General features: G+C 46.5%; 2 protein-coding genes and 1 long non-coding RNA gene across 9 annotated transcripts; 1 reads left to right on the plus strand and 2 right to left on the minus strand.

Moving 5' to 3' along the window:
* The first annotated feature begins 44,475 nt into the window (after positions 1-44,475).
* On the plus strand, positions 44,476-74,491 carry CHST13 (carbohydrate sulfotransferase 13). The gene is made up of 3 exons (XM_086755608.1): positions 44,476-44,604; positions 69,479-69,561; positions 73,168-74,491. The coding sequence occupies exons 1-3, from the start codon at positions 44,511-44,513 to the stop codon at positions 74,011-74,013; spliced, it is 1,023 nt and encodes a 340-aa protein (XP_086611734.1). The 5' UTR covers positions 44,476-44,510; the 3' UTR covers positions 74,014-74,491.
* A 3,839-nt stretch (positions 74,492-78,330) lies between these two features.
* LOC147599537 (uncharacterized) lies at positions 78,331-81,428 on the minus strand. The gene is made up of 2 exons (XR_015259609.1): positions 81,204-81,428; positions 78,331-78,912 (listed from the first exon to the last, which is right to left on the minus strand). It is a non-coding gene; the product is annotated as an uncharacterized LOC147599537 (long non-coding RNA).
* A 918-nt stretch (positions 81,429-82,346) lies between these two features.
* SLC41A3 (solute carrier family 41 member 3) lies at positions 82,347-107,203 on the minus strand. Of its 7 annotated transcripts, none has more exons than XM_086755497.1 (11): positions 101,903-102,034; positions 98,665-98,902; positions 96,259-96,366; positions 95,348-95,419; positions 94,430-94,574; positions 92,163-92,309; positions 89,436-89,580; positions 88,631-88,710; positions 86,670-86,804; positions 85,725-85,873; positions 82,347-83,266 (listed from the first exon to the last, which is right to left on the minus strand). In XM_086755497.1, exons 2-11 carry the CDS (start codon positions 98,767-98,769, stop codon positions 83,081-83,083), a joined length of 1,272 nt encoding a protein of 423 aa, XP_086611623.1. In that variant the 5' UTR covers positions 98,770-98,902; positions 101,903-102,034; the 3' UTR covers positions 82,347-83,080. The 7 variants fall into 7 exon arrangements, 6 of the variants coding, with proteins under 6 accessions (XP_086611623.1, XP_086611626.1, XP_086611627.1 ...); XM_086755500.1 differs by lacking the exon at positions 101,903-102,034 and adding an exon at positions 98,160-98,252 and having other exon boundaries at positions 98,665-98,744; XR_015259547.1 differs by lacking the exon at positions 98,665-98,902 and adding an exon at positions 85,501-85,602 and having other exon boundaries at positions 83,128-83,266; positions 101,903-103,346.
* Between the last annotated feature and the right edge of the window lie 36,014 nt (positions 107,204-143,217).

Genomic DNA, 143,217 nt, shown 5'->3' on the forward strand with positions numbered 1-143,217 from the left:
TTTCTGGCCTCTTCTGGGCACAGACTGTGTTTTACTTTTTATTTATTTCAAGTATTACAACGCAAAAAGTTATTCCACTGACCAGGGACACCACCAGGGACACCTTTGCTTTGAACAACTCCACCATCCTCTCTCCTTCTTGCTTCTTCCCTGCTGAGCGTCTGCTGCGATGAGCCGGTTCGCGGTCATGGCTGGGTAGGAGTGGGTCCGTTCTGCCTTAGAGGGAGGCCATTAGAGGATAGTTGTTTTGTGAAAACCTTCTCCTGAAAAATGTATTCACTGGATGAAAGACATGTTACCTTAGATTTTGTGCTATCTGACAGATTGATCTTATATTAAAAACACTGTAGGAATGTGGGTTGGTAAAGATTCTGTGTTGTCAGCTTTTAATATCATCCTTAGTATTTATTTTTAAATTTATTTTTCTAATCAGAATATGGTAATATATGTTGCTGTGTTTCAGTTGTAATATTTGAAAATATTTTTCAAGAAATCAAAATAGTGCCATCTCTCAAAAAACTACCTGCCTCTAAATTCAGGTCATGCACTTTGTTCCACATGGAGCAACGTTTTGCAGCTAATACAAGCACATTTACTTGTCTTGAGTTGTTTGCCAGACTAAACCATCCATTACATGACATGTCACTTGTATAGACAATCTGTGTTCCAACTGAGGTTTCTAGAGACTCCTTTGGGTTCTGTACACGGAGACTTAACTAATCATTTCAACATTGTTTTCTTTGTCAAGAAGAGTTTAAGCCCCATCCTTCGCTGGAAAGCCTCCCTCCTAATTGCAGTGAAGTAGTGTCGCTGCCATTGTAAGGTGGCTGGTAGTGGCAGCGTTTTAGATGGTAAGCTCTGCACAAGATGCAGAAGAAAAGCCCCTACCCTCTGGAACCTGCTGTATAAACAGATAAAGGTATGACGAGTATACAACCAGCGAGACAGATCTTGCAGAAGAGTCATTTGTGGGTTTTAGAGGAAAGAATCTGTCTTGTAGGGCTGATTGAACAAAGGGCAGGGGATGCACCGAATGAAGGCAAAACCAGAGGCAGGGGAGATGGACTGACAGGCATAAAGATGTGAACAGACAAATTCAGAGGAATTCTAAAGCAGAGCATGTGGATAAATATAATAAAAGATATCTACTATACAGGCAGGGCAGAGACATAAAGGTCTGGATTTGCTGCCAAAGATGAGAGGAGGGGAGAAAAATCAGGGTATGTTTGCTGTTGAGCTGGTGGTTGGGCAGGGAGGAGAGGTGAGGGGATTGTTAATTATGCTCTTTGCAAAGAATTGCAACTGTGGGATGAGGTTTATTGCGGAAGCTGTCAAAAATGAAAACAGCCAAAGGACAGACAAACATATTTGCCACAAAGTTTTGAAGGAAAACTAGGTACTTTAAAAAAAAAAAATTGATGGAGAAAAACCGAAAGGAAGTGTGTGTTAACTGCAGGGTGGATGTGCCAAAAGAAGGAATGGGAAATCCTAAGAGTGCACTGAGATTGTGAGCCTCAGTGACAGGATAAGTGCTTTATTTTTCTCATGCAAGCTGCCAGAAATAATAATTACACTTAATTTATGGTTTTCATTTGAAGATATATTCAATAGTTCTCAAAAGACACTCCTGTGTCCGAAAGCACATTCTGAAAGCTCCTGTCCCCTGTGGAAGGAGTAATTGTCCTCTTTTGTAACTTAGAAAAACATGTTTGGTCTCCTCTCGTATCTGCCTTCGGTACGCAGGTTTAGTGAATGCAGACATTACTGTGGTGTTTGTTTTCTGGCGAGGTGAGCTATGATTACAACATAGGGGATGAGCATCATACATCGATAAGATTTTTCTGCAAGTCACCGTGAGGTGACTGGAAGTGTCTGCTTTAATGATCTTCACTGTTTGCATTTTTATTGTATTCAGCTGGGGTTTTTTTTTATAGTGTTTGATTAAAGTTCACAGGAGAGATGCATTTAAAAGACTTCAGGTTTGTTAGATCTGCTATGGCTTGCCAGTCACTCTGCCAAAATGTTCCACTGTGTACTTCTTACAGTTCCACATGGTCTCAATTTAATTGACTGAAGATGAGAAGCGTTATTACGGATCTGTCACTGCGCCGCTCTTCATATGTTTCAGTACCTGGAATGAGCAGTCACTGGGTTCATTTCTGACCTAATTCACAATGATGTAAAACAGAAGTGATTTCACAGAAGAGGAAACAGATTTAGCTGGTGAGAAAGCAGAACTGCACTCCTCACTGCTCCAGTAGCACTCATTTACGGGTGAGTGGAAGCGTAAAGTCCCTTTTTAAAACATTGAAATTTCAAGTGTATAGGAAGAGAGCTACATTACATAAGCTGTTCAGCTGATGTAACATAATTCATCTTTTTATTTTGCTGACTCTAAGACAACACTGGGGGGAAAAAATAGTCTGGACTTTACAGCCTAACCTCCTTATAATACCTAATTTTCTCACCAGAAGCAAAGGTCTAAAGACCAAAAAATGGACAGAGGTGTATTTAACGTACCAAGTTACAAGTGCTGGTAATCTTAATTTGATGTATTGAAATATTTTAATTCCAGTAGTCTCATTTTAGTAAATAAATGTCAATTAATTTGTATGTTGATCTCTATGTTTGCTTGTGCATTGATTTATCAGGTATGTCTTGTTTATTAAATTCCCCTTACTGATAACAAACCATTACTGCTTTAGGTAATTCATTTAAAACACGGCCTAGACCGTCGCCAGCTGACGCAGTGCCAAGAGTCACAGTACAAATTAATACAGACCAGAAGTTTGCATGCCTTGTTGTTGCTCCACCAAATCAATATCAGAAGTAAGACCATGGCACCCACCAGGACTGTAACAGGAACTTGTTTGAAATACAAATGTACAGTACGTTGCTGGCAGGACTGGGTTGTTTTTTTTTATGCACAAGATTTTTCTTAACAGCTGACTTTGGGAGAACAGAAAGCATTATGATCTTAGCAGGAGCATGCAGGAAGAAGTTGAGATTGAGCCTCTCTCTAATCTGAAGCAATCTCAAAATTTACTGAGAGTCTTCCTGCAAAATGCAAATATGAGATTGAAATGAGGAGTCTTGTGTGCATAGCCGTTAGCGATCTTTTTAGGGCTGTGAGGTAGGAAGAGGGACCGAGACACCTTAAAACAAAGCCCTTGTCAGAGCAGAAACATCCAGCTTCCTGTCAACAGCAACAGTTAAATTACTCAGGAGCTTTTAAAACAATTGCTTGGCCTGGAGACAGGAACTGTAAGCATCTTTGCTCTCCTAGTTAAAGAAAACTCCATGAAGTCACTGGAGAAGGATGAGAACAAACATGGTGCTTGTTAACAGACAAGGGAATAATTGTCCTCCATCCTCACAAATTGAAAGTGGTGAGTAGTGATTTACTGCTGAGGAGGAGACAGTCATGGTATGACATGGTATGTTGCTTTTCCAAATCAGATTTTCAGTATTATTATATAAATATTATTAAAATGAATCACTAAAAGGAAAGGGTCAAATTAAGGTTTGGTGTTTTCTTCCTTAATTACTTAGTTTTTCTTCCTTAATTACTTAGTTTCTTCTCTAGTTACGTCAGTAGCTTTTGCCTGACTGAGGTCAGCAAAAAGTTCCATTGTATTTATAGGGTTGTTTCGTCCAAAATCATGAAATGTCTTTAAATTTCTCTTTTTCTAATAGGCTTTAAAAAAATGTTACTGTGGTAAAATAATATTTTGGGAGAATTTTGTGTGTGAAAATTTTTTCAGTTCTTTAGATTGCAAGAAATTAGTAAGCAAATTGTGTAACAGTGAAGCTTTACTGGAACACGCTTCTCCATTTCAGCTTAGTTATCTTACGTATTTCTCACTTCTCTCAATAGTATCCTTCAGTCTCTTTTTCTTTCTCTGTATCTTTCTCTCCCTCCCCTTGGTCTTAGAAAGAAATAATAGCTGTGATGCCGAGCACTTCAAGCATATGGTAGTCTCACTCCTAGATTTTGAGCAATAAGAAAAAAAATATATATTCAAAGACAGAGTTGTCTTACCCTCCTCCACTTACCTTCTGCTGGCAATGTTCAGTATTGATTTAAAAGACAAAACGTGTGGACTGCGTATACTAACACCCACCCCACATCACTTCCACCTCAGTCAGGAGCTCACCCTTCCCTCTGCGTTGTCTGGTGCAGCACGCTGCATCTGGCTAGGTGTTGCTGTAGGAGCCTACATCTGGATCATGTACCAGGGCAAAACCATCCCTCATTTGTCCTGCTCCTCAGGACAAAGACTGAGAGCCCAAATTTAGTTCTTATGCTTCTGTTATGCTTATGCCAGAGACAGAAATAAAACATATTTCAGAGTTATCTCAGCTAGTCAGTTAGGAGAACACCACAGGTTACATCAGCTCATGTGATATCCTCTGCCGCAAATGCAGACTTTCTTTCCCTTCCTCCCTCCCTCCAAATAAAATTAGTCTTAGAATCTGTATTGCCAAACATGAAATTATCCTCTAAAGAACTGGAATATTAGGTCTATATTCCCTAAAGTATTAAAGAAATTTGGGTCAGATTCAACAGGATAAATCTAAATGCCACTGGGCAGGTCTAATTAGATTTTTATACTTTTGTAAAGCATATTTCTGAAAAGGCACATGGCTACTATTACATCTCTCAGCAACAGTGTTTACAGCAAAAAAAAATGTTCAATTTGTGAGTGGTATGGAAACGTAACGCAGAAATCAAATTTTTTAAGAGCTATTTAGACTGTACAACAGGCCAAACAGAAAGACGTCATTGCTGTGACTGACCTACAGAGTACTTTCTGGTAAAGCAAAATTGGTGTGCTGATGCTGCTTCTGTTAAAAGAAAAAGAACAAACGGAAAACAAAGCCTAAAACCCTTTTAGTAAATACGCAGATAAATGCCTCCCAGACCTGCTTCAAGTGTCCACTTTTGCTATCTTGTGATGTGGTGGGGCCGTGTGTAGATCCAGCTTGCTAAGAGATTTTCATTTAAGTATCAGTTGCTGTGGTAACAGCATGAACAGCAGATCAAATGCATGCCAGGACCAGGCGGGATTTTCTAAGAACTCCACATACGTGAACGATTGGTGGTGACCAATTCCAAAAGGTTATCAACGCAGATTTGCACTGCAGCAGACTTAGCGTTGCCTGCTCCGGGGGTCTGGACCTTGTTTCTGGTCCCCAGGGGTTCTCATGAATTAGCAGCCCTGGGGTTTCATCATGGACTTTCCACAAAGGAAATGCTGGCGGATTAACAGAAGTGATAGTTTCATACTCACGTGTTTATGCTGCCTTCTCATTGTCAAGGGCTGGGCTGAGCTGAGCCTTGGGCTCTGTCAAATGTTGAGTAATTATCACATGATAATCACACACTGCAGTTTCTCCCAGGCTTAATCTGATTTCTGCACCGTAGTTGGTTACAACCCACTTAAATACCACCCACGTGTAGTTTAACCAATATAACTAATTAGATTCAATTTTCCATGGTCAGAGCTATGTTACGTACTAGGCTCATCAGCAAATACTTGATCTTTACTGAGGTGGTTTTGGTTGGTTCTTTTGCATTTAAATCTAACTTACTCAATTCTTATGAATAGTTGAGTTAAAATCATAATAATGATCTGGTGCTTAATGTTTAGTAAAATTCTGAGTTTCCCTTACTGTTTTGGAAGGTTTGAGTTTCTGTTTTTTGTTTTTCCCAGAAATGTGTGAAGGGAGTGTGCATGTCGTGGTTTAGACGCAATTACGCAGGCTGAGCCAGTCAGCGTTCCAGCTTTATCTGGAAAGGGGATGGAAGGCAACTCCTTAAACATTGCTTATTTCCCTTCCTCTCCTACCTCCAAAATACATTCCAGAATGTTGATTTGTTTAGTCTTGATCCAACCTCAGGTATGTTGTGGGTTTTTAGGGAAATAATGCTATATCAAATAATTTGGGGTATCTGGGAATACTCTTTGTTTTAAGTCCTGCCTGTTCTGTGTAGTCAATGTGTGTCCCTTGTCCCCTGGCCTGGCATCAGCGTGTTGGCATCTTTGCAACTGTGCAGTTGGGTAGATAAGAAGGTGTGGATCTTGACACCAGAAGTCCATTCACAGAATTGTGGAAAGTTCTTTTCAGCTTTAAATTGCTGCATTGATACTGTGGGGTACTGTTAGGCAGTTTATACCTAGCTGTGCCTACATGGGTATGCCATGGAGGTGTCAAGTTGTTCTCTGGTCTTCAAGCCTATCGCTTCATGGCCTCACCAAAAGGTGTTCAGCCCATGCAAATGGCAGGTGATTTTGGACTCCTAATGTTGGTTTGGTTTTTGGGGGTTTTTGGTTTGGTTTGGTTTTTTTTTTTGGTTTTTTTTTGTTTTTTGTTTTTTTTCTCTCATCCACAAGTACAGTTCTAAAAAATGTGTCTCTCAGGAGACTGGGAGTAAGTCTCCACATCAATTAGATTCTGTCAGCTTTGCCAACCACTTAAAGCAATTAGATCTGAGAACATGCTGGCTAAATTTACATGGAGCACATTCTTTCCTCCTGCCCCTTGCTTGCACGTATTAGACTGCGTTGCAGCTGGAGGTATACCACTAACACAACGTAGGCATCAGAGAACACATTGTGCCTCCAGCAAGTGCTCCAGGCTCTTTGTGGAGAGCAGCCTTCCTGTTTCTCTGCTCGCACTCAGGAGATTCGTCTGCCCATGTCGCTGAAATGAACCACGGTCTGCTGGCCCTCAGGAGATGGGCTGCGCTCATCCACAAAGAGAAGTTTCAAAAGTTATTAATTCCTGCATTTTTGGTTTTGTGCTTTGAACATACAGATGAAGAGAAAATACTTGGCAACAGATAGAAAGCTAGAGAGGAGCAGACCGAAAGAAACAGTAGAGCTCTGAAAAATCCATGGAAGCAAACAGGGAGACTGGGACACTTATGGGACAAGGTCAGTAAGCGAGCTGGTAGAATAGTCCATTTCCATGCTTCTGGCCTTGGACCAGATTTCATATGAATGCCGCAGGTCTGGGAGGTGGTCTTACGCAGGACTCAAAGCGTTATAATGTCCACAACTTATGATGGAAATGGTAAGAGTTTAGCTTTAGTATTTCCAAAAGGTCAGAGCTCAAGCTGTGATATTTGGGTTTTAGACAGGCTATTGGCTTTGTGCCGGCTCAAGGTGCCCCATGTTCCTCTTTGTTAGTAGGCTCAGCTGTCTGTGTATGAACAGCCACAGCGTTTAAGTCCTCATGGTAAAATGCTGTCTCATCTTCAGCTGAGACTGGCTTTGCTTTTCTAAGGTTAATTCAGCTGTTGCTTGCTAAAGTTGTTCGCTGCCTCGCAAATGGAATAAAATTACCAGGTGATGGATTCTTCCTGTGGCAATATGGCAAAAAAAAAATTATTCACTGGAGAGGAATCCACAAACAGTATCTGCATCACTTAAAGCTCCATTCATGACCTATTTTGGGGAGCTGATGGGTCTTAGGTCTCCAGAGCCTCACCTAGTCTGGGATGAGTTGTGTTCACAGGCAATTACTAAATCAGAATTAAGATTATTTCATAGATCATCTTCATTCCTTGATCTTCCGGTGCAAGTTGTTCAGTAAAGCTCTGGGCTATTTAGGAGAATTTGCTGGCTGAGAGCCTTCTTGATAACACTCCTGCACTTGTTTCCTGATTGCTTTTGAAGGTATCTTAGAAGCTTTTAAAAATGATCGTTGTATCTTGCTGTGCACTTAAAGCTCTAAGTTTCTCGCTAGGATGTGCAGATGTTTCTTGGATATTGGCAACAGCTAGGAAATGGGAATGTGTAAAAAACCTTCCCTTTATAAGCTAGTGGATCTTCCCTTTTCTTCAGCTTTTTTTTGTGTATTTCCATCATCTGCGAAATATACTGCACCATGCTGTCAGCGAGCAGCACTCGAGCAAAATGTATCCATTGTAGATAATTAGGATAATCTGAATTTCAACAAGGTTCACAACTAGCTTTTCAAATCACTTAATGCTGACCTTTTCACAATGTTATAGAGAACCTGTGAATTGGAATAAATGCTTAAATAAAGAAATGTGCAATTTATTCTATGTAAAAGGCAAAGAAGCAAAGTTCATCACTTAGATCCAAATCTCAGTTGGAAAAAAAAATCTCCTTCTAATTTTAATATCTGTTTAAATGTTTTCTTGGGTTTGTCTTTTATTTCAAAAACATCTTTGTTTTTACTTTTCCACCATTCTCTGAAGCAGTTTTTGTCTGTATACAACAGCATTGGACTATTTAGTGTGGAGAACCCAGGACAAATCACAGTCTTTTCACTTCTGTGCTAAATGAGCTGCAGTAAAAGGAAAATAACAGCATAATTTGGAGGAAAAATAAAGCAGGAAAGGGTAAAGCAGGAATGGGGTGGGGTTCTTAGTCTGGAATCTTAATTTGGAGCTCTGCAAACATATTCATACATAGTGAGGGAGCCTTTAACCTTAATAGTGTCCCATTTTACTATGTTCATATCTTTACTTTAATCCATCTTCAAAAACCCATCTTAAAATACCAAAAGGGAGAAAAAACTGATGTTGCTGGGTTCGGTGACATCGACACCTACCTGGAAGGTTTCTCAGGGAGAGACTGTAACATACCAACAGCCATACACACTAGAGGTCCATATTGCCTCTTATAGAGTCCAGTACAGGGGAAATTAAAAGGACGGGGAAAGGATACCATGACAATCTTCCAGTACACCTTCATAGCGTCCAGTGCACTGTACTATTGCTGCTACTTCAGCTTTAACTATGACCTCAGATGGATTTTTCTGTCTTGAGTTTGCCTAATTGCTTTTTGAACCTGTAAAAAATTTAGTTGAACTTGAGCTGCTGTGAAACAGAAAGAATTGAATTCTGAACGAGCTGCTGCATTCCGAAACATAAAAATCAGTTCAGAGTAAAGAAGAATTGATCCCAGCAGCTAAGCCTGCCACCATGTGCTAAATATACTTAAGAACCATCTTTTGCTGCAGATGTATGGAGCTGTGTAGCAGGCAGTGGAAAGAAAGAAGAAAGGAACCTTGTGTGAAATCCATAGCCAGGGCACAAGTTTTGGAAGAACAGCTATTCTTCTGGCCAAAGACTGTAAGATTTCATGTCCTGCTTTAGTAAAGAGAGTTGCTTCCACAGCAGAAATTGCTGCCCATTGAAGAAAAGTGAACCTTTCATATTACACGCACACACACAAAAAAAGTATCTATTGATTAGACTGTGCTTAGCTGGCTTTTGAATAGGGGTCATCTTTGTGATGCTGGTTGGGTTTCTGAAGAGAACTTCTTTACGGATACTACACACTGTAGCACTGATTTTTCTCCCCCATTCTCCTTTCAGCTAGCTTGCTGATACTCTGCTCCACGTACATCCCACTCACTAAATACACAAAATTAAATTGGAAAAGTAAATGATACTTTCATTGTGGAAGTTCTCAGCATGTTTCTGTATTTGCCATAGGTCTTGTTTTTTTAAAAAAGAATCCATATTTGAAATTTTTCATTGAAACTTAAATTTTGATGAAGATAATGAAGAGAAATTTTCACGAAAGAAAATGCCTTGTGATTGATTACAGTTTTAAGGCTTCACTTACTCATCACAGATCATTTATTCAGCCTCTAATCATTTTTTCTAAGGATTATAGGAGAAAATTCTTACATGTATTTTTATAGTACCAGATGCTAATAAATAATATCTAAGAAAATAAAAGATTCAGACTACTTTTCCAGGAGGATTCTGTGGATGAAAGCAGTACGCAAGATGAAATGTGCATGCCTCCTCGAAAGTAGATGGCTTGTAAGTCTTGAGTTTTACCTTTGTATTTTTAGTGTGAAATATTTTTTTCCTATTCTGATATGAGAAGGCATAACACAATATATTCCTTAGACTGTTTAGTGCAGCTGCTGGTCTCTCTTGTGTACCATTTATGTCTCACCTAAACATCATATTTGAATTTCACTCACTGATGGAAAAGTATTTTTCACAGTGAGACTTTCACTGCCTTGAATCGTTTTTTAGTATGTCCACCATACAGGTGAGGATGTGTGAGCTAGAATCTCATGTTTCTGAGTGCAGGTTCAAAGACACTTGCGTGGGTTTTTTTTGTTTTTGTTTTTTTTTTTTTGTAAACCTCCTTCTTTATAGGAATGTTGATTTTTAAACATCCTGAAATTTTGTATTACTGCTACACAGCCTGATTAGCTCTCCATCAGAAACCCTCATCATCATGTTCCTAGACTCTGTTCAGAGCAGCGAAGAGTAAAATCAACTCAGGGATTACCTTTTCCTTATCTGAAGGAATGATTGTGACAAACGATTTGAATAATCACTGGGGCCAGCGCTTGCAGGTGACGGGGATTTGGAAACTCCTAAGTCTGGAATCTCCCTGCGTCCTTCCTTTGTCAACGTATGCTTGGAGACGCGGCCTGAGGAACAGGTTTGTATGAAACCATTTTGCATCTCTGTACAAAGTGCAGCAGTGTGTCATGCATGTCTTCCTCCAGCCCTGCACCCACTAGGTCAGAAAGCAGAAATGCTGATGAATCATGTTTGCTTTGGCAACCTCCTACTCGGGTTCCTTCTCAAACCTCTTGTCTGAGCTGGGTGCCTTTTGGCACACAGGTGGGACAGCCAAGATCTACCAGAGCTCCCTCATGCTTTCCTCTGCTCCTGCTGACATCTACTGGTAGAACAATCTCAGCTTCTGCCTTTGCAGAAGGTAGCTTAGAAATACATCAAGCTTAATATATGTACCTAAACGCAATGTAGAATTTATTAGTGTAAACGTTTCTGTATTTATTTGGGTTATTCTGAGAGCAAAGGGAGGTAGATTTGTAGCAGGAAGGCAGGGTTCTTGACGATATTGAAATGAGAGCAGAATAAATCACTGCAGTGGGTTTTATGGGCAGCACTTCAGCTAGGCTATGAATAAGTGGGATTATTCTGTCGTTGCCTTGAAGGCTTTTTTATGGTTTTGTTTAGTTTGCTTGTTCCGCTTTCCTTACACAAAGGATCTTTCGGTAGGAAGTGTCACACTACGAGAGCTTACTGAAAGCCAGGCTCACTGCGGGAATCTGAGATGGTACTTTTTGTTTATAACCAATGCCTTCTGGCTTTGGCATGTCACAGTCTGTTGGTTTAGGAAACAAGGGTAAGGCATGCTCTTCTTTCTCATAATGGGCTGTCTTACGTGCACTTTTTTTTTAGGTTCCTGACGCTGAAAATGCATCCCCTGATAGAGAGACTCTCAGACTATCCCAAGCAAAGAAGAAGCTGAAAGTAAGGAAAGAGCCAAAAATGAGCTTTTCTAGCCCTTTTGGCAGCCAGAGAATTCTATTTCAATATGGCATACACTTCATAAAAAAAAATAAAAATAGATATTTAAGAATGATGTTCCTGTCCTTATTATTAGTGACAATGTGTTTATTTTAGTTTATGAATTCAGAAACAAAATGCACTGTAGCTATAATGGTTTAGCTTTGGGGGCTTGAATTCTATTCACGTGCCTGCAGCTGATTTGGCTTTACCCAAGCTTAAGTCCTCTGCTTGGCTATCTCTCACCTTTCCCATGTAAACCTTCCCAAGGCACTGTATGTCCCAGTTTGTGAGATTTCTGAGGAAGGGAAAATACTTTCCTGTTGATATTAAAGCACTTGATTGAAGACACGGCATGAACATTGCTCAAATTCTCTACGCCATGCTCCTGTAAGACCTGAGCTCATGAAAGCTAGGGATACTCATTAACAGAGTAGAAAAATCAGAGCTGTATTCAAAATGCTTTTTAAGTGCGATACCCTGAACTCAGGCTTGCTCAGTTCCTCTGAACACACGCATCAATATGCATGCAATTAAGCACCAGAGATCGGTTGTGTGATAAGTTCTTATCGATTCTCCTCTGAAGCTCTGGAAAAAGAACAGAAAAGTCTTCTCAGATAGCTCTTCAGTGGGGGCAGGGCGGTGGCGGGGGGAAGATATTCTTCATCATTGTAAGGCCTCGAGTTGGCAGGACATCCGTAGTGGTTTGTGCTTTTAGTAAGTTCCTACAGGAGTCCTAAAAATGGTAGCTGAGACAGAGTACTGCTAAGCACAGCAGAAGGGGAGCTAAGGAAGTTAAGCTCTCTGTATTCAGAGGTAAATTTGAAACAGTCAGGCATGTTGATGGCCTGCTGAGAACTGGAGCCAAGACAGACCTACAGATGGTGTAAGGCACATTTAGTGCCATGAGCAAGAAATGATCCTATGGGGGAAGAATAGGATCATACATGAACCACAGAGTCCTGGAAGACAAACTAAGATTGCAAGAAAAAGTTTGGTTTTGGTATATTTTCCTGGATTTGTACGTTTGGCTCTGCAACAAGCAGACATAAAAACTCAACATAGATTCGGATTTCTGAGGACACATGAGACATAAAGACTTCTTGGATTCTGTTTGGACTCATTTATAATAATGAGTAATTTAAATATGATCCTATAAAATATACTTTAGAGCTATATTCCTAGTTATTAAGCAGGTTGTTGCTGTGCTCATAACGTTAGTTCATTATACAATATATGCTTAAACTTGTTTTTTAATTACAGCTTAGAAGATTATATCCAGGAAGTTTACTAAACCAGGAAGCACTGGTCCCAGAAAGACACATGCCAAAACAAGTAAGAGTTTCCTCAGCGATGCAGGTACTTGCTGTTGCAAATGTAGGTGGTTTGCCATGGAAATTTATCTCAGTTTGCCACCATTGCTCTCGTGTAAGAAGTGAAAAAGCCCCTGATGCATTTAGACTACAGTTGGACAATGAAAGAATGATATTGCTAAAGAAAGCTCACAAATGATGATAAAATAGAGAAACTCACCTTAGACTGCTACTTTACTAGGATGTGTCTCTTGGAAAGAAGCCACATTGGGAAGGACTTTGAAAGTTTAGATGTTATACCTCTTAACAAAAATAGTGTTGGTACATGATTTTTTTTGATATCTCAAAAGTAAATCCTACAGATTTCCTGAAATCTTCTGTGTTGGCAGAGTACAGAAAAGAGGAGACTCCTGAGAAAAACTCATGATAAGCAGAAGGTTCCTGTGATCCAGATGAACTATTCCATCCTTGGATAGGTATTTTCCACAATCATTATCCACTTGGTATAACTATATCATTACAAGGAATGACACATTTGTTGCTGTGCTGAGGCTCTAATGACCCGTAGCAGGATAAATTATGCTGTACTCTCATACAATTGTTTCCTTGAAATATGTTTATTTTTCTGTATGTGCAGGCTAGGATTACAGGCTGGTTAAAGATATCAAGACCGCCTTGTGAGCACACTGGGCTACTTCTGCAGGCAAGGTTAGCTATTTCTGTCAAATTTACACAGAAAATAGTAGGCTTTAAGGATTCATGTTCTCAGTACAATTTGTAAGAAAATTAATGAATCATCTCTTGATAAATAATTTAAAGGTGAACAAGAAAACTTTTGTAATTAACTGCACTACAATGCCTGTCTATACTGACTGTCCTCAAATTCAGGAGGGCTGTAGACCTGGGAACACGGGCTCTGTCCAGTGTTTTGTGACAGCAAAGTCTGGATGTCTGCCTGTGCAATGGTTCCTTGTCCTCTTTCCCCGCCACAAATATTTACTGTGCTCTTCCTTCCTTGCATTTCTACGGGTAATTCCTTGCCATCTCCTTCTCTATCTGATAGTTTCCCTGCTGTCCTCTTGCCCACAAAGAACAACCCATCAGCAGTGTTGCAGTGATAGAGTTCTTTCCCAATGTAGCTTGGTCCTGTGAGGATCAGGTACCCCACAACAGGAGAATCTGAGCTTCCGCTCCACTAACCCTTGTGACACTGACCACAGCGTCACGTTATGGTACCTTGAAAAGCAGCTTATTAAAAAATATAAAATTAAATAGGGCCATTGATTTGTTAGATTTAGTAACAAACATCGCCCTGCAATACGAATCTCCATGGTGGGTGCAGAGGATGCTGCTGTTCCAATGTGTTTAGCCACTTTTTACTCCCCCAACCAAGAAAGAGCAGTGTTTTGAAAAATCCTAGCAATCGAGACGACACAGCTGAGGGTACTGATTTCCCTCAGAGATCAAGCCTTTGGCAGGTGGTTTCCTGCAGTGCTGCCCCGCAGCCGGAAGGTGGGGCACAGGCTTTGCTCTTCTGCCTTGCCACGGCTTGCACGGCCCTGATGCTCAACACCAGTCCCAAGGTCTACTGGGTCCAGTGGAGATAAAGCAGCAACAGCTTGCAGATCAAAGCTTTGAAAGTGAAATACTAGAAAATCAGAGTTTTTAAGATCGCACTCAAAACTGAAGCTAGCAGGCCAGGAGGTCTCTTGGCACTGCTGGTAAAGGCTTGCACACCCAGATGGCAGAGGTGAGAAATAGGGGAAAAGAGTAAAGCAGGGAATTGAACTGAAGCAAACGTTGTGTAGCTGTATCTGCCACTGTTTCTGAAACTGTTTGGGGCAGTAATTAACTGGGGGATATATTTAATTAACTAGGCTGTACAGATTTCAGCTTTTTACATATATACACATACACGTACATGTATATTTATATTTTCTACGTTAACAGCAGGGACCGGGCAAAATCCAATAGAAAAGCTGGGTTTGAATATAAGGTGGAATTTAGTCATTTACATTCAAGTAAATTAAGATTGAAACCATGGAAATCCTCTAGCAGAGTTACTATGAGTTTATTCTGCTGTAATTGTGAGCAGAGCCATCTCCAGTCTCTGGGCAAGCTGCGAAAGACTCAGTCTGACGTTCGTTGCGTTCAGGAGTCACAGTGGTGCTCGGCAGCTTGAAGAAGGTTTTAGTTCTAGGTTGATAAGCATATAATTGTGACATAATGAAACTTAGAACTACACTGCTTTGGTACTCACAAAGAATTTTTCCTCCCCTAAGCTGGTGCCTGGCTTTAGGGCAGTCAGTGCACACATCTCTTTAGGAGGATATAGTAAAAGGGGCATTCAGATGTTTGGAAAATTCCATAGCTGCCCAGAAATATCTGCTGTGAGACAGTGTGGCTATTAATTTATCAAGATGCCACTAGGTTAGCATATTTACCCACTGCAAATGAATCAAAATTGCTTATTTTGTAGTTCACAAAATTGCATCCTCTGGATGTCCTCCCCAAAAATACCCTGCAGGCAAAGGTCCTTGTTAACACACACCATGTCCTAAATAACAATGGACTTGTGCACTTCCTCACAGAAAGTAACTGTAGAGTCAAAGGCCCTTCACTAACTGCATGATGGCACTAGCTTCCAAATTCTTGTGTCCAGCGTATGTTACATGCTGCACCTGAGCTGTTCTCAGCTACTGGGATGAAAGTTAATAACGAGATTCCTGAAACAGCCAAGGACTTTATCAGTCAGAGGCATCACGAGAAACCTTCCCCTCTGCACTTATCCCTCCACACCCTATATAAGAATATATAGAGATATTGCACAACTCATCTTAAAACCTGCTGATAATTTACACAACGCTTTGCCTGTCAGAATTAGACCCTATTAAAAATTACTCATGAGCTAGAAACTGTGTCATCTTCCTCTCCTGACCATATTTTTCAGGTGAAGAGGAGAACGTCCCATTTCCAGTTACCAGTGCCGTGATGTTAAGCCTGACAGTGCTGCTGGTGCTATGAAAGCAGGTCAGTCTCCCTCAGGTTTGAGAGCCTAGTCTTTGGGAAGAGTAAGTAAAAGCACTCCTCTAAGTCAGGGAAGGTCCTTCCTTCTCTGCTCGCTTTTAATTATAATTGCTACCATCTTCTTTCTTTGTGAGGGCTGCAAATCCAGTTGGGGATCTGGTGAGCTGATCTCTGACAATATCAAATGTTCTCAGAACTCTTAATCGAAGGCAGCCCATGAAAGCACCCTGGGGAGCGCTTTATTCTCTGTGTTTAAAAGGACATGAAAGTACAATAGTTCTCTTTGTACGGGTACAAAGCAGCCAATTGATCTTGTCAGTTTAATAAATAATACAATTGCTTCCATCAGACACTGCTAATAGACTCCTGTCTGGACTAATGTTGTACAGAATTGTACAAGTACAGAAATGCTATCTACGCTCATCCACCCAGGATTAACCACCTCCCTCTTTATCACCTGGAGGCAAAGCTTCCAGCAGTATTCCCTGAAGGGCATCAGGTTCCTGATCTTCATCGCTTTCTTCATTTTAATGTGTGCTCTTGGAAGAGACAAACTAATTTCCTGATGCATCTGTTGTCTGGCTGGGTACTAGCAGTTGTAGAGATTCAAAGAAGCTGAGAATGTAAAATAGGCAGCAGATTTGGGGTTTTTTTTTGGTTTATTTTTTAATCATTCACTGTCTCTGTCTCAAGATGCAAAATCTTGGATCGTGCTTTTCAAACATCGCAAAAGCACAGGGAAGTTGGGATGCAGCGTTTTACCCTGAGGCATTATGATTACGAGGACCAACATGAGCAAAATTGATACAAAGCTTTGGTTGAAGAAGCTCGGGAGTTTGGGATGTTTCTGGTCTGATGCCAAGATAACCAGATCATGCACTTCTGCAGATTCCCCGCTCAGCGTTTTAAGCAGGCCCTGAGTTTTTGCATTATCAGCCCTGCTTTTTAGATGAGCCTTAGATGGGATACAGGCACACCAGTGTTCACTGAGGTGGTGCTGGTTACATTAGCAGAGGGAGATTTAAAAATTCTCCTTATCTTGGCTTTGGTTTGTTTTCCTTTTTCTTTTTTTCTCTGCCATGGCATAAAGTGGTTCTGGGTTTTGCAGCTGAGATATGTGATAAACTGGCAGGAAGAGGATGGATTTGTCATTGGGAATAGGTTTCCAGGGTTTTCAGGACCAGAATGTTATGCTTTGAAAATAGTTTATAAATGTGTTCTACCTAAATACGTGTTCATATATGTATGGGGTTTTTATACACTTTAAAAACATGAAAATATAAGTATGTTTTTAATACATATGCGCACACACATATGTATAAATCCAGTCTGTGCTCTCAGAGTCCCCACAGGTTGTTTCCCCAGATTGTGAGAGACCAGACATGCCTCTCTGAGCGTTGCTGAGCTCTCCAACTCAACCTGTCAAAGGAGATACTGTGGTGACTAAAAAGCTGACTGATCCCCTTCCTTGTGTTTGCAAGAAAAATACTGCTGTTCCTAATGCTGGAATTGGTTATTCAATTGCTAATAACATTTTGTTTATCTATAATAACCTGAGTGAATAATGCAATGATCAATGAGTAAAAGAGCTGCTGTTAACAAGTTATTTAGATTCCCTATACCTTGGTTTTCCCTGCTGTAAAAGGCAGGTAGTAACAGTGCCAGAACTCAAAGGGGCATTTGGAGGATAAATGTATAACTTACATTGTGCTGCTCAAGTATTTCAGATAGTGGGATAATATATGAAGCAAAGAGATTTTTATGTAAGCAGACAGACATGCTGGTTGAAGGATGATGTCCTTGCAGCATCAGGAGAAGTCAACAGAACTGGGATTCTTTTGGATCAGTGGGGAAAGCAATTTCTGAGAATTGAATGCTTCATCCCAAAAGCCTTTTTCCCTGAATTCCTGTGTGGTCAAGTCTGTGCTTACACAGATATTGCTTTTGAATTGTTGTTGCATTGCTTGCAGAGAAAATACTCACACTGCTGCCCTTCTACTTGAAGATGAAAAATGCTTTTTATTTTAAATTCAAAAGATAATTGAAATCCAGACTCCTTAACTAGCTTGAGATATAACTTCAGAAAGAAAAATCAATCCTTTAAGTAATAATGTTTTCTTCACTCTCGCATCCATTTTGAATTGAGGCTACTGTGTTTGAAGGGTAAGACCCAATAACTCTTCTAAAGTCACAAATGGTATTTGAAAGGCAGCTCTGTGCTCTTCTTTGGGTGCTCTTGATGCTTTCACCTGTGGCATGAAACACCTAGAACTCTGATCTCTGGTTTTGGCAAGTCAAGTCATTCAATTCAACTTCAGAACCATGCAGCTGTGAAGCTTTACAGTTTTTGATGTTTAAAAAGGTAGGGATTATTTAAGTTCTCTGGGATTTCTGAGCAACCACTGCTTCTGTTAGCAAACCCAGGAAGAAACCTGTCAATCTGATGTGCACGGACTGTTACTGATACCCACGCAAATGCCTGAGTAGATATTACACATCTGGCTGGCATCTCTGAGATCAAAGCGCTCTCTGATGCTCTGCTGCCCTTTGAACAACATTTAATTGGCCATGAGACCATGTTTTAGGACCTGGGACTGAGCTTTGTCTCCTCAGGTCACTGGGTGAATCCAGTTTAGGTCTGTAGGAAACCGGTCAGTGTTCTCAGCCTCCTTTCTAGTGGAGAGGGCTGCATCGTTATTCCCATTGCGCCGGTTCTCTTTCCTGCACAGACATGGTGAAGGTGTGAGTTTGCAGTCCCTGCTCTTTCTCCTGGGTGGTTTCCACAGGTTGATTGAAGCACGTTGGGATGGACTGTTCAGTGGGGATACCCCGGGGATTTTGGTGTGCGTTCCTTTATTTTCATTAGAAATTGAGACTGTTTGGTTTAACTGTCTGCCAAAACGTGGAAAATTGGAGAGCTGGTATGTGAGCGCAGGCTCTGTGCTGCAGTCAAAGCGAGCTTTTCTGGACACTGTTCCCCCTCTACTAAATAATACAGCATTACAGGCATGTTTGCGTTGGGTTGCTATGCAGTGCACATCTTGCTGCAAAGACAGCAAAGCCGAACCGCTGTTGGCTGTACCAAGGGAGAAGTACAGTGCAGATTTTGCTCGTGGGTTAGGGCAATGCATTGGCCTTGGTTGTTTCTACTCTCTGAAAGAGGAAAAGGTGTTCTGTGCAGAAAAAATAGTGCATCTGCATGCTAACCACACATGATGGACTGCCTGCTGCTAGCCCAAGTACTGTGTTTCACATTGTTACTGAGTAGCTCTCTGTGACTCATGACAAGGATGCTGCGCTGAGGGCATTTATTGACTATTTGGTGCAAAAAGCTGCTTACATACTTCATAGATGGATCTGAGATCATCTAGGTCTCTTCCGTGATGATTTCACAGCCTGGAGAGATGTTGATGGATGCAAGGCAGGGAAGTGAGCAACCTGAGCTGACAGCAGGTGTCAGGACACTGACAGCACTTTACAAGTGTGCGGAAGAAGAGGAGGAGGGAGGTGGGACATGAGCAGATGTGCACTACGGAATGGAGAAAGGAAAGTCATCCCACGGGATGTCACTTCTGAGCGGAGGGCTGCTAAGGCACGACTCGGCGGTAGGCCCCACGCCTGCTGTTCGCAGCCAAGTCTAAAGGCACCGAGGATACCAGTGCCCTGCAAGATTAAACTCTCTGATTCCAATCTTCTTAGCTAGAGAGCATGTTGTTTTATCTAATGCTTCTCTCTGTTTTAGGCTGTGGCGCCTGCTGAGAAAAGGTATGCATAATGAAATGATTAAATCATGCGTTTTCAAATAATCAAAGTCATGCTGTTTCAGCTATGCAGAAATCCTGTTCCTCTTATGAGGCATCTAGTCAGATTCAGAATTTCTTTTGGATTTTATATTCCTTAGAAGGACTCTGAATAAAAGAGAGAATCTGGTTAAGGCCAGTTCTGCTCTCCTGTATGCCCAGGGCCAGATATGATCACATTCTTATTCTTCTTGTGTTGCTGCAGATAGAAAATAACTTTACAGTCTGATTTTATGCTCTAAAGAAAATCATTCACACTGTGACAGCACTTCAAAATATTTCAATCCTTATTCTGTATATGCTGCTGGCTATGACTGCAGCGCAGAAAAAAAAAATGCTTCACTGAATCAGTAGTTATGGAAAGGGGTGAAGTTTCCAAAGCACTACTTTCTGTCTTCATTTTGTAACTAATCCCTTCTCCCTGCTGTACCTCTAGTTGGAGATGTCTCCACTGCACTACTTCAAGCTTTGGTATCCCTGACACACTTAATTCCTCAATGCTGCTTAAATATCGTGCATGGTAAGGTCAGGTGGTGCTATGTAGGCTGCTCCATACAGAACCACCTCCTGTGGGAAACCTCCCTCGGGAAACATATCCTGGAGCAGGTAGTGAAGGAAATGAATTGGAAAGACCTTTATGGTCAGAGTCCAGACATTCCTACCCGTCGACGAAGGTAAGGGCTCTTCTTAAAAGGATGCTGTCAAGGCTGACTGACCTGAAGTGAAAACGTGTGTTCTTTTTTGAGTGATGGGCATGTACAGGTTCCCATGTTGTGCTGTTTAGGGTCACTCTTAGAAGAATGTGAGAGAAAGGTGAGCTGAAAACAAACAGGAATGATGTTATCAAAGAGAACTCTGAACTTCCAAGGTCATGGAAGCGATAGTGAACTGATGGAGGTTAATAAGCTCATTTTAATGAAGGCACTGTATTTACAGGGGAGGTGGCACAGCAAATACAAGAGAGCTGCACTACGAGACACTCTTCTAGGTTGATTTTTGCAGATCCTAAATACAGTCTCAGGGAGAAGAGCACTGAGCAAGTCCCTCCCTCCCTCACAGTGCCACATTTAGGGAACTGAGTCACAACTGCAGTCTATCTAAGAAGGCAGAGAAATTTAATTGAATAGCAAAATATCAGATCTACATTTCAAACAGGGGAATTATCTTTCTGGGCCAAGCAGAAGAGTTTTAATTTTGACAAAAGGAGTTATAAGAACTAATCTGCTTTACCATGATGGAAACTGTCACCACCAGTCTCATTTTTATTATGGAAGTGTTGCTCCAAGAGAGCATCCGCAGTTCTCCATCTTGAAACCCAAACATCTGACCAAATGACCCTTGCAATTTGAGAGCCACAGTTCTGTGCTGCCTTGAAAGGGCTAGAGGCCATATGGCTGCACTACTGGGATGTCACTCTTGTTCTGCAGATCAGATGCAGAGAACAATGTGGCAAAAAGACAGAAGGTGTTACTCCAGCAGAAAGCGTTAATTGGGGACACTGAAAATGGTAAACCTGAGTAGCTATAAGCAGACAGCAGATGGTGATGGAAGAAAAGGAAATAATCAAATTCTGTGTTAAGACAGAGACAGCTTAGATGACTGCTTTCATTTGTATTCATCTTATAAAATGAATTTGCTAGTTTTACTCTAGATATGGATTTCCTCAGATGATAAAGTTAAAAAAAAAAAGCAACAAAACAAACAAACAAAAAACCCTCCAGCTTAGCAGCAGTGCAGAACAAACCCAGCATCCAAAAAGCAAAGAGCAATTTCTTCTCTCCAAATGAACAAAGCTGGATAGTTAATGCTGGCTTCCTTCAGCTTTAAAATGCTGGTGCAGAGCAGGGCTTGACGCTATTCTCTTTTGCTCTGCCCAGCGTGGCTCTTCGGGACAGGACATGATGCTGCCATGGAAAAGCCCACCTGGACAGAAGAGCTTGACAGCCGTTCACAGATTGCTCATGTGGAGTATAAACCTTTTCCCAGCTAGGAGTTAACGTCACCAGTGCCGACACCTTCCTTGCAGAGTTCTGCCTCGTTTGCTTGGCTGCTTTATCTCCTTCTTGAACCTAAAACTTCAGTCAGCAGGCAAGAGGGAGAGAAGAAATATGTGGGGTTTAGAGTCTTCAGTGCAATCTATTTGAAAAAATGTCTCTTACTGAAAGGTGTAAAGCCTTTAGCATTCAGAAAGAAGGACTTTGTGTAAATAACAAATTATACAGTGCATATTGATTTTTTTTTTCTTGTCTGAGCAATTCCCAAACCAAATGTGCTCTTTCTACAAGTCAAAAGGTGATATTTCTAACTGCAGTCACTCCAAACTCTGAGGAGCTAAAACACAATTTTTTCTTTCTCTGTCCATCACTGTTGTAAATAAAAGCATTACATTAAAGACACACCTTACCATTTTGTTGCTGATCCATAAAGCTTACTTTTTAAATAAGGAAAAAGCTTCCCAGCTCCATAACCCAGGCATGGCTATGAAGAGCAATGGCACGTTAAAGACAGTTGTGTGCAGCGCCTATCCTCCAAGCACCACAAGTGCTCTGATGTATCGTGTCCCCTGCTCCCACTCTGACCTACAGACCGAACATCCAGGGGACAGGAGTGTGTGGAGTCTGTACTCTCCTCGCTGAGCCCTTGGGATCAGATGAGCTCACTGTCAGGTTGGTACCTCTGTTCTTTATGCACTCCTGGGCATTTGGATTTAATTCCCTCTCTTCCTCCTCCTCGGGGCCCACCAAAGAGATCCTGCTTCTGCCAAGTGATCAGTGATGTTGCTTGTTTGAGATCTGCTGGCAAAGCTGACAGCAACGATGCTTTCAGCTCTGCACAGAGATGCAGGTTGAGAGGAGCTCTGGAGTGGGCCCCACAAAAAAACTTACAGTAGTGTTGCCTCAAGTAACATTGTGCAGCCAAGATGATGGATTTTAGGAAATGAATGACTTTAATATTTATTCATGAGTGCACTCTGGGAGGATTCTTAACATCTTTTTCACTAACAAGAACAAAAAAAAAAAGTCATTTTGAAATACAGAAAAGATACCAAATACCAAAGGGACATCCTATTGAGGGAGAGGAAATCAAGTTGCTTTGACTCCAGAAATCAAAATTGAATACTTTGAATATTTCTCTCTGTACAACTGATATAATCTTTCTTATTTTTCCAAACAAAAACCACACTTCAATTATTATTTTTTTAAATAATAATTCAGTATCTTGATCATGAAGGTGAAGTGAATGGTGCTGACTTTCCTTCTTGAACTTTCCTGAGGAAACAAACTTATCAACAAAGAGGTGATGATGACCAGACCTGGACTAACAGAGCTCTAATAAGGTACAACATGTTGCTTTAAGCTATGTCAGAGCCCAGCCCACTCTTTTATCTGACCTTAACCCCAAGTCCCTGTACCCAAGTGGTGGCACAGAGCTCTGGGACTCCCAGGTTGCCCAATAGCAGGGTTATTGATCAGCTTCAAATGTCCAGGCCCCAGAGCAGCGTCATCCTGAAACCCTTCGAGGGGAAGGAGACTCATTTTGGACAATTCTGTTTAACAGCACTGCGTGCTTTTCTTGTGTGTGGCTCAAGCCTTTCGGTGCCCCTGGGATTCCTTTCAGTCTTCTCCTGTTCCAGATCTCCCAGCCTTTCTGCACATGCATCTCTCCTTGCAGCTCCTTCCTTCCCAGCAGGAACCGAGGCGCTTGCATCCATTTTCTCCTGACTCTTGTCAGTATGAGAGATGTCCTAGTTACCAGGTTAGATCTGAATACCAGACATCCTATGTCTGCAGGAAAAAGGGCGCTGCGAAGTTATTTCCCCTGTCTCTGTTAAGTGCATAGTGCCCTTCGTATTCAAACAGAGCACTTGATCTTTCTTAGACAATTTATCTCTCTTATAGTCTCCCACAGCAAGGTCCCAAAAGTTATTGAATAAACATGGATGTTATTACATCCTCCCACAATAATTCTAAATACTGTCCAGGAAACATCACCTAATAAATGACACAATTATTTCAAAGATGAAAACCAGCACTCCTGAAAACACACAGTGGGTTGCTCTTTACTGTATCCTACAAATTATTTCCATTTTTTTTCTTGGGTGCTTTGTTTTGTCTTGCTTTTCTTTTGCCTCATTGCTTGTGATCATGTACAAGAAATGTATATCTCCAGGCACAGAAATATAAAGTGCAGTCGTTCTCAGCTGCCACGGGAATGCAGGTCCACCCAGTTAATTTTTTCCAACTATACTGGGTGGAGTGGCTCCACAGACACACTCGTATACACACCCTTTCTTTTTTGGTACTGTTAATTATTTTAAGCTACTCTTCAGGTTGGTAGCATAGCTTATTACTGTGGAAAATTGGCAGTTTCTCTCCTTCTGTGGTGACTAGCAAGTTACGAAAAGCTTTTTAGCTTGATTTATTCTGACTTCTGCCATGTCTCGCTGATTTATCTATTATGCTCTAAAATAAGGCAAATTAAACCCAGCAGTTAAACCAGACAGACAGAAGGGCATGCATTTCCCTACCCAAAAGGTATTTTTGAAACAAAAAATACATGCTTCAAGCCAGTAAGCGGTATCTTTTTGCTTTGAACTGAGGACAGCACTGTACAATTATCATTGACTGTGTTGTCACGGGCACATCGCATTATCACTGTGCTTCGCGTTGTTATTACACGCAATCAAAGCAGCAGAATACAAAGGAGAAGGCTGCTCTGTCAAGTGCTCCAAGGACAGGATTGCCGAACGCTGTATTTTAATAATCCGCCGTGTTCGCATGAGCCGAGCCGGCCGCAGCCAAAGCGGAGAGCAGTTGTTGGCCAACCAAAACACAGCTGTTTGTAGCTCATTTTGAAGTCTACCAGTCTTTCTGCCGTCCCTTTTCAGAGATTAAGCCCAATCTTCTGTATGCGAAACTTATGTCACCTTATTCAAGAACAGTTTTGCTGACAGCCTTGGAGATTTTTCCTCTTTGCTGCATCCTTTGTGGTTTCGGCAGGGAAACAGCTTTAACAGAAATGTACCCAGGCAAAAAGCAAAACTGTGTAAAGCCTGTGTGGTTCTGCCACGCAGCCAGGCCACAGCCATGCAAGCGGCCAGGGAATTTGCAATCTTTGGGAGAAAAATGCAAGCTGGTATTTTGGTATGCTGTCAAAACCAGGTAAACCTGACCATTTTGTGTGATTTGAGACAACGAGCACACACACAAAACAGAAGCTGTGTTTTGATCTGAGTTTTATTTCCATTTTTTTAGATTTCTCTGAAACCCAAGTGAAATTAAAGTGTGGGAGAGGAGGCAGTTGTCTAATCAGTATGGATCAAAATTTCATAAAATACTGAGTTGCAGCAAAATGAAGCAGCTGAGTTTCACCAGCCTGCCTCCGTCCGTGGCCTCATCTGTGCTGTGCGAAGGCCAAATCAGAACCGTAAGTAACTGCGCCCCACTGCCAAGAAACTCATCTCGCTGGTTTATCCAGAGGGCTTCTGTACCAAAGAAAGCCTCTGGTGTGATGGGTGAAGTTTCTGGTCTGCTTTTAGAAAAGAGCTGTTCCAAGAGAAGCTGAATGTCTGTCTTCAGCTCTGTGATTATTGTAAAAGCCTGGATTTGAGCCTTTTTTCACTGCCTGTGTGTCACAGCACTTTTCTAATGACCACTGGTTGCTGCCTTAGTTGAATAAGCTTCCCAGATTAACCAGGAAAAAGAGAAATCCTTCACCCTTGGTTCTTTTTCGTTTTATAATTATCTGCTGTTTCTCTAGAGCTGCTCTTTTATCCTTACGTTTTGCTCTTGCCTGGATGTGCCCAGTGCCTTGCAATTAAAATGAAGCGGCTCTATATAGCTCACAAGCTGGGATCACATGCTGCAAACCCTTGCTCATTAGAGCAATCCCACCGGAGCGAATAACGCTGTTTCACATCAGGTCTGCTTGCTTGGTGAAGTTTAGTAGGTTCTGACCTTAAGTTATATGTTTTGAAGCATCCGTAAAATGTTCTCTGCCTCACTGTTAGTAGCATAGTTGCTAATGGGATGAATCTCTGAAAAATAGACCCAAATATGTTTATATAACAATCAGAAAACTTCCATTTCCAAAGGAAAGGAACAGTTGTACTTTCGACATCACTTGTGTTTTGGCCTAGAGGTGTCCTACGTGCTACGCCAAAAAGTAATAATTAAAGGGACATGGTCAACATAAAACTGAATTTATTGAAATTCCTTACCTGTGCTACTTGGCAATGTACTAGGGTGCTCAGAGTGAAGAGTTTTTAAAAATAAGTTTGTTTTGCATCACTTAAGCTCTTTGTTCTTTCTGCAGCGCTCAGTTTTGAGTAAAAAATCCATTTTTTCTGGTTTCACTTCTAGCGTGTGTTCGATTACTCAGTATTTCTGTGCTGTATGTGTTCTGAATTTAAAAGACATCTGCTTCACTTCAGCTGTATCCCCCACTGTCAGTCTTTGCTTCCTCCTGTTATGTGTATGCTAAAATATTGCTGGCATGAATATGCAAGGAAAGTAAATGCAGAGCCAGCACCACAGATAATTGCTGATCCTTTTAAAGTGTCCAAACCTCTCATGAGGGCTTTAATGCAGAAGCTGTTAAGCAAGAGAGATGAAGATTTGACTCTTCTCTTTGCAAGCAACAAGAGCAAGTATCTGCAATTACTTTATGAAAACAACCACGGGTGAGAATTACAAATCAATACATGCAATACGCTTGGTATATTTTATTTCAATGAAACTCTGCTTCACATAGCATTTGGAGTTTCTCAGCTGCCTTGTTAGATCCCTGGCATCAAGGCACGGCAACAAAGGAGTGAGCCGTGTCCTCAGCAGCTGGCATCACGTGGCAGATGCTGCAAGTGACCCGGCAGATGCTGCAAGTGACCCTGCAAATTTTGCTGATTTATGTTTTTGGTGTTTCCCCTGAATGGATGGTGTTGCAAGTAATTTACTGGAAATCATGAATCACTTGGTAGCCAAGTGTTTGTGAGTAAAATTGCAAGAGATCTGCCTTTAAATTAAAAGAAAATTTTTTTAAAAAGTATAAAAATGCATAATGCTGAGTCCACAGGCAGGCGTGACCCTCTCACCAGTGTCAGATCAGGCCAGATGGGGGCCGAGCTGTGTTAGAATGAAGGTTGTGCTGAGCAGATGTGCCCTGTCCAGATGTTGGCACCCTTCCACGCCACGAGAGCCTGGGATGGAGAGGGGGAGGTCAACTTCCACACTTGTGTCTGTGCACGGAGGGCTTTGACCCACAGCGCCGGGCGCAGAACCACAGCTTCTGGCCTGGAGCCGGCCTGCATCTGGCCAGCAAAAAGCCCAGCTGGAGAAATTCATATCCATCTGTGCCCACGGCCGTTACTGCTCAGGGTGCAGTTTGAGGTTAAGGCTAAAACAATCCTTTTTCTAGGAACAATGCCCTGGGCAAGGCCTGTCTCATCCAGAAGATTTGATGTTCTCAAAAAAAAAAACCAACCCAGCCTTCTTTACTTCAAAGCCGTGCCTTTCCTCCACTTCTGGGGTTATAACAAAAAGATCTTGTGACCTTACACGGTCAATCACAGCCCGAAGGCTGTGCGAGAGCCTGCTCTGTCAGTGAACTCTTTGTAACAAGTCCAGAGAGCACGGGGGAAACAGCCAAAAAGCAAAATGCCAGCAGAAAGTGTAAGGTCAGCTTGAGTAACAGATATTCTTGAGAAAACCATGGCCTGCTCGTAAGGATTACTCAAGCTGAAATGGAGGATCTGCACACCAAATTGGTCTCTGCCTGGGAGCCATCCCTTTCTGTGCAACGGCAGCAAGGAGGAGATGACAAAAACAAGGACAGTGCGCACTTCCTAAGATTCAAAAGATTCATTGTGAAATAAATACTAGAAATATTTGGGTTGTGTAAATGTTCAGTCAGGTCAAAAGCCAATGGAACGCATTCTGCAAGAGCCAGGCCAGTCCGCCCGACGCGGCTGGCAGTCAGCAGGCTCTGCAATCAGCAGATTCGTGACCTCCAGAGAAACATCCCCCACGGCTGACAATTTACTTCTGACTGATTTCAGCCATACATCTTCTGATGCACTTCCTCTCAGCTGGGTGTGATCTGCTGGCCGGCATGTGTTACACGGGGTATTTAGGGGAATTCTTTATAGCCACAGCACTGATGAGCAGGCGGCTGAGAGAGGCTCCCATCAGGGTGGCACTGCTGGGGGATAAACACTCCTTTTCCCAAGGGATGGGTGCCTTGCCGTAGCTGCCTTATGCCTCTTTGGATGTTTGGGTTTTTTTTTTTTTAATCTCTTTCCGCTTCAGTTTGTAATTCTTCAGGGTAACTAATCTGCTGTTTTTTTTTTTTCTTCCAGGACTCAGTAATTACTTGGCTTCTTTCCAGTTGATGCTCCCCATGCACAAAGAGGGAAGTGTGCTTTTCTGTATCAGGGCTTTTATAGATATTCCTTCCCTTAAACTAAATGAAGAAGGGGTTTGGCTGCACTGTGTTTTGGAGGGGCAGCTGCAGAGGAGCCTACAATACCCACAAGGTTCATGGGGTGAATTTAGACAAAATTGGAGGCACGCGCAGGGGATGTTTTTGGGAGTATGTGGTGCCTTTGTGGATCTGCGCAGGCTTGGCAGCTTTGCATGGCACGGGTACAGCTGAACCCTCCAGATGCACACAGGCGCTCGGCGGGAGAGGCTCCCGCTGTTCGTGGGCGGCTGGGGGGATCGGAGAGCACGCTCTGCTCTTGGCTGCTCTTTAAAGAGCAGCATAAGCCTCTCCGCAGATAGAGGTTGTCTTTGTACTAGAAGTGGCATTATTCCCTGTGTATTCAGTAATGTCCTGAGCAGGTTTGGATGTAAATACCCTATATAATAGCCTGAGCTTGATCCACACCGGACCTGGTCTCCTGCTGCAGCAGGCATTCTTGGGAAAGTGTGGCTTTTGGGGTTGGAGCATTCCCGATGTCGGGAGAAAGCTTGGTGCATCTCTGCAAAATGGTGAAGTTGCACTCCCCAGGAAGAATGCCTCATTTTCCTGAAATTCAGCCAGTTTCTCAGCAACATTTCCTTTCTAGTGTCCAAATGTACATCCAAGCAGGGTAGCCTGTGTGCTACAATAGGGAACAATCCAGATGAATTGTACGTGTGTGCAAGGGAGAACCTGCTGAAATTATAAAACCCAGGCTATGTACCCATGCTTGTGTTTTGCTGTGCTGATAATATATTATTTCCTGGGGCAAGCTGAAGCAAAGTGACAGGTTTACCCTTTACTCTGGAAGTGAACTTACACTCTGAGATGCGTAAGCAAAAGTACTTGAATGGAACAAAAGAAAATGAATTAGTAGTTAAAGGTATGTTGCAGGAGGTAAGTTGGCAAGAGTCTAGCTGGTTTAACATTAATACCCAGAAAGCATGAGATGCTGTAAGTTAACCATGAGAGATCATTAACTTCCGTCTCCTCTCACCTATGAAAAATTATTTTCCTCTCATTCTTCTGTTTTCTGGCCCCTTTGAATACAATCAAATGTAACTCAACTTTTCAATTCAGTGAAACCTTTCAATCTTGCCTGTGTGTGAAACACTTCATACCGTAGTTTGGGACTTCATAGTAAGTTAAATTAACTCTTCAGTATATTCCTGAAGTGTAAGAGACCCTCAATAAATGAAATAAATCTGCAAATAAATATAATTTAGTAGAAGGCTGAATGTTTTCCCCTCACCTCAGAGACATGGAGATCAGTGTTGCCCTCACAGGCCTGTGTAGGTACCAGTGTACGTTCAGCCAGATGCCCAACTTCTCTGCAACTCTTTCTCTCCTTTTCCTTCAGAGCAAAACCTGCTGTCTTCTGCAGCCTGGAGACAGTGAATGCAGCTTGCCCGGCTGTTCCAGGCAGTGCCACACCCTTTCCCATCCACGCACGGTGCTGCAGGAGGACTCCTCACCCTTTCCAGGCAATTTTGCAGGTCAGTAAAACCCTCCGGGTGCATGATACTCACATGGGATGGGTGTTCAGTACAAGCCAAGAGCAGGCTGCTTTTGATGGCAGTGTGCAAGCTTGCAACACGGGGGTTTCCGATGGGTTTCGTTTTGGAGGGATTCTCTGTCACAACATGGGGTGCTTTTTGCAGTGTGTGTTTCAAACCTTTTGTCTTCCTGCAACGTGTGACTGCTGCTGCTCTACCAGGGTGCAGAACAGGCAAGGATAACCTACCAACACCTCTCAAAAAAGTGATATCTACCCATCCTCAGAGTCTGACCTTCAGCACTGAGCACTTGGCTCTGCTGCCCCACCAGCTTTCCAGGGAGGTGCAAAAAGGAGACTGGTTTGAAAATAAACCTGGGTGTCCCACTGAGAAGGTTCTCTAGACAGGGATTAGGAGGGAGTACAGATTAACTTTTGTGAGTAAACTGCTGGGAATCAAGTTGTCTTGATCCTCTGTTTTGCTCTGCCCCAGACTCGTTCCTCCATCACAGGCAAGTCACTTCACCTTGATGCAAGGATGAGGGAGAACATGCCTCCAGGAGAACAGTCTGTCTCATGCCTTTCTAGTAATGGCTCTGTTTGCTTTCTACTTTGTCCATGTTCCGTTGTTGTGGAGTTACGGCTTTCATGTTTGGAAGAGGGTAGTGTGGATTAGAAGTCCATGTTACGAGAGCCAAATGTGCAACAGAGGGTTTAAAATGGTAGCGAATGTGTAATTGGTTGAAGAGTGAGTTAAATGGGAAGGAACTTGTGGCTACTGGTAGGGCACAGAGCTCCATGTTCTCACCTCATCAGTACACAGAAGTGTTTATGGAGCTCCTACAAAGCTTTCAAGATTCTTTGTACTCTTGGCTGTGTAGTTTTTGCCATAAAGAGCTATGTTCCCCAAAGCGTTAACTGGTCTGGCAACATGGCCTCTTCTGAATCAAGTATTTTTATAGTGGCATCACTAAAACCCTTTTGGAGCTTGCCATGAAGCACTGAGTACCCCATTTCTGAAGCAGAAGTGTGGCGGGGAAACTGCTGACACCCCTGGACCAGCGGGCTTTCCTCCTGCCTGTGCTGGCATTGGGAAGTTCTGCTGAACGTGTGAGAAGAGCTCTGTGTTCACAGCTGCTTCCCTTTTGGTTTCACACAGGACTTGTGCAACAGGGTAAACCAGGAACAGAGCTTGTTAGTGAGCGTGGCTTTGGGTTACTGGTGTTACTTTGCCAAGATGCTTGGGGGGACTCTCTTTTGCACATCTTTTTGATGTGCTTGGATACAAGTCTGATCCCAAAAAGTATCGCCGTGCGAACATCCATCCCAGTGAGTCTTCAGGGTTCTTCGTGCGTGAAGTTACTTTGACGATTCACCTGTCTTGCTTAGGTAAGAGGTAATTGCTTTAATATTCCCCGAGAATCTGGCTGAAGAATTTAAATTCAAAACCCAGGGTGCTGTCATTGTACTAATCCCTTTTTACACACTGTCAATCCAACTTGTAGGCTGGTGCACCCACCATGTGCTCCTTCTGCGCACCACGGCTTCTCGTCATCTCCTTCTCAAACTTCAGTCCCCTACACAGCTCTGCCTACATCCTTATACAAACTGTACCCACGCCTGCAGCCTCAAGTTTCTAGTGCAGAGAAACCACAGTACCTGTCTAACGACCCAGCAGTGTCCCCTGATGCTCCACTCCTGGGCTCTGTGTTGGAATGGGTAATAAAAATGCTGCTCATTTCATATTTACTAGGCTTTTGAAAAAAGGCTTTGAATACAAGACGCTGTCTATCTGAGGGGGGTCTCAGAATTCATAGTCTCAGTTAACTGCATGGATTAGAAACCACCTGGAGGGCCTTTTTTTTTTTTTTTTTAATCTGTGAAAATTTAAATTCAGCCACCAGTGTTTCCTCTAAAAGAGAGGGTGAAATTACCACCACTCGACTCCAAGGAAAAAGCTGCTTTCCCTGACTTCCTTACAATGTTTTAGGTGTTAGTGATTAACGTTATCAGCCTCCATTTCTGTATTTGTCATTGCACTAGATTTTGTGCATATGGTAAGTGATGCAGGTGTACCACCTATTGTTAAAATAGACTAGCACTTCCAGCAATGATAATTCATTTCAGCTGCTTATAGTTTTGCCAAATTGCAACTATTTGGGTTGAAACTTCCCAACCAGAGTGTGTCTGCTTCATGCTGATTAATTTGCTTTAAATTCCAGCAAAAATGTTTCACTTGTTCTGTGACCAAGATTAAGGAGATGTGTTATTGAATGTTGCTCTTACTACTTACTGGGTTACGATAGCGCGTTTTCTCCTTTTTGTAAAAGAAATTCTACCACTAACATGTGTTGACTTGAAACTTGTCATGTCTTGGATGTGCTTTCTGGTGTCAAGCAGGGCCACCCTGAGAGCCAGTATGAGACAAATGGTAAAATCACAGCCCGTTTCTTTGCCTCCTGTCACACTCTGTCTCCTGGATGACTTCCTTTCCCTGCTCCTGTCCTCTCTGCCACCACCCAAGCAGAGTAGCTCGCTGCTCTCCCCCCACTTCATTAAATCCACGTGAGGTCTCATTTCCCTTCCCCTGTGTGACAGAGCTGAATCCTTGCAAATCTGTCCTTGGCTCCTGAACTGGGGGATGGTGACACAAGAGCATCTCCTGCGGTCAGATGAACCTTTTTGCTCTCCCTGAAGCTGGCAAATGATTTTAGTTGATTGTATGAGTCTGGACAACCACATTTTGAATGTTTCCCAGCTGTTACAACCCCTCTCGAAGTCAGCCACCAAAACTGGGAGATGGCATTGCCTTTCCAGCTTTCTCAATACCTTCCCTGGCTGCTGGGTTCATTCTTGTCTCAGAGTACTGTTCTGGCACCTGCCCCTGCCCAGCCATGTGCAGGGGTCCTCAGAACTGGGGTAATTCTGATGCTGATTTGGTACAAACTCCTGTAGTGTCAGAAATGCCACCTTCTGCATCTGGAGAGAGCATGGACATTGATCTCCTGGGAAATGCTCATGCTAAGTGGGCTTCTTCAGATTGATGATTGATTTTGCAGCCAATATTCTTGAGGGCAGACGGGTGAAGGGATTTTTGAACATGGAGAAAAACAGATCTCTGAAGCTAAGGAAATATTCTTCCCCTCCCCCCCTTATTTTGCACTTAATATGACTTAAAGTTGGCAAAAAAGGCTTGATACAGGAGAGCAGAGATATTCACATCTGTCACTGTAACTAAAGGGGCTGTCTCTGAGTGCAGCCCAGAAAGTCCGGTGCGTTTGCTTTCACTGCTGTTGGATCTTTCCCCAAAGCACTGTTTTTTAAAGCATTTGGTTCCCCAGCAGGATTTCCCGCTCTGGTTTCCATGAGATTAATTGTTTCAAAAGCTGGACTGGATGGAAAGTTTTGTTGGCTATGTCCATATAGAAATACCACCACTTCTCTGTGCAGGAAAAGCTGATACTTTTAGCACTGCCATGTGTTCCTGTACAGTCTAATATTTCACTCAGCTGTTACATATTCTTACTTTATCCAGCCATTATTTAACACATTTAGGAAGCACATGAAGTGGTTTCATGTTGCTATTGATTGATACCTTTTCCTTGGTGATCTTGGAGGTCTCTTCCAACCTTAAAGATTCTCTGATTCTATAACTCTGTGATTTTCTCAAAGTAATTTTTTAAGTTTCACTGTCACATTCACAATGTCAACGTGCAGTTGCAGATCAGACTTTTTTGAACTTAGGACAGGTATTTGAGACACTGCATTCAAAAAGAGGAGATTTTGTTTTGTGTCATACATTGCCATTCTCAGCTTTGGTCGCAAAGTGTGGAATTTATGATTAGGTTTCTCTTTACTATGCACTTGTCCTGACTGATTGCAGAATACATTTCAGAGATTTCAGCTGAGAATGGTTTTCTTTTTTTGGCTTCTGCACGGTCCAATTAAGATTTCACTGGAAAATGTTAACTACTAAAGTACATCCCTTCTGTAGCAATCACATAATTATAAATTCCTGTGTAGTCAAACAGTGGCTCACAAGATCCATGGAGTCATGCCCACTTGGTCGGGCTTTGGAAATCTTGAGAGGAGGTCCTGGAATGCGAGCGTTAGCCTTGACTGCGTGGTTGGCTGGTTTAGCACCATAAATCTCTGTTGGGCTCTGCAGGAACAGTTTGGTTGGCTACAAATCAACTACCAGAGGAAATACAGCTAAGAGAGCAGAATAGGAGAGGACAGTAAAGCCATACCTACTGCACTGCAGTGTGGATGAGAATTAACTGTCAGAATAATACAGCTTTATTACATTTTTTTCCCCAATTCCTAATTTTTTCCTTGCATGGAGCCAGAGTTTATATTCTGGGCCAGCCATATTTCTAGATGATGTATAATCATGGTTGCCTCTCATTGATTATCTTACTGCTCAGTTGCAGCTGCTTTGCTGGGCAGCAGGACGCTTTTCCACGTGGTCTGTGGACATCATTAAAAAGTAACATGAGCTCAGTGCTTTCAGCCCAGAGAGATTTGACCCCCATTCAGCACAGAGCTGATGCACAGCAGCAGCCACTGGATCTCACCAGCTTCGTGGTGCAGAGGAGCTCTGAACGGGAGCCCTCAGCCTCCACGCACCTTGCAAGCTTGGATGAGGGCCACGTCGCAGTACTGTCCTGGTTTGTATTTCATTCCAAGCATGTCCTTCTCTGTCACCCCTGCAATCTGAGCAGCACTTTTTTATTTTCTCATTAGTCATTAGGTATTCCTAGTCTTGCTTTGATAAAACCAGGAGGCTGGGGGTGGCTTTACTCCCCCATTTTATGTTTGGGAGAACCCACTGGAGAACTGCAGTACTGCACTGTTGAGCAGGGGCATTTCAGGGCAAAAGCCATGGAGAGGCTGACAGAAGCACTTTGTTCAAGTTCCTCCACTCCGTTAGCTCCAGGATGCCAAATGGAAGTAAAACAGAGCAAGCTTCAGCGCAGTTCTCATTGCTTCAGGTTTTAAACACTGCAACGTACGCTGAGCTATCTTGTACTGTGTCTGGTTTGGTTTTTTTTTCTGAACATGCCTCCACTGAAAGAGATAATGATGTTTTGTTTAAATTCATTTCTGAATTTTGAAAAGCAATTTCTTTTTAAGACTGCCCAGTTCACTGAATTGAACCTCTGCACAGTAGCATATTCAGTTTCTGCTGTAACCTGCTACTGCTGCTTTTAGCCGTAGCTTTAACCACAGAAATAACAGCCAAAAAGAAAACCTCACTATTCACTTCATTTTTTTTTCTATTTTTTTTTTTTAATGACACTAGCTGCACTGTTAGTTGGAAAGACGGTTTGGGGAAAGCATACCACTGTGCTTTCTTCCTGAGCTGTGAGAGGCATTTGAATTCTTTCTGGCTTTGCTGAAATCACACTATTGCTGAGAACATCTGTAGAAAAGAATTAGCTTTTTCTCGCCGCCCACCCTCACTGAAAGCACACTTCAGAGAAGGTCAGGCTTATGGGTCTTTCTATGGATTATTTTAGCTATACTGAAAAGGGTAGAGCCCATCTCATTGCAACCAGCTGGAAATACAGCAACTGCTTAAAAAGTAGCGGAGGTAGCTGCCATCAATATATAGATTTGGTAGCTGTCAGACGGTTCTCTAACATTTTCAGCAGGGCTAATATTACAAGCCAAGAGCTCTGAGAGACGTTTGGCCATGCCCTGAGCAGTGCAGAGCATCAGCAGCTCAGCCAGCCAGCCAATCTGTGCTTAAATGGGAAATCACCTTCTAGGCCATACTGGTACCTCCTCCCGGGTCGCCTGTGGTCCAGTGACAGGCATGTTCTCACTGAGCTGCAACTAAAAGCATTTGGAAACTAAGACTGGGACTCTCAGGCTCAAGTTTCAGGGAGCACATGATGCAGAAAGTCATGAATCATCACTCTGTGGCTAACAGCTGCAAGAAGAGGCTAAGGGATTACCTGCAAACCTTTGATGTAAGTTGTCTGGGCTACTTGTCTGCAGGGCTACTTGGGCTGTTTCTCCTGAATTAACTGTGGTACTAATAAGAGCTCCAACTGCAAATCCAATGCCCTGTCCCCTTCTGTCTATGATGGACTGTGCAAACACAGGACCAAAGTTCTTGTTTGAAAGATTTCTTTATAAAAGAGAGGAGCCAGCCACCTAGGCTTTCTCTGCAGTGACTCAGAGACTTGGAATGTGCTTTCTCCTCTCCATACTAAGCTGAGTTGGTAACTTTCCAGGACTAAACTTCTTGCAAAAGACACCTCGGGATAGAGTTTCTGGAGGAGGCAGACACCATGCCTCCTAGATATGTCTCCTAGACATTCTGGGTAGGTGGCTGTCTGATTTTAGCAGTGCTGGGGTTTACTAATGCAGACATAATTCAATTAGGGCACCCAGAGGATTGGAGAAAAGCCTTTATTATTTTTAGTCTAAATAAAAATAGTATCTCAGGCTTCCTAGAATAGTGAAAACACAGAGAGTCATGGACGATTGGTGGACAAAGAATATTTATATGCTTTTTTCAGTCAGGGTTTCCATGAAATAGAAACTGTTTAGATTGGATTTGACCAGCCCTGTCATGTCTAGGCACATGCAATTAGTTCTCTATACTTAAAATTGCAGTAACAAACCTGGGTTTGACTTTGTGGCAGTACGTACAGGGTACAGGCTCACAAATAGTATTTAGATGGTGATGATTATTTTAATTGTACCCCTTTCAGTAAACACGAAACTCTGTTTTAGTCATGAGGGAATGTTTCAGCCGTACTAGAGGGATTTGGGAACCTAAACGTGGTCAGTGAAGTCAGAAGCTAAGTCACACAGGTTTCTTCAAAACCATGGCTCCATACAGTTGTCTTTCATTCTCCTCTTCCTCCAGGGCCAGGCTGCTTTCTTGTAGGGAGTTTCAGAAGTGTCACTATTTCTGAATGGTCTGGTTACGCTATCAGGATATGGGGTCTGGAGGGGAGAAGGGGCAGGCCTGCCCAAGCTTCCCTGGTGCAAGAGGGACAAGAACATATGGGACCTCTGTCGTTTTAAGGAGAAAGGGAAGTTTCTCAAGCATGCTTATTCTGTGGTCGAGGAGACATTTATAGCACTGCTCTGACCACTGATGGCAATTTATGTTGTTATTTACAGTGTGGGGTTTTTGTCCCTTCCCTTTGTATCTGGAGCCACTTCAGATGGATGTGCACATAACAGCAGCAAAGTGAGCGCTGCAGGGAAGAGAGCTCTCTCAGAACTTGGTGCCCTGCCAGGCTGAGGAGCTGCTTCGTTCGGCCACGAGCACTTCTCACCACAGTACACCCCCTCACTCTGCTCTCAGGGACAAATCTGCCTTTGTTCAGACCTGGGGAGTTGGAAGATGAAACACCCCAGGTCACAATTTTGCGCTCATTGCTGCTAGGCTGAGAAAGGAGGCTTTCTAGACGAGGTGCTTAAATGAGGGTGTCTCTCTCGTGCTATATCTTGGCTGCTGGCTGGTTGGACGTAGAAGATCACAAGACCAGATCATTTGATCCTGGGGTTCTGGTCATGAACAAGTCAGTGTAAATAGATTGAAGTCTAGGAAACGGGAAAATATTTTGCAGAAATTTCTGCAGGAAAATTTTTGCAGAAATTTCTGAGCAGCCTTTGCTGCCTGCTCTGCTCCTGAGATACCTGGCTTGTCTGTGCTATTGAGTCACACACTTCCAAGCAAATAAAGCCCAGCTTAGAATAATCTGGCTTAGACCTTTTGTGAAGGTATAAAAGCATGCTGTTAACAAATTTCTTTCTATCATATATATGTATAGATTTCCTGGATGTGGTCCCTCGGCTGGAATAACAATGGATACAGTCTCTGAGCAAACGCTTACAGCAGCCAAAGGTCTGGCCTTTTCATTACAGGCTTCAAACAAACAATTCTGAGCTTGCAAATACATCAGCAAAGGTGCTGTGCCTGTGTGGGCAAACACTCTCTCCCTCTTGGTTATCACCAGCTTCAGCCAAATGGTTTAAAGAGCACAGTGCTCAAACTGCCCTGAAATATGGAGAGATCTCCTGATGGCATCTCCAAGCCCCAGTTTCCTCATTTTGGGAATCTTCTGAATGCAAACTGTGCCCAGGCTAGATGGAGAGAATTTCTTGTTCTTGTTTCTTGATGTTGGAACTGTGGTAGCAAGGTCATTACGTGGTGCAGGTATTGTGCCAATCTCACCTGCTGCTGCCGGTGAGGTCCAATAGGGCCCAAATGCAGACAGAGGCTTAACAGATCAAGGACTCCAAGCACTGGGCTCCCAAATACCCTATCAAGGTCATGATAAATTACAGTGAGGTTTGGTGTTACCCGGTAATGCAGACTCTCCACTGTGTGTCCCCCCGAGTTGTAGATGGTAGGAAACCATCCAGGTAATAAAACTCAACTCATTGGGTTTTGATAATTTGCAAAGTACTTGAGAGTTAGCCACTTCACCAAATACACCTCTTCCCTTCCTTAGCCTTTGCCTAAGGGAAACCCAAGGGATTTCTGTCTGGGAAAAGGCTTTCCTGGGGACTAAGGCAGGAACTCCTCGCAGGAGAGGAGGGCTACCGCTCCAAATGCAAACCGTGCTCCTGACAGCATGCCTGCAAAACTGGTGTCTCTGCACCAGTGTGCATGAAAACAGCTCTTCTCCTCACCAAACAGAGTAAATAGTGTGGACAGGGAGTGTTTGTTTCATGGAGGGGTTTCAAAACAAACTTTGGACAGTTGTTAGTCACTTCTCCTGGTGCACAGCTGGAAGGCATCACAATGTTACACTGGTGAGCACAGTGAAAGGGAGCTTGGTGGTGTGTTCCTGCGGCTTTTCTTGGTTTTAGATGTTCATCAGTGTAACAAAAGCTGGCAGCTCCTCTACTGCCTGTTACTTGGCTTCAGTACCATTGGTATCTTGTTTGCGATGCTATGATACTAGGGGAAAAAAGAGAGGTTTGTGTGCATGCTTTGCTTTCCTAGAAGCTGACAGCAGCTCCCAGAGGCAGGATGCCTGGCTGCTGTTTACATGGATGCTCTCCAGTGCTAGGGCCACCAGACTGCCCAGTCAAAACACACTGGCATGCATTTCTAGTCACCAGTCTAAGCCTGGTCGTTTCTACCAGGGGAAGCACCACATGCCCAGAGGGATGTCCTAGTCGTGGCATGGATCTGGCCATCATGAGAGCCTGTTTCCTTTGGAGAAGACTGGCCCCAACTTGTTTTTAATCCCAAACTCCTGCAGTAGGGCAGTGCTCGTAATCCCCCTTAACTTAAACATCTTTACGCCGCACTGTGAAGTGACGCGGCAAGGCGCAGGATGCAGTCAGGCTTTCTGATCTGCTCAGAAACTTACAGGCTTGGGCCCCTGCGAGCCCATCCTGCCCTGAGTGATTTGGTTATATATGTACAGGAGTATTTGTATTTTTTTTTCCCCACAGCAGGATTTGGTGTTATTTGTTGGGATTTGCAGTACAAGGTAAGAACAACAAGGAAGATATTTTTACTAAATAGTGAATATTCAGTGGCCGCTAATCCTAAGAAACCTGGAAGAGAAAGCAATTTGGGTCCTATAAAAAGTCTGGCAATGTACCTGTTCTGAGTTAGCCGTTTGTGAGCCAGGTAAAAGCCTATGGGTCCTGTTTCAGGAGTTTTCACTCTTCCCTCATGATGTTGCAGATACGGGTCTTCCACGGAGGAGGCAATAAGATATTTAAGGAATGAGAGGGAGAAGTTCCCACCTTCAGAGGGAAACTTGAAACATGTTTTTCTTGCAAGACTTATTTGTGCTTGAAATGCTCTGACTCCTCTTTCCCAGTCACCATGATCAGACTGTAAATAAGAGCACTGAGTATATGAGTCCCTGCTCTGTGCAAAGCCGTGCTCGCAGGAGATCTACGTGACAGAGTAGAAAAATTACTTCTCTCCACCTCCTCCCTCTGAATTGTGTTTCCTTGCAATGCAGGAGAAGCTGTGTATTGAGTCGTGTGCTGTGCACTGACACAGGATGGGCAGGACCATCGCGGTAGCTTGCTCCAGGGCTTCACAGGGTTCCCTTGAGCAGAAAGGTTGTTAGCTGGCTCCCACCTCAGCCACGCAGCAACACGACAGCATCCCCTTCTCTTCGTATAGCCCTTCCTGTAGCTGTTAGGGGGATGGCAGGTACCAGCAGCCGGTGCTTTGGGCAGCGGGGAGAGAGGCTGCAGCTTTCTGCTGTGAACGTGCAAGAAACAGCAGAGCACGAAGCAAACACCGGCCACAGGAGTCTCGCACTCCTGGTGGGAGTTCAACAGTTTTGCTGCTCCTGCAGTCAGAAGTAACTGCTGCTCCCAATGCTGTGCTAAGATCAAGGGCAATTGGCTTTCCAGTCTGTACCTGTAAATCACATCCTTTCCTCATGTGAGCCCCTAAATCAGACATCAGCAGAGAACAAGCTCCCAGCTGGAAACAGTGTATAAACTAATGAAATATAAATGCCTGGTACAACAGGCAAACAATGTCCCTAGTTGCCACTGCTGAATAAAAGGGTTGATGGGAGTTTCCATCATACCAACGGCATTTCCAGTAGATGCAAACATTGCAGGCAGCGAGTAGTCCTCAGAGCCTGTAATTTGGTTTGCTCCCATCACCACTGGTGCTTTTAAAATAAAACAGCTGCTGCCTTTTTTTTTTTTAATTATGGCAGAAAGACAGTTAAAGGAATGATCTCTTGAAATCTATTTTGACAGAGGCCAGAATTTCATGATGAGAAGCAACAGTCCAGTTTTTAGTTTCTTGGTCTCTAGGGAGATTTCCCAGGAGATAATTGCAAAAGGATCTCTGAGAAGTGATTAGTGTTTTGCTTGGGAACAGAAAGGGTGGCAAGCTATGGAATTAGCCAGGTTACAATATTAACTACTCGGGACCGGATGCTATTCGCACTATCCTGACCCTTAGTACTTTTTTTTCTGATGAGGCGTATGAACCTGCTTAACTTCAGGCAACGTACGCTGCTAAACCCCCCAATCTGTGGGATTCCGCAAAGTATGGAGTGTCTTTGGGATCGGCTGCTTACTCCCTGCCCTGTACCCCCGAGACCAAGGAGATTTCTCAAGGCATCAGTGCTGCTTTGTATGAACAAGTGGCAAAATCTGGCCATAGATTTAAAAGATCCACCAAGCGTCTTGTTTTATTACATGTACTTCTAATTCTCCAGTTACCTCTCCAGAGGTATTTCTTTTACAGGAGATGGTAGAAAATCCATGCAGTGCTTGAGAAAGCAAGTATTCCAGCTTGGTGATATTGGCAGAATTGACCTTTCCTGGTTAATACAAAAATGTGACAGAACCAAGTATCCTGCTTGTCTTTCAGGGAAAAATGTATTGGGCCCAGTTACGACAAGGATGGTTCAGATAAGGTGGTAGGAAAACCTTTCAAGGGTTTGTAGAGCTGGAAGGGACTGCTTGGCCAGATCGCAGGGTGTCCATCTCTGGGAAAGTTTCAGAACAAGCTGCACCTGCATCTGCTCGTGTAAGGGCTTTGCAAGGTCCCTGTCAGCTAACACGTTACAGTGATGCCATACGTTTAAAATAAAGCAGTGAGTATCAGGACACACTGGGGCTCATAGACATCCTGGAGGCAGGGTGATGTCTAATACCGTGCTTGGAGAACAGAGAGGAGATTACCCACAGTCACTTCTGTAAGTAGCTCCCCAGACGTTGGTTTCTGAAGAAAGCCTGTACTGCATCCGTGTAATTCCATACGTATCTCCCCAAGCCTTTGTTAGCTTGGTAAAACCTGGGGGCTGCGGCAGCAAACAGTGTGCACTGGTGCCTGGCCACCAGCAGATGGAGGTCTCACCAGCATGAGGCCCGGGTAAACTATTTCCGTGGCATTCAGGCTCCAGAATTAAATAACTGGTGCGAAAGCAAAGCATCCCCTAGAAAGACTCCTTTTCACAGTAGCTGGAAAACCAGGACTTGGGGAGGAGTTCAACAGATTCCTCAGCTTCCAGCTGAAACTAGCTGATGTTAATGTCCATTCAACATGGTCATCAGACCAAAGCTTGGGGTTAATCTCACTCAGTGGCACCAAGGTCCTGGGAAACAGCAAGGCATTTGTGAGAAACCTGCTGAGAAGACAGTAACGAGCACTGCTAATGAGCAGGGAGGGAATCAAGCGTGCACTGCACTAAAGGCATAGCATCTTTCTGCAGGCGGAAAGCACTCAGTCTTCACCCACAAGCCAGATGCAGTTCCATGCCTCGGCAATAACAAACAATTTTCCTCTGCGCCATGTTATTAGTACCTTTAGACTATTATTCTTGGTTATCAATATTGCCTTTACCGTCATAAATAGCTCAAGCCATGGCCTGAACCCCATGGTGTGAGGCACTGTGCAGACAGGGAACAGGGTGGTCCTTCCACCCTGGAGTTCACAGCCTGTCAGGGAAGGAGCCATTCCCAGTCTCTAGCAAATACTAATTTCTCAATTCTTCCAATAAACTTGGAAAAGCAGCCCATTAGGGTAGCTGGGCTCAGTGCTTGCCCATGGAAAACTGCCACATTCCTTTAATACATGCTGCTGAGTAGCTGTATGTTCATGTGTGCTTCATGCCTCAGTTACTCTCCAGTCACCAGTGGGCTTGTGGAGGGAGAGAGGGGACTTCTCCAGTGCAAACTGAATCTGATGATTCCCTTAGAAATAGGTTTGGGATAATAATTTGGGAGTCTGAAAGCCTGAGCTTAATCCTCTGCTCTTCTACTCTTCGGGTGACCTCTCTTCTCAGGCAAGCACGAAACTGTTGTCTGCCTTGCAGGCTGGGTTTGCTCTTTCTTTTCTGTATGGTGGAGCTGCAGGGAAAGGGGGATGGTATGAGACATCAGCGTGTGGGAGCAGGGAAGTTTCTCAGACACACAGAAGCGGGCAATAGCAAAGCCCTGACCTCCCAGAAGCTGGTGTTCTTGACCAGCTCTTGCCATAATGTACCTCTTCCCCCTGGAAAATGTGTTTGTCCTTCTAAAAAGGATGGTTTAGCATTGGAGCTGATCATATTTGCAGCTAAGTCCAAGTAGAATTCCTACAAAATCTTCACGGCTTGCTTCCTCTTACCTCGTCCAGCCCCGCAGGTCTGAGCAGCACGTTCACCTCGGACTGTTGGAAGACCAGCCTTTCATATCTGATGTGATCACAGATGGCCTCAGCCCTGCCCTCTGGGTACGAAATACAGACAGCAGTCAGCAGGACTCAACAGGTCAGTGTCTGAGTTTCAACTGGGGTGTTTTACTGTATTTTTCTTTTAAAGAAATGCCCAACTATTGGTGAAGTTTGGTCACTTGGCACTGTTTTTATTTCTTCTCCTGAACCCAGGGAAGTTGAGCTTAAGGGATGATTATTTTAGCTCCTCTGAGAGTCTCAGTCCAGATTTTCCAGTGTTTCGCTACTGGGAGATGCAAATAGTGAAAAACTCACCTGCTGTCTGAGTGAACCTTCCAGCTTCTGAAAAGCTACTGGAAGGGGGCTCCCACTGCCCAGGCTGGAGGCACCTTCAGTCTCTGAACCCTCACTCTGTTCCCTTGAGAGGTTCAGAGACAGCAGCCCAGTTTGCTGTAATGGTCACCCAGAGAACCGCTCTGGTCTCCTCTAATGCTGACAAAACCCCTATGTCTTTGTTCCCCTCTGAGGTTGTTGGAAGCCTCTTCAGAGACAAAACCAAAGGGAGGTCTCACTTTGTAGTGCATCCCCATCAAGGGTAATGCCTGTAAGCAGATACCAAAACGTATTTGCACACACCAGTCTCTCCTCCTCACTGGGACTCAGCTAGTCCCTTTGTCCCTGGGGTCTCTCAGCCCGTCTTTGCACCTAAGGCAGATCCCAGCTCTTTGCACACTTGCCAAGGGAGGCAAAGTCGCTGCACCATTTGAGATGAAGCTCAGTTGTGGTCTCACTTCTGTTGCCCCTCTCTAGTCCACCCAACAGGGACTTTCAGGAGCTGTGTAATTCCACAGTGACAGCTCAGCTTGGCCTGCAAGGCACTCCTCAGGATCTCATTTAATTCCAGCTTCCTTCACTGCAATGAATTCCTTCTCCTGGTTTACTGGGCCCTAAATGAGGGCAGAATGAAGCCCAGCATGTGCACACACCCAGGCTTTCTTTGTTATTCTTCGTGGCTCCTCCTTACCCTGGCCTCTTTTTCTTAAAGCTAAGTATTTTGGGGATGAAGACAGAAGCAGTGATTGACTGTTGTCAGTGGGAATGCAGCTCACAGCCTGACTTTCTAATTTGGCAAGTGGCCTTTGAGTAGATCTTGAGTGTTTTACAGAGGTGGGTCAGCAACATTACTGCTATTTCAAAAATGGGGCAACAGAAGCTCAGAGCTTGGTTTGCCTGCAATTACAGAGCTTGGAGGTTAGAGGACGTGGTAAAGAGAGCTTTGCGCTCTTGCTTTCCAAAAAAACAGGCAGAGATTAGTTAGAAAATTATGTCCTGCTTCTATATAACCTTATTGCTTGCGTTGGGATTAGTCAGAAGCGTTATTGCCTTCAGTTAAAGTCTGGAGGGCCAAGGGGTTAGGCAAAAAAAAAAAAAAAAAAAAAAGAGGAGGTAGATTTTAAGGCCACAAAACTTTGTGATGCTTACGAAGTACGGAGCGTGCTGAGAAAAGTCATCGGGAAACTCCGCGCCCTGCCAGCACACCAGTAACTCTCTCTTCCCCCGCGAGTAGTTTTCAAGCCTTCCCGGGAGTTTGGTCGGGACCCGCGTTCTGGCAGGGAGTGGACGCAGTCCCGGGCGAGGAGACCCCGCCACCCCCGCGCCCCCCCAGCCACCGGCGGGGCTGGATGGGGCGAGCGGCGCAGCGGCCACCGGTGGCCCAGCGCCCGCCGCGGCGCTGCGGGGCACCCGGGGGGCCAAGTTCCCCTTCCCCCGGCTGAGCCGCTCGGCTGTCACTTCCTGCCGGCGGCGGGGCGAGGCCGGGCGGGGCGGAGCGGGGCGGGGAGCAGCGCCCGGGGCGGCTGCGGGGCCGCGGGGGGGGGGGGGGTACGGGGGGGGTTGGGGGGGGGGGGGGGCTCGGCGGGGCCCTGGCTGCGGCGCGGAGCCGCGGCGGAGGATGCGGCGGAGCCGGGCGCCGGGGCTGGCGCTGGCCGCCTGCCTCGGCTCGTTCCTGCTGGTCGTCTTCTACTTCCAGAGCAGCCTCAACCCAGGTGGGTCCGCCGCCAGCCCGGCCTGGGGAGGGGGGGACACGGGACGGGACACACGCCCGGCGGGACCCCCGGCCGGTCCGCGGGACGGAGCGGGTCGGGGTGGGGGGAGAACCGCGGGCAGCCCCTTGCTGGCTCCTAAAACCCCTGTGGTGTCGGTGAGAGCCGGGGCCGGTCCGGAGGGTCCGGTCCACGGGGGAGGTGGGCTCGCCCCGCGGGTGCCGGTTTCTGGGGTGGGAGCCGCTGAACTTGGCCGTTGTGTTGGCTTGCGGCGTGTGACTGGGTTCCCATCACAGCCCTGCTGCCCGGCGCGGAAACCCACGTTTCATCGTGGAAGGGGGCTTTTCGGGGGTGACTGCTCCCTTCGGCGTCCCCGCGTTGGGTGAAATCGGGGGACGAAACTGCGCGCAGCCCCCTGCAGCCCCTGCGAGGCCGAGCGGGGGCTCGCGCGGGGGGACGAGCCGCTCTGCTCCACGCAAAGTCCCCGTTTCACCCCCACGGTGGCTAAAAGTCCCGGGGAGTCCGGCTCAACTGCTCAAGAGACTTCTTTAGTGCGCGCTCTTAGAAATATCGTCCAGATTTGGAAAACAATTCAGTAATCACAGAACTAAAATGTAAACAATTTTGTACTGGTGGAATTATTTATTTCCTTGCCTGCTTTCTGCTCTTTGAGGGAAATTAGCTCCTCTTTCCTAAGAGACGTTATTGGGTAATTCCCATAGTTTTAACAATGTACTAATGTTTTCTGTTTACAGCAGCAATCCATCAATGGTGCCCTTAGAGTTACGTCTTAAAATGCAGAAGACTGATTTGGCTGAAATGTTAGTGGAATTTTATCAGCATGGACCAAATTATATGCTGTTTTCCTCTTATAGGGGCTACTCCATCACTTTAATGTGTTTTTTCCTAAAAATAAAAAAAAGGCTTAGCTTGTTGGCTGAACAAGATTGAAGAGGAGTTAGGTTTCTGCATTTGTTATTTCTAGGAGAGCATGTGAAGTTTGTCAAATGAATTCAGTAATCCCAGAAGACCACAATCAGTATTGTATTCCATATTAACTTTTTTTTTTCTTTTTTAAAGAAACTATATATGCATCTTTTTTTTTTTTGGTATTGAGAGTGTTCAGCAAAAAGTGCAGCACTGAGTCGGCTCTGATGGCCATGGCTCCTAAGGGAGAGGTGATTACGTTTTACATTGGGTTCGCTTTCTAGTATTTGACTGGAAAATGTGGCTCTTTTCAGGACTCTGGTTTTCAAAAGGAGACTTCTGCATGTCTGAGTCAGCAGAACTTTCTGTGCTTACTTGACTTTAATCCCTTTCATGATCTCAGCACAGCTTCATGCAGAGTTCCCATCAGGTCAGAGCAAACCAGGTGACAGTAGTGGTGATGGCATCTCACGGGGGGTTTGGGTGATTTCGGGTCTGGGACGCTCCCTTGAGAGGCACTGGCCAGCTGAGCCTTTGGGAAATGCAATGCCCGTAAGTGGGCTGCAGATCTGATGCCTTGATATGGGGCGAGCGTGATTTTGGAAAGGTGCTGTAGGTGGTGATAGGTCTGGGGTGGGATCCTAACTGGGTGGAAACCAGTGGCGTTTGTCACGCAGTGGAAGCCCGTTCGCAAGGGTGCTGAACACCCTTTGCAGATTTGCCCCTTAAGGCTCTCAGAAGAGGTGAATTGAAGTGATATTCATGTTTTCTAAAATCTGGTTATTTTCTAGCTGCATAGCTATCTCCCTGGGTCCAGCCTTTGTTTTTGTGCCATTTCTTTCCCTTATCGTTTTTCAGTTTACAGTTTTTCCGTTTCTCTTTAGTTCTGTGAAAACCTCATACTAGCAGAGGAAAGGTCGTTACCAAATACAGAAAAGCAGCAAGCTAAAAATTGCTTCTTTTTTTTTAACCCAAGGGAAAGCAAACCGAGGCCAATTACTTGAATTTGAGAAGTTAGGTAATAGGTAAACAATTTGCAGATGAAAATGTCATCTTTAAAGTGATGGTTACCTTGAGGTTATTTGGAGTTCTAGTTGTCTGGTGTCATTTGGTTTCTCTATAATAATGAAGAAAAATGCTAGAAAAAACAGCAGAGCTATAAGTTTCCCCCAGGAGCAGCCGGATCCTTTTCTCCGTCTTTAGCAGCATTCAGCAGGTCACCTTTCCTGGGCCACCCACCGGTCCCTTACGGGTAACGTGCTGAATTCATCCTTGCTAACAGCACACGGAGATCAGACTGTCCTGTGACCAGGACAAGGCGTACAGCATGGGAGGAAAGGTGATACAACCAGAAACCTTCAAGTTTGAGAGTTCTAAGGGCTCGCTCAGCTCGGGGAGCAGGAATTAACTCCTCCGTTTGCATTTCCCCCTTTTAACTCCATGCGGGCAGCTGCGCGCGTGGAGCGGTTTGCGCTGAACTCCACGGCTGTGCTGGAATAAGGCGTTCTTGTTCTGCCCTGGGAACACACACACACCAGCGTGTGCTGGAATAACTCTGCTCCTGAATGCTGCCGAGTTGGTTATTTTGGTGATGGGTGGAATTTGTTAGTACTGAAGTCGGTGGCAGAATCGCCCGTTGTAGCTCCTGGAGAGAGAAGTGGGCTCGGGTGCATTTGCCAACCTCACTGGTGCTCCGGAGACGTGAGATGCGTCTCGGCGCTCCCCAGGGAGAGCGTCTGCACGTGGGCTCGTGTGCGTGAGCATGCACTGACTTCACATCCCGTGTGGTTTTACGTTGGCTTTCCTTGCCGCTGGCTGTACCAGTGAGCAGACGCGGGGGCTGTGGTCCCAGTTCTCCCCTGGCCGTGGGGTACTGCAGCTGCACCCACTGACTGTCTCCTGCTTGCCTCATGGTCAGCGATGAGCTGTCCTGTCGGCCTCTGGCTGTCTCACTCCAGGCCCACAGACACACGGCCAAGGGCAGAACATCTGCATCACAGGAAGGTGCTAAAGTGGTGCTAAGCACAGCTGCAAGTGGAGTTTACAAAGACTGCCACAGTGGGTAGTTATGGGGTTTGGCTGGAGCAGGCATCTTTCGGCATCTCCAGGCCCTCCTACATCTGGACTGGTGGACTGGGCAGGTATGCTTGGCTCCCGGGCAAACCTCACGCGATCTCAGCTTCGTGGGAGTGACGTGGTCCATCAGGAGGCCTTGGCTGTACTGGTGTCAACCCACAGCTGTCCAGAAGATCTTGCCTGGCCTTGGCATGATTGTCATCCATCTTCTGAGTTGATCTTCCCCTGCCATTTCCTCCAGGAATACCGCATTGTTAGTGGTGGCTACGCTGACTTCTACACACCATGCATTTTCTGCTTGGAGGAGGTGGGAATAAGCAGTGGGGCTCTCCGGCCGTTATTTCTTCTAACTGGTCGCAGCATGTCTAGGCTGGTGCAGTGGTAAATGCTGGAGGCTGCTGATCCTTGTCTACAGCAAAGCTTTGGTCACTGCTGTTCTCAGGGGAACCGCACCGATTTTAGTAACAGTGGGGGAGCTGGGGGTGACTACGCTAGTACAGATGTGGGGTAGAGGAAAGAGAGAACATCTGAAGGAGGTGGAGGGAGGTGAGTGTCAGGTGGTAAGGCCCTACGTTCATCAGCCTCTGCGGTTTCTGCTGACCTTAATTAAAAGTGCTGTGGGGCCACCCCAATGGTAGGTCTTTTGGGGAAACCATGAATACGCAAATTGTACTGACATCCAGAGAGGTGGCAGTTTTCAGGCTGATAGTGAGGGGCTGGAGGGATATGTGCATGAACTTGCCGTCTCCTGAGCAGTTATTAAACAGCTCCTCTGGCTCGAAAGAACATATTTCATAATGAGAGGCGACTGGGTGCTGTGTGAAGCATTTTACATAACCTTCTCCCTCTTGAGGCTTCTATCTCTGACCAGAGTTACTTCAGAAAATGTCCCCTTGCAGTCCAGGGGACAATCCCAGAAGTGTCTGGGGGAAGAGGCACCTTTGAGAGCCTGAGGCGAGAAGGAAGGGTGAGATCATTCGGTCTGATCCCAGGAGACCCTTGCGTAAGAGCCGGGCTGTTCCATTCTTGCCCCATCCTTTCTCTGTCAAGTCCCATGACTTGTGCACGCTGCGGGGTACAGAAGCAGACCTTGCACAGAGGCAGCCAGCGGGACAGGGAATGCTCCGCTTCCTGTTGTTTCCAGTTTGTTCCAGCACTGAATCACCTTCTCCAATAAGAAAGAAGGAAAAACCCTCAGTCTCCAAATGCTGCTTTATTTCTGCTCTGGTTCTGTCCCACTGCAGCATCCAGCTGTTGCTTCTTATACCTTTTTAGCAGCACTTGCTTAGCGCTGCTTTCTGCACTCCCCATGTTCTTTCATGACATGCTGTCAGCATAAGTTGTTGGACTTCCACAGGGACTTCATGGGTTAGACGTACTCATCCTTCCATCTGACCCTTTCACAACGAGAGATAGCAGAACCAGGATTGTCCTAGCGCCAAGGTTGTGATACTGCTCCAGAAAGTTTTGTGAGCAGAGAAGCAGCAAGGTCCCATTCTCCATCCTCATCTGCTCCTGCATCAACTGGTTGGATCTCCTCTGGGCACTGACAGAGCAAAGCCTCCTCCAGCTGCTCCTGGACTGGGGGTTCCACTTCACCAGCCTGAGAGAGGAGGATTTGGGCATTACAGGAGGATGAGCAGCAATGCCAGAAGCCACACCACCACGCATAGCACCCATCACAGGCAGGAAACTGTGCCTTATCATTTCGGTGTGGTTGGCAGCCCTCTGATGTGCCAAGGTGGATGTGGAAGATATCCATTGCTACCACTCTCTGCCAACTTTGGGGTGGTTTCTGTTCCCCATCCCAGCATCTCTCAGCACCAGCAGGTCCTGGAGAAGCTCTTGCTTCTGACCTTTGCAAATCTGGCCTTTCAAGTTTTCTGAGCTATGCATCCAAAGTCAGTGGTTGCTCTTGTGAACTGTTGGTTAGCTCTAACGTTGTGCTTAAAGATTTTTTCCCTTCAGGGGGGACAAACTGTTAGAGAGTGATAGAGATGATAGAGTTTTTAAGTGGTTTGACTGTGGTCCCGCAGAGCACTAGTCCCTGAACCCGCAAATGCACCTAGACCTCGCCTGATCGGAGATACTGACACACTGAGATATTATCAAACCTCTACAAACCAGGGATTTTTTTTTTTTTCCAGAACAGGAAAGAGACTATTTTAGACCTCAGTTCCTCCCCATTGTTTAAAGGTATTTTCAAGCTGAAATCCAGGCTCTGCCCTGGGACGTGAGCGCGGTTCGGCCAGTGAAGGCTTTCTGAGGCTGGGTCATGTTTGCAGCTGGCTGACACATGTCCTCAGCCTTCCCAATAACGAGGGCTACGCTGCCTTCGCCCTGGTGAAAGCTGCAAGCGTGGGTAGGGATGTGAAATCTAAGATGCCCTCTGAGATGGTCTTGGCTTTTCTGTTTTGTTTTGTTCGCTTTTGTCGTGGGGCAGTTTTTCCCGGCTCAGATTCCAGGTCTCGGCACTGTGGAGCCCAGGATGTTGCTGCTGCCCTTCGAGGACCCAGCACCCAAATGCAGAACTCAAAATAGAGTGGTGTTTGTCAGCAGAAGTGTTGGGCAGCTTGGGCTGGAAAGCCCCCAGATCTGCCGTGTTTCAAGATGTGAAACGCTGTAGCCGTGACCTGTCATGGTAGAAAAATCTGCCCGGTGCTGAGAGCAGGGCACTAATGAAGCCCATCTGCTCCCGAGGGCTGGACTTTTTGTGAGGAATGCTTTCTCTAGTCCTTCTTGGCTTTCTGTGGTTTCCTGAATCTCTGATACGTGCGAGGGGTTTGGGAGGGGGAAGGAGGGGGCTTAGTGTGCCGTCAGTTAACTCTGTGCCTGCAGGAGGGATTCACGTCTCCATGACTCTGCCAGGTGGATCCAGCCCTCGCTGGCCCCGCATCCCGCTGGCATCCCAGCCTGCCTCTTTCTCCCTGGCAGCATGTTGGCACTTGTGCTTTCTGCTTTGTCCCCACTCCTCAAACCCCAGTGCTCCCTTTTTATCCTGTGAAAAGGACCCCACAAAAACATCTTCTGGGAGCAGTAGGGCCTTTGCCTGTGTTTGTGCAGAAAGGACGTTCTGGTGGTCGTCAGTCGGGTCTGAGGCTGGGGGACGCAGTGGTCAGGGCACTCCTGGGACCACTGGGGTTTATTATCTGCTGGATTTTCTTTCTTGGTCCTTGCTTCCCGCAAGCATCTGACTGGAGAGCACGACAAACCCTCCATCTTAATCCCAGTGCAAACACAGCTGTCTTTCCCAGGACTCGCTATCAAAAGCCAAGAAACTACAAAGGCATTAGGTGCTTAACTCCCCGTACTCCCCCTCAGAGCCAAGGACCCAAGGAAGAGCTTAACTCCCCAAATACCTCTGTGGGGCCAAGGCGGGGATGTTTCTCATCGAGCCTTTGAGACACAGCTGGGAAAATGCCCAAAACTTTCCTTGTTAAAAGGCAATTAAAGATTATTAGTAGTCTGAGAGGGAGGGAGCATCTCATCGAGTAGCTCCGGTGGCCTGGAAGGCCTGGGATGAACATCGCCATGCCTCGGTCCTGCCTTCATGGCTTGCACTGCTGTGGAGAACAGAGACAAATGGAGCTGCCCTAAGAGCTGGGGGTAATTTTTTTTTCCCCCCAACTAAAACAATCTATGAGCAGAGGGAAGACCTGGTGTCAGTGGAGAGATGAACCCTGTCTTCCCAGCCTCTGTTGTCCAGTTCAGACCAGTCTGCTCTCTCCCATACATGTACCTGCCTCTGCGGAGCTCGCACTGCTGTAAACCGGGACACCCCGTCTCTGTCTCCTGTCTGGATCTGCAGCTCTGGGGCAGGTCTATGTTAAACTATAGGCCCTCTGCCATTTCTCCACTGTTTCACATGGATCTTTTAATTTTTTCCTTTTTCCAACACAACTACCCACTGGGCAGTAAAATCCTTCCAGCAAGGCTGGATGCTGGGAGCTGTTGCTAAATGCCCCCTACACACACCGCTGCCGTGTGCGGACACCCTCCTTCCCTGATGCTCATCTCCAGATGCTGGCATCGTTTCTCTGGCTGATGCTGGCTGTCGTGGTTTATTCTGGCCAGCCCAGTTTTCACTCAGCTGGAGGTCTGCAGTAATTCCAGTAAATTATCCAGTCAGATCAGTTGTAGAGCTCTGATAAGTAGGGATCAACCCCCAAACATCTCCTCTGCAGCCTGGACTCGCTCAGTTCTCCTTTTCCCAATTGCCTATGGCTTCCACTGGGAAGCCAAAAATCTCGGTCTAAGTCAAAGCCTTACACGGACAAAGGTGGGAAGAGTTGGTCTTGGCCCCGGGAGCTGGGTGGCCACTGCTTAGATGGATAAACTCCTCTTTCTGCACATTATCCAGAGGAGATCACCCGGTGTAGGAAGTAGCACTGAGACATGTGGTTTGGTTTTGTTTCTTTTATAGTTTTACTGAACCGGGAAGCAAAGCTGATGCTATGTTTATTGTGCTGGAAGGAGAGCGTGATCCTCTGAGAGAGCACGCAGCATGCATGAGAACAGGGAAGGGAAGGGGAGCCAAAGGACACGGTGTCAGAAGTGGCTCTGTGCAGCCCCGGTCCTGCGCAGAAGTGATGCCCGATGTTCCACAGTGCCAATCGCACCGCAAGCCTCGTGCGGTCAGGAGACGTAGTGTGCTGGCTGGTCAGCAAAGGGGGGCTGCAGCAGCACCAGCAAGGCACTGGGACATTCACAGACTTTGCGGGAGGCAGCACGGTTGGTTTCAGTAGCCGCCAGTGCCTGTTCCCCTCTGTGTGGAGCCGAGCAAGCCGAGGAGAGCTCATAGCCAGATGAATCTGCAGCAACTAATATCCTCAGCCGCCACCCCACCATTTAACAGCCCCTGAATTTCTGCTCCCTTCTTGCTGGGCTGACTCTGGCAGCATACAGTAGTGTCCTGAGGTGTGCTGGCAGTCTGAGCCCCGCAGACAGGACAGCGATTGTGAAAAGCAAACACATCCTGCTGCCCCGTGCACACACGCTCCCCTGCGCTTCGCAAATACCTCTCAGCGTCAGCCCCAGGCATCACTGTGACTCGTCCTGGGCGGCTGCCTAGAAGAATGCCCTTTCAGTGGGAAAAGTTGGTGAGAGGCTGTGCAAGAGCACTGCGTGGGATCTGGACCCCAGCCATGCCATCGGAGATGCGGGGACATCTTTATGCTGGCTTGCTCGTGGACAGGTTGGTGTGAGGGAAGCTAAGCTCTCCCCCAGCATTTCTTTTGAATGCTGTCAAGGAGGTTTTTTTTTTTTCCCAGGCCCTTTGTAGCAGCTCTTACTGGGCTGGTTGGGGTGAATATGGTTTCTGAAGATCCCTGCCTTGTAACCCTTTCCAGCTCCCACCTTTTGAAGGCTCAGAGGCAAAGATCTGCCTGAATTTTGTTTCTAAATAGACTAGATCCTTGCCTAGGAGAAGGAATTCAAAATCTGTGCAAATGGATTCCTTTTAGCTTACTGGGGTGGCACTGAGCAGGTTTAGCTTCAGGGTGCCGAGGTGTCCAGCCTGGAGCCAGCCAGTGGGGAATTCCTGCAGCCTGGCAGAGGACAGCCTGGCCTGCCTGCTCCTGTTTTCACCATCATGCCCCTGAGCTCTTAATATTGGGATGAACTTTGATTAGATAAAACAGTTATGAATTTGTGGGCAGGCAGGCTGATGGGAATTTGGTTGGGAAAAGCTGGGAGTTGGCCTTTCCTGCGAGAAGAAAGCAGTTTTTCTCCCCGCTGGTTAGTGCTGCAGCAGCTCCGTCACCCTTGGGTTCGGCAACCACATCTGCAGCTGAGGTGGCTTGTCACCATGTACCCATGCAGGAAAGCCTGGCTTTATAACCCATATCCTTCAGCAGTTCTATGGTGAGATGAAAATTGCTGTTTGATATGAAACTGGGGAGCACCAGCCATTCCCAGCCCCGTGAGCCGCCCAGCCTGGCTCCTCCAAGCCCGGTTTGGCTCCCTCTGTTAGCATGTCCTGCTTTCCCTCCACCTTCTCAGCAGTCCTCCCTGATGCACTGCAGCAATGAAAGACAAGAGCGTTCACGTTCCCAGCGGTGCTGCTTTGCCAGATCGCCGTCACCGAACCCTCGTGGTGGTGCGTCACATGGCGAAGGTGTTTCCGCAGCTGGGAGACGCTGCAAACCACACCGCGCCGGATCAGAGTCTGGTGTCGTGCTCGGGTGAGTCTGTTACGTGGCCGTGTAAACAGAGGTGGCTGAGCGCAGGTGCTGAGACCTGCTGTGATGCAGAAGCACCCCATGCTGGTGAGGCCCTGCTTTTCATAATGGGACTTAATTTTCATAGACTCCCTCAGAGCATTATCCAGGTGGACTTGAAGCTGCTTTCTCCCCAAAAAGTCTCTTCTGAATGGGGCACTGTGTCCGTAGTGGCTCAAGTGGCATATCAGCAACCTCTAGCCTGGGTGGGCATGGCAGATCATAGAATCGTAGAATCTTTAAGGTTGGAAAAGACCTCCAAAATCATCAAGTCCAACCGTAAACCTAACACCACCATGCCTACTAACCCATGTCCTGGCTGGGCAGGTGCTGGCAGTTCTGAACACGGGGTGTATGCATGGAGATGTGCCACTGAGCATTCACTTCTGTGGTATGGAAGGACACTGGGGCCACTTGTCACAGCACTGCTCACAGCTTATTCTTCTCTTTGTAAATGCCACTTGATGGATAGCCCTCCATCTCCTGGCTGCTTTCCCAGCCTTTCTGGGGAGGGAGCAGCAGCAGTGGGTTTGAGGACCGCTGCTCTCCCTATGGATTTGCGGCCTCACCACCAACATGCAATCTGATCCAAGCCTGCTCTCTGGCCAGATGTTGCTTCACTGCTCTGTGCCATGAATTACTGACCTTGCAGGAAGACGGGTAATATTGACACGAGGTTCAAAGGTGATGTTTGTTTGGAGCCGGTGGGTGTGGGTGCCTCCAGGGCTGGCTCCCCTGTTCCAGATGGCTTCCTTCAAGGCAGGGACCTGGGAAATTAGCACAAACTAATTTGGAGGTCAGAAGCTCCTCAGCAATGCCCCACCCTTGTTCTTATTGTGGTGCCCTGCAAGCACGCAGCTCTGCCCCCTCCCCCCTGGCCGTGGCAAGCATCGCTGCGAGGCCACGTTTCTCCATGGCATGGGAGGGCGGCAAGTTCAGTCCTGCTCACATCTGCAGAGCCGGCCCATTCCTTTTGGCAAGGATGCAGGGCTCGCATATTCACAGCTGGGTCTTTTCCAAGTTTACTCCTGGCAGTATCGGGGAGATTGATTTCCCTCTAGCTTAATAGGATCAGCAGACACAGGCTGACAATGCTGGTGGAGTTTTGCTTCACCAGCCCGTGAACGGTCACTGCTGGGTGGGTGTGGGTGCAAGGCTCCCAGTTCCCTTCTTCTTGATGTCTCCATTGCTCATTCCCTGTGGGAAGGCAAGAGACCCTGCTGTCATTCAGAAAGGTGGGATGCAGACCCTCAGCTGCCTCCGCCGAGCTCAGAGGGGCGAGAGCCGTGGAACGCAGCTGGGGGTGGGGAGCGGCTGCATGCAAGGTGGTGCATTGGGAAGGGGTTGCTGAGTGTGCATTTTTTCCAGGATCTGGTTGTTGAGACTTTCATCAATTCCAGATGCGTGGAACTGACAAGATGGCTTGAAACATATTCAGCAGGCAAGTCACCGAGCCACACGACGTTAGACTTCATTTTTTTTATCTTGTGTGTGTGTAGGTAGCCTATGTGCAGAGGGCACAAACAGCATCTGCCTGAACCAGACCTGGCAGATTTTGAGCAACTCCAGCCTGGTCCCCATGCGCCCTGGCCTGCCGTGGCCTCCGCAGCTGGGCGCAGATGGCTGCAGCAGGCTGGTGCAGACGGGCGCTTGGCTTGGCGGATCCGTGCGGCTGTCCAAGCCCAAGCGCTTTCTCCATCTGTGGCTTGCCTGAGCCCGCCCTGGCGACAGGAGCCTGCAGGGCTGCAGACTCCACCGCGGCGTGCGGATGCACAGGGGGGAAGGTGGGTCCCTGGTCTCCTGTGCAGCCTTCCCGGTGGAAAAATCAGCCCCTGCGCATCCCAGCAGGGATCTCTGCCTTGGCACTGCCAGCGCAAGCCTTTCCTTCTGCTGCAATTCCTGTCAAGCAGCAGACTGGAAAGGAGGGGTTTATTGACAAGGAATGGAAATGCTGGCAGTTCAGGCTTGCATTATATATGCAAGCAGCCAGCCGGGGCCAGGAGAGCGACAGGCATAATGGGGAAGAGAAATTACTCTTGGAAAGCTTGTAGGAGGCATTAACCACTTGAAAACAGAAGGTTGCATGGTACATATGCACAGATATTTTTATTTGCTCACATAGGCTGTATTCCTGCTGGATACTGTTAATTTTCTCTTTCCTATAAAGATCTCAATCACAATCCTTGTGACAGCAGAGAGCTAGGCACGTTGCCCCAGTGAAATACATCCCCCCACCTCAAATGCCTGTGATCCTTCTACTAAACCTTCCTGACATCTGCCTTAGGCTGGTGCCAGGTGATCAGAGCCTCCTGCCACCAAGGGGACATGAGGGTTTAGGTGGAACCACTGAACGGGACAGAGTATCCGGACCAGCTGCCATTGGCTCTGCTCCTGCTCCGCTCCCCAGGGACGATGCTGTGGTATTTGGCAGGTTACTGGAAGCAGCTGGATTCTCTCTTTCCTTCTCTGCGTGATTTATTGTGAGCTAATCCTATAGCTGTCACCCTTTTCCATCACTTGATTAGAGTTTCCCTGGCTGATCCTTGACTCAAGTTGACTGAATTGGAATAAGAAAGCCTTCATTGAAAAACAAAGCCTGAGCCACCCTTGTCTCTGGGGAAGAGACAGCCGGGGACCAGCTGTGCCCACCCCTGTGCCTGGGTATGGCTGGTGACACGGCGATGGTCCAAGAGGTGCCATCGGTGAGAAATGAAGAAAAATTACCTTCAGAAACATGAAGGCAAAGTAAGCTGTGTGAGAAAGCAGGAGTCAAGAGAGGAAAGAACTTTCATGGGGCTTTACAGAAAACAAGGAGCTCCCACATGTAGTTTTAGGATCTTCCTAATGGCAATAACTTCTTCCTGAGTAAACCTCCCAGGATCTTGAGCATCAAAAGTAACGCTCCAGTGGTTTTAAAGCATCTCCAGCAGCCAAATCTCTGAATCACAGTCGCTTCTGGAACCAGTGACTGCCAGTCCCCATGCTGGCTTGGGTACGGCCAGCACTGCCTAAACAGGAGTCATCTGGCTGAAGCCTGAACGGACCAGGGATTTCAGGTTTCAGGAGTCTCTTCCAGGCAGTTGTTAAAGGCTGAGCAGTCTCCCATTGGAGGTCGGAGGGGAATAAAGTTGCAAAGGTAATTATTCTCCTACCCAGTGTGTGCGACATGCAGTAGAAATCCGCAGTGGTGCTGGATGTTCAGCCCCAATCTCACATCAGGAGTTTCATGTTCTTTTTGCAGCAGCTTAAAAAAAAACTACATACATTTGACGACACCCCTCAAATCTCCTGGCCACCTTTGTGGCTGCTGCCTGAGCAGCGTGTACAGCATATGGAAGAGGCAGTTGGCTGCAAACACACTAATGCGAAATCGTCTCTCCGCTCCAGCGTGAACTGCAGAGCGCTGAGTCTGCACGGCAAATACGAAGCTCTGTGGGCTGGGTTTGTCATCCAGGCACCAGCAGCCAAACACACACACGAGCCCATTGTCTCTTTTGGACACGCGAGTGCTCCGGCAGCCTGCTGGGAAGCGCCCCTCCGAAGGGGGCTGTGTGCAGGGCTGCGCTGGCTTGGCAGTGGCTGGGAGTGCTCGCACGCCTCCGATGGTGAAAAGTCAGCACCATGCATTCCAGTTCCTGATTGATGGATTGATGGAAATGGATGGGGAGGATTACATCGGCAGCAGTGCTTGACGTGTTTCTTTGGAGCACTTTCAGCAGAGACCCCTCTATTTTACTGGTTTGGAGAAAAAAATCCAAGCGGGGCTGCATATGGGGCTACTGCCCCCTCCCATCCCATGTCCTGCGTGGTGCTGAACGGGGCACGCAGGCTGTGGGGCGGCAGTGGTTGATGTCACTCAGCGTCCTGTCCCCAGCCGCAGTCTGTGCCAAAGGCACAGCAGACCCCGAGGGGTGAGAATGGAGAAGCTGCACGTTGCGGAGGTATTTTCTGGATCCTTTTAGTTGAGGAGGGGGTGACAATGTGAAATAGGTTTTATTGTCACATTTCTGTGGTAATGGCGGTGCTGGCCCTGTGTGTGACCCATCAGAAAGCCCTGCTCAGGTGTGATTCTTGGTTAAGGTCTTGGCTGGGACATGTTTGAGCTAGAAGGGATCAAAAGTAGATGACACGGGGACAGTCAGCAGGAGACAGCGGTTGGGAAGGGGGTCGGGTCAGCTGCAGGGCTGCTGCCTCTGTCTCGCCTGCCGTTCGGGAAGCGTCTGCTGTCATTCCTTGGCTGAGTGGCACTGCTTGCCCTACAAAGGTTGCCACAGCATTTGAGAGGTTGGGCTGAGGCATTTTCCTATGAAAGTCAATGTGTCTGCATTGAGCTGGATCCAGATGGAGCCAACCTAAAGTCTGGTGCCAGTGGCACTTTGCGCCGGAGGCCAGTGCCCTGTATCTGCCGTCTGCGGTTTTACTGCCTCTGGCATGAGCCATCGAGCACGGAAATACTTAGGTTAGGTGACGGTCGTGAACAAGGGGTATTGCAACCCCGCACCGAGGGAGCGGAGAGCATCCGGCTGCGTGTTTCCAGCAGGCTGGAAACTGTGTAAGTGCATTTAATATGCTTGGGGCTCTTGGGCTGTCTGTATGTCTGTCTGTCCTCAGATTTCTGTGCGTGAGGGCCCCATGCTGGTAGTATTGTGCACTTTGTGGGTGGTGTAAGTGCCCTGATACCAGAGAGAGGTGACGCAGCTCTGCTGCCGCTCCGTCCTCCAGTGCAGGGTGCCAGAGGCGCTCCCGTCCTGTGAGCTGCGGGCACAGCATCCCAGGCAGCAGATGACTGCATACAGACATCAGGGAGCTCACGCACAGGTGGAGGCAGGTGCGCATGGATTTTCAGTCCCGTTTCGGTTCCCTGAGGCCGTGCCTTTCCACTCTCAGACATTCACAACTGCTGCTGCTTCTGGCAGGTTCAGCCGTTCCCTGTCTGGCTGGAAGGAGAGCAGGACGTGTACTCACCCTTCTGCATGGCTCTCCCCATCCATCACTTTAGGACCTTCGTCCACACCCTGAATTAACATTTCCTAGAGGCATTGCACCCGCTTGTCCCTCTCTTGCCCATGGACCATTGCCTTCCAGCCAGCAGCGCGCATCCCAAGAGGAGTGAATGATTTTTCCTGGTAAAGGCAGTGCGGTCAGTCGAATTATCCCATGTAAAACAGTGACTCATTGTCCCCTCCTTGGAGTGTGTTTCTTGGCTCGAGGGAGGCTGGCGTTAGTGCCAGGAAGCCTGGCTGCTGTTACCATCCAGTTGTGCCACACAGCCCTGGGACTCCGGAGAAGCTGCAAGGTGGTGATTGCCGCAAACAAGGGTATTATTTTCAGGGGGTGATACCTCCTTTCGTGTCCTTCCCAGAGGAAGTCAGCTTGGAGTTGGCCTGAAGTAGTTTCCCAGAAAGCAGAAGGAGTCATTGGGGGTAAAGGGGGAGATCTTCAGGGGAGGAAGGTCTGCGTGATAGGGCTGGTAGGACCCCTCCATCAGCCCCACAGGAATGGGACGTGTTTTAGCCAGGTACTGGAGAGGAGGAAGAGAGTAGACCATTGTACAGCCTTCATTCCTCCTCTGCACCTGTCCCTTATTTTGCCCTGGAACGATATTTTACCATGGTGGCTAAAACATCACTTCTAGGTGACCCTGGTGCCTGTGGTGCTGCAAAACCACCTTCTCCCGTATGCAAACGTGTGCGGGTTCATCCATCCGAGCTGATGGGAGAGGAGATTTGTCTTTTGCCGCCGTGGTTCGCCGTGCCTGTTATAAGTGGGTTATTCTCTGTGTAAACCTCCTCATGTGCACGTCCCATCTTGTCCTGCCTTGCCTTCGAGCTGCTTTTGTTTGTGGTTTTTCCCTTAGCTTTGCGGGTAACCTCCTTGCAATGCATCTCAGTTTAGCCCTCTAAGTGCTGGGAGGTGAGAGGAGGTGGGGGGGGGTTAATTATTTGGTTTGGCTGCTTCAAAAGGGCTAGGGGGGGATGGTAGAAAATGTGTAGCAGTGGAAAAAAAAAGCCTGAGCTAAGCTTTCAAGCATCCCTGTGCTGCTGGGACTCAGTTCTGTCTGATCCAGCCAAGTTCAAGTCACTCGGTTGGTTTAATTTCTGGTAAATGAAACGGCGTTAAGACAGGACCACAGGAACCGCCGACCAGAGCGTTTTCACAGCTTCTCTTCCCATGGGGAGCAGTCCTGGCAGGCTGGGCTGCCGCTGCAGGGGTGTCTCTGGCCACGATCCTGCGCTTGGCTGACTCAGCAGGACCTCTGAACAGGGGTGTGTTCCACCACCTGAGCCAAAGCTGCCACTGATCTGTTGCTCAGCCCCAAAGTGAGTGGGTAAGTGTTCTCCAGCCCACCACATTGTGTGGATGCTGTTGGGGTTACGCGAAGTCACAGCAGCAGATTTGTAATGGTAAGAGAAATTAAATACACTTCGTTAAGCCCTCTGATGGACAAGCAGGTGAGCTTCAGACTCATATGTTTGCTTGAAAATAGAATTGTATGGCCCAAAACCAAGGTGCCTGGAGGCAGTTTCTGAGCCTGAGAGTTAGGATGCAGTGCTGGTGAGAGGAGACATTTATCCCGTGATTTCAGAGGGACAGTTAAACTTCCAGGTCCCATGCCAATGCCTGAGAACTGTGGCTCAGCTGGTGACATGGAGGGATGCTCTGACGGGATCAGGGCATTTGTTGGGTCCTGGTAGAGATGGCGTAGGCATCCTGTGCAGTTCTTTCAGCCATCTCTAGCTCATCAGCTCAGCAGTATCCTGCCCCTTGGCCCTGCTATGATGTCTGAAAATGCTCTGGAGCAAGCAGGGGCAAGGTCTTGCAGCTCCCCAGGATGCTCCGGGTTGTCGCTCTGCTGCAGGCAATGGGAGAGGAGCTGGCAGGGGGAGGTCTGATGGACAGTGGCGGATTATTCCCTTTCCCTAACGAGTGAGCTGAGACAGATGTCTCCAACAGACTCTACACTGCCTCCACCTCAGCAGAGAGAAATGCAGAGGCAGCCAGCCTTTCCTGAGGCTTGGCCCGCAGAGCAGAGGGCAGGCTGTTGAGAATAGGCTGGTTATATATTCCCAGCTTGTTTGTCAGCAGGGGGAAATATCGGAGGCAGACAGCGGTGGGTCTGCCTGCGACCACGCTGCATGGGGCTGTGTTGGGTGGCAGCCTGTTGCCCGTGTCCACCTGACCTCCTGCGCAGGGGAGCCACTCGCTGCTCGCCTGCTGATGGGAACGAGTGATCTGTTCTGCGCCTCTGCAAGAGGACGTTGTCATGGGGCGGAACAGGCCGAAACAAGCCATAACCGGGGACAAACACACCAAGCACAGAGAAGCAAAGATGGGAAGGGCCACAGGGGCACTTCCCAAGTTACAGAGGATGTTGGTCTGGAATGAGAAACGTATGTTTGTATTGTAAATATTAGGAGTTACAGAGTTTTGTGAGTTGATGCCAGCTCCCCTCCATCACTCCTTCTGCTCACCGCTTGCTGGCACAGCCCCAGGGTGAACAAAAGAGGTCAAATACAGCGTTTGCTCCAAAGGGATCTGTTAGCCGCCACGTGGAAGCTGTGCAAGGTGGGGTCATTGCAGGTCGATATCTGAGCTCTCCCCTTCTTTGTAACGCGACTGCTTGGGGAGCAGTGCTGTGCATGGGAGACAGCTGGGGAAAAGATCAGAAAACATCTCTTCTGGTTGTTCTCCATAGGGCTGGTTACTTTTTGCCATTGCTTGTCCACATCTGAATATTGCTGTTCACCTTGAAAGGCTCTGTCTCCCCAAAATGCTTAGACCTGTATATGGTCCTTCCAAATCTTCCCGGCCCCGGTGACTCCTGCAGGTCCTCGGCAGAGGACCAGAGGCTACCAGGTAAGTCTGAAATGCCTCAGGCATCTTCTGGTTCTCTTGCTGACCTCCTGCATGCCCAGAAAGGCAACGGTTGGTGCTGCACTGGAGAACAAGCACTTGCTTGAGGTCTTTGTACGCAGGTGTCATGTTGTTGTTTCACTTTTGGGGGGAGAACGTGGCCTGTCACATCCTGCAGGTTCAAGGATCCACGCTCGTAGCTGTGACTGATGCTCTTGGCTCTCCCCTAGCGAGAGGTACAGCTCCCGTCCTTGCATTGCTGCTCTCCTGGCATCCCCAGCCAGGTCTCTAGCATTTGCCATCCACCCCATATTTCCCACACTATGGCCTCAAGTCCTGTGCCCCGCATCCAGAGTATTTGGGATGTTCCCTTTTTGCCTTGTGAGCCATGGGAACACACATTTTCCCAGTGGTGCCACAAGATGGTGAGAAGCAGGGTCCTGCCTGATGTGCTGGAGGTAGCTGCTGGTGGGACACAGTGGTAGCCAGTTACACCTCCTGCTTCTTGTTTCACTCGCAGCTGCTCAGCAGAGCTGGTTGTGTCTGAATTCACAGGGCTGAAGGACGCGTTTAAGTAAATCAAGTATGTGACTCTTTTCCTTTCTTCTCTTGCATTTTGATTCAGCCTCTGTTGCCTGTACCACTGGCTTTTTGGATGCAGTAAAAATGAGCAGTCACAAGAATCTAAGTAGATCGGATTGCATCTTTGCTGAAGCCAAAAATTTGCATTCCCAAATCAAAGCGTTCAAGTAATTCCAAATAGGAGTGGGTTTTGGTTTTAATTCCCAGAGGTGCTCCCTTAGCTCTGAAGATGCGTGAGCGCCAGAATTGCCACACTTTCTTCACAGCTGAATGCAGCATGCCAGAAAGAAAATGGTTGCTTATTTGGTCACCTTCTCCATCAGAGAGGGGTCACTGCCTTCGGCAGTGTTGAGTCAGTGGGTCTGGAGTTTGCTGTGGGATTTTGGTGTTTGGGTTCCCCTTGTTTTGAAAAGTATCTATCTATTTTTAACAAAAAAACAACAGTCAGCCCTTTTGCTTAGGTGGAAATGAAGCAAATGTGTTCTCCACCAGTACAAGCTCAAGCGTAAAAGCCAGAGCTTCGCAGAGTTAAACTGCTTCCTTGAGACCAGCACTGTTTGACCAGCTCTGGTCCTTCCAAGCAGGGCTGCTCTTTGCGCAGCCCACTGCCCACTGCCCAGGGCTTTGACTTCTGCTTCCACCTGTGGCCCACGCCCTGGACCATCCTCACACAGTCAAAATATGCAGCCACCAACCAGGCTGCTTGTCCCAGGCTTTGCTATCAAACCAGGAGGGAAAACTGAGCTCAGGCTGCAGGAACCGTCTGCATCCATCACTGCTGTTGTCAAGCTCTGTTTTCTTTCTTTCTCTCTCTCTCTTTTTTTTTTTTTTTTCCTCTTGGATGTTAAAATAAAAAATTGGACCGATTCAGCAGCCAGTGGCTGCAGCTAGGGTTTGGCTTTGAATAAGGCAGACTCAATATCCTCTCTTAAATTAGATGGCAGGATCCTTCTCCACGTCTCCTGGGTGCAGTTATTTTAAGAGCGAGGAGCCTGTCTTCACAAAGCGGGGCTGCGTTCCTGCAGTCAGGGATGAGCGAGCCATCGCTGCTGCGACTGGAGCTCTCACTCGTCGCCCATGGCAGGCGCTGCAGAGGAGTCGGCAAAGTCTGGAGAACCTTCTTGCTGTGCTCACAAAGAGATTCTGGTCCTAATTTTGACTCTTGCAGTGACTGACTTAAAGCAAGTGCTGATCCCTCTATGCTATAGAGCTTTGGATGTTGTTTCCCCTTTTGAAAAAAGGGGTAATATTATTCTTTGTTTCCCATTGTAAACTCTTCTTTCTCCTATGAATGTGGCTCAGCTGCACACGTTCCGTGTGTGCCAGGCAGTCAGTTCATGTCACCTTTTCCTATGTTTTGATACAGAATCTATCACAAATATGAATCCATCACAAATCCATCATAAATGTGATGGATTCACATCCCATCTCCCCAAATTTCAGATTTCTTTTTTTGATCAAGAGAGTGCCTCCCCGTCCAAGAACGGCTGTCCTGAAAGCCAACTCTTCTGGCCGTACAAACAAGCACCGATCCCCCTCACCCGCTGCGAGTCCAGGCTGTAATTAACACTCAGACTGATCATTTCGGGTGGCCGGGCACCACAGTTATTTTTTTCTCCTTTTTTTAGGTTTTGCACAGACACAACAGGAAGCGAAGCTGGGGCTGTGAGACAGCAGTGGGGAGGCAGTGGTGGGGTCACGATTAACTCCTTGGGGCCTCTCGGGTGCAGACTCCTGTGCAAGGACGCGTGCTCTCTCTTCGCTTCCCTTGGCTGGAGACCACTGAATCTCCAGGTTTTAACCCTCTCTAGTATTTCATATTGGAGACCACGAGTGGAGCTTTTGGCTCCCTGTGGCCCCAGGGTCCAGCTGGGAAAATGCCTGCAAGCTCCATCCTCCAGCCCAAAAGCAGCTGGGATTCCTTCTGCTGCATCTTGGCCAGACTCCCACTAATCTGGGCTTTCCAAACCTCTTCCTGTTTGGCACCTGAGCAAGGGGTCATGAAGACGTCCTGCATGTGAAACACCCCCCTGTCCCTCTCTGCCCGTTCCACGATTCTGTGGTTCCCAGGGAGCAATCACATCCTTGCTCTGCCTGTATACAACCCATGGGGCAGTAAGTCCTGGTTGGCTCGTAGCCCTCCTCAGCAGCTCCGGATCTGCCTCTGTCCCAGGAGAGCAGAGCTGTCAGTGCTACAGGTGAGGGTCACCACTGCTGTGAATAGATGTATTCATGTTTGTGGTTTTTTTTTTTGCTGCTATGGCAAATACCTCACCTGATAAGTTTCAGGACTTCATTTACCTTTTTTATAACTGGCAGCTGATAGCTCAGAACTAATGCATCTGGGACCTCCTGCCACTTCCAGCAGCAAAGTTGCAGAAACTGCTGAATTCCAACATTGTGAAATTAAATTCTGTTGCGTTTCCACTCCCCTGGTCCAGGACAAAGCTTTAGTTTCCCTGTTTGGTGTTTCAGTCTCTCAGGGCCATGGCAGCCTTTCTCAACACTTTGTCCATCATCATTATCTTTCTATTTTTATGTCAAGTCATTCCTGAAGTATTGATCCCAAAGCCAATCTTGGAGATATTTTACTAGAAATCTGCCTTCTCCCCAGTATTTCCCATTTAAATATTGTCTGCTTTCCAGTTGTTAGTGACCCTTACAGTTCATCTTTTAATCTTCATCTCCTCTGTTGCAGTACTTACCTCCTGTGGTGTGTCATGTCTCATGCATTACGTGTATCTGGGTGCAGAGCTACCACGTTTGATCTACAGAAATGGTTTATTTTAGTGATAGATCAGGTTGCATGGGTATAAGCTGCGCTTAGTAAATGCCATGTTGATTTTATTCCCCTATCCAGTTGCACCCACAATTTTAAATTGTTTTCTTTCCTTCAGACTGTTTGCTAAAGCCTTGGTAATGCTGATGTCAGCCTAGCAGGCTTGTCGCTGCCTGAATCCTGTCTCCTGGCCAAGCTCTGCAGTCCAGGCGCTGGATTTGCTGTTGCGGTTGCAGAGAACCTCCCTCCGTAATTAAGAGTCTCTGCAGCCAAAACAGCAAATTCTTTTACTGGTGCTTCCAAAAGTCTGGGATGGGCATGATCCAGTCTTTCCCTCACCTCACACATGTCTGGCTGTCTTCACAATCAGCTAAGTACACCTAAGTATTCACAGCTTTAAAATCTATTCCCTTTTCCAAGGAGAGCTGGCAAGTCATTGAAACCCCAGATCCTGCTGCGGTATTGATGTCACGCCGCTGCAAGGGAATCGCTTCGGTTTTGGTGGGACAGCATTAAAATCTGGGCTGCAGGGGGAAAGGAGGGAGGGAGCGCGTTGCCTTTTTAAGCTCTGAAGGAAAGATTGAAAGCACTTGCAGTAGAGGAGACTCCAAAATGTGTCTGAGCTCCTTTCAGGCTCATCTCATTCCGTGATTTCTGGTCAATGTTACTGCCTTATTGTGAGGTTTTTGGTCTCGCTCTGCATCATTCCTATTCCCTTGCCTTCCTTTGAAAACAGGAAGGACAAATGTGGTATTTCCTTCTTCCCATCTCAGTGAAAAACATTTTGGATTTGGACCACAGGCGTACACTGTCTTGATACTTGTTATCCAAATGGTAATCCAGCAGTTGCCAAGGGTTGATGTTTTCTCCCCTTTAGAAACTTGATATCCCGTGGCTAGGTGACACCCCTGCTTTCGGATGCAATTGTGGCAATGCTAAATTTCCAAGGATTACCACTGCATGTGGTGGAATCTGGGAACCTCAGTAATAAGCTATACAGTCAGGAGGAAAGCCAGGATGTGATGATCTTGGCAGCTCTCACATGATGGGAGATCCTGCTGTATTCAGGGCCGTGGTGCCAAAATGCAGCACAAACCATTCATTTACTCTGACGATACTCCCTCCTTAACACCATAATGTATTTCAGTATTCCTTGGCCTTCCCAAACTTCCTGGAGTCCCAGGAGCATCCCAGGGATGGGTAAGCCAGCGGTACAGGGGATGGGGTGATTGACTCGCTCTCAGCATGATCAAGTGGAAGAAGAGGGATGTGTGAATGCCATTGCGCTTCTGCACCCTTCCTCCCTCCTCCTCCTCACAGCCCAGGCTGTATCCCAGCTCTGATGGAAGAAACAGGCACAGATCAAGAATCGAGCCTTTCCCCAGCTCCCCCTCCATTTTTGGTTTCCTCTCCAGCTGTGCGGTTCAGCCAGCTGTGGAGCCCCTTGAGCTCAGCCTTCCTAAGGTGGGTCATTGCCTCCCTGGGATAGGTGGTGAAGGCAAGGACAGGATGGGGACAGCGATTAGGGGACAGAAGGGGAGAGACCCCAGGATGGGAGCACACTGTAGACTGCACGATGAGGTGGTTGGGATGGAGCAGCTGGGGAAGAGGGCTTTTGTGTGCAGATTAGGGCTGAGCTGTGTTCATAGAGCTGCACGATGAGGACCCGGGGTCTGGTGATGGGAGAGGGGACTGGGAGAGGGGTGCATCAGCAGGGACGGTGCAGGTGCTGGGGCTGAGGGATGGTGAACAGGGGATGCTTTGGGCACAGGCAGCCCAGACGGGTCTCTCAGACGGGTCTGAGTGCACGCAGGCGTTTGCAGCCGCTCTGACCCCAGCCCAGCAGAGGATGGACGCTTTGGTCCCACGGGGCACGCAGATCGGCCGCTGCCCTCTGCACGCACCGGTGCTGGCGTGATGCGGTGCTGAGCCACACGCAGTTGCAGCTGCTGCGTCTCCCCTCTTCCGCAGGGTTTAACGCTGTGCTCAAGCCATCCCCATGGCCCAGCCAGGAGCCCGTTCACTTTTCTCCTTGGGACGCCGCGTGCAGTGCAAGCAGACGGTTTCTGAGCGGGGGGAGACTTCCTGCGGTTGGAGCCTTGTGAAAACCCTGCCGTTGGGCCAGACGTTTGCTCTGAAGGGTTTGGCGAGCGCCCCGGGCAGGGTATGGTGTCATCGCTTTGGAGAGCAAAAGCTGTCAAGATGCAGTGAGTGTGCAGCACTGGTGTGTTCCCCCCGCCAACTCAGCGCTCCCAGGCTCCTCCAGCCGCATGGGAGCAGCCTGGCAGCTTTTTTTTCCTTTTTTTTTTTTTTTTCCTCCTCTTCCCCCTTTTTTTTTTTTCTGGAAGCCTGTTCAGCATGAGCATAGCGGGGATCCCAGGGGGTTTGCTGCTATCCGGAGAAGATGCCTTGTTCTCTGCCAGATCTTGCGCTGGAGAAAGGCTGGAGGAAATCCATTTTGCAACATTTTTACTGGGGCTGTTGGCAAGAGCCATGCGAAATGCCGCAGTCCTTGTTCGCCTGCCTCAGCAGCACCGAAGATTTGCTTTTTGTTCACTCTAAAGAACCCCCTGCCGAGCCAGCCCGCTCCTCCCGGGCCATGACTTAACTCCGCACCCGGCGCTGAAACCTTTTCCTGGGATGATGTTTCCACACCCCTGTGCAGCACCGGCGTGAGCAATTTGCATTTCTAGCAGCTTCAGGTCAGCCTGAACCACCCAGGATTGGCGTATGTCGCTCGTAAGAAAGGTTACGGTGGATGCACGTGCGATTCTCGAAAACAAACGCCTCCACCTTGCTCTTACTAAATATAGGAGAAGCGTCTGCTGCAGTGCAGGGCGCTTGCCGGCAGCCCGCAGTGGGGTCACACACTTAAATTGAACAGGAGTTTATCAGCCCCGGCCAGGAAAGGGACTGGAGTTTAATGCTCCTTGCTTGCAGATTGGAGCTGCAGTGAGTCGAGTTTTCAAGGTCAATCTCGTTCCCTGTCATTTGCAGAGGGCTGGAAATGTGAAACAGGGCTCCTCTGGGACAAGCATCTCGGCCTAGCACTGCATATCTTGGATCTTCCGCTTATCTCTCGTTAGCACAGATGCCGTTTCACCTCCTGTGGGGTAACTGATCCAGGGAACTGAGGAAGAAGCCGTACCTTCTCATAGAGTCCCATCTCGATCAATCCAGTGCCACAGGAAGTGTCATTTCCCATGAACGCGCAAGCATAGTGCACTGCTGATGAAATCTTGGGAGATCGGGCGGTCATTTCCCCCTAATTACAGCTGCAGGAATGAAAAAAGTTTAGCGTAGACCCTGGTGACTTTGTGCTTTAGAGCAGTTTTCATTTAAGAAAATATAAGCACATGAAAATGAAGCTGGGATCTGGATTTTTCCTTCTGGTTATTTTGCTTAAAAAGATGCCATCTGGAGCTTGTGTAAGAGATTGGTTTTGTTTGGTGATGGTCAGTGAACAAAAAGATCCAGGGCCCCAAATGGTGCAAAAAGTCTCTGTGTTAGAAACCTTTATGGTGCCAAAAAATGGTTTGTGAGAGATGTTTTTCCCTCCCCTATGTATGCCCCTCTGAGATTTTAGAAAGTCCCTGAAGGAGCAGGAACTTGGAGGACTGGAAGAATCTCCCAGGCCACAATCTCTCAAACAATGATGTGTCCTATTATCTCCTCCAGAAAAAACATCATCTTCCGTTTTAAAACTCACAGTGTGGTTTCTTCAGTGGAAGCCCGCTCCAGGGCTGCACAATCCCCGTGGTTAGAAACCTTCTCCTATTGAAACTGGCCAGAGCCTGTCCTGTTTGGTGCTGCAGCAAATAATCCTCCAACACCAAACCAGCAGATGTGGGTGGCTATCTTCAGCTTTGGACACTCAAGGAGATGTTGCTGGTTTAGAAGGACAGAAAAAAAAATAAATAGCAAATAAGAACTTAAAACAACTTATCAGTCCGACACAGCATCTGACCAATTTGTCCGTTAATGGTCATGTGTGTGAGCCTGGAAATGCAAGCTCCGAGCCCATGGGGGCTCAGCACGGTGTTGGATCTGCCCCTTGTCTCTGCCAGGCGCAGATGCTGTCTCGCCCCTTGCGGGGCCGTGGCAATTCTGGTCAGGGTCCTGTCACCTCCTGGGTCGTTCCCTCGCCAGTGCAGCCTGCATGCGGTGGCATTTCCCGGATGCACATGGATCAAACTGTTCCCAGGTACTTTTGAAATTCTAACAAGCCATTGTCTTTATGGTCTTTTATTTGTTTAAAGGTGAAGTCAGAACCTTTTGATCTGCAGGTTTTGTTAAAAAATAAGAGGGAGGGACAAGCATTGCTCGAGCATCTTCTCCTGGAGCCAAACGGATTTGTCTCTTCTCAGGGGACGTTGCCTCATCCCAGTTGGGCATCTCCAACCCTTCCCAACATGTCTGATTTTTCTTGCTCCTTTTCCAGCTGCAGAAGACGGGGTTATGAGATCCACCTGGCAAGGGAAGGCTGGTCGCAGCCCACTCCAGGCCCTGTACGAGAGTGACCAGGTAAGGGGACGGGGAGAGGGAGATGGGGGGGTGAAGAGGGAGTGGGGCACTGGAGCTTGGCCCTTTCTTCCACCCCTCTGGTGTGCAGGGCACTGTGCTGTCACCAGCCACCCCCAAAGTCCCCGCGCCTGAACCTCTGGCCGTGTCCAGGAGAAAAGACCACACTGCTTTGGACAGTAATTGTTGATAAAAAAAAACTGCTTACGGCGCTTGCTGGTACTTGGGCAAATGGTTTCATTACTGGTGTCTGAGCCATAGCTGGGCAAACCCGGGAGATTTTGCTATCTGAGGATTTCACAGCCAACTCTGGGCCACCATAACACGGCAAGAGCATCATTGCTGCACTTTCTGAGCTAATAATTGATCAGCACTTCTGTGTTGGGTGCTATACATACACATACACACACACACGTATATGCATGTATATATAGATACGCACATATATAAAGCTGGACTCAGCCGTGAGGGGTTTATAATCCTGGGACACCTCAGTCCCCTCCATCACCCTGAGCTGTGCCAGCTACACCTGCTGAGAAGGGGCAGCCAGGCACAGTCCAGGCAGGGGAACACTCCCCTCCAGCGGGTCCCTGCCCATGCGAGGGTCTGCTGCAGGACGAGCCACTGCGGCTGCTTAAGGCAGGGAGCATTTGCCCTCGCCAGCCCCCAGCGTGTGCAGCCCAGCCGCATCCGTGACCTGGCATGGGGGAAGGTGTCCCGCTTGCCCTCAGCTGAATGGGAGCTCGGGAGTTTGTTACTGAAGCTGGAAAAGGTGTGTTGGTTTCCTTCCAGCGCGCTTCCCTGCTAGGTGGGCAGTTTTCCCTCCCTCTATGCAGCCAGACTTGTCTTTGCAGAGGGATCCTCCCTGCAGGAAGTCGTGCAGGAAACCACCCTCCCACCCGTGCGACGGGCTGGGCCGTGGCTACGTGCCCCAGCCGCCAAATGTGCCCTGCCTCTCCCCATGTCCGTGGGGGAGTCACCTTCTGCAGCCCCCAAGAAGCAGAGGGCAACACTGGTGGTCCCTGCAGCTGGCTGCCGTCCCCGCGGCCCATGGGCAGTGCCCGCTGCAGCCGGGGCCAGATCTCCTTTCCGTACGTGACGCGTTGTGTTGCTGTCTAGGTTGATGCTTTTATGTCTATAAGCAGACAAATTACATTTGCTCTGGGAAAAATGGCAAATGTGGACTTCCTTGGCCACGATGCCAGCAAACCCTAATGCTCCTGGAATGTCGTGGTGTTATTTCCTTAAAAGTGATACTTAATTTCTCTGGCTTTTAAAGAGAAAGAAGTGAAGGGAGCAATTTTGCTCTGAAATAACTGCAAGACATGCACTTATTTGAGTGGGCGGCTGCTGAAAAGTAGTCACATTTATTTGTTGCCATGCCTGCAGACAGCGTCTGTCTGTCTGTCTGTCTCTCTGTTCCAATAGTTTTGAATTATGCAAGTGCAGGGAAAAATACCTGGAAACAAAAAAAAAAAAAATCACATCATTAAGATTTCACTTTTTTCTTTTAAGCACTTGCAAAAAATGGTTTGCAATTTTAAAAGGTGATGGGGAGACTCTAAACAAAAGAAATTTCTACTGAAAGGTTTGGCTGTGTCACAAGGAGGTGTACCGTGAGAATGCCTCTTCAGCTGTGATCATCACCTCTCCAGGTGCTATATCTTCTTGATATCCAAGTAGTCATCAATGTCAAAGTCATATTGGTGGCAGATCGAGTCTGTTGACCTGCATTTCCTCCATCTGAGCATTTTCCCTCATCATCTCCCTCTTGGAAGGAGCAAGGATGGCATGATTTCTCCTGCCCCTGTCTCAGGTTATTTCCCATGCAGGTTCCTGGAGAAGGTGATCACTAAGATGATCTGGACAAGGTTATTTCTTTTGTGGAAATGAGATCCAAAAGGGTCTGAGTGCAGTTCATCCCTTGCAGGAGGAGCTTTTGGCCCAGATATTAGTGCCCTTCTGAAGGTGATGGGGTGGGCAGTTTGTCTCAGGATCCCACCTCCTGGCAGGAGCTTTAGAAAGTCCCATCTCCACAACATTGCCTCTCCCAGGCTCTAGTGCCTTCCAGAAACCCTTATGGGCCCCGAGGGAGAGAAGAGGTCCACCTGAAGCTTGGCAAAGGCTGTCCTTTGGCATGCATAAGTGATGGCAGCTGTCAGCAGCAAGGATGTAGGGACCAAGGAGGTGGCCTGCCCTTTCCCTTCATCCTGAGGTTGCCATGTCTCTGCAGGCTGCAGAGACATTTACCATGGCACCCTGTGATGCCAGCGGGACTTTCTTCACAACCCCAAAGTGGAAGTCACTGTCGTCTTGCGACATGGGGGTCATTGCATTGCTTTAGAGCAACAGCTCCGTGGGGTCAGTGCCACCCCGGGTTAGCAAACGGACACTGAAACCGCTAGCGGTCGTGGCCTGGACGAGGCTGTTGGAGGTTCCCAGTGATGACCTCAGGGCTGCATATGAAACCTCCCAACCCTTGTGCGCAAAATGAGGAGCGAGTGGCCAGGAGGAGGAGGGCACATTCCCCTTCTGAGTTCCTGGAAATAATTTACTTCCCTGGATGTTTTAATGATGTTTTGGGATTTCTGATGAAAACCATGACAAGAAAGGTCATGTCCCCAAATCTGGAGGGAGGTTTCAAGTGGGGCAGGGGTTGGGATACTCTCAGCTCCTGGAAAGCCAATGCAGCAGCTGCCAGGCCTTAATGCAAAGATCAAAAAGGATAAAGAAAAAAGACCATATATGGACTTCTCATCCCTGTGGCTGAAGGAAACTATGACCAGAGCTGAGGCATTGGCCTGTGTGGAAAAAGTCCCTCAGGAGAAGAAAGCCAAAGCCCTCAGGAAGGGCTCCAGCAGCACCCTGCTTCTCTCCATCATGCCCTGCCACGCTGTCTCACCTCCAGCTCTCTGACTGCTCCCCAGGGTTCCACCATCAGCATTAAAAAACATTTTCCTCCACCCATCTCCCTTTGCCTTCCCTTGGCAGCACTCCTACACCATTTTCTCCACGCATGCCCATACTCGTGTGCCACGATTCTGCCCCTTGGCTGCGATGTTCGCAGCGAGCCCATGGGGCTAGGCATCAGTGCGATGCAGCAGTGCCCCATCGCAGCCAGGAGATGTGGGGGGCCCTTCCCCAGCAAAAGGCTGAGCTGTTTGCCCATGGAGGGGGTCAAACCATGCATTCCGCCTGCCCTGGGACTGGTGTAAGGGAGAGCTTTAGCCCAGTGTGTGTGGAGGTGCTGTAACAGATACTGGGTTAGCAACCTGCTCTGCACTGCCTGTTATTCCCTCACCCCCTTTGACCTGTCTTCTCACGCCCTTTGACTTGTCGTCTTCTCACTCCCTGTGACTTGTCTTCTCACCCAGCTCCTCACCACATTTTATTCTGTCTTTTGCCCCCAGGAAGTGCAAAGATTAAATGCAAAAAAGCAAGTTGTGTTCAAAGTCAACACTGTCCCCAAAAATCCCACGTGGGTGATTGCCAACCCCAGGAAAGTGGAGGGGCTGGGGACAGTTGTGGGCCAAGTGTTGTACATAGGCCACGCTCAGCTTGGCCAAGCTAGTGACCATCTCTCTTCCCCCCCCCCTTCTCTCTCCCCAGTTTGAGCAGTCATCACTGCAGGCGGTTCACCAGCAGAGACGGGAGCTGTTGAGCAACATATGCAACCGTTACACTCGCAAGCGGCGTCTCCTGCGGCCGGATGACTTGCGGCACTTGGTGGTGGACGACACACATGGGCTGCTGTACTGCTATGTGCCCAAAGTGGCCTGCACTAACTGGAAGCGGGTGATGATGGTCCTGACGGGGCAAGGCAAGTACCGGGACCCGCTGGAAATCCCCGCTAACGAGGCCCACGTATCATCCAACCTGCGCACCCTCTCTGAGTACAGCATCCCCGAGATCAACCATCGCCTGCGCAGCTACCTCAAGTTCATCTTCGTGCGGGAGCCCTTTGAGCGCCTAGTATCGGCATACCGCAACAAGTTCACCCGCAGCTACAACACGGCTTTCCACAAGCGCTACGGGACCAAGATCATCCGGCGGCACCGGCAGGAGCCCAGCGACAAGGCCCTGGAGCGTGGGGACGACGTGCGCTTTGAGGAGTTCGTCTACTACCTGCTGGATCCACGGACGCAACGCGAGGAGCCCTTCAACGAGCACTGGGAACGGGTGCACTCACTCTGCCACCCCTGCATCGTACACTATGATGTGGTGGGCAAATATGAGACCTTGGCTGAAGATGCCAACTACATCCTCCAGCTGGTTGGGGCCGACACAAGCGTCAAGTTCCCATCTTCATCCAAGACCACCAGGACGACGGACGACATGACGGCCCAGTTCTTCCAGGACATTAGCCCCTTCTACCAAAGGAGACTCTTTAATTTATACAAAATGGACTACTTGCTCTTCAATTACTCCATCCCCTCATACCTCCGCATCCGATGAGGCAGGGGCTGGGGGGAGAGGCGAAGGAGAGCTGGGTAACTCTCATCTTGCCACAATTCCTCTCCTCCCACCCTGTGCTCATCTTTTGGCTGACTTCTCCCCCATGCTCTCTCCGTTATGGTCTGTTCCACATCCTGATGCCTTGTTCATGCATGGTCTGGAAGGAGGACACCTCTCAAAACACTGGGGCTGGAGTATTTTCTTCCCTTTCCCTCCCACCCTGCAACATCTACAGGAGATGGTGGTGGGACTGGACACTGCTGGGTAGGAGGACTTGCTTTGGCTGAGGACTTTCTTTTAACTAGGAGACTCCTCTGTAGATCCAAGTCTTGGGAAGGCTCCTTTTTTGGGCAGGATCCCGTCAGGTTTTTCTCCTCCTTACTGAGCTGTTTGGGGTGGATGTGGTATCTCGGGGGGGCAGGGTGGAGCATGTCAGAGACTTGCATAGAACCAGAAATAAAGCAATAATTTAATGTAAGTTTTTTCCTTTTTTTTTAAGATTGCTCCCACCTTTTCGTTTCACCTTAGTCTCCTCTGTCTTCTCCCAGCTTCCCACGCTGTCCCCTGTTGCCGGGGTAGGCAGTGGTGTGTTGGTGTGACCACGGATTTCTCCCTGACAAAGCCTGGAAGGCTTTTTTGTTCCTCTCCTTCCACGTGCTCTCAGTTGGGATGCAAAAAACCCCAAGCAGAAAGAGAGGAGCAGGTTTGCAGAAGGTGTGGGCTGATAGAGACACAGCGCTTTCTCCTGGACTACAATAGCAGAGCACTCGGTGCCTGTGTGTGTGCACGCCCATGAATTTCTGGTCACATCCAAGAACATCCAGGCCCCACACCTCCTGTGTTTTAAGAGCAGGTGATAACTGTTTTGCAAAGCCCTACGTACAGCACGGGTGCAGGTGTCTGCTCAGATGAAATCACATTGTCCATGGTGTCTGGTGTCCTGCCCATGGCCCCGCTGGCTTCTCGTCCCCTGCCACCCTGAGCTGCCCCCGTGCACACGCAGTCCCTCGCAGCTGGGGTGACACATTGCACCAGCGGGCAGAGAAAGGTGCTGGGGCAGGCTGGAGTTATTGGGGAGCCCTGTGCTGGGACGTGGGAGATCGCTATGGTCATGAAAAGATGATGCGGGACTGGGAAGACCAGAGAAAGGGGGAGGACAGAGAGAGGGAGCATGCGAGTGTGTGTGTGTATAAAAAAATTACAAATAGAAATGGGGACAGAGACACCTAGAGGAAAATTCCCCTGAGCCTGGCTGGCTTTGGACAATTCATTCCTTGAAAAAGAAATGGCGGGGAGGAGGGTGAAACACAAAATGACAAACCCAGTCCTAAGATTTTAAATTAAAGCCAGTCCAAGGAACTGTATTTCTTTAAAACCATATTTCAGTCTTTCCTTTTTTCTGTTCAGCTTTGGCTCGGTGGCTGCCTTTGTAAATAAACACGCCGGTAATAGACTTTGCTGTGGAGTGTATCTGCTGGCTCGGCTGCGAGCACTTGACTTATTAGTGCAATACAATGGGAGGTTTTTATAAAACCCCCGTGCTCTCAGGCTCTTTTAGAAAATAATGTTTTCATCTAACCACTTTCGGCTGTTATGTCTTAACCTTGTTCCTCTCTGTGTCTGATCGGCATCCGTATGCTGACACTCCCTCCCTGGTTGCACCAAGGTTTGGAGATCGGGTTTAGCAAAGCAATGAAAAAAGAAAAGACAATGAAACTGCTGGTGATCCTGGCAGTCTGATTGATTCTCCCAATCTGGACCAGAGATCTCGCAGAAATGGCCTTTCTTGTGCTGTCTTAGTATCTCCCCATCCAGCTGAAACCCAAAGCACAAAACCAGATTATATGATGCAGCAAATGTCATCTGCAGCGCCCAGGCCTGGAGTGCATTCCTCCTGCTTTCTCAGGAGTCTCACATTCCCTGCTTAGCACTGCTCCTGCTTGGAAAAAATCATTGTTTGAGTCACCACAAGCTCTTTCCATCGCTTTTGGTCATGAATCATAATTTGGGGTCAGAGTCACAAAGGGATGGATTTCTATTTTTTTTTTTTTTCCTACATACTGTTTCCCACAGGTAGCTCTTAGAAGCTGATGGCACAGTGAGCAGCAGGACAGATACAGGGACTCTGTCTGTGGTGCTCTCTGGGGTGTTCGGGCAGTGTCTGGCTGGTTGGGAGCCCCTTTGGGCTCTCTTTGGGGTGAAAGCCAGGGAACCGCACGCTCTGCGCTTTGTCTGTTAGCCAGCTGTTTTCTAACTTTTCCTGCATTGGTGGCGATTCGGAGACAGTCTGGGTCATGTCATGATGACTATTTGATCACAGCCTGTCCCCCGGTGTCCCCACCAGACCTGACCTGTGGCCCCACACAACAGCAAAGCCACGTGATGGGGAGTGAATGCAGCCCTCCAGCCTCGGCCGTGGTCTGCCAAGGGCAATGCCCTGCTGGGATCTGGTCTGTAACGGGGCGTCTTTCGGGTCACATAGGACCTTTGGAAATCCCCACCTTTGGTCTCCTTCTAAAAAAAAAAACCACCACCCAACCAACAGCCACAATCCAACCCATTTAGGTCACACCCTTGGCTTTCCCACTGCCTAAATACCGCTTTCCAAGGCAAAACCTGCCCATGAGAACAGAAAATGGCCACTTTGTGTTGCAGAAGCACCCGCCTCCAACCCGGGCTGGAGCTTTCCAGGCCTGGAAAGGGTTTTCCCGAGCCAAAGCCGAGCAGGGGCTGGCCAGCGCCCACCCCTCCCCGGCCGGCACCGAAAATCGCGGCTGGAGTGGAGCAGAACGGAGTTAGGAGGACCCCGTGTGACTGGGGATCCCAACTGCAACCAGTTTAATTTCGCGTAAGACTTCGGGTGCTGGGAACCATTTCTCTGAAGGGCGCATAGTTGCTTGGGGTTTGTTTTTCTTTAACTGTTTCACTGCATCCCTTTTTTTCTTGTCAGATGGCAAAAAATACCAACGTTATCTAGGCCACCTCGAAAGTGGAATTTTATTTGGTTTTCTGCTCTGCTTGGGACTGGGAATGCGGTGGCACCTGATGCGCAACAAGGGCTTGAAAGGCAAGGTGATGCTGGGGAGCAAGGTGCCATCCTCTCAGCCCTGCCCAGGCACCCCACTGGGAGCGGGGAGTGCTTCCGCGAGGAAGATGGAGGTTGGGCGATGAAGGGTACAAATGCACTGCTGGGCCAGGACCAAAATGAAGCCCTGTGGGATGTGTCTGTCTTGGTGGCAACAGGGCTTTGGTGCAGCTGGCCTGTGGGACTTCATACCACATGCTGTGCTGCGTTTTGGCCAAGGTTTGATGATGAGCAGAGATGACAACTTCTCGGGCAGTCCTGTAACCATTGAGGTGAAGACAGGACCAATCATCCCACCAGGAACAAGCTCAGCTACTGTCACCTGGAGAAAGAGCACAGGGGAAACCCCGAGGGCAGCAGGGGCCTTTCTACCTGTGCATGGACTTCTTTTGGTACCCTTAACAAGCCTTACTGCCCCAAAAAAACTCCAAACAAACAAAGTTCCTATTTCTGCAAGGAAATGAACCTTCCCTGCAGAGCTGGTGCCCAGGGGTGAGTATGGCCATTGCCCCTCACTGAGCTCCAGCATCTGGGGAGTGCTGGGAGCAGCTGGGCTGGGGGAAATGGAGGGGACATCCCTCAGCAAAGCTGGAGGTGCTGGTGGCTGCCAAAGCACTGAGGTGTCCCCACTGCACTACGTGCACCCATGTTACCAAGAGGAGCAGAGGCACCTGAGTGAGTGTGGCTGCAATTAGACGCCTACCCTGTAACCAAGCAGCTCATCTGCTGGGGTGCGTGGGACCCTCTGGCCAGGCAGCACCGGTTCCTGCCCAGGCTGGAGGCCTCAATGGCACTTTGGCAATGATGGATCCAGATAGGAGAACTGGGGTGGCCAAGGGCGAGGCCCCAGCCAAATCTGCCAAGGTCATCCCAGCTCAGCAACGGGAGCCCAAGGCAAACAGAAAAATCCAAGTTAGACACGATGACTGTACACGGCTCACCCTCAGGTAAAACTCTATTTAAACCCTCCCTTCTTCATGCGCCCCCCATCAAGTGCCTATAAAAATAAATAAATAGAGAAACAAATATGGCTGTTGCCATATGAAGTAGTGTTCAGACTTCCGAGCTGCAGAGCGCCTGCGTTGCACAGCCAACATGGGGCGAGTGCAGGAGGGGCTCGGGGGGCGAGTCCCACCCTGGCAGGTTGGCCCTGGGGTTCGGTATGAGGCTTGGGAGCTGCCAGAGCACCAGAGATACAAAAAGTAAGACCAGCCTCACTGTGCGCACACAAATACAATGTAAATAATTATTATATTATAATGTATAATAGAATTATCGCAAATAATTGAAAAGGTGATAATATATGCACGATATGTAATATGTATATGTGTATAAAGTATGTATTACAACAATAATTAAACAGTATTTACGATTATACTTACATATTATATGTTCAGTGATTATATTTGTATATTATTGCAATACTTAATAGCTATTTGGCTTATGTATGTTTACATATGCGTGTGTGTACAGCATATTTATTCTATACACACATCCCCCTCTTCCTGCAATGCTGAGTGTTGCCACAGTCCAACGTGGCTCAGCACGTAATGGCGAGCTGGCCCCTTCCTCTGAGGGCCACTAACTGCTCTCCTTGCTCCAGCCTTCGGAGCGTGGCGGGCGCTTTGCCTGTGCTGTGGGTATTTCATGCTATGGAGCCGCTGGCCCCATCGCCGGTGGCCCATGTGAAGCTGTTGAGTTTCTGCTTCCAGTGGAACAAAACTGAGCTTCAGTGATAGGGAGGTTTCCTTCCAGAGCTTGCTGTGCACCACAGATTGGGTTGTTTACCAGCTGGAGGATTAAATAGACTTCCACTGAAGGGAAAAAAAAATATGTAAGTGTTTTCAAGTATGTCTTGGAAGCGGTGTCTCGCTTGAAGGAGGCTTTTCAGACTGGCTTGTGTTTGCTGGCTGGCACTTCACTTGTCCCTAGTAAGGATGCTGTAACTCACATAAAGCAGACTTTCTGGAAAAACACAGCTTTAGGATGGAGGCAGTGAGTGGAAAGCTGGGGGTGTGGGGGTATAAATGCTTTGACTGTCCCTGAAAACAGCCCCCTGCTCCCATCTTTCTCTGGCTGGTGACAGCCCCTTCTTTGCCTGCAAGGAGAAACCCTTCTGCATCCAGGAATGAAGGAGCCCCTGACCCACCTTCCTCCCCTACGTGGCTGGGATCTCGCCAAGGTCCCAGCACCCCAACACGCCGGCCTTGTGGTGGTGCAGAGCAGGCACCCACCCCCTCCCACACTCCCATGCCCTTCCTCGCCCCCCACCCACAACACTGACACGAATCTGAGATTTAGTTTATTCAGGAACAATTAGTAGCTAATCTCAGGACTGAGTCTAAACCTCGCTGCTAATACAGTGTTAAGGAAAAACAAGCGAGATTAAAAAAAATAAATTTTACATTTTTTTCACTGCCTACTACCACAGCCTGGATCAGCTGGCTGATGGCTGCATAGAGCTTGGAGGATCCAGCCCAGACCAATTTTTTAATTATTTATTTCTGCTTTATTCAAAACCAGCCAGTCTCATTCTGCCGACACTCCACATCTGCTTTGTTCCCCCCTGGAGTTTAAAACAAGGTAAGCCTCCTCCTAGGACCTCGTAGCATTTGGTGGGTTTCTCAGGCGCTGAGCCCAAATGGACAGGTCAGCAGGACTAACGAGCAGCAAGAACGGTGCTCTCTTCTGCCACATGCACCTTCTTAAAGAAGTTGCTTATTTGGGAGCCGTGAGGAATAAATACAAATAAAAGTCTGTGCCAGCTCAAACGGAGGTGCTGGTGGCTGCGGCCGGGTGGCTACAACCCAGCAAAAAGCTGGGCACAGTAATGACACAGACACAGCAGCAGAGAAGCCAGGCCCACCGCTGGCAGGGACTTCCCTGCTGTGCTGGATTAAAGACAGAAATCACTATGAAATGTCCACACTCCATCTGGGCTCTGCTACCCACACAGGTTTCCTCTGAAGCCATGTGGATTCTGTGAAGGAAAAAGGAGGAAAACAACCCCCTTCCCAACTCTCCTCCCCAACAAAATCAATTCAGTACAACACTACAGGGAGCATAAAACCGGGTATGGCCTGCTGTGAGTCCTTAAAAGCTGAGGATCCTGCAGGCATGTAAGCACCAAATCTCTGTTTTTAAGGGGAGGGAAGGAGGACAATGCCTGGACAACTCGGCAGCTTCTCTCCCTGCTGGGATGGGGGCTGCACTCAGTCCGCTGCCACGGAGAAAGGACCAGTGCTGCCGGCTCACTGGGAGGGCTGGGGGTGCCTTCTTGGAGGAGCAGGTTCAGATGGAGTCATGGAATGCAGATCCAAGCCGTGCTCCAGGGTTACATACAACCTTTGTTAGCAAAGGTCCTTTCTCATTTGCACAGGGAAAAAAAGAAAAGGAGAAAAGAGTAAACAGACTGCACAGCCAAATAACTAGCCTTCTACTGCCCTTAGAGGAAAGGAAAAAAAAATCCCCTTTTATTGAAACCATTTCCTTTGGTTATATCATTTCTCCTGGGGCTGGAAGCAATTTTCAGTCTTAAGTGCGCTCCCTGCACTGAGTGCATGGGCACAAGGCTGATGCTTGGCTGCCCACCAAGGCAGACCCTGGAAAACAGTACGTCTTTCTGTGCCCTTTGTAATCCCCCCGCCTCAGCTCACAGCCCCAGTGCCTCCTGCAAGGGCGGGACCCCCAAGCACAGCACAGGCAAGGTGCAGCATAGGTCACCCCAGCCCAGCTAGGTCCCACAAGTAGGACACAGATGGCATCTGTTACGTGTTCCCATCCATGTCCTCCGCCAACAGTGACAACCAGAACAAGCCAAGCTCTGCCCAGAAATCCCCCGATGAAGGGATGCACCAGTGCCAGGGCTTTGTTGCAGTCACATGGCAGATGAGCAGCCATGTGCTGGACACTGGCAATTGATGCTGGAGAAGGGTGACTGGGGTTCCTTGTAGTCTGCACCAGCCACTGGCTCCAGTCTGGGGCTTTTAGGGGATTGGAGGGAGCAGGGGCAAATCTGTGTTATTAAAAGAAAGAGTTTCACATGTCTGGGAGACTGCATAGGGCTAGGGTGTCCTCATCAGCTTGGCCTTAGGACCAGCCTTACCTGATTCACGCCAGCTCCAAAAGCATCAAGGTCTGGGGAGGACCTCTCCAAGGCAATGGGGACATGCAGCACGGAAGAGAAAAATGGTATTGAGGCAGGAGTTATTTTCCAAGACTACTCAAGCCAGTTCCAAATTGGAGCTAATAAAGGTTTACAAAATAAAATGCTAAGCTCAAGTGATGAAAATATATACGTACGTATCTCCTAATGCAGCCCCCTCAAATTGGGACCCCAGCAATCAGACGCTTGCTTTGCTTTCCCCGCAAGCCCCCTCAGCTGCTGCTGCTGCAATTATCACACGTGGGTGCTCGGGGCCGATGGCGGCGCAGCCAAGTAGAACTGACAGAACACAGGCTGCAGCGAGAGATAAAGCAGCGGGGCCCAAGACGGGGGGAGCGTGTGCCTCGAATGCTGAAATCTCATGCAGGGGCCTCAGCTTTGCAGCAGCTCTGGGAGATCAGAGCAGCACTGGGAGCAAAGAAACACCCAAAGGCAGCAGGCACCCAGCAGAGCTCAAATTTAAGCATTTAAGAGCTGGCAGGTCCTTGAACAAGGCATCTGTCTGCCAGCAGGCTGGGGGACTTGACTTCCCGCTTTCCCTCCTCCCACACAAAGGCAGATTATTATTAAAGTTGAGGCCCAGTGGCATTTTTCAAACATTTGATCTACATCCTTAACTCCTGACTCCTGGGCATCTTATTACCTGGAGGACCCTCTCAGTTTCAGTGAGAAGTGGCTGCTTTCAACCCCAAAAGCCTCCCTGATGCGTTCCTGGTAGCACATGATAGCCACCCTGGAGCAAGGGGTGACTAAGGAGTCATTTGCCAAATCCTTGTGCCAAATCCTCACCCAGCCCAACACGGTCCGTATGCACACAGGCAGATTCCAGACTTAGTGCAGAGCAATTGTTGATGAGTGGACGGCAACTGTGGGAGAGGGAATGGGCTTTAATTCTAACCTGAAACATGTGGGCTGCAAAAGGCTGCTCTTGGCCAGGAAACACTGATTTTCCTGAAGCCCTATTAAAATTGTGTTGTCCAACCCTGAATGGATGAGAAAGCAAGCAAGAAGTTCTACCTGACAAGTCTGAACTAGAAATAGGCAGAGCCATGGTGAGAAAAAACAACCCTCAAATCCACAGTATTACCTTTTTTTAACCACTTTATTTTTGTGTTTCTATAAACATTTTAACTACTGGGCATTTCATAAACTGTAAAAACAAACATTCCGACCCCCAAAATGCAATCAATCTAGCTTGTTGGTCAGACAACAGTGACGGTGCCCGGGCAGGTAGGTGGTATCCCTAGATAACCTCCCGCTGGGTGCGAGCCAGCGAAGAGCTCACTGTGTCAGATCCTGCGCATCTGAGCGATGGAGAAGAGACAAATTTAAAGATCTGGTTGTTCTCCTCCTCCGAGGACACAACGGGAGAGAAAAAGGGGACGAATAAAGAATTTCCTTTGATGGAAAGTCAGAGTCCAACGGAGACATTGCAACATCCACTTGCAGGATTGGATGCAGCGACCTCAGCAGGCTTTGGAGCAGCCTTGAAGGCCTTGACCGAAACCCATCAAAATGCTCTTTCACTACAAGTGGCCCAAATGCTCCTTTACACCGCGTTTGCTGGGCACAGGTGCGAGCAGCAGGTGCTGCTTAAAACCGGCTTGCTCACTTGCCAGGGCGCAAGTCTGTGGGTGCTGATTCCTTGGGGCAGGCGAGCCCAGCTGTAAGGCACAATGGGGAGGAGAGATGGGGCATTGAGGAGGAGGAGGGGAGGCCCAATCCAGCCGAGTGACCCAGTGCTCATCGCCAAGTACCCTGTTGTCCCAGAGGAAAGCACCATGTCACATGAGCAATGCGGAGCAGCGCATGATCTCTCAGTTCCCCAGGTTCATGTCTGCGCCGTGGACAAGCCAAACCAGGCGGAAACAGACGGCCAGGAATCCAGTGCCCAGGAGATCTCCCAGGGCAGTGAGGTAGGGGATGGAGAAATTATCTGGATCCAGTGCCTTCCTCCACATCAGGCGCACAATTAGGTCAGCCACATAGAGCAGGATCCCCACCTGAGGAGAGGCAAGACAGGCCCTGCTGTGAGACAGCAAGAAGGTAATGCACAGCCTCCCTCAGCTCACAGCCAAAATGACGTGGCCACGGCCAAGGTACTAGAGCTAACAGGGATTGCCAAGAGTTAACACCTTCCCCAGAGAAATGCTGTTTCTCTGTGGGATGGAGCTGTGCTGCGATGGATGTAGCTGGCTCATGCCCTTGGACACTGCATTGCCTGGCATCTCCCATGCTGCCACTCCTGGTGCTGCCAGCCATAAGCGTGGGGACCACGCTTGAACTGCTCACCAGCATCCCATGGCCCAAAAGAGGAGTCTGGCCACAACAAAAGCATTTCCCAAAGGTACGGTTCCCACCTCCCTTGTCATGAATGGGAATGCTCCCATTCACTCCACCAGAAACAGGACTACTGTGAACACGCAGGCAGCCTCAAAGGATACATTTGTAGCCAGATTTTTTTCTTATCATCCATCTTTTTGCCATTAGAAATTCAGATTATGTCTACTTTGTTTTTCCTAAAAGACTCAGTGGACAACTGGAGTTTGAGGCAGTTTTTACATCAAAGTTTTCCCAAGCAGCACTGACATGTTAAAAAAAGAAAATAATTTCCTTTTTTTCATCTCAAGAGTTTTAAAATCTTTGTTGTGATTTCTTTTAATTCCTATTTCATTCCCAATTCTGATAAACAGATGGAGAAAAAAAAATCCTTCAGTTAAAGATTAAAGACTATCTAGTTAATTGAATTAAGAAGGGAGAGAGAGTTTGCAGCCCACATCTGTGGTCCCTCCATGGGAGACTGCAGCAAAACAGGAACCAAAGCCAGAGGCTGCATTTCTAAAGGTGAACATTGCAAGCTGGGTGGGAGGATAGGGAGGAGGAGAGATGGGGGAAGCAAATTAAATAATGGAATCACAGAAACTAAAGCTGGATGGAAACTCAAGAGTTTTATATAGACCATTCCTCTGCCTCAACACAGGATCAAATATGCCTACATCTTTCCTCATGGTCATTTGTTTAACCTATGCTAAACAATCCTCAAAGACAGAGATGCCACACTAAGCAATCAGTTCTGTGGCTTTTTGTTCCTGTTCTTGTTTTTCCCAAGGTCTAACATAAATCTGCCTTTTTCCATTTGAAACCCATGATTTCATGTTTCATCCCCAGTGACCACAGAGAAAATTTTATTCTGTCCCTCCCTACAGAAACTTGATAGTTTCAAGGCTGTTAACCAGATTTTTCTCAAGCCTCTCTTCTTTGGACTAGCTAACCCCAGTCCATTCAAACATTCCTCCAAGGTCATGTCGTCTTCTAGGCCTCTGATCTTTCTTCTTTTGGCTTCCCCTAGCTGACCCAAACTTCTCCCTCTCTTTCTTTCTGTCTTTCTTTATAAAGTATAATGGAGGGGAAGAAAGAACCAGGCTGAGCATATTCTCCTTCACTGGCCTCCATGGCAATCTTTCAGGGTCAGTGGCGTTGCTGGGATTCTGCTCTTTACGCTGTCACTTATTCTGCGTATTTTCTGCTTGGCTCTGGTTGAGGAGTTACCTCAATGCATAAAGAGAAGAATAAATATTTTCCTTTACAACTATGGCTGTGCTGCTGGGCTTAGGGTTGTGCAAAGGTCAAGAAAAACTGTGTTTACACACGCAAGGAATTCACCCACAGACACAAGGCTGCTTGTAAGGTAAAGGGAGAAGTCAGCTACCTCACCCTGCAAATTAATGAATCACTGATTTAAAAGGGCAAGTGAAGCCAGAGTCTCTGTGAGTTCAAGCAACAGAAACATACATTTCTGGGTGAGATGACGAAGTTCACAGGGCAGGCAAAACAGCAAAAGGGAACAGGCAGAACAAACTGGATGAACTGCCCACCGCCTACCAAGAACTTTTACTTCTGAAGGTGAACCTCTCAGGCCTGGGGTTTGCCTTCACTTTTGACCCATATGGCCCTGCCCAGAGGGATGGCTAGGTCTTCACCATGACATGTGAAACTGGTTTCCAAAATGAATGGGGAAATCTGCTGGCTGGGGTTCACAGCCTTTCACTTGCCCCTTACTGGGATGATGAGTGGCAGTCTAGAAATACATGGGGCTTAGAGACTCAAGGAGCAAACCTGATAAAACAAGGTACCACCTACAGCAAGAGGTACCTCCTTGCTAAGTCTCTGCACACTTACTGCAGCTCAGCAGATGATGATAACTTGTTCCTCATCTCATGTCTGATCCCTCACTCACCCTTAAGGGCAGTGGTGCTCAGGTGGGGAATCAGATCCTGGCAATTCAGATGAAGTATTACTGGATGCACAGAAGGTACACGATGCTTGGCAGGAAGCACACCTGAAATGATCGGAAATGTGGGCCGCTGTTGGAAATTTTACCATGACTCCTGTTTAGCCTGGACACTGCTTTGTTTTCATGGTATCTGAGATGTTCCCTTTGGATGAGAGTTTGGGGTTTACCTGCAGTAAAGCAGCAGTCAGATAGAACATCACAAAGGTGAAGGACAGAGACGTGTGGCCTCCCTGCAGCAGATGGATGGTGTAGAGGAACACGAGGTGCCCTGGGATAACCAGGAGGAACAGGACTCGGGCTGACTTGGAATTCACCTCTGCAGAGGACAGAGACAGAAATAGCGATGATGGCAGCTGCAGACGGTGGGGGGAGGACAGGACACAGATGCATATTTTAATACATAGACTTGAGGCTGTCCCCTCCCACCAACTACATTGCTAACGCCTTTTCTAGATCATGCAACAATCTGGAGCATCTGCAGTATCAGCTCAGCAGCTTTGTCTAGCACTGAAACTATGTGCCAAAGAGGTGCTCCATGGTGATTCACTACACCACTTCTGAACAATCCTCTTAGCTGCTCTCTGCCTCCCACTGCTTCTGCTTTGCCGTGCTGCAATCCACTTTCCCAGTTTTTCATTTGTTTTAGCAGTAACTCCCAATCTAGCAGGGAAAATCAAGTGGAATCTGCAATCTAAAAAGACAACAGACCCCAGTCTGATGCTTAGGTTTATCCATTGCTGAAGATGGAGGAACTGCTGATTTTCAGCAAGGTTGCACTCTATTCACCCCTCTCTCCATAGGTGAAGACTCTAGACTGGCCATGGTTAAAATGACTTTCTGTTCGATCAAATCTGAGATTCTTTTTCAATTGCTTTCTTTAGTGCTCCCTGAAGGCCAATTTCTTTGCATGCCTGTGAGCAAGTATACCACAAGCTGTTTTTCAAGCTGCCCACTGCAAAGATGCTTTCTCTCTGATCTGAGTACCTTCCCTGTAAGGGGGAAATGGAGTTCTACCTTTGAAACCCACCTAGTCCTTCGTCAACCAGGCTTGATAAAGGAGCTATCTGTGATGACAGGCCTTGAGACATGAACACTTAGGGTTCAAGGTCTACCTGAGGAGAAGAATGTGGTGCATGGGTTGGGCCAATTCTGCCTCATCTTGTATGGCAAAACTCCAGGCATGCTCCAGAAGTGCAGGAATGTGGAAATACGGCTGGCTTGGATGGCGACCAGATTCCCTCCAACACCTATAAGGACAAAACACAGCAAACCTGTAAACCACCTTTACTGCAGCAGCAAACATCAGTCTAAAACCCAGACCAAGGTGAGTCAATCTGCATTCACTTACAGGCTCACTGACAGCAGCAGTGAGAGAAAGAGAAAATCTGATCCCACATATCATGGTGATACTGCTGGCAGGAACAGCTCTTAAAAATCAGGAAGGCTCCAGTGATTGTCTCCTCCTGACCGCTTTATTGGAAACACTTTCTCTTGCTTCCCAGCATGGGCTGTAAATGCCACGTGGCCTCTGAAGATGATGTAATTGCACCTGGTTTGATGCAGTCAGTGAGTAACACCTGGGGAAAGCAGCGCAGGCAATGGCAGGTGCTGCTCATGGCCACTTCTTGGATTTACTCCCCCAGAGAGGCATTGTTGTTTAAAAGACAACAAACATCACAGAGAGAGAATATATGTCTGTCTGTCGGCATCTAACACGCTTGTTAAATGAGAAGGAATCATATGAGAATGAATCAGAGCCCAAGTATGTTAGGTAATTAAAAGGCAATTAATTCCTTGCAGATTGATTAATTCTAGCAAACATTAAAAAGCAGCTCAGTTGATCCGAGATATGATGATCTATGAAGCAAACCTCCACCACCCTGAATATCTGCAGGGTAGAAACGCCACAGAAAAGGTAACAGTAAGACAGATCCTATGGGCTTCTCAAGTTTTCCCTTCCTTGAAGAAGGAAATGCTCCATCATTAAATGTGAGATTTGCCAGAGCGAAATCAAAGTGAAAGTACTAAGACTAGATCAAGATGGAGCTTTCTGATTCAGGCACTGCTGTGCTTCACAGGACTCCTCTGCACAGGCAAAGTGAAGAGCCACCTGTGCAAAGACACCAAGCACTGTGTAACTCTGCCACCAGCTCTGCCAAACAGGTCACCCACCCCCATAGAGCGATGTCTGGGTCAATCATTGTTCAACTAAATTGCTGTTGACGTATTTTCCTATTCAGGTTCCTTGGCTAACCATGCTGGAAAGAGTTTGTCAGCAAGGTGGCTGTCTTTATGCAGCTCCTGTAAGGTGACAGCTGGGTGACACCCTCTGATGCTGCGAGAGGACATCACACTTTGAGAGTGGCGTGAGGCCAAGCCTGCCCTAGGAACGTGGGTTTTCCCTGGAATAGGCCTGGCCTGCAAGAACATCACAACAGCAGAAAAATAACCCAGTGGATCCTTCACGATGCCAAGATTCCCATCAGTTTGTACTGGGGTGTGTGTGTATAAAAGTACTGTGAGGCTTCAAACAAATACAAATATACACACAAAACATGTTGAGATATATATTAACAATCCCTATATATATAATTCACGTATAATTTTTTAAAATATATATACATACACATATATAATCTTAATATATTAATCTTTATCAACAATCTGCATGGGGATGATTGCACAGCTCAAATTGATGACTGGAGAGAGACAGGGAAAACTGATTTGTTTTTTACATCCTTAGCAGGTTTGATGTTATGAAAGTAAAGGTGTCAAAGTAGCTCTCAGCCACAACTATCAGATGCTTTTAACCTTTCCCACAGCTCTCCCAGTATTTTTCAGCCCTGCCTGCTACTTTGCTCCAGAGATGCAGAGATGCATATAAGGAGATCCCTCCTTATATGAATAAGGAGGGATGTAATGGGGACCAGTAGCTTCAATTCCACTCATGAGGGGAGCAGGGACTTGAACACAAACCTCTATGCAGGGGCAACAGTAGATACCACAACACTTGAGGAGGAGGAGGAGGAGGTATAAATAAAAGCATGCAGACAAGTCCCCCTGCCCAACCTACCATTAATCACAGGTGTGAAAACTGCCATGCCTTCAAACTTTGGGTCAGTTACAGTTTTGTCCAAGATGAGCCCACCAATACTGTTAAAAAAGGACAGGCAATGAGCGTTGATCAATCTCTCTTCCCAGGGCAATTTCTACGCCACGAAACTAGCACACTGAGATGAGTTACTGCTCCTTCCCCATTGCCAGGGCTGGAGTATTCCCCATTTTACAGCTTTTTCTCCTTTTACAGCTCAGCTTTCACCAACAGATAGCCTTACAGCTTTTGTTAATGGCACAGTGAGATCAGGAAGATGTCCTTGCCCACCCTTGAGTAAAACTGATAGTAGCCAGGAAAGCTTTATCATCCTCCCCAAAAGCTTTGCTACACTTCTATACTGGTCTTAGCATTTTTTAAAAATTGTCTCAGATCTCAGCTGTGGCTGAAAGATGTAGCACAGGCAGAACAAACTACCTGGCTCTAAATTCACCAGTCTTCTATCTTTAAAGCTGGATAAAAATCAGGTTGCGGTCTAATTATGATGGCAATCATCACCCTTTTCAGTTTCCTGGCTTGCACCCACATGGTGCAAGGATGTGTGAATGATACTTAAAACAATGACTTGCTTTTTCCAGTCATTTGGGGGTTCTTTATCTGCTATCTCACAGCCTGTTGGAGGGGCACCAATGACTGAGAAACACTGGAAAAATACCCTTCTGCCGTCCCTTCTACCAGTTTCACTTTTGATGGTTTTCTAAACAAGCATGAGGTCTCTGTGCAGCGTGCATACGCATGGAGGCTCGGGAACAGTTCCTCAGTTTACCTGCTGATGCTCATTGCAACAATGACCGGCTGCCATCCAGATTTCAGGACTTCAGCAAGGGAAGGACTCTGCTTGGCAATAGCAACCCAGAGAGGGATCATGACAACGAAGACAGCACAGATCAGAGGAGAAAGGTATTTCATATCTGGCAAGGAAAAGAAATCTTGAATTAAATGCTCCTGGCTTCACAGGTTGCCAAAATCATATTGCGCAAAGTCTGGAAGAAAGGCAGCAGGGCTCCGCTCACACTGAGGTACATTAGCAGAAAAATCACATGAACCGAGATACTCCCCACACAACCACCTCACTCCACCACAGAAATCCATAATTAACCCCTGAAACTCATTGCTAGAGGATCTTATTTGAAAATCAGCAGGATTCAAAGCAAGTTATATTTGAAGATGAGCAAGTCTCCAATTCCACCTCCAACTAAGCAAGACAGAAAGTTACAAAATTTCTGGCTTCAGGGTACAAATCAAAACAGCAGGGCAAGGGGGAAACTCCTGTGTGCAAGCCGTATAACACTTAGGACAGACACCTCACGCCTTCACCTAAAACAAGAGGCAATAGGTACTTTTGGTGACAAGCTAGCAGAATTGCTGAGCAGCTGGTCTGCTCTATAGGAACAAATGCTCTCTTGCACGCATAAGCCAGTTAAGATCCAGGGTTTCTTTCGTGCAAGCTTACATGTGTTTCCATTAGGTGCTTTTTCCATTCAGTAGGGGCATAACCTTGAAGTGACCTTTAGAAGCAAAGGAATTAAAAAATAAGTAGATGTGCAGCACTAAAGGAAAATAAACATGACTCAGACACATGAGAAACACCTTCAAGCAATGGGGATGATGCCAATCCTTTTGATATAAAAATGCTTCTTCAACAAAGCTCTCCATCTGGTCTCTGTGTTGGGGCCAAAGCCAGCGGGTTGTAACGCAGATTTTGCAGGTAATCTGGGAGACTTGAAGGCTCAAAGTGTGCATTTTTCAAAATGACATTGCCAGGGCCTTGGGTGACCTGGATGAGATAGCACTGATGTGACTATATCTTCCAAGAATCAAGGGCTCTTACACAAAGACATGCACTCTTCTGGGGTGTAAACAGCTGCTGTTTTGTCAGTGCACTTTACTACCTGGAGTCATTTAGGACAGAGGGGTTGTATGACAGACCGAGCTTCTGTACTGGATCTCCTACCTGCACTCCTTGTTGTTTCGCGCAATTAATTCCTTCTTAAATAACAAAGACAGAGAGCATTGGAGTCTATCAAATCTTATCAAAGCCCATAGAAAGAGTCTTAGTAGGATGAATGGACTTCAGTCTCCACATTCCAGTTCTGTCACATTCTCTGACATACAGCCCATAAGCAAGCTGAAACCCTCTGGCACAGTTTGTACCTCCATTACACAGGACTGGGAAGGACCAGGGCTAATTTTTAAAAAACTGAAAATCTTCACTGGCAAAAAGGTATTCCGCAGAAGGAGACGGTGCTGCATCAGATGGCACACAGTATTCCAGACTTTACAGACTCACCAGTATTTTTGAAGGATACATTTCGGTAGGACCCAGAAGTTGTCACAGCATGACCTGTCCCTTACTACCCACTGGGGAAGGAAATGGATTTATTCAACCACCACCAACAGTGCCTTCCTCCTACCTGCTTCACTTCATGCTCCCAATGATTAGGTGTCTGTGTGCTGGGTATTTTCCATCTCAAGAGGCTATTTAAACTATTCTGAACACATTACAAATGCTCTTTAGTCACAACCACAGAGGTTATCATGTTGTTCTGCCGTGTGCTCCCTGGGAGATATTATCAGAGGCATAGCGATTGAAAGACAAACCAGGTTTACAGAGGCAGGTGTGATGGCGTCATGGAAAAAGCCGATTAAAAAAACCCACACCTCTGCAGCTCAAGCAGGACTGGACAGAAGCAATTCGTGGGCCTCTCCCTGCAATGTGTGCTCCTTCGCTCCTTCACTTGCTGGCATAGAGAATGAGTTATGCAAACTGAGCACAGCTGCCCCGCTGCTTCTGCTCACAGTCTGAAGCAACAGTTTGTGTTTCAAATGGTATTGAATTCACTACATCTTTTTATTTTCCTCTTTCTATTCTAGGTTATGCTCCCGGTAAATAGCCTAGCATGTCACAAGCAACAGTCAGGCATATATCACCAAGTTGCAACATGTTTTGAGCTTTTCAGTGTCAGCAGGTGCCCAAGGCTTTGCCAACCAGCAGCACAGCTAACCCCGTAGCCACAACTCCTAAGCAGAGTCCTGTGAGCATAGAACAAGGCAGCACTGCCTCCCTCCCCCCAGTTTGACAATATCTTGTTCATCCATGACTCTCCACATGAGACGATACAAGAATATTTTACACATGCCAAAATCCTGAAATTGCTTTGTGAGGAAGGACCTGCTATTACCCATGCACAGAAAGTGGTTATGCTTGGCTAGTGAAAAATGCAGAACAGAGTCAGTGTCACATATGTCAACCTTCTGTTCCAAAGCTATGCAATACACGTTGGTCATTTCTTTGACAAATCCCAGTTGTGTTTCTTAGGCTCTGTCTTCCAGTTTGCTACTGAAAGAGAACCTACTGAAAAAGCCTCTTTGGTCATTTTTCTACCTCAGTGGCATGACAACCTCCATTCTGAAACATCTCAGCACCCTGCAATAATTTCACAAGGATTCATCCCTCCCCTGCTGAGCTGCAAATCCCTGCTAAACACCGTACCTATGTATTTGAAGAGCGTACTGCTGATTCCTGCCAGCAGGGAAAGGGTTATCAAGTCTCCAAGGCTTGCTGCTATGGGTGTGGCAACATTGTCTGGATTGATCCCAACTTTCCTTGCTCCGATGATCACACCAATCATCACCAGACCTAGAAAAGACACAGAGCAGACATCAGAGAATGCATTCTGCTGCGTTTCACCCCAGAGCTACTGTTCTGGTTCCCAGAGGGACGTGGGGTCGGGGAAAAGCAAGAAGCAGATTGCCCATAGCAGTACCACGCAGCTGGAGATTGGACATCCCCAGGAATTTGTCCTCTTGCTTTCACCAACCTGAAGGGCATGACTCTGCCCTTATGAACTGCACCAAAGGCCCAGAGGCATACAGGCAAATTCCAGGGATAAAAGGAGATACCAGCAGGCAGTCCAAATGTAGAAGCTCCCCTCCTGAGCAGCCTAATCTTTGCTGCCTTGAAGCAGGACCAGGCATGAAGTACATTCATAGATAAGCACACAGCAGGCATGCACCAGCCTCCTGGTGCCATCCCCTGCTCCGGATTCCACAGCACAAAGATATTTTCCATATTAGACCAAAATTTCTCTGAGTTTGAACCACCAAGGAGCAATAAGTTTCCTTACAGTAGCTTGAATTAGCTTTTCAGCCTGGTCATCAGACTGACCCCTCATGTCCCAGAATCGTTGAGGCTGCTTTAATTTGCCCTGGGTGGATGTTGATGCTGTGAGCAGCTCCAGAGTCAAGGGGTTATGAAGGTGGCCCACATCACCTCTTTTCCCCTGTCCTCTGAGCTGCACCTAGAAAATTCAGCTGCTTTTCAGCATTGTTGGAGAGGAGGGAAGTTTTGCTTGCCCAGATAAGTTAATGAGCACAAACCCCAAACCCCGATGAACATGTGGGAATCCCTCAGCCATCAGATCTCTCACAGGCCTGTGGAAGAGCTGCCTGGAATAAAACCTGCCTCGCCAGCCTCCACTGCTGTGTGACTAGCAAGGGTAGCCTTGAGACAAGACACAGGACATCTCTTCAAAGTCCTTCTGTGGCTGACAGGATGCAGCAAAGGAAGCCTGAGAAATGGTGGTTCCCTCCAGCTCACAACCTGTCTGTGCCTGTTCGCACAAGCCCACCAAAGCTGAGCATGCACAGGAGCATCATCTCTCCCCTAAGAAATGCCACATGTGTGCGCCTTCCCTGATACAACATCCCTTATACATCCTCACACAACATGGCATTCTCCACAAAAGCCCTCCCAGACACCCACACTCCCCTCCCTATAGCATGGTTCATGCTGCTTCCCTCCCTGGTCATAAAAATAGCAGCTTCCTGTCATGCACACCCACACACAGGCCACCTGTGACCATGTCCCGGGAAGAAACTAATGCTAGCTGAAAGCCTGTGATGGTATGGCAGCAAAGCCTCTCTGTGTCACACTGAGCAGGGAGATTGAAGGGAAGAGTTTAATGAAAGCTGGGCTGCTGTTTTTCTCTTTTAACAACTGCCTCATCCCATGTTTTTCATCAAAGGCATCTACAATCACCCTTTGACTCCAGCTTCAGGATATGCACTTGCTCCAGCTTGTCCCTTTCATTTCAAAAACTTGCTATATCCAACTCCGCCAGCTCCCTCTATTCAGGGTATCATGCTGCCCTCATATGGCAGATCTACAAACTGATCATCTTCACGAGACACAGAGCAACTCCTACCCGTCCATCCCGTCACACTTCCCTTGAAGGGGAATAGCCAGGGGAGTGGAGTGCCTGGCTCAGAGTTCACAGCAGGCAAGCCACAGGGCTGGCCACAATCTTCCACAAGGTATTGGGTGACCCAAGTCCATCTTGAGCGTGGTCTGGAGTTGTCTACTATCAGACTCTCAAAACCCTGCCCTGTGCACAGCCTTAGTTCACTCTCCCCTAGGAAAGGGCCAGCGTAGATGGCTAAGTCTCACCCAAGACGCATGGACAAAGCGTGTGTGCACACCCGTGCACAGTATGTGGCAGTTTTTGTGAGTCAGGTGAAATGGGACATTTTGGCGCTGGTGTGGATGTCGAGAGCCCAGCGAACAACAGATCCTGGGAGAAGAGAAGTAAAGATAGGATGCAGAGGGGGTGAAAGCAGCAGACGTAGGATTAATGTTCCCTGCATCCCTCCTCCCTGTGCCAGACCAAAGGGATGTCAGCTAGCCCTCCCCGGCAGAAGGGACAGTTTTTTCTGTACCTGAGTGCCGCAAGTCTGATCTGAGGAACCAAAACAGCTCACCGAGAGAAAGTGCAGCTATGAAGGCTGTGGTCACACTGCTGGCACACAGCACAGCAGCCTGGCTCAGCTCCACAGAGCCCTTGGAGATGGCTCCCAGGATGACAGCAGCAACAGCAGCCAGAAGTCCCACCACGGTGGCCTGGACCTGGGGGCCAAAAGACAGCTTGTAAGCATCTGCTCCCAGGCAGTCCTGGCTGCATCCGACCGCAGCACTGCCACACAGCCAGGAGGGCAAAGCCTTGCAGAGGTGCTGATTGCTTATGTATTTAAGCAGCATCCCTGTAAGGCTCCACTAGATTAAAAAAAAAGTCCTGACAAAGTTTGGAGAAAAACTCCGGAGGCCTGTGAAGCACAGATAACATTTCAGCAAAGGACACTGAGTCCATAAGCAAAGGAATAGCCCTGGTCAACACAAAAACAGGCTCCCCATCAACACAGAGCTCCTAGCAAGCTGAAAGCTGAGGAAGGAGATAAGGGAAAGTAGACACATGTTGCAAGCCTTGTGGCCTTGCCATGTGCAACCTCTAGGCTGGTTGCTGGATTTTAACAAGCAGGAAGAGGCACATTTCTCCCATCTCTCCCATCCTGCCCAAGGCTGATTCCGAAACACTGCCAGTAAATGACAGGCTTTATCTAGGGGCTGTTGTAAAACAGGGATTGTGCTGTAGCTCCCCCTGCAAAAGAAGGTTTTTTCATTATTTCAGTTTGTCCACAAAGACAATGAATGTCTATGTGGGTTTTGCAGCTAAACTATAAGGTCATGTTCTTGGAGGTCATGTTCTGGGCTCTGCTTGGCTCTGTTGAGAATATCTGCCCAAATCAACAGCTCTGGATCCAGTACTGCTGGGAATAGATGCCGTTGGGCTGCAGCATAACAAGACAAAAGGGCCTTTTTCCTCTCCCAGCGAAGTGACTCACCTGGATGAGAGCTAAATTGCAGGTGGCCATTTTCCATTGCTTCTGGGCATCATCCATCTGTCCAGTGTTAGCCTAGGAACCAAGAGAGACACCCTGACAACCTGTTCCTGGGGCACAGGTGGCTGCTGAAGGCAGTTTCATCTGGTCCCTGTGGGAAAGGTGCTGCTAAAGCCAGAGAGAGGTGAGTGCAGGTCAGCATTTCCCAGCCTTCCCTGCAATTCCATCTTGACACACATCCATCATGCTCTGACCTAGTGTCCCAGGGGCATCAAAGGCTCACGTGGAGGTGCAGAGACATTGCAGGGCACCCAGCTAAAGATGGAGCGGGCACATCCACCACATCCTGCACAGACCAGAAGCTGAACAAATTAAACCATTTTTCCTCTTTCATTCCCCTTGAATTGCTGTTAAGCTCCAATTTCTCCTGAGACATGCAACACAAACAGCCCAAAGTAAACAAAACTGCTTAGGGAGATAGAAGAGATCAAATCCAGAGCAGTAAAAGCTACTGCAGGTCCCAAGAAGTCTTGGTCTGCTCCCCCCAAGGCAGGATTGCTGAGAAGCCCTGGGTATCTCAAGGATCAATACCCACAGAAAAGCAATCCAATACTGAAGCTGACAGCTGTGGAGCCCTGGCTTTGTCTCCTTCACGTGTCACAGGGCCCCAAATATCAACAACTGGCCACCCAGGGATTAATTCACCTTCAAAGTGCAGATGGAAATTCTCTGTTCCAGCTACAAAATGAGGGCAAACATTATTTTAACACTCACACACCACTAGTTTCTACTTAGCAGAAAAGGGCATGTCTCATACGCACAGCGTGATTCTATAAAAGCAGAATCTCCTGATGTCTCCTGCTAATCTCCCCCCTCCCCACACACACCACCACCACCACCTTGTTAACACTCACAGCAGTAGAGAGCCTGGATGCCAGCGTCATCTCAAGATTACCCTTCAGGCCAACCAAGGCAGGAACCAGGATAAAAACTTCCGTAATTGTCCGAAACACATCCCAGTGCTGGAAGAAAACAAAGGCAATGACCTCAGTTTGTGATGCTGACCAGTCCAATGCTGTTGCTTCAAAGGGGAGCGGGTTCCCGTCTCACCACTTCCTCTACAGGTGTCTGCTATGCACATGGGGGCAGATGCTGCCCTGGGCTGGTTGCCTTTTGAGAGTGAAGGAAGGAATTTTTAGCTTGAAATATTCTTTCTGATCTTATGCACAGAAAAAAAAAAAACAAAAACATCCTAACAAGGAAGAAACTTTCTTCCAGAGGGCAGCAGAAGATTTTGGAAAGCCACAAATTAAAATGTGCCTTTAGCATTAGCCAAGAACAACATGAGAAATAATTAGGGTTCACAAGCCAAATGAAATACAGCATGCACTCCATCCTTTGTACTGACACTAGATACAGGATACTATTGCTCTCAAGACTCATAAAAACAAACACCAAGATCTGGAAACAATCTAACAACAAAAAGTTGTGTCTGTCTCTTTTTTACCAAACTTCTAACTAAGCATCTAAGACTGGTGATGGGAGGGAAGGATATTTTTGTATCTCTTCGCCACAGGCAGCTCCTAAATCTTCCTGTTACCAAGCACGCTCCCAGCACGGCTGGAAAAAGGATTTTGAATTAAGGTATTCCATAAGCCCAAACTGCTGGGCCAATATGTTGATTATGTTTGCTCCTCTGAAGTTGAACTGTATAAAGCTGCTGAGTGAGCCACAACACTAGAAATTATCTGGAACCTTAAGAAACTTCATTAACACAGGTCTTCTCTAATTTATCTACCACACAGTGCCTCGGAACATAACTCATTCACTCCTTCTGCATTTAAGGATGTTGGTAAAGTCCCACTGTAGCCACAGAGGCTCACATCAGGATGAAATCACAGAACAGAGCAGTTCACCATGAAGTAAAACCAACTAGCCCAACATCTAGGCACAGAATACAAGAGAAAAAGAGCAGCTGCAACAAGTCAGACAAAGGTCCATCTAACCTATCCTATCTCCACCAGCAGTCAAATTCAGATGTATCAAACAAGAATCTACAAATATGACACGCAGATAGAGTAATTCTCCTGTGTATTTTCCAGCTTATGACTATCTGGCTCAGGGTACTGAGCTGGGAGGGGGGATGTTTCCGCACACTTACCAGTGTTCAAAGGATTTATCTTTCAGGTACTCATCCAACCCCCTCCAACCAATGTGCCATCCTGTGGCAAAAATTTCCATAGTTTAGCTACATGCCATGTGAAGAATTCAACTTGTTCATTAATTCTAACTTGTCACTGGCTAGTATCATACAGTGGTCCTGAATTCTGGCTCTACAGCACAAACGGAACAACAGATCGCTGCCCTTCTCCACATCACTTGGGATTCTATAAACTTGAAAAAGCAGGAGCTTGGCCAGACTCGGTGAATGTTGACACGTTCAGCTGTCAGCCTGTTGGGAAATATATACAGGGTGTAATGGCTCGGTGTTTCACTCTGGCTGCGCCACGGGAAGCTGTGGGAAGCCCGAGGTGTGGCTGTTTGCTGGGAAGACCTCACAGCCTCCTCCTGAGTCAGGATGAATGCAAGTGGGGCTGAGCCAGCCCCAGACACCCCTCAGAGGTGCAGGTAACAGGCAAAACATTATTATCAGTATAAAAAGGTACATTTCCTGGCAGTGGTGACCTGGAAACAGGCACATTTCAAAATGTTAAAGGTAAGTTACTGTTGAGTAAATAACAGACGACACAAGAATAGTCACCTTATTTGACATGCTACAACTTTGTTTGAATTTGTTAACACTGAACTTAAATACCTGAGAAAAGCTAGGGGCGGACATCTCTTTTAAAGATTTAAATCTCCCTCTCTCCTCTAATTAAGAATAAAGATCCAAACACATCTTTGACACCTTCAAAAGAAGGAGGAGAAAAACTAGACTTCATAGTCACAATGTAAAAAAACCCTAGCATTTGAAATACACAAGCGTGCAGACATTCATATTTAAGACCTTGCATTCTTTGTACATGAAAAGACATATAAATAAAAAGCAATAGAAAAACTCAAGTGTTTGTATTTCCTGTGCAGGTCACCTTTGGGAAATGTGACTTTGTTACATCAACGTAAGCTCCAATCTTTGCGTTCATGATAAATTTTGCAGGTCTCAAGCCATCATAACAGATGTTTCAGGTATGATTTTTTGGGACTCTGCTCTACATATAATTACAATGAAAGGCTTTGAACAATTAATAAAGAATCATACAGCTGTACTAATAAAAAAACTTGTCTTAATTGCCTCCATTTGAGTCTCATTAGTGACTCACCAACAGCCTGAGGACAGATTCATAATGATTTATAGCACAGTAGCGAGAACTCCATTGTATTAGAGACTGCAAAAATACAGAATAAACAGATGATCCCTGTGCCATCGTCTTGCAGGTCTGTCAGCTGGAGGAGCAGGTGAATGCAGCAGCTTAGAGCTGTGCAGGCAAGGAGCTGCCTGAACGAAGACAGCTGGGTTGAGTCTAGGAAGCATCTCTGTCCTTTGAGATGAAAATTGGCCTAAAAGGAAAAGAAACATCCCCTGCAGCACTGCTAACCCACATAGGGACACTGAGCCAGAAAAAGATCCTTTCCCACTTCACGTCCCCATAATGGAGTTACAGCCCTAACACTCAGCTCTGAAGAAACTTGGTTACCTCACGATCCACTGTAGCTCATCCCCATGGCAGCTGGATCTGCTCATTGGGTCCCATAGAAGAAGAGAGGCTATGATGTACTGAGACAGTCTCCCCAGTTGCAGTCCAGCCCTGCTGTCCCACCTTACACTTTGCTCTCCATGGCATCCATCCTCCCATGGCAGCAGCTAAGAAACCTCAGAAGTTTTCCATTAGCCTGAACAAATCAACAGAAAGATCAAAAGATCCTGGGCTATAAAACACAAGCCAATTCAAAATCCTTTTCAGTGCTAATCATCTCATGGGTTTTTATCAATAAAGGACAGGCATATCTTATGTTTGTGACTTTTATTTGGACTGTGTCCCACTGCAGTGGTGTGGAAGGCAAGAATGAAACAGAACCTTTTCTCCTGAATTCTCTGGTTTGAAATTTGATCATGCAGCTTCAACCTGAATCTTCACCTCACTGTAAAAGAGTGGCCAAACACTGGTGGGGCCCTGCAAGATCTCCAGCAATGTCAGCCAGCATGGAATCCAGATTGACCAGCTTGGCCAAGGATCACTGGAGCAGAGGCAGAAAAGTCCCACAAGAAAAGACCCTTGCCATGCTACCAGCCCCACACGGACTGCGTTGTCTGCACAACCAAGAAGAGAAAATGGCAAGTGGCTACTTCTTTGTGCATCCTTTGTTACAGTATGAGACACTCAGGTTTGAGCCTTGGAGTTAATTGGGCTAGACAAATTTCTCATGGTTTTTGGTTTTTTTCTTTTTTTTACCAGTAACAGGAACAGCTCTTGGTTTCATCCCAGAACAGATTAGAAACTGCAAAAATGCTGAAAAGTTTGATAGGACACAAATAAGCAAGCTCCTTTGCTCTCTCCTGCAAATGAGAGCGCCAGCTGGACTCCCAGCACAGAACCACATTATTTAGAGATATTTCATATCTAACAAAACAAGGGCAGCACTACTAATCTCATATGTATGCTCTACATGCCATCCTTGAGCTTGCCTATATATCTCCCTGTCAAAGCCAGACACAGTTTCCTAAGAATGCTTTGTGGTGACTGCAAATAGGGCAAAGCATTCTTCAGTCAGACCATCCCCTGAAAAATGGGCAAATCTTGGACTAGAAAAACCTGTAGTTTAGTAGTGTGAGCCCTGACAGTTACCAATATGACTCTTCTGATACCTGGCCTCAAGCAAACAAACTCAGTCTCAGGTTTTAGTTGGGCAGGACAATTAATTTCTAGCTCTCACACTTGCACGAAAAAATAGCTGAAAATAACCGGCTTGAAGACAAAAAGGCACAGAAGAATAATTCAGACTTTTAAAGGTTAAGATCTCTGGATTTTTCCAGCTACTGGTTTTGTTTTGAAATGCAGGATTGTTGATACCATGGCAGCTTACCTCACTGACACCTCTCCTACGCCAGCTGAGACTCTCAATGCACTAGCTCCCTCCCTGCGAGCTCAACCCACTGACTGACGGCTTCTGTTTCAACATAGCTGGAAACAGCTTCACCAAAAAATACACTTCCTATTATTGTGCTTCATGCATGACCCCATTTGTAAGAGTCTAGTGAACAAATACACAGAGTGTGCTCTGGTATTTAAAAGACGTATGTACACATATGTACACATGGTTTGTGTTTTCCATCAGTTTGGATACAGCTACATTTCTGAACAGAGCCCAGTTCTTAGCAAATGTATCCTATTTCTTGTAGACAAAGACCTATTCACCCGTCAAGGGTAAGGAGCGGGTATGTACTATGTCTTTATGCCTCTCTGAGATATCTGGCCAAAGATAACTGCTAACTATTAACAGAACATCTTGGGTAGTTTGAGAACTTCTGTAATGCTGCAAGGCAGGTCTGTGCCTAAGCACAGCGCAAGGTGGAGACGAACACAGCATAGCAACAGTGTGTGCCACTCCAGTTAACCCTTCTTCCATAGTCCTCATATTCCACTTAATTCAACTTCTCTGCCTTCTTTGTTTCTCCCAGTGCAAGAAAAAAACAGCAAGGTATTGTCTTTCCAAACACTCAAGTATCCATATTTAGCTCCTGCTGTGGTACTAATGCCAGAGAATCCAATGTACTCCAGTGAGCTCAGAGTGCAGGATGTATCCTTGGGAAGCTCTGCCAGCCTTTTGATTTGTAAATGCACTGGCATGAGACGCCCAAACTAGATCAAATTTTGCTTTTCTATTTGTGCCATTGGTACAAAGGAAAGAGAGATGGGATAGATTCTGGTTGTGGGCACAACAGTGTAAATCCAGCAGCACTCCTCAGAAGTCAATGGAAGTTATTCTAAATTTACATCCACTTCAGAATCTGGCCAAGAAGCACTCAGTTCGTAGGCAACACTAATCTTTTTATGCCGGCACGCCTCTCATCACAGTATCTAAATGCCTTCTAGACCAAAGATTACATTAGGTTGTTTGCAGAGAACTGAAAGTATGAACTTGCCTCTAAGTGAGACAGGTAGCTAATAACAACCCTGACCTAGATCTCCTTATCAGCAAATTTGAAGGAAAGAAATAATGTCATGCAATAGGGGAATATGCCGCAGTTTGATCCCAGTTCCTTCATAGCAGTCACCATTGAAGTGTTTAGCTAAATACAATAAAGGGAGCACCCAGTCTAACGCACCGAAGGGCAGCGTCAGGCAGCCTGTCTGAAAACCAGTATCCCACTTTACAAGGAGCCCATGTACTGATCTAAAGAAGATGGACAGTGTCTCTCTAGCACAGGAAAAGCCTACAGCCATCCCGCTGTCTGGCTGCTAGGACCACACACATTAAAAACAAAAATGGACAAATACTCAAGGTCAGTGAAGTAACCCCCCCCTCTCACTACAAAGTTGCTTAACCACATGTACCTACTTGAACAACATCCATCAAGAGGCCAGCAGCTACCATGCCCAAGCCGGCTAGAAGGAACGGCACGAAAATCTGGGAGGCAATGGAGAACGAAGTCTCTGGGAGAAATCCACTGGCTGACCTGGTCAACTTGCAGGTGAAACCTCTCAGCTTCTTGCCATGGAAGCACAGTTCCAGTTGTAACTGGGTGACCACCATGGTCAAACACCATTACCCCATGTTCAGCTGGGCAAATGGGGGAGATTAGGACATCGCACAGATCCTCCTGGTAGCTCTCTCCAAAGTCAAAGTAAATGTTTATCCTCAAGCTACAGCAGTGATGCCCAATTGCTTTAGCGTCTTCTCCTCCTAAGAGCACGTCCAGGGGGTTCCAGCAAGGGTATCCTCCAAAACTGATTCAACTGGGTTGAGCCCAGGTAGCAGCAAACTTGATGGACACTATTTCTCCAAGTTATATCCAGAGGGGAATTAAAAAAGAGAAAAGAAGATTGCGGAGGTGTCTGTGGACGAATAGAAATGAGCCCACACCCCATTCAGCTCCCACCACCTCGTAAAAACCAGTAAGACCTGCTCAGGCTACAGCACTGGAAGAGTGACAGGTCATGCAAGAATCCCTCAGCGTACTTAAAACGCACTAGTGTCCTTTCTCCTCAGGTTACACTTCTTGTCAGACTGCAGCTTGCCTTTGATACGATGGTTTAATATGTAAGCCTGCTGCGAACCGGCCCCAGTTCCCTCACTCTCACCACAAGTAACGTTGAACTATTCTCACTGTCCCAAGGCTGAGGAGGTGGGGAGTTAACAACCAGGATCCATTTTGCTCTCCTTCAGGGTGAAGAAAGGTCAATGAAAACATGAGTCCACATTTTTCATGGCTGATGATATTACACAGGTCTCATCCCCAGGCAAGTGACACAACTAAGCTGGCTGGTGAGAGAAGATCTGACCTTCTAGATCCCAGCCCCTCTCGTCCCCTTCATGGTCTGTGTGGGATGTAATGATTGGTCTATGCCAGCTATACCTCTGAATGACTGGCTTTCAGGGGGAAAAAAAAAATCCAGAGAACCAGCCAATAAGCTTCAAAAGCGAACACCCTTATCTGCTGTCATCACTTCAACTTTCTGCTAGTTTGCAAAGGCCAAGATAAGAGTCGCAGCCAGAGCTTATTTAAGGTAGCTCCGTAATCTCACTACACTGCAGGCAAGGGAGAGAAAGGCTGAACGTTTCCACGGCACTCTGTAAGCTTGTCTCCTTTCCTGTCCTAAAGCGAAACACTTTGTTTCTGCATACTCCTAGGAAGACACTGTCTTTGAGAGAGGGGGTCTCACCTCAGACTCTCCATGGTCAAACAGTTGACACAAGCTCAAGAACCAGAGACACATCATGGCCACATACAGTCAAAGAATTTGTATCCTGCTCAGTGAAGACTGAAGTGTATTCTTCAGCTCAAAGTCATGTATGTGGGGAAGGGAGTCAGGGTATTCTGCTGGGGCTGCTGATAATTAATTTGGGCAGACTAATTGGACCAGAGGATCAAAAAGCTTTAAAAGCAAAATTCAGGATGGGAGGGCATAGGATCGATTTAGTACATTGGCAACTGAGCTTTTTCACTATTCAACCACAGGTTCAAATCCAGCCATACCTCAGTGAAGGCAAACAAGTGAAAGCAAGTATTCACTGGTAGGCATGAAAGATTCGGGTTTCTCAGTCCAGTTCAAATTCAATGTTTAAATTACATTGCCTTACTAAGACTTTTTGTACTACATCAAACCCTTCCCTGACAGTCTCTGCAGAGAGACGTAGAGATTAATGACTTGTGGACTCTCTCCTTATGACAGGGTTCCCAGCTTGGAGCTGAGGGCATTGGCAGGACTGGACAGAACAAGACAAAGAGGGAACTGAGGAAGTTCTCAGCCGTTTGGATGGTGCATTTCTTTCAGTCTGAATTCACACGAACTAAAGCACGAAGCCTTTATGGGCTCTATGGGCTGAGATAGCACAGCAGATCTCTCTGCAAACATGGCAGGGTGGAAAACAACCCCTAGCTACAGATGTGAGACTCTGTTCTTTGCTGCTTTCTAGGTTGATATTTTGGTACAGCCCCGAAGCCTTTTCCACTCTCGGCTGGCTTGGTATGTACTTGTGTCTCTTCCATCTAACAATGGTCTGGTTAGCTAAAAGCTAAGAAGGGAGTACATTTCAGCCAATCTAACTGGAAAAAAAAAAAAACCCACAATAGCTGGAAGAGGGAGGTTAATAAAGATCCTGTAATAACCACACATGAGCCAACCTCTTCATACCAGCCAGGAACTGAGAGGTGACAGCAGGAAGACCAAGCTCTGGTTAGAAACTCACAGAGGCTTCAAGGAAATTAAGGACAATTTCTGGATAACTACCACAGGTTTTCAGAAGTCTGACAATGTGCATACGTAGTCCCATATGTCACTGTATCTGCCAAATGGATTGCTGACAGGCAGAAACGTTAATGTAAAGAAAATATTAATGAGCCTGAATGACTCAAATGCCATTAAAAAACACAGCAGCAATACATCCTGTACTAAAGCGTCAGCCTGGCAGGGTTTATGAGTTTATCACGCTTCAGCTCTCTGTTTCTAAGCAAGCACCATAAAAAGCCTTCAACCGATGAATCAGTATGCAGAGAAGGTAATTGGTTCAGGTGACCTGCGTGTATAAACTAGGTCATTTTCTTATGCACTTAAGGAGCTTCTGATAAAGATCTGCACCATATTTATCAGCGAAGAGATGCATCATATTTTCCTGGCAAAGAGATATACCACATTTGTCTGCAAAAAGATACATCAGGTTTGAGAAGAAGAAGAGTGCTGCTGAACAGTGGGAAAAAAATTATTATTAACTAGTTGGGGAAAAAAAACACCCACTTCATGGCTGCACCACCTCATGGCAAAACCCAGAGAGGTACGCTGCTGCCCTTCTCTGCACACAAATACACTGTATCCCTATGCTTGCAAACTAGCCAACAGGTAGCATTGTCCTGGAGAAGCCAAAGCAGAAACAGCCTCTGCCTTGGGCCCCAACCCTGATCTAAGGATCCATCCACTGCCACAGTACAAAAAAAAAAAAAAAAAGAACAGAAAGACAACAACTGGCAAAGACCACAGTTTCAAATGTACCTTATCATCCCTGCAATTCACAGGGATACCAGTGAACGCTCTTACAATACGGCAGTATTAGCAACAGACAGGACTATTCTGACACCTTAGACTCATGGGAGACTGATACTTTTCAGGGGACTGTGTGTCCTAGTTCCTGGAGTACTATCACTCCTGATCTGGCAGCTCTCTGTCAGGTCAGGCTGTGCATTTTTGTTTCTTACCTCGCTCCTGTCTTCTCTACTTTAGGCAGAGAAGAGAATTTATACAGAGAGACTGAGAGCAAGCAGATGGAGAGTGGCTGGGGCCCAAAGCCTCGCAGGATCTCCTGCTGCCCCACAGGAACAGCAGCAGCAGCAGGGGCAGAGGCCAGAACCGGCTTAGAAAGGAAGGGTAGTTCCTAGCAGCAGTGAGTCCACGATGACACGTGCTCAAGTGGTCCACGATCATGCACAAAAAGTCACTGTGCTAATTACCAAAAGCCTGCTTTTCCTACAGCATGTTGCTTGGGTTGATTTCCCAGGCTCTAAGCACTAACATGAAGGTTCTTTGCGAGCTCTTTATTCACATAAAACAGAAAATAGGCTTCTGCGGTTTCAGAGGAGTATGAGGTTTGCTTCGTGTTTTGTTTATATTAGTGGCTCAGTCCTTCCTAGCAAAAAAATAAGGCAAGCACACTGAAAGAAACACACTCCTCCAACATCACAAACCCATCTGCAACCTGTTTCACGCTTTAATATCTCATAATAGGAGGTAACATGCATTTAATGTCAGAGATCCATAGGAATGGGCCAGTCTGAACAGTCTGAAAAATATAAATGAAAGTGGCTGCTCAAGGCTCGAGACTCAGAATGACGTCTAAGGAGACAAAAAAATAGTTTGCCACTGAGTTCTGGATTTGCCGTGGTGTCTTCTGATCGGACTAGACAGTCTCCTGGGCATTGAGTACATGCTAAGGTCAGTTAAGGACACTGTGTCACTCTTAAGCCTTTATAGCTCTTCTAGCTTAGGGAGATCAGCTCAGGGCTAATAGCAACAGAACACAGCTCCAGATTTGTGAAAATTGTCAATGCAAGCACAGTAGTTTCAGTGTCACTGTATCAGATAGCTCAGGGCAGTCTGACCCAACAGCTAGTTAATCAAATAACAAGGGTTAACAAAATGGCACACAGCAGTGAGAGTCACCTAGAGCGCAAAGGCACAGCAATTTATAATCTGGAAATTAACTGCAGCTTTAAACTGTCTAAAATTAGGTGCTCACCACTACCATATTGCTCCACATTGCTGCACCATAGGAGGAAAAGTCTGGTTCTGACTGTCACAGAAATTGCACTGGAATAAGACTCAAGGGTTTGAGTCATCTGCTGCAAGGCCTTAGAAAAGGATGCGGTACACAGACTGGGCTGGGTTGGTTGTATGAAGCGTTAAGAGTGCTGGGCTGGCTGGCTCCTTGCGCAATGAACCAGGGGATGCGGGACTTTCCAGAGCTACATCCAGGGGTGATACAGCTGCATCTACTGCAGGAAAGCACTATACCACCACAGCCCTTGGCTACAGCTCAGCCACTCTCCTCCCAGGACCAAGGTGAGATCTTTGCACAGGATCGCACCTTCGTACGTAGATGCCTCAGGTCTTTTGCGTGCTCTTTAGTAGCATCTTGTACCATATTCTCCATAGGAGAATACACCACAAATTGTCTCCTGAGAGCTGTGTAAAAGTACATAATAGTTGACTTTGAAGGACATATTGGCATATGAATCTAGTGCAAATCCTTCTTTACTTTGCTACCCTCAGAGCAAATCCACTGCCTTTGAAGAAATGTCCCCCAACTATCCAATTCCAGGTACATCAGATCAGTTCCTTTCCCTTACCTGAACATAATCCAAAACCATGCCTGCCAAGACCATGCCAAGTCCAGCTAGGAGGTATGGCAGGAGCACTTGCAGGCAAATCGCGACGGTTGACTCTTCCCGTGACTTTGCCATGGCCTTTTTCTCCTCAGCCAGCAGCTTCTGCTGTGCAGGCAGAGAGACATCCTCTGCCTCCTGGCTGCCAAGTCGGCTCTCTCTGTGTTTACCCTTGCTCTTTGCTTTGTGCCTGGATCGCTCTCCATTCCTAGCCCTGCCCTCTTTTTTCCTCTGCCGAACTTCCTCACCTTTCATGGTGGTTTCCTTGAATCACAAAGTTTTTTCTGAAAAATAAAGTCAGAAACAATAAAAGTTAATGAAAAGAGGCATCAGATGGGTCAGAGACAGAAAACCCTATGGTATTTTGTCCACTCCACAAACCTGAAGGCAAATCACCACCTACTCCCAAAATCCTAGATGCTCTGCTGACCCAAATAATAGTACTTAGTTTACCTTCAACTTTGCATAGCGTCAAATCATCTCCCTTTCTGTAATTGCATCTCCCTTCCCAGGCCTATGTTCACGCTGGAATGCATGCTGTGCATCCTGGCTCCCACTCTGAGAAAGCCTGGAAGGATGCAGAGGGTGCTGCACACAGCCTGAATTCTGGACCCACCGACTCTCGCACTGGGAGTCATGAGAACTGAGGAGTCCAGCAAAATCCAATTTTTTTTTTTAGGATCTGACCCCTAGCCATGTAATGGGAGCAGTTCGCATCCTAGCATCCTGCAGTCCAGCAAAGGGTACAATTCACAGCTAGTGTAGTACAGCTAGCTATCCACCACTCAATAACATGACAATTCTTTCGCCTTCTTTCCAATCTGGATACTTTTTCTTTCTCTTGTGCCCTAGTTGACACGCGTGCACTACGTGACTCATCTATCTACAGAGAAACTGCCATGACCCCACGGCATCTTGTAAGGAAAAACAAACATGTAAAATTGTTACCAGTTACTCTTTTCCTGCCATCATGCCTCTCTTCTTGATAGAACTGTCATTCATCCTGCCTGCCCCACTGCTGGCCCATGCAGTGCCCCAAATCTTTCCCCATCACCTCCTGCTTGCACTCATCCGAATTAACCGCTGGCAGATGTGCTCTGATGCTCTCATTTTCAGGATGGGTCCCTAACGCCCGAAGCCCCTGCCCTACCCCTGGCAGGATCAATCCTCTTCTCGCCCAACATCTGGGGAGCAGAGGAAGCAGCCAGGAGGCCTCAGTCACGGCGGGGAAGGGAGGGAGGAGGGATGGACGAAACAAAGTCCCCCTCTGCGGGAAGAGGAAACCCGGTCCCCGTTCCCCCCCCCCACTCCAGCGCTTACCGGCTCCTTGCCCTGCCCGGGGCTCTGCCCTGCGCGGGGCTCTGCCCGCAGAGCCGGGGGCGCAGCCGGGACGATGGAAACGGGGGAGGCGCCCGCCACATCTGGGGCGCGGCTCGGAGCCCGCCCTGCGCGCCGGCCGCGGGTTCGAGCCCGGCCCCCGGCCTGGCGGCGGCGGAAGGCGGCGCGGCGCCGCGCCGTGAGTGGCAGCCGCCGGGCCAGCCCCAGCGCCGTGCAGGCACCGGGGCGCGGGGCCGGGCCGCTCGCTGCAGGTCGGCAGCTGCCGCCACCCCCGCGCTGCGCTCTCGTTATTGCACCCCTGTCTGTACCCCCGCTGCCAGAGGGGAGAGCTCGGGGGTGGGGAGGCGGGGCTGGAAGACTCCCAGCGAGGAACCAGCCCCCTGGACGGGAGCGCCCCGGGTACCCGCGGTGCCAGGAGCGCGCCACGCTGCCCCGCCGGGACGGCCCAAGCCTGCGGGCATCCAGCCGCCCCCCGGAACCCCGTGGCAGAGCGGATCGGAAAGGGTGGCAACTTTCAGCGCGGGCAGAGCAAACAGGAGGCTGCAATCACAGAGCTGAGGAAAGACGTTTCCTCTGTGGGCGTGTGTGTTAGGTTTTTCTTGGTTTTTTTGTTTTTTTTTTTCTTTCTTATTTTGGCGTTTGCAAGAGCTCTTGGTGTAAGCTTCCTGTGCAAAAGCCTGCCTCCACTGCAATCACAGCAAAACTCCCGTTGACTTGATTTCCCCCCACCCCATATTGAATCAGCATGTTAGAAACGCAATTATAGCATCCATCCCAGTTAAGCACACAAATCCCATCAAGCACTGAAGCAACCATACTCACGCAAGTCTCCCGAATCACGCAGCTCCAGGTTCCAGAACAACTGAGGATATTAAATCATACCTCAGTACCAGAACAATCTTATATCCTGCTGAAGTCTCTCAGATGTCATGCTACGCTAAAAGGCTCTTACTGAGCCTCTGGGCCTGCGAGCTCTAGCTCAAAACAGGGCACACACCAAAGGAAGGTGAAGGTTTTTGGAAGTGACAGTAACGAAACCCTGCAGCTGCTGCGTGTCGAGGGTGTGCGCTAACTGTTGAATGTCACTGCTCTAATGGCGAGGCTTAAATTTCAGCTCACTTGGTGTAATTTTATGTCTTCACTTTGCAACTGATGCTTCCCTGAGAATGGTCAAAAGATGGTGTCTTCCTGGGAGAAATAAGAGGGGAAGGGAAGCAGATTAAAAATATAGCCATCTTGCCAAGACATTTTTAGACCTGTTAAATGTATTCTGCTATCACTTTACCACTGAGCTTCAGTGAAAAATATCTACAGAGCAAGCAGAAAGTCTCCTAGGGAACCTGATACCAAGGGCATTTTGGTAATGGTTCCACTTAGGAACGTCACCATTCTACAAGGGATCTCCCACCCGGGTCCAACCAGCAGCTGCATCAGGTGCTCCTGCCAGACCTCTGTGTGCAGAAGGAGACATAACCATTTGGCTCGTACCGTGTCCTCACGGACCAGTCTGAAATCCCTGGTGCACCACCAGTGGGTACATATTTGAGAAGGCTGACTTTCAGCAGTGGCACAAAGCTGCACTTTCTCAGAAGTGCAGCAGCAGTGTTTAGATAGATCCTGGCTTTGACGTAAGGGAACGGTGGCTGCACCTTGATTGCAAACAGAGCTCCTGTGACTCTGCAGATAGGACAGCTCAGCTGCTCACTGCTGTCTGGGAAGTGCTTGTCGGCACGAAGCTGAGCAACCTCATGCTAACGTGTTTTATCCCACCACTGAGCCGGAATTCACGTGTGCTGCTTTTCTCCCCAGATGTGCAGGTAGTACCAGCAGTTACAAGGGCATTTAAGGACTTGTTGCACTCTCCTGTTTCTCTCCACAGTGCTTTTAAAGACTGTTTACTCCAGTAGGACAATAATTTTGTTATTCCCTTCATCTCCTCCATGTTGCTTTGCTCCTGGACTTTCTTTTCGACAACTATTCTTTCAGCCAAGCAGAGGGGAATTTTACAGCTTTTTCCAGTATTCTGTCCAGAGATATGACTTTTTTTTTTTCCTCCCACAGTTTCCTGTTATAACATGGCATTTCTTCAGTGACTAGAGACTACTGGAGATATTTCTCAAATATAAAACTTGATTTATGACTTCAATTAGCCCCAGTGACAGACTTAGTTTGACTGCTAGGCCACGCAAGCTCCCAGTTCACCACTGGGGCTGTATTAAGGCTGCTGGGTACTACTCCATGGCTGGCTGGGCTGCAGTCCCATCACAGGACACGTCTCTAGACACCCAAAGGCTGCAGTGCAGGGATGCATAAAGAAATACGCAATCTCTGACCTTTCTCCTCCATGAGTCAGTGTTAGGTAGTGTGGCTTAAAAGTATTATTTGGAGGTCTGTGGGCAGACAGAAATAGGCAGTGCAAAACTGATACATGATGAATACTTACTGCCTTCTAAATCTGAGGTCTGAGAGAAAATACAGCAGGAACTTAGCTGGAGTTGGGCAAGGTGAGATCTCTCCTTCTCCTTTGGTTTGTCCTTTATGTATTATCTGAAGGAAAGCAAGTTTTATTGTCTGTTAGCCTTTGGACCCCAAAATTTCCAGCTAGTTAATTTTGTTCTAGTCTCCACCTCCTCTCTTTCTGTATCAATGTTCTTGAAAATGTAGATACTTCATGTGCACCACTGGTACTCAGAGAAATTAAAACTGCCATCTCCTACCAACTTTCTCTCATCATCTCCCCTCATCACAGGCACCCACCACTCACCTACTGTTGCCCTTGAGACAGTTGTTAAACCAAGTTGCCATCACAACCCTTCACTTAGCTTTCATATATGGAAATAACCCAACACAGGAGAGTTTTTGTAGTGGGACGCCTCTTACTTGACTTGCAGCACAACAGGCCTTTGTCAAATTACTCTTTAGAGGATGAAAGCCAGCCTAAATCACCATGCTCCCCAGCACTCTTAGGGGTTGCTGAGAACTATTTGCAGATTCTCCCACATACTAGACTCCCAAAACCAATGGATTTATCTTGCACGAGGTCTTTCCGCTCCCCATCTGCCATTAGATGGCAGCAACTGCACGTGGAATAAGGGCAGCAGCTCTGCAAGTCCTATTTATCCCGTGGCTTGTGCAGGGATTTCAAGCTTTTCACTTCTAGGTCAATGGTTCAAATCTGGCCCGGGTTACAGAGGGGCAGAGATCTTTATAATCCGACAGCTGCTCAGTGCCCCGTGCGAGAGCAGTTTGCGGGTTTCCATTTCTGATCTTGTGGACAAGTGTCCATCTCATCACTGGCACTAACTGGCACCCCAGCTTGACACACCAACAAAGAGGTGGAAGATGCTCCAAAAGACCAAATTCTCCTCCCTGCACTCCACATGATTCGACAAAGGGGAGCACTCATTGCTGTGCACAAGCCTGCCCTCCGTAATGAAGCCAGAAGAATGTGTTGGCCCCGTTCCTCCTGTAAGCGAGTAACTGCCCAAAATGATCTCATTCCGGACAGGAGGGTGACAGTTGGGGTCTTTCAGCAGATAAAATTAATTTGTTATTAATTTGGGATATGATATTCAGATAGACTAGTGGTGCAATGCGATCCTGTCAAACATGTTGTAACACATATGTTATTTACAGCCTCTATAACTGCAGGGACAAACTCCATCCAGAACAAGGTGACCTAATTTGGAAAAGAAAACAGATACAGAATTTTCTCACATTAGAAGATACCTCACTGTGACTCCTCTCCTTACAAATTTAAAACCTTACGAGGGACTGGAGCAACTGATACTCTCCAGAGAAACCCGTGAGATAAGAAATGAGCCTAGCAAGCATGTGATTGTGATACAGTTCAAGCCTGCATGCGCATATCACTCAGCTTGTTCTGTTAAGATTTGAGGAGCATGTCACTACGTAAATCCCTTTGGGCAGCTGGGCACCACTCCAACGCACAGATTTCCCTTGCTGCTAATGAATCAGCCTCTTTTGCTAACTTACCTCCAAAGCTCGTTTACTTGGAAACCAAGGGAGCTTAGGGAACAGGGTTCTCTCCGTGCATAACAATGACCTATTTTAGATACTTCTCACTCGGTCATGGACAAGGGGCAGCAAGAGAGTGTGCTTCTGTCCAAGCGGCATTTCCTGGAATCAGTCCTAAACAATGCTGGGCCATTTCCATTTTGAGACCTGACATTTCATGGTGCCAATGCCTCCACACAACAGAAAATGCCAGTGTGAGCCAGCAATGGGATCCAGCTGCCTCATTCCAAGGACATGCACCCAGGCCCTCAGCATACGTGGTTATCATTCTCACAAGCAACCCCCTTTCCACAGAAACTGATAACACAGAACGGGAACGCTTCACGACACTCCCAGAGTAGGATGGCAAATGAGACCAAGGGCATGTTTTCCACCTCTGGGCATGTTTACATCGCTGGGCTTTCTCAGGTATCATGAACAATACAGCAAGGGAAACACAGACACGCATTAAGGAATCTGTCCTTCTTCACCAAACCCTGTGCTGCGAGATTGCTACTCACATTGAATTAGTGGTGTAGCTCTATATGACACCACAGGAAAGATGCATCTGGTACCCCAACATGGAATGCTGGAAAACAGGAAATGTTTCATGTGCCGAGATGTGGGCTACTGCCTGAGCTCAGGAAGAAGCCAAACACTTTGTGGTTTTCTGACAGTTAGTGTCCTGAGACAAAATAAGACGAACAAACACATTATAATGCATTCATTTTGTATTATATTTAACCCAAACCCCAAACCTCACCAGCCTGAGTACAAGGCTCAGATCCTAGATTGGAACCCTGTGGTTTCAGCTCATCTGTGGTTGGTACCCTGCAAAGCCAGAAAGGACCACTGTCCTGTGTGACTCAAAGGACATGGTACATCTTTAGATTAACTCCTGGTGGAACTGCAGCATTTCTGTTAGAAAAGTACCTGACCTACAAAAAACCAGCCAGTGATGGAGGACAATCAGCCACCAGAGTTAAGAACTCGTCCAATATACACTTTATGAGGCTGAATTTGACTGGTTTCAGCTTCCAGTCCCTGAATGCAGTTACATCTTTATATAAGCTCATTTCCAAACTGCCCTTCTCCTTATTGTGGTTCTCCTTGAGTTCCTCCCCTTTAGACAAGCAGATCAGCTTCCACTCACTCATGTGGCTTTCCTCAAAACTCACTCGAATTGACAAACATCTTTCCTAACAGTGTGCTACCAAATCGGGCCCTATATTGGGCAGCAGTGCTGAATCCAGAGAGAACCAAACCTATCTGCACCAGAAGATGACGTTGTCAATCCAGTGACCATTTTAGCCCTTCTAGACCTCTAAAGACTGACACATTGGCCCGTGGGTTTTCATAACCAAAGTATTGAGTATGTACAACAAGCATGTACAACAGGAGACTGTCAGTGTATTACAGCGTTTCTGTCAGCCAATCAATAGATCACTGCCTGCAAGCTGTCAACCCAGCTGGGCACTAGGATAATCTGAAGGAACTCTTTTTTCTTAAATAAATGTTTGCTGTTGCTAATTACAGTTATTTTCATTCATGAGTCACCTCTAAGCTCTTCCATTATTTTGACTAACGACTTCATCAGCTCTCTTAAATGGTGACACATAGCACAGCCTTCTTCCGTTCTCCCGGAACATCCCTGTTCCTTGCTGCCCCTGCAGGGTCTGTTTCTCACCATCACCAACAGCTAAGGCTACTGAGCAAGAGGGAGAGGGAAAAAAAAAATATAATCAGAGTTTTCCTAGCTACCAAGAAGTAGCTACTCAGTTTGCTCCACTTCCCAAATTTACTAATGGCAACACCAGATATGCTCTGTTCAGGTAATGTAATTTTTAGTATTAAAAAGGGAATCATCTTCCTGACCCTGAAAATTCAATAGGGTATCACAATGAATGATTATTCTTAGTCACCTCACCATGCTTAATCTAGCATAACTGCACCTATGCCAAAAACCAAGATGGCTGTATTTAACGAGTGCCCCATAATGCATATCAAAAACCGACAAAAGCTGGCAGTATTCAAGTTTTTCCTCTGGTTCCCAGTTTACAGTGATGACTTCAAGACAACTTGGAGAATCATGTAAGAATATGTTACATCTGAAGTGTCTTGATACAGGACACAGTCTTTTGACTGGTAACTTTCTGCTAACTGGTAATTTCTGGTTTTTCAGGTGCTTTGAGTACAATGGAAATGGCAGTAGGAAATCTTTCTGCTGGGATGGAGCAGCTCAAAAAGTAGGTAATAAAAGCATAATTTCTGCCATTCAGTTCTGCCTGGGAATGGTATCTTAAAGTAAGGCAGTGATCCTTTTACTGCATGTTTTTTGTAGCTGTTAAAGTAAACTATCTTTCAAAAACACTGAGTTTTGCAGAATGCTGGGCACCACTGAATATATTCCAAGCCATATCATTGTCCCCAAGGAAAAGAAACAAAGTGCTCATCCAGCACCCTTTCCCCATAGGATAAATGCCTCTTTCTTAAGAGGAATTCAATCTAGATGGTTATTCCTTAGGGCATAGCTGTGCTGAAGTGATTTTATTAAATGACTTACAAATGATCATTTTGAAACATCTTTCTGGTCTGTTAGGATATTTCCTCAGGCAACTGTTTCATTCTTGCATTTGCTGATCTGTATTATGAATCTTTGCATTTGATTTCTTAGCTGTTTGCTGCTGCAAATAGCAGCAAACACTCCTGTCTGAACTCTTTCCAGAAAATACGAATCTTTCTGGAGAAAGGATCTGGAAAGTCCAAGCAATGCTGGACTTAGCAAAACAAAGTATGCAAAGTGATTTGGGCAGGTCTAAATAGCTGAGGAAATCAGTCAAGGGAAGAAGAAACCTTTTCACTCCCAAGTTACCAGTTACAGTTGTATTCAGAGCAGTAATTGCTAGGAGTCATTAGAAGCTAAGGATTGCTTGGTGGCATCTGGAATGAGCTGCTGGTCTCAGTCCACTTCCTGCTTGACATGTGTCCCAGAGATCACAGCTTCAAGTTTGGCCCAAGTCTACAAGTTTTAGCAGAAAACACAGGGCTTAAAGAGGACTATGAAGATGGAGCATGGACACATTAGTTACCAAAAAGAGGCTTTTAAAAAGGATAGTTAGAGCCACAGGCTTTCAGGGGCACCTTTTCAAAGTCATCCTTCTCACAAGGCAGGTGCAGTTTGTGTACACTGTCTCACGACTTGCCAAATGCATATGCAAACTGCACATAGCTATTATGCAAATATATTTTAATCCCCATACATCCCAAGGCAAAACTCCCATAAGACAACATTCAGACCTTTTGGAAACCATGGGAGGCATCAAGCTCAGCCCAACTCCACGGATTTTGAGATTGACTTAATAGCACGCTTTGTACTTTCGAGACAGGGATGATCAGAGATGAAACTTAAGCAGAAGCCTTCTTGGAGAGGAATGCAGCTATAGGCTCCCTAACCAGAGAGGTGTCCTGCTGTGGCTCGTGTGAGGATCACTTGTCCCCTGTACACCCTTGTGCTAGGAGGCATGCTCTCCTTGCTAGTGTCCTGCAACAACACTGCAACAAGGAAAATGGAGCAAGGAGGATTTTGCCATTTGCCTATGTTCATATTATTGGTGCCACATGCCACTGTCCAGATTCCACCTTTACGCATGTAGCCTTTCTCCTCTCCATTCCATGTCTGAAGAAGGTTGAGGCACAAACCAGCACATCTCTGACAACACCCTCAAATATTATGCTCTTTACTCAGCCAACCCTTGTCACCTGAGGGAGCAACATATTACCATTGCTGTAGAACAAACAGAGAATTGTTATAATTACCTTTCAAGAGCAGAATCTGTTTGTTAGTTGTGTAGCAGTATTAGCAGCATGAGAATAACGGACATATTTTCTCCCTCGGTAATGCCTTCTATCCAAGGATCCTTGAGCAATTTACAGGCTTCCTCAAGCAGACAGGCTTCCTCAAGCAGATTATTTGTTAAGTAGTATTCTGAAAAGAAGATAAATGTTACATAAATGTCCTGATTCTGCTGTTATGAGGCTCAAAAAGGTTATGGATTCAGACTCAGTCTCCTTCAAACTGCAGGACACTGCAAATGCCAAGTTTTTCTTTCTCCCCCTCAATTACTATGCACTCACATGCTCCTTCCTTGGGTTGCACAGCTACCGTAGGCCTGCACACCTGCAAACTCTTGCTCACGGTATCATTTATTTGCGCAAGCGCAAATCTGACAAACTCTCCTCACTGAAAACCATGAGCAACAACTTTCAGCACTTTTAGTTCTATTTGAGTCACGACTTTTCTCCTTTTCCTCCCACACACCAAGCAAAGCACCAAGTTCCCTCTAGTGTCTTTTCCCCATCAGTGTATTTTCCTCCACAGGCAGCAGAAGGGGACACACACTGAAGTCCCAGGCAGAGCTCATCCTTAGCCTCTGCAGCCTTGCTAAGAGCATATCACCTAGAAGAAGAGAGAAATGAGGGGAAAAACCTGTGTCCCTGCTCAGCAGCTGAGCTGCAGCTTGTCAGCCTTTCAATGTGTTAAGTAGGTTTGCAGCTGCCTGTTACAGCTCTGCAACAGACGCTGATCAGGTTCATTTGGGGCCACGCCAGGCTCTCCTTAAAAAAAAAAAAAAAAAAAAAAAAAAAAAAAAAAAAAAAAGTATTTATTTATAACTGGCTTGTGAGATGGAAAACTGGTTTCTATATTTAATAGAACGTTCTCCCAGCAGATTAACCCTGGCAATATTGGGCTTGGGGACTTATTGGGTTCTTTTTTGAGCATGAGCTACTACACTCAACATATTTCTAGGTCTAATCCTCCACAGAGCTAGGGTTCAATAGCACAATTTACTGTTTAGAGAGACGCTAATTTATGCTCAAACTCTTCAGAAGATCCAGACTTAGAACTGTATAATCTGGAGGAAAGGAAGACAGGAACTTTCAAGGTTTTCCTGAGTCTTACTTTAATTTTGAAAAAGAAAACTAGTGTTTGAATACACTCTTGATGCTGTGTGCTGCAGCCATAGGTACTATACGAACCCCTGCTCTGTGATACTATGGCAAGACCACTTCTGCCTTTTGAGGCCAAATTCAAAGGCATGTTTCCATCTAAACAGCAAGGTTAGAAACAACGCATCAGATCTTTTCAGGGATACACACTTCAAAATAGGTTTGTCTAAGTATTTCCCATGGCTGGAAAGTCATTAGGTGCACCCAGCCAGGCCATGCAGCAGCTGCAATGCCCATGTGTGGACAACAGCTGGATGCAGGCAGATACCTTGCTCACAGCTGCTTCTGGAGCTGCCCTGGCAATGCAATGCAGCATCTCTGGAATCAGTCTTCTGCCACCATAGCACAAAGGCACAAAACACTGTGAGAGGAAAGCTGTCAAAGATGGGTGCAGATGATGTCCCAGCTCCAGCCTGAGTAAGTTACATTCTTCAAATTTGCATTTCCATTGCTTCTTCAAAGGTATGCAGTGCCTGATCTTTCTACCCTGTTGTGAACTGCTGTGCCAGGCTGTGAAAAAGCACTGCTGTAACATTCAGTCCCAGACAGGGGTACATTCCAGGAGCAGGGGACACTATTTCTGTGCATTTCCTTCCACCCGCACCAGCTGAGCTTGTTTTGAACCTGACTTTCTATTTGTGAAAGATTTTGGGGACACTTGGCTAAAAACTATACACTGATCTCCCTTTACAACCTGGGTTGCATTCCCCTTCTTGTACATTTAAGGACACTGAGACACAAGGAGTTCTAACTTACTTAAAACTACAGACGTACCAGCACATATCAGCAGAAGGCTCCAAGCAGAAAAAAAAAATAAAAAAAATAAAATTTTCCTTGTTTAAACTCTGTAAGCCCTAGATTGTATCACCTTTCATTATTCCCTGATCTCTTCTTGTCCCATCCCTTCTCCCTAATAATGAGGAACATCTTTCCAGGCTCAGACTCTAACTTGGAGCATTCACATACATGCCATGCAAGGAGATCTCATCCTGATATGGCAAGCCCAGATACTCCATCAAACTAGCCTAGAAATCTGATTACATGCAAGTATATACATGTAACGTTACAAAACAAGAGACAAATATAATTCTAGCAAATCTGTTTTTTCATTTGCAGCCTGGACAAGGGGAAAAGACAGTACATTCTTGCTTGCATGCCACCACTCATTTTTTTTTTTTTTTTTTTCATGGAAATACTTGGCTCCTGAATGCAAGAAGTGCATGTGACATTTTTGCAAGTGTGGGTCAAGAGTGTGCCCATGGGTATACAGCCCACATGCTGCCTCTAAGGCTGGTACCAGCATCCTGAGAGCAGCCATCACATGCCTTGGCTTTTCAGGAATCTGTACCCTCAATATTACTCAAACCTCTCTGTGCCTGTGGCCATAAAAAGAACTACTGCTTCCCTCTATGAGCAGCAAATGGATTGTATTAGATTCAAAGCCCTTCTGATGCAGAAACAATGAGAAGTCATAGCACATGACGCATGCTAAATAGCTATTTAAACTGTTTACCGAAAGCTTTGATATGACCCTGAAGGATATTGGCACTGCTGCACACTTCAGAGGCAGCATGGTCCAGCTGTTAAAAAAGAAAGCTTGGAGGAGGCAAGGCAAAGCTTAGGTTTACACGTACTGCTACTTTGAGCAGCATTTTAAGTCTCCTGTATCTCACGTTTCTCATTTGTGCTACCAGGATAATTGTAACTAACAATTGAGCATGTTCTGTGGCAAAGCTTTCTTAAACACTTGGGTGAAAAAAAATTACAGACACAAAGGAGATTGCGTTTATGGATTTTTATTCCATTAGCAGCTAGGTTCTGCCACAAATGGAACCCAAAACAGCTTTGGTATCTTAAGACTAGATCTATTTATGTGTCCATGTGCTAAGCAAAAAAACAGAGTCCTTGAAATGATGGACAAAGAGGTTTCACTGTTTGGCGACCCCTGCTAATAAAGAGAAGCAATCTGCTGAGCACGGTGTGTTTAATACTGCCCTGTGCCACAACAGAGAGACACTGGTGAATGGACCCTGCCCTGCACGGCCTGCAACCTCCGAGCTGGCAGCGAAGCGGCTCAGAGTAATGAGACCCATAATAGCTATGTGGGCCCCGAGCTTTCCGTATTTGTGACGGTCTGCTTGGAGCCTGCGGCAGTGTTACTAGTACATTACATCTTGTGATCTGCTCTGAATAAGCCTGAACGGACGGTGACATTAAGATCAATGGGCAATGTTTTGCAGTGTCCAGTTGGGGATGAAGGTATTAATTTGATGAGCTTTTGGAGAATTTGCACCTTCCCAGAAAACTCTAACTGTGAATGAGCATTGAAACAACTTCCTTCCCACCTGTAACACCAGGGGACTATCACTCCAACTGAACAAATATCAGGTCACAAGGCTAAAAAAAATAAAAAAAATAAAAAAAAAAAAGGACTAGATAGAGTCTTGTACATGTGCAAAAAAGATCTTGCTGAAGTTCTCCTTGCTTTTCAAATCGCACCTCCTCCAAGCTCAGCAGAGGTGCATCCCGATGAAAAACAAGTTGGGCAAAAAGGCCAGGAGGCAGGCGTGGATGAGCAAGGAGCTCCTGGACCAACTGAAAGTGAAAAAGGAAGCCTATAGAGGGTGGAAGTGGGGACAGGTAGCCTGGGAGGACTACAAAGAGGCTGCGCGAGTGGCCAGGGATAAGGTAAGGAAGGCCAAAGCCCTGGCAGAACTGAATCTGGCCAGGGATATAAAATGTAACAGGAAGAGCTTTTATAGGTACGTAGGGGACAAAAGAAAGTCCAGGGTAAATGTAGGCCCCCTCCAGAAGGGAACTGGTGTCCTGGTTACCCAGGACATGGAGAAGGCTGAGGTTCTCAATGACTTTTTTGCCTCAGTCTTCACCGACAAGAGTTCCTGTCCCACCGCCCAAGCTGTAGAAGGTGCAAGCAGGGACTGCGAGAATGAAGAACTGCCCAATGTACTCGAAGAGCAGGTTCGGGATCATCTAAGGAACCTGAAGGTGCACAAGTCCATGGGACCTGATGAGATCCATCCGCGGGTCCTGAGGGAACTGGCGGATGAAGTTGCCAAGCCACTGGCTATCGTATTTGAGAAGTCGTGGCGGTCTGGTGAGGTCCCCCATGACTGGAAAAGAGGAAACATAACCCCCATTTTTAAAAAGGGGAATAAGGAAGACCCAGGTAACTACAGGCCGGTCAGCCTCACCTCTGTGCCTGGCAAGGTCATGGAGCAGATTCTCCTGGAAACCATGCTAAGGCACATGGAGAGCAAGGAGGTGGTTGGTGACAGCCAACATGGCTTCACCAAGGGCAGATCGTGCCTGACCAATTTGATGGCCTTCTATGACGGGGTGACGGCATCGGTGGACAAGGGACGAGCAACTGACATCATCTACCTGGACTTGTGCAAAGCTTTTGACACTGTCCCGCACGACATCCTTCTCTCTAAACTAGAGAGACATGGGTTTGATGGACGGACCACTCGGTGGATAAGGAGTTGGCTGGATGGCCGCACTCAGAGAGTGGTGGTCAACAGCTCGATGTCCAGGTGGAGACCGGTCACGAGTGGCGTCCCTCAGGGGTCCGTGCTGGGCCCGGCCCTGTTCAACATCTTTGTCGGCGACATGGACAGTGGGATAGAGTGCACCCTCAGCAAGTTCGCCAACAACACCAAGTTGTGTGGTGCTGTCGACACGCTGGAAGGGAGGGATGCCATCCAGAGGGACCTTGACAGGCTGGAGAGGTGGGCCCGTGCCAACCTCATGAAGTTCAACCAGGCCAAGTGCAAAGTCCTGCACCTGGGTCATGGCAATCCCAGGCACAAATACAGGCTGGGCGGGGAATGGATTGAGAGCAGCCCTGAGGAGAAGGACTTGGGAGTGCTGGTGGATGAGAAGCTTAACATGAGCAGGCAATGCGCCCTTGCAGCCCAGAAGGCCAACCGCATCCTGGGCTGCATCAAGAGGAGCGTGGCCAGCAGGTCGAGGGAGGTGATTCTCCCCCTCTACTCTGCCCTGGTGAGACCCCACCTGGAGTACTGTGTCCAGTTCTGGAGCCCCCAGCACAAGAAGGACATGGACCAGTTGGAGAAGGTCCAGAGGAGGGCCACGAAGATGATAAAAGGGCTGGAGCACCTCTCTTATGAGGACAGGCTGAGAGAGTTGGGGCTGTTCAGCCTGCAGAAGAGGAGGCTCCGGGGAGACCTGATAGCGGTCTTCCAGTACCTCAAGGGGGCCTACAAGAAAGATGGGGAAAGGCTGTTTAGTAGGGCCTGTTGCGATAGGACGAGAGGTAATGGTTTTAAAATAGAGGGGGGTAGATTTAGATTAGAAATTAGGAAAAAATTTTTTACGATGCGAGTTATAGAACACTGGCACAGGTTGCCCAGAAAGATGGTGGAGGCCCCATCTCTGGAAACGTTCAAGGCCAGGCTGGATGAGGCTCTGAGCAACCTGACCTAGTCAGGGATGTCCCTGCTCCTTGCAGGGGGGTTGAACTAGATGACCTTTGAAGGTCCCTTCCAACCCTAACCATTCTATGATTCTATGATTCTAAATCACTATAAAATCAAATATTTTTCACTAACTTGAGCCAGGAGGGTCCTTCAAAAGTCCTTTGCAGTTTTTTCAAGTAAACTAGCTTAAAGAAAAAAAAAAAAAAAAAAAAAAAAAGGTAAATGCTTCAACCTTACTTTCACAAAGACAGCATCTCCTAAAACATCTCCTTAATATTGCAGACAATCACTATCTTGCCACTGCCAAAACCTAGGTATGTCTGCAGATGTACTACAAGCCTCCCTTCTCCTTTCTCGCCCACTTAAACACTCTTCTGGAATTTTTGGTTTATTTTGTTGTCCATTAATACACTATTTTAATTATCTATGTTGAAATGCTAACAAACATCCAGAAAGAAACAGGAAATTGCACTTCAGCTTAGAAAGAGCTTTCAAACTACAGAAATAATAAAACATGAGGCCAGCATGCCTCCAATAACAGAGATCTTTAATGGCATAAACATCTACACACAGGTAGCTACAGAAGAGGATGGATGAGACGCCTTTTGGAGTTCCCTTCCCACTCCATAATTTGCTAACTAGCTATGATAAGTATTCACTAGTTACCTCTTGAAAGTAACAAACTGTCAACACTTGGAGATACATCCTCAGCATTTTATAAACTGCAGTTAACCCCATTTCTCATTCTCAGACACTCAATTGAGTTGCTCTGGTTTACTGAGCTACTGCGTAACAGTTGAGCTACATAAATCTCTGCCTTCCATAGATAAGAGGGAAAATGTGAGCTGTGATCACTGTTAACCCAGCGTAACTTGACTAATGTCTAAAGCCCCTGACTGCGTATGTCAAAATTGAAATGGGCTGGATCAAACCCATTAAACATTAGGCAGGTAAGAGATTCAGAGGGCAATTCATCCAATCCATCTTAAACACTTCTCTTCAGATGGGACCCATGTGAAGTGCTTGTCTTTCTGTGCTGACTACAGAAGGAATTTGCCTTAAACACTGAATTTTAAAGGGCATTAATCAGACAATATGAATCTTCGAAAAAATCTTCAGCACTAAACAAAGCCTAGCATCGCTGCCTATCTCGGCTCATACATGAGGAAGGCTTTTAACTCAGACTGCAGTGGCCACAATAGCCAAGTGGCTTCTGGGTTCGGCAGAGCCTGTGCCTGTGGACTGAATCAGGTTTATTCTCATTTGGTTAAAAACCATTTTGGTATAACTTACTCATCTTGGCACTGCAGCTATGCAGGGAGGTTTGCATTTCACAGCAACACTGGGAGAGTTGCGTTTGCCTGCTTTAAAACTTTAATCCTAAAAGTCTGCATGGCAAGTGCCTCGGCTCACTGGGTCTCATGCATGTGCCAATGGATGCTGTGTAAGGAGACACTGAAATCTGAGTGTTCAGCATTCATTTCCCCACACTCACAATGTTAAATCCAATGATCCTTTTAGAGCACGGTAAAAGTAAAATACACAATGAGATATACTGATATGGCTTGGTAGAGTTTGCCAGAGTAAGATACAGATCACTTACTCTTCCTTGTTCCCTAGCTGTTTTGCTTGCTAGTATCTGCTCAACATCCTGCCCTGTTCCAGGCAAGAGAAAGTTCTCTGTCTACCTCTGCCTGCTGGCAGCCCATCCTCTCCAGAAGTAGTACAGACATTTTCTTAAAACACTCATTTTTTAGTGTATTACTTCTCCTTCACCTATGCCCACAGAAACCAATTCTTAAGCTCAGACTTAATCAGAAGTTAAAAACATTGGAAGTGGTGTACAAAGCTGGAAAGGGGCAGATTAATGTGGTTCAGTGCCGCAGAGAGCAAGCTGGATGTCAGAACACAGAGCTGCGGTCACAGTGAGCATCACCACAGTGCAATGGGATGTGGTCCTCAGCAGCCAGCACACAAAGTGCCTCTGGGCAGCAGCTGCTCTGCAGCTGGTTCAGGGCTGGCTCTCAGCTCCCTGCGTTCCCAAGCACACAGCTGCTGAGAGTGTGTTTTGGCAGTGTGTGTGGCTGACAGACATGCTAAGTTTGGCCACATTGCAGGTGCAAAAGGAGCAGGGGTGATTGCAAGAAGTAGCCCTTTTTTTCTTTCCATCTCCAACCTCTGTGTATCAACATGAACAAGAAAAGCATCACCTTAATAGAGCACTCCTCTTCAGACAGCGAAACCTGACTTGTCCCTAGGCAGGACAATGCTGCTGGGTACGGCTGACTACAGCCAGCAAGAGAAGAGACTGGTTCTGGCTGAGGTCCTCAAAGTAACACAGCCCCATAAAGGACTCTCCACCCTCATCTGATCTCATGTATTTCCCAAAAGAGTGAAAGGCTGCTGTCTGAGGGACACTTCTGACTACAGGGATAAATGTCCTTCAGAGAATAAAATTATTTACACGTTTCCAGAAATGCTAGGCTAACACATGAAACCGCTTGTAGTGAGAATATCCAATAAAGGTCATGTGTACACCACAGTGACAGAAGATGGGGCAGGAGATCATAAAGCTTTCCCCGTTGCCTGAGAACAAGACACTGAAGACAACATTTTTAATCAGCTGCTTCCCCTTAGGTCCTTAGGAAAGGGTACCAACAGAGGAACACTTTCTCCTCCTGTCCAAGCTTAAGTGAGGCAGTAAGATCAAGCTGTAAATACAATCCTATCTTGAACCTCACAAATCTGCATTTCTGGCTCCAACTCTAGCCACTGGCAAAAGTCCCACTGATTCCAGTGAGGCCAGAGATTGACCCCAAGATGGTCACACCTGGGGTTTTATTCATTCCATGATAAAGATTTGCTAAACTTGGAATCCAATTGTGGATCAGCTTCCAAACACCACCCATGTTTGGGGTGGCTGGAGCTGGAGTTTCAGTGCTGGCCCTTCTCCATGGAACTGAAAGCCAGAATTACGATGATGACAATAAATATTCAGCACTTCATCTTCAAAGGGTTGGGTGGACAGTTCAGTCAGCAGCTAGCTAATCAAGGGCACAATATGAACCATGCCATCAATTATTCATGCAATACCTTTGCAAGCTACATATGAAGACAGTCAATGGGGTTGCTAGGTGTATTTATTTTGCCCTAAAGACTCCATTATTGCTAGATCCCCAAATCACAATAATAACAGTAATAAAAACTTTTTTAAAAGGGGTGTTGTTATTGCCTAGAGGCAAGCTGGAGGGGAGGTATGAATTAATACTCCTAAACAGATCACTTCTTAGTTTGCACGTGGCTTTCTGAGCATCTCGCGTCTCTTTTTAACTCCTGCTAAGGGATTTGGCTGGAAACAGCCCCATCAGCTGCACTGCCTTCTTGGCAGTTTGAGATATTTGCTTGGTGACAAGGAAGTGGCACAGAGGGGTAACAGAATATGAACCCTTTAAAGGTCAGGCACACTCCCAGTAAATGAACTATCAGAAAAGCCACACTGCTGAGCAGCCTGCGAGAGGAACAAGCGCTTTGCAAAGCAACCAGCCCGTGAACAGAGGCACTGTGGGAGCTTATGCTCTGGTTCTTTTAAGTCTGAAGCCTCTCGACCAGAAGATCAAACTACGTGCACAGAGAAATACAGAATGAGTGTCTCAGAGTACAAGAGATGCCTAGAGAAGATGCATGCTTTCCTTACTGGCTCAGGCAGGGGAAGTTTGCCGAGCACACACCACCACCCTTACTAAGAAGCTGATCTTGCTACGTGCTGGAGAGCTTTCACGCTCATCAGTGGCTTGAAGATATCCATTATTTTGGATTTGCTTTTAAACATGTCACACATCTGTTTGAAAAAGGACCAAGCTCACCCCAGGGCAAAACACTCTCAGGCCTTTTTTTGTGCTCAGTGCAGAGAGCTATGCTTTGCATTCACTCTTCAGTGCACCCCTGTGGATTGCCTACTAGATAGTGGACTGGACCGGAACAATCTCGAATTGCCCCTTGCACTGTCTGCAGCTCAAGACCAACAGGTGGCTATTCTACTTGTATCACAGCCCGGTTTAGATGACTTCAAATAGCTTCCTGAATCTCAGTAAAATCTATCTTAATCTATTGCCATTCCTTCCTTTCAATGGGCAGTTTGCATTCATTTCTTGAGCTACAGGCAATTCATAGCCATCTCCTCTCAGAAACTCTGCTGTTTTTTGCTTTGAACTTCTCCTCCTAAAAAGGGTGTGTAGTGTAAAATGATCATGTTACAGCTGAGCTATGAGCACTTTGTTTGGGGGCAGAGAGATGTCATGGCTTCATGGCAATTACTATAATCAGAGAGACCTCCCATCACTTGTGGTGATTTAAGACCCTTCTTCTAAAAGATATCCTCATAGCTCCCATACAAATAGAAGACTTGCTGCAGGATTTTTTTGGATGTGATTCTCTGGCCTATGTTATGCAGATCAGAGGATTTGGTCAAAATGGTCCCTTCTGGCCTTAACATCTAATAATCTACGAATCATTTAATTTAGTCTTGTGACCTGGTCTCCATTGTGTCACTAGCTTCTTCCAAAACAAAGCAAGGGGCTCATCTTCTCTTGCAGAACGGAAGGAACAGAAAATCAAGGCACGAAGACGATGAAATGGTAGAGAGGCAGTCACAAGCCTGTTATCAAGTACACCTCATTGTCCAAAGACAGCTGGTGATTTTTTCCAGTATTGGATGAAGTGAATTCATTCAGTTCAAGTGTCAGCTTGTAGTCAATGCAGCTTCCTGAATAGCTGTGACCCTGCAGCAATGCTGGGTTGATCTGTCTAAATGACAGGCTTGGAGGAAGCTTGCTGTATACATTGAGGCCTGCAGCTGTGGGTTATAATGAGGCATGTCAAATATATAATAATTAACCCTCTGTAGACACAGTCATGAGTTCTGTTGACAAATCACAAGGAACGGGAGCTCACAGGCACTCAGACTCACTGGATCCACTCTACGGGGCTCCTTACATCTGAATGTGTAAAGTGTATCACAGATGTATGCCTATATATTGAGTTTCTTACTCTAGCACCAGTCAGCAAGGTTCTCCCTGACATTCTATCAGGAAGCCTTCTTAACTGGGTAATTTAACAAGGCAAAGTCATTATTTGAGGGTGATTAATCCAGTCATTGCTCCACAATGCAAAGCATGTCTTCCCTCACATTTCCTCAGGAATACGAAAATTTGGATTTGAAGCTGGAGTCACGCACAGGTGCTCCTGTCAAACACCTTCCTTTGGGAATCTTGTCCCAACCACCAAACACTAAGAGAAGAAGCTTCACAATACTACTGTAAGGTAAGTTATAATGATGCAGAACTTAGAGGGAAAGAAACTCACTTTGGACACCTTATTTGCTGGTGCTTTCACTCACCAAATGTTTCAGGACAACACAGAGCAGAGGTAGTTGGGGTAATGTTCCTGGGCTGCCTGCACTCCTGGACATCCCTTCTCCTCCAGTGGTTCTATGCCTTACAAAGGGCTTAAGTGTCTATGGCCATAGATAAGTGCACACTCTCTTTGCCCATCCTGGTGGCAGAGGGCAGGGAGTATTAGTTCTGGCACTGCCTACTAATGCACCTACACGACACCTGGACCAGGACCAGCTTGTGTCTAGCCAGCCTGGAGACTGGGAAGCAGAGCTTAGCTCTGCCTGCTCCCATCTGCACAGATCTGCCTTGGAAAGGTAAGGGAGGAGGACAAGGATTACAATAGAGACCTCGTGATGTGCACATCATCCCATGTGAAACGCCTGGGGATGCATTTCTGCTCTCTGTTGCATAGAGTGCCTATCTTTCCCTCCCTGAATTAGGGAGCAGAAACACAGAATCACAACCCCAACTCTCTCAGTCTGTGCTCATAGAATATATCATGTTCACATGTACAAGCAAAAGTCCTTAGAGCCTCTCAGCTACACAAAAAATCATGCTGACCATCCTCACACCAGGAAAACCACCTGGCTGCTTTGTTCATTAAATCCTGAGAGCCTTCTGGAGGTCTCCTAAACATTTTCAAATGTTGCAAAATATGAGAAATTGAATCAAAATCCTAAATATTGCTTAGTCAGGTTGCATCACAACTCCAGCCCAGCTCTAGGAAAGTCACCCTTTGCTTGCCCTACAGAGATATTTCAGAGATGCTCCTCTGGAGCCTCAGGCACTAAGAAGCATGAAATAAGACACTTAGAAGTGGTAACTCAATTCCATCTTCATCAGTAACAGGGAATTAATGGCTAATGGTATTTTACCTAACTGTAATTACATATTAAGTATAGTAATGACTGAAGCTGAGAAACATGAGAGGCTTCTTTATGCAAAATTATCCAAATTACTCAGTCCTTTTGGTTTCCTAAATAGCCAATCAGCAGCCTTATGAAAAAGGCTTGTAATACAAGCAATTTCTGCATTTTACTGTTTCTGCAGATATCCCAAGAAAGGCAGCATGCTTTCCCCAGAAGTTCAGGAGTGCATTTAAAGCCCAATTTATCTTTTTGCAGCTGAATCAGCTGTCTGGTCCAATAGTTGGGATAACTTGTTATATTAAATGGTAAGAAATCTGAAGTCTGACCTTAAAGCTGACTGACAAAAAGGAAGTTTCTTGTTCTACTCACATCATCAATGTAAGCTGAGGTTTAAACAGGGTGTGCATTTTAAGCTTATCTTAAACTTGATTAGCATCAAAATGAACAGCAAACTAACGCATTTCTTGGAGTAAACTGTCTGGCCAGATAATGAGCACTACATACAACTCATTTAAAGGGTAGTAAGTTTGCAGAACATTAAGTTAGTGCTGATTAATGTTCATCAGGAGCATCTCTCGTTATAGTGATTCTCCTCCTGCTATCCCCAGAGCGCTTCAAATACCACTGAGAACAACCAACCTGTTTACTTCCTAACCTATTCACCACCTCTTCTCAAAGGTTGTACTCGCAGGATGTCACCTCTCTGTACTCGTGATTAATGGATGCAGGAGCATAATGTGGATATATCCTTTTTTTTTCTGGAGAGATTCAGAGGCTTGACACCAGCAAATAGGACTGTGTGTTCCACGAAGTGTCACAGTGCAATTCAGGAACCTCTTCTCTGCAGAGACAGCAATAAACCCTTGGCAACTCTCCCACCACTGCTTTCCTAATAGCAAAATATAGCACTAATCAGAAAATAGCTTATTTTCCATAAGTAACATTGTGGCCTAAAGCATGGTCTCACCCACACTCTCCAGGAATAGCTAGACAATTACACAATTACTTAAAACACAGGCTGGATCATAGGGTAGTAAGAAAGGAATCGGGTGGGTTGGTCCCAAGTTCCCATACTCCAAACTAGTTTGAGTGGTAGCACCAGGAAAGTGGAGCTCAGAATGTGGAGAGAAAGACAAGAATGAAGCCTTTGACTGTGTCCACTAAGTAGCTGCAACTTGACAACTCTCATCAGCACCACTGAAGGAAACAAAAAGCCCCTATGCACTCACACAAGTTTCTTCTTGTTGACACTATTCTCATGTACCACAAGCTCCCCCTGCTCACTTCAGGGGCTGGTTTACATCATTCCCCTCCGACTTGCTTGAGCTTGTATCGGACATACTCCCTCCCTCCCCCCTTGTTTTACACCCACTCCTCCACTTCCTTCCATAACACCTCTCTGCCATCCTTTTTTGCAGCACCATCTGTCTTGCCTGATAGACTTGCCTGTTTTGAGTCAAACTGAATTTTCCCTGAGAAGCAAGTGGACAATTTTAGTGAGTCTAAAATAAAACAAAAACCCAAGCTAATAATAAAAGGAAATATATCTTCCTTTCTGATTGCCCTGGTTCAGAATTCCCATCTGACAGACATTTTCAATGCAGTGCCAGAGGATTGATTAATCTGCTGGATATGTATTTCACTTCACAAGCCAGTTCTTCCTCAGGTGCCTTTCACATGGGACCTTTCATGCCAAATAACAACCTGCTGCCTTTGTGTGACATAGTGGTTGTGGTTCAGAGAGAAAAAGCTTGGAAGCAGCAGGTTAGAAGGCAAAAAGCAGGGAAAGCCTCGAGATTGGAAGGGACTCATTTGAATCCCTGCCATCAAACTCCAAATGCTTCTAGTGATGAGGGGGGAAAAAAGAAAATAAAGATAAATATTCTGCATGCCAGATCTACAGCCAGTGCAAGTCAGCGCAGCTCCACTGCCATCTGGCTGGCTTCATCCACAGACCCCCACCCCTTCCATGGGGAAAGTCCTATGAAGTACAGACCCACAGGACATTTATCCCGAATGCAGAGCAAAAAAAAAAGATCCCAGCTGCATAAAATCAATAAAATAAAATAAAATCTGCTCCAATGGTGCAGTGTAAGTTTGCACCAGCTTTAAACTTGCATTAGTAAGCATATAAAGAAAAGTTTCAAGAACGGGAATTTCAGAAATAAAAATCAAGCTGAGTTACAGCCAGCTTCTCAATTCCCTCAGTGCCTTTTACTTAGGCAGCTTTCCAATTAGTGTCAATGAAAGTTTTGCCCAACTAGCAACCAAGTAAAAATAGATTCAGAATATCAGGATTCGACCCAGAGCCTTTAATATACAGAAACAGACAGACCCCTGCACAAACACACACAAAGGGTAAACCTCAGGAGTGATAATAAGCTTTGATTTTTCATTAGCCACAAAAGTGTCAACTATGCTCCCAGTACATTCCACAATAGAGCAATATTTATATTTGATCTCTGCAGTGGTTTCACACTGCACATTACATAAGCCCATCATTCCCCATACAGTAATGGAAACAGACGGCATTTGCCACAGTTTATTTTTTGCATCAGGCATTCTTTGGCAGATACTCATGGGAAACTATGGCAGGGGAATGGCATTGGACTTCCCCTGCGCAAACACCAGGAAAGCTGTGAACAAGCAGCACAGGACTTTCGCTCTTTTTTTGGAACTGTTGCAAGAGCTAATGGCTCATCTTGCCCCTTTTGCATAGCTAGAAGGTCTCATGTGCTATGAGAGCGGATTCGCTAACAGAACAAATTTGGCCCCGGTGACCAGAAACCAACAGTCTTTGCAGTGAGTTCCCCTCCTTTTCCAAGGCAGAAAGCCACCATAGCTTTTGCTCTGCTCCTTCTACCCGCGTGAGTGGGATTCAAACAACCCTGAAGGTGAAACCACCCTTCCCACACATGCCATTATTTCCCTGGGTTCTCTACTAGAAAAGCACTGTCCTGTAGAGAACGAGCACAAAGAGGGGTTGACTCCTTAGCTAAGCCTGGACCCTGAAATAAATTACTAGGCAGAGTAAAATAAGAGTTCAGTGTTATCAAAGAGAAGCAACCAGTTAATACTGACACTAGCACTAACTACACAAAATAACTACTCAGTAACCTATTACTGCACAGCCTGTGCAAGTCTGCTCACCAATGTACTCAGGTTATATAAACATAAGACTCTAAAAGAAAACTTGGAACTAGAATGGAAATGCCACTACAAACTTGGCTTCAGCCTTCCTTTTTGACCCATTACAGATGTGGAATCATCCAGCCCAGCTTTGCTTGGGCTCTGGTTTTTTTTTTTTTTTTTGAACCCGCGCTTCAGACTGAGGTTTGGACAGGTCATTTCCTGCTGTTAGACATCCTTAGAGGGAGAAAGCTGAAATATCAATAACTTGATGGACTTGGTAGTACTGTTCTTTGAGCTCTTGGCAAACAGCCTGAAAGAAAAGAAGCTGCTTAAACCGTGCCTCCCACACTAAAGTAGGATCATCCAAGCCTGGACTAAAAACCTCTCCAGTCAGATCTGAGCAAGCCACTCTGTGCACCAGGTACCGAATATCCTGAATCCCACTGGCAACAACAAGGAGCTGGGAGCACTTAGCAGTTGACAGGCTGGGCCCTAAGCTCGTGATTACCCAGAACAACATCTCTCCCTGTGTCTCACCCCACACTTGCACAGGCTGAGAGCCTTGCAGAGGGCTTGGCATCCAGGGGACACAGTGCTCCATCATTTGCAAGTCCTGTCCAACACTGCCCATGCAGACTGCTAACATCTGATTCTGCAACGACAGGGTCAGTAGGAAAACTGTGACAGAAGAGCTTGGAATATGCCCCTCAGCGAGCTAGCAAGAGCTGGAAGAAGTCTTTGCAGGTTTTACTGGCAGGGATCAGAAGATAGCAATGGGATTTAAACCTGCCTCTTCTCTATAACTCATGAGAAGCCATTTTTATTGGTGCATAATTGCTTACAAACTCTGAAGGAACATAACAGCTGGAGTTTTAGCATGTTTTTTGCTTCCAGCAAACATGCACGATTATTTTTTGCATCTGTGCCAGAAAGAACAGAGCAGACTGTACTCCAGGACTTTGCCACCTTAGGACATATGATCAACATTCGCATGTATGACACTCAGACTTACGCCAGCCTGTTAGCAGAGCAGAAATAGTAAAGGTAGTGAGAGATGAGCTGCGTTTCCACAACCCTCCATCTGTCAAGAGGAACAGAGATCGACAGAAATAAGCTGCATGGAGGAGACAGGCCAAACCAGAAATAATCCATCATGTGCCACGTTTCCCAGATTCCTCAGGATCTTGTCTGAGGATTCTGATGTCACGCATTGAGTATGTCAGTACGACTTGCACTTTGGTGATTTTCCATCTGTAGCTGCTGTTTCTGATATTACACGCAAGGTTACCACTGACACGTATCACTTTATAAACAGCCGGAGGAGCAGTGGACAACTTTCTTTGCATACTGAAAGTTTTGCACAGCCAAAACCCACAAGACACACCATACCACTCTGCAAGCCTGGGGAATACGTCACACAGGCAAGGACAGCAGCTCCACTGGGGTTTTAACTACTCTAGTGTATGTTGGCACCAGACGGTGCATGCAGTGATAGCAGGCTTAGCCCCCTCCTGGTTTACTTCCAGTTAGATCTGAAGTCACAGAGAAGCATCCAGAGCCTCGCAGGCCCCCACTGCTGGTTATGTGACACAGTCAGCGTGTGAGGAATTGTACTAATGAGGCAGCTGTGGCTCCAGAACCACACAACCACCGTATCAAAGCATTAATGAGGGGAGTGAAGATAACAGCCAGAGAGAAGCAGATTTTAGTTCCTTAGTCCAAGTGCAACATCTGGGGAAATTTTGAGGGGGGAGTATCTCAGAGTTTTCAATATCTGGTTTGACTAGCAAAATAGCCCTCAGAGAAAGCACTAGCATGAGAGGACAAGGACACTGCACAAACCTCCTCCCCACTTTGCCTGCTACAACTGTCTAGAGAGTCACACAAGATGGAGCAACCTGCTATTGCTACCTTCCTCCCTCCATCACACTAGTATTGCATTTAGCTCTCAATGTAGCCAGCCACTTGTACAACTCCTAACTTTGCAGGAACATCCAAATACCTCTCAAAGAGTTTAAGACTATCTGAAGGATGCCCAAAGAAAAGGGACATCCATGACACTAATCATGTTTAATAGCACAGAGATCAATCTTGCATGGATGGATCCAACTCCTCCTCTCCACCTACCTCTGCCACCAGCTCCCCTGCATGGGATTAAATTCTCATAGCACATCCCTTTGTTAAAAGCTTTTGGAAGCAACAAAAGCTCAAAACCCACACAGGTTCCTCCATCAATAAACAGCACAGACAACACTTATTTTCTGCTTCAAACCTAGCCATCAGTCTTGTCCTGCTCATTTGCTCTAAGACGCCAAATTCCTGTAGATCTTCCATGGCACTACACTCTGCTACCAGCCAGTTCTGGTCAGACATAGAAAGAGAGAAGGAACCCACAGCATGCCCCTGTCCCAGAGTCACTGGTCTACAAAACAATTCCACAGAAATTAAAGTCTGGATCACCCTCAAGTGCACACACACACACATCTCACCATCACTCTTCCACTCTCTATTCACTGCCATTTCTATCTATTCTAGACATTTAAACTAGTTATGAGGCGAAAAGGAAGCAGTTTAAAATTAACTAAAATTGGTGCAGTTAAGATTATTTTGGAAAGCAGAATGCCCTCAGGAAATAATAGTATTAACAACTAGCCAGTTTAATCTCCTTTCTGTTTGTCGTATGCTTGGAGCTGCAGCACCACAAGCATTAGAAAGTGTGGAAAAATGGAACTCTCACATGTTCAGAAGTTAAACACTCATCGTCAGCTGAGCAGCCACTGAACAATATGCTGAATAAGAAGTTGAAAGGTACCCAAGAAATGCCAACTGGCTGAAGACAACACAGTCACATTTCTCAGCCACATGTCTCAGCTGAACTTTCTGTTCCCTTCTGTCATTTAATCCCAGCTTTTCCCAAGTGATCAGAGTGCTTCAAAGGAGACTCACTGGGCACCAGAGTGTCCAGAAGCTGCACAGCTCTCCTGTTTCAAATTCAACACCTCCTGAGCTACTGCCTTTCATACCATTAAAAGGGTCTTACGGGCATATTTTAAGTGCTTAGCAATCTTTTGCATCATTTACTGCACCAAATTCACTGCTTTGCCAGTCCTCATCTTTATCCAGGGAATCCTGTTTTTTTTTTTTAATTTATATCTTTATTCTCCGATTTCAGAACAGTTCCCTGGTTTTCCTTCCCTTGCCCACTCTCTCATTGATGTTTAATGTTCTTCCACAGTCACGCTGCCTTCTTCTGTTGCTTATTTCCAAGTAAAGTTACTCTCCTTTTTTTTCCCTTGAAGCCCTATACACTGCTTTTCTCTCTTGTAATTCAGTTGTTGCAATCTAGTTCGTCTAGCCAACTAGATTCAATGGACAGATTCCTGCACAGGGCTATCCTCAAATCTTAGCCTTCTCCCTGCCCAAGCATGCTCCCTGTTCACATAAAGAGAATCAGGTCATCTGACTGCAAGTATACACAACAGATCCTCCAGCAACAGATGTTACAGCAAAACAGAACTGCGGGCTGTTCAGTGATCCAGTTTACCACGACCCAGTTTTGAATTGCTGTCTGTATCACTGGTGTTCTGAAAAGTAGGGGCTTAATTTTAAAAAAATAAACAAACCCACATGTATACAAAGCTCCGTGCATATTTATAGGGCTGAAGTGCTCATACAGCTAAAGAAAAGAGCAAAAAAAAAAGGCATTTGTGCAAAATAACATGTGGAGTTGCAACTGCCAGCCTTGATTTCAGGCCACAATGCTAATATGTGTCACCTGAGGATTAGGCAGAGCTTCAGCACACACTGCAACATGACAACAAAACCACACTTACTCTAGACTGGGGTAGCCAAGCCATTGTAATGTGGATCATCACTAGTTTGTAGAGCTTGGTTCCATCAGTGCCAGCTACTTGCTGCTTTCGTTGCTGACAAATGAAACATGTTTGTCGAAGCTGAACTAAACCAGTTCAAATTGGTGTGGACTAGTCATGGTTGCCACGCTGCTCACTCGGCAGACACAGGTTTCTGCAAGGTAAAACAGAATCCTGTGTTTGGGAGCAAGCTCTTCCATCAGTGACTCATCTGCTAGTAAGAATGAAGGCGACAGGACTACTACAGGACCACGATTTGAGAGGTTGTTTGGCTTTTTTCTTCTGATGTAATTCCCACACTTACAAGCATAGGAACTGCAGTTTTCACCGAGCCCCACAGGAGAAGAAAGCTGCTTCTCTCCCTGTCTCATTCCCCACGCCCTAGCACTGCCATGTGATGCAAGAGCTGGACAGTTCAACCCTCCGTATCTTCAGCTGTTTATTGTCTCACGTACAACAAGCCAGCAGAGATAGTCACAGCAATATAACCTTTTAGTAAAAGTAAATAATAACAAGCTTTTCTATCTAGAGGCGTTTTTGGAAACAATCCCTTCACTTCTTAATCAGGAAACTCAACACCCTCTGAAGTCAACAGCATAACCTATTGTCACTAATTCCTAGCTCTGGCAAAGGAGCTGAGGTTTGTATTTCTAATCACCAATGTTTGGTTTCTGAGTGACTCACTTGGACCTAGTAGGGAACCACAGAGGACAATCCAGGCATGAAGATCCTATAAAATCTTTTTTTTTTCTTCTTCTTTTTTTTTCCCGGAAAAAAAAAAAGTAACTTCATCTAGCTTGCTTCCATCCAAACCTTTCCCCCTTTAAATGAAGCTTTTCAGCAGTCTAATTCCTGCTCCAACTCCTCATTTTCTCCATCTCTTATGGGGCCCTCTTAAAAGTCTTGGGCTCACCAACATTAGGGATTAGACTGAACATGGCTGTCCTAGCACAGAACAGAGAGAACATCATGTAATTTCCATTTTTCTCCTGGTTGTGCTCTTTCAAAGCCCCACACTACTTATGGTTTCCACACCACGTATTCTTCTGTCCGTTACCATGGTGCAGCCACTGGTTTGTCATTAATATTGTGGGTAACTTCAGATCCTTGACCTCAGGGCTTTCAGAGCTTTTCATGGTGTATTTTCCTCTTGATTGAATTGCTCTGCATTCCCAAGCACAGCTAAAACAAAAATAAAACACTGCTGCTTTTGAATGGGGAAAATTCATTTCACAAAGACAGGCTAGCAAAGGCTGGAGACCCACTGAAGAATAGCAGATTAAAAGGAAAACAGCCATTCTCTGCAGACGTAGCAACTGTGGCATGGATTTAAATTTACCTACAGCATCTGAGTCAAGCTGTGGTCCCCAGGGTCCATGCATGAACTCAATATTTATCCCTGTTCTGACTCTAATAATACGCTGCCTCACTGCCAGAGTACCTCAAATCATTCTCTAAATTCTCATCCATGAAATTTCACAACGGTTTCGAGAAGTGCAGAGCTACTTGTTTCCAGATTGCTGATGGGAAGACTGAGATACAGAACAGTAAGCTAAATGACAGATGTAGCTCATGGGGCCCATTGCATTTGCCCTACCTTGATTTGTGTTCTTGCCTTAGTGGGCTACAGGGGTATTTACATATCCACGGATACCTTAATCCCACAGCCAGCCTGCGCCAATGCCTTTGTGCCTATAATTTTTGCCCAGTGAGACCACAATTGGTAAGCCAAATGTTATCTGTCATTGTTTATATTCAAATCTTGAATTTACTGAAAGCAGAATTTCGTCTCAAGTATTTTTTTAATGTTGGTGATAATTCTGACTTCAGAAAGCAGTCCATTTCTAAAGTCCATTAGAAATCAGTAAGTTCACATCTACTAGACTGAGTCTCTGGTACCTTGCTACAGAGAAGTATGATTTTTTTTTTTCAGTCTGAAGAAAATAGCCACTATAATGGAAAACGTAATAACTGTCATATCAACAGCCAGTTACCAAAACTAAACTACCCTTCAAGTTAACAGGTTTTAAGAACTGCGTGCACTTAAAGATGTTTCTTTCATACAAGCTCTGTTAAATGAGCCCCCGGAAACACAGATTTGCATTAAAAAGGCCTAAGCCATTGCATTTCTGAAGATCCAACCCTCCTGCCCAGCCTAGTAGTAGTTTATTTGGTGAGGGGCCCTTCAGGATATAAAACCTGAAGGGAATAGCAGCACTAGCATTTTCTTTTTTTTTTTTATTTAAGGTATTATTTGTTTAAAGGGAAAAATGAATCTATTACTTATTTGGGGAAGATGCTTCAGAAGTTGCAAAGAAACCACCTGAATCTAAACGCAATTTAACACTGCACACATCAGGCAGGAAGTTTAACACACTTAGAAATGCCTAATAGCAGGTCTGAGGATGACAGTAACCACTCGATTATACCAGAATCAACATAAACACCTGCCTGGGAAAATAAAGAGCAGCAAAGGAATAGTAAGACACAAAGCCCGAGGGCTTTCCTGCAAATGCTGGGAGAGCAAATAACAACCAAAAGAAAGAATAAAAAGTAGCACAAAGGTACATCCATCCTGCTCAGAAGTGAGGCTTGGTTGAACTCATGTTCCCACTGACACAATTTTAGGACTGCTCTCACTGCAAGCCCATCTCCCCTTGTCCCCTTACAGGGCCAAGAAAGCCTCATCCTGAGGGCAGGGCATAGCCATATCAACACAGTGTTTGGGGACAAAACCCTCTCCCTGCCACGGACATGTCCCTCTTGTCAGTAGCTGGGAGTAAAGCCAATCCCACAACTTCTTCCCAGCAGAATAAGGATTCCCTTTACGATTTGCTCAGTCAAGAGGACGCTCCAGCTGGCTTCACTCCCTCGAGAGGCCTTCGCTGCTCTGTATCTGCCTTGCCAGGCCAACTGTATCAGAGCCCCTCTTTTACTATGGCAGCAAGTTTGCTGTAAGAACCCCCAGGCAGCCCATCAGCCCATCTGAAAGCCTTTCATTGCGAAGGCCGGTCACATTCCAATTGAGACAAAAACGCTGCCTGACAAACAGCCTTGTTCCTCTGATCCCCGGCTGGAATAAGGGGGGGGCGGGGAAAGGCCTATGAAATCCCATAGCTCCTCAGGGAAAAGTGTCTCTGTGTGTGTCAACGTGTCTCAGGACTTGCAAAAGGGCTGTACCTGACATTTATTCTTATAAAATATATTGAAAAAGTCTTTATATTTTCATATATATATATATGAAATATATGTATTATATATGTTTTATATTTATATATAATATATATGGAATATATATATTATATATATTATATTTATATATTATATATATATATTTTATAGCAGCACAGTAGAAATCAGGGGAAATGCCAGATATCTCTTCCTGGGTTAAATCCTGCAAGGTGCTGAATATAGCCATTGCCACCTCACTATGACTAAGGCAGTTAAACCCCCAAGATCCTAATTTAGTTTTCCTCATATCAGCCCCACACTCGCATTCAAGATGCTCTCTTTGGATCCAGGTACCAAAATGCAGGACACTTACAGTAACTGAGCTGCCTGGCCTTTTCCAGGCCCAAATCCATCCATCCATCCATCCTAGAGCATATCCAGTCCTATCATGAAGTATGTGGGGGCTTTCCATCTCTGGTACTAGCGCTGTATCGGTGTCCACAATAGGGACCTGATGTGACTCTGAGTTCAACAGAGAACAGACCTGAATGCAAACCTTCACTTACTGTGCTGATGTGCTTCAGCAGCCTCATCTTTCTGCCTTTTTAACACACTGACCTGACTTTAAGAGATAAATGAAACTGAGAGCATTGCATGGAAAAGTCATTGCAGATGCCTGTTAATGCCCTCAAGGAGCTGCTGCTTCTATCCAAGGTTATGTGTGGCTCAAACATAAACAAAGGACAATTTAATATCTATTTATTTCCATATTGCATACATTTTTGATACCATCTTTGTCCAAAGGGGTCAGGATTGAACATGGACATAGAACTGCACCTCCTTATCACAGAGCAAAGGGATTAATGAGCCTCAGAACAGAATTTTTCCACTTGGAACCATTTCATTAGGCAAGCTTTCTCCCACATGGAGAACATGATGCTGGAATGGAAATAGCTTAACCCATTTTATAAATTGGCATGAATCAAGATAAACAGCAGGTGTTGAACAGATTCTAGTCGCGGTGCTGCATGCTTCACTTACTGGATGATGATATAATTTCATCATTGTTGATTAACTAATTCTGTTAGCATCTATAGTAGTCATCTATCACTGCCTTAAAGTCTCCGATTATTTCTCTACCAAAGTTACGGCCCATCATCTAATTATCTATTAGTGACAATAAAAATGACACCTGGTATCAACAGGAAATAGGAGTTTCATCCCAGCTCTGTTACTCACTTGCTGTTTGTGGCCAATTCATTTCGTCCACAGTTTCCTCATATCCACTAATACGTGGAGTCCTGTTTCAGACAATCAAGATCATCATCTGACGTCAAGAGAAAACACAGATACTCAACAAATCAATCCCTCCGTGCCTCCAAGCAAGCCTTCAAATACAGTAGAGTCCTAGAATTCAACTCTGTAACAATTCTTTACTCATTTAATCAGACGTAACAAGCTTCATGGACCAGCTGATTCCTGCCTGATGCTCCCCCAAAAAGGTGCCTGAAACACCTGCTGGATGCTCCGATCCAGCATCCAATGCACTAAAACACACTGTGATAGCCACCCAGGTGGCAGGGAGGTCATAGCTTTGCACTGCTTGGGGTTAGACCACTTAACAGCCCTGAGGCCAGAGAAGCCCCCAGAAAACATACTCAGATGCATCTGTGTGGTGAAGAATCCCATAATGTGCTGCCTCATGCAATGGCAGGGGGGAAGAGCTCTGCAAAACAGGGACAACCAGTGTGCGTGTCTACCTCTTGCAGCCTCTGGCAGATCTTATGAATAGAAACAGATTTTAGTTCTTTTATGGAAAAGGGATGCACAACTCTCCATTCTTACACTGTTCTCTAATGTAGCATAGCAAGACACAAGGTTTTTACAGGTTGTTTTTAATCCTGTAGTCTGCTTAGAAGGATACACTGTTCCATTAAAACTGTGTGTGCTCTGGACAGCAAAGTTAAAAGCAGGACTTCGTGCTGAAGCTAGGACAAGGTGAGGCCTTTACACAGTGACACCTGCCCGTGGTATGATGTTCAAGTATGAAAAATGAAACCAGCTGAGTTTTACACAAAGCTTTTGTGTATGTCTGTGTCTGATGTGCTCTGTGAATCCTTTGTCACAGCTCAAAGTGCTGTCCCCAAAGAGGGACAATTTTTTTCCCTTCCCTCAGCTGTGTTTTATGGTTTTATTCTAATTTTACAACACAATCTGTGACAGCTGGTCACACAGTGTGTCTGGCTTGAATAAAGCCCAGGGACCCTTTGCCAAGCCTCTACGCAATGCGCTGAGCTTAATGAAATGTGTCAGCTCCACTGTGAATCGTGCATTCATGGAACTGAATGAATCTGAGTTTTCAAGGAAAACTTAAGGGATACATAACTGCACACAGCAAACCCCAGGTGGTGGAGAGAGAAGAGGAATCCCAGAGAAACACTCAGCAACTCTACTAAAAGCAAAATAGATCCTTATAGCTGGAATTTAATCAACCTGTTTGAGTACTAATTTAAAAATATCAGACACTGCCGAGGCCTCAGAGAAGACAAACAACGGTTCAGCGTCTGAGATAAAATGCTAGATCCCAGTGGCCTAGGTTATAGCGCAGCTCTGCCACAAACATCCAGCACAATCCCAAACAACTCACACCATTTTTGGGCCTCCCTCTCCCATTTATATAACAAGAACAAAAGTGCTTCCTGCTGGCTCAGCCTGCTTTTCCCATCTATTGAAGTGAACAGCCCAGGAGGACGCTACCCACTCCCGAACACAACAGAGCCTAGCTGGGACTTGAAGCTGTTACCACGTTTGGGATATGACAATTATCTGTGAGAGTCCTGTACGTGGTGAACATAGCATTGCAAGGTACACAAAGCAAAGTCCATAATGTAAACTGGATTGACCTTACTTTTTCCTCTCCCCAATGCTGCAGAATGAAGAGGACCTTGATGAACAAGGAAAATGCTGATTTTAACAGAAAAAAAAAAAAGGTGTTAAAGTTTAAGATTTTCCTACATCATATTGATTTGTGAAAGCCACAGTTTCACTGCATTTCTCCTCTTTGCAGTTCCTCACCAGAGGTCAGCCTATCAGTAAACAAATTAATGGCTTGATTGTCCATTGAAAACAAAAGGAAACATAAGTGCTCAGCATCCTTGAAAATCACGCAGTGTATGCCCTAGGAATTTTTCTGACGTAAGAAATTCACAGGGGGAATGGGTAAATTGCTACTCTAATTGCTGTAAAGGAGTTGCTCTGTTTTCCTTTTCCTCAGTGTTTCCAGTTACCTGTCAGCTGAACTGCCCCAAACCCAGATCTGGCTGTGTCATCTGTGAGCACTCTGCTACAACGCGGGGAGATCAGTAACAAGGCACCTGGTGTCCATGGTTGGGCCCCACTGCAGTTTACTGTCAAAGTCAGTCCAACATTTCTGGATCAGACAAGAAGACATCTGACTTTGTCACGTGAGTTTGACTGGGAAAACAGCAAACACAACACTTGCACAAACATTGTCAAACAGGAGTACAGATGCCAAAACATGGATGTCCTTTGGGGTAGAGTTAAAAGTCAAAGACAGATCTCCCGGGTGTGTGAACATTGCTTTCAAAGTTTTCTGTCTCTCACCAGAAGCTTTTACTTCAGCAGTACTTTACTAAGGAATTAAGCCTTAAAATATCAATGGGGGAAAAAAAAAAAAAGCCACAGCCATTTAAAAAGTATACTTTCAAATATGGCCCAGCACACACCACGCTGTCTCCAGTCACAATCTTTCTGCACCTGAACCAACTGCACCATCCTCCTTGTCCCTTCTACATCTGTTGCCTGCAAATCTTCCTGTCGCCACCTCCTTTTTTAAATGCCAAGGCCTCAACTGCATCCCCGTTCCTTCAGGCCACAATCACTGCTGGCCACAGAGAACAGTAAGCTTCTCTTCTCTCATGGACCCACCCCAGTTGCCCATGACGTTGACTCCACCAGGTGCAGTGTGTAATTTCCCACCTTCTTGCCCCATGCTGAAGGGCGAGACAAGGGCTAGGCCCATCCCCATCACGGCAGACACGCAGCCTTTTAAATTCAACTGCATCAGGAATGTGACGTCATAGGACGACATCTAATGCAGTGTGGGATCCAGGCCAGAACCCAGAGCCCCCTGATTTCACCAGTACGTCTTTGATCCAAGCCTTGCCTGAAATATCATATCTACATCCCATTGTTTCCGGGACCCAGTTCAAAATAATCCTTTTGGATTTTCTACTTGTCTCTCTCTCATTGCTCCCTCTATTCCCAGTTCTGCTGTGTCGTACTGCTGGTGCAAGACCCTTCCATTGTCCAAAAAGCCACAGGGTCTTCCTCTCATCTTCTGCTAATAAGTCTGTGAATACTCAAATATATTCCAAATATTTTTAACCAAAGCTTTATGTAACTACCAGCATCCATGCTCTGCCATCCTGTATATCATTCTGGAAATGGTTTGGGAGCGAGATTTATTATAGGCCATTGCAGTGCGCTTTGTTGAACCTAATGAAAATGGAGTTTACTCAAGAGGAGAGATTAATTTAATGTCCTGTATCTCAGCTATAGCAATACTTTTAATCCATGTTTGTACACAAGTCAACCTGTTCAACTATAATGACCTGCGCAAGAAATACATTTTTCAAACAAATTCTCAGCAGGACACTTTTCTTCAATATCTCTAGCTAGAAGGGGCTAAGTGAGGTGATGGAGTTCTGAATCTCACATCTTGCTCTGGAAGTGCCCTTAATGATAATTGCGTTCTGAGTTTGTAGAAGTGTTTTTAATTACTAAGGCAAAAAAATGAAGCCAAAGCTGAGCCAGCTGCCAGAGCTTCCAGAGAACTGACTACATTCACAAATCTTGTAATTTTTTAATGTTCATTATGAGAATACTACAAAAAAAAAAAAAAAAGGGCAATCAGACCATAGCCAACAAATTAAATGCTTATTCAAAGATTAATTCACGTCATCTGTACTCCATTAGATGTTCTCTTTTGCCAGTGAATA

Source organism: Chlamydotis macqueenii, chromosome 10 (genome assembly GCF_036417535.1).
Source record: "Chlamydotis macqueenii isolate bChlMac1 chromosome 10, bChlMac1.mat, whole genome shotgun sequence".
Taxonomy (NCBI): Eukaryota; Metazoa; Chordata; class Aves; order Otidiformes; family Otididae; genus Chlamydotis; species Chlamydotis macqueenii.

Bases quoted from the DNA above. Each gene is read 5' to 3' on its own strand.
- CHST13 (XM_086755608.1), top strand. From the start codon at position 44,511: ATGCGGCGGAGCCGGGCGCCGGGGCTGGCGCTGGCCGCCTGCCTCGGC. The intron at 44,605-69,478 runs GTGGGTCCGCCG...CTCCTTTTCCAG, and splicing joins CCAGAGCAGCCTCAACCCAG to CTGCAGAAGACGGGGTTATG. The intron at 69,562-73,167 runs GTAAGGGGACGG...CTCTCTCCCCAG, and splicing joins CCCTGTACGAGAGTGACCAG to TTTGAGCAGTCATCACTGCA.
- SLC41A3 (XM_010117379.2), bottom strand. From the start codon at position 107,192: ATGAAAGGTGAGGAAGTTCGGCAGAGGAAAAAAGAGGGCAGGGCTAGG. The intron at 92,310-94,429 runs GTGAGCTGTTTT...TGTCTTTTCTAG, and splicing joins CATAGCTGCACTTTCTCTCG to GTCTGGTGATGATTGGTGTG. The intron at 89,581-92,162 runs GTACGGTGTTTA...TTTCCTTGCCAG, and splicing joins TACGCTCTTCAAATACATAG to ATATGAAATACCTTTCTCCT.